The 144,179-nt window shown below is 37.0% G+C and overlaps 3 protein-coding genes across 6 annotated transcripts; 1 reads left to right on the forward strand and 2 right to left on the reverse strand.

Annotated features, from left to right (window-relative positions):
* Positions 1–17,642: 17,642 nt before the first annotated feature.
* On the reverse strand, positions 17,643–84,299 carry SMCHD1 (structural maintenance of chromosomes flexible hinge domain containing 1). The gene is made up of 48 exons (XM_014871261.2): positions 84,105–84,299; positions 73,794–73,869; positions 73,189–73,350; positions 70,430–70,512; positions 70,191–70,321; positions 68,534–68,648; positions 68,262–68,381; positions 65,295–65,461; positions 63,035–63,128; positions 62,572–62,782; positions 61,571–61,688; positions 61,300–61,483; positions 60,589–60,786; positions 60,388–60,501; positions 59,839–59,945; positions 59,447–59,529; positions 59,187–59,300; positions 56,896–56,973; positions 56,701–56,820; positions 52,359–52,503; positions 52,015–52,111; positions 50,387–50,459; positions 48,633–48,772; positions 47,511–47,645; positions 46,487–46,714; positions 45,685–45,833; positions 44,848–44,936; positions 43,604–43,722; positions 42,811–42,978; positions 41,640–41,765; positions 39,671–39,750; positions 38,090–38,247; positions 36,207–36,322; positions 35,694–35,755; positions 33,621–33,708; positions 33,086–33,217; positions 31,712–31,861; positions 28,244–28,370; positions 27,938–28,057; positions 26,532–26,617; positions 25,379–25,501; positions 24,992–25,182; positions 24,119–24,228; positions 22,696–22,766; positions 21,864–22,035; positions 19,764–19,922; positions 18,942–19,065; positions 17,643–18,049 (listed from the first exon to the last, which is right to left on the reverse strand). The coding sequence occupies exons 1-48, from the start codon at positions 84,282–84,284 to the stop codon at positions 17,947–17,949; spliced, it is 6,096 nt and encodes a 2,031-aa protein (XP_014726747.2). The 5' UTR covers positions 84,285–84,299; the 3' UTR covers positions 17,643–17,946.
* Positions 84,300–95,186: 10,887 nt separating this feature from the next.
* NDC80 (NDC80 kinetochore complex component) lies at positions 95,187–109,314 on the reverse strand. The gene is made up of 16 exons (XM_088173698.1): positions 109,090–109,314; positions 108,617–108,703; positions 107,720–107,843; positions 107,420–107,592; positions 106,145–106,247; positions 105,257–105,346; positions 103,938–104,031; positions 102,708–102,814; positions 101,765–101,909; positions 101,275–101,480; positions 99,944–100,096; positions 99,583–99,672; positions 98,698–98,790; positions 97,074–97,204; positions 96,463–96,565; positions 95,187–96,121 (listed from the first exon to the last, which is right to left on the reverse strand). The coding sequence occupies exons 1-16, from the start codon at positions 109,188–109,190 to the stop codon at positions 95,999–96,001; spliced, it is 1,923 nt and encodes a 640-aa protein (XP_088029824.1). The 5' UTR covers positions 109,191–109,314; the 3' UTR covers positions 95,187–95,998.
* A 1,843-nt stretch (positions 109,315–111,157) lies between these two features.
* METTL4 (methyltransferase 4, N6-adenosine) lies at positions 111,158–129,887 on the forward strand. Of its 4 annotated transcripts, none has more exons than XM_014871265.2 (9): positions 111,158–111,265; positions 112,010–112,524; positions 113,243–113,305; positions 116,480–116,843; positions 118,997–119,066; positions 120,837–121,011; positions 121,228–121,334; positions 121,912–122,000; positions 128,141–129,887. In XM_014871265.2, exons 2-9 carry the CDS (start codon positions 112,096–112,098, stop codon positions 128,284–128,286), a joined length of 1,443 nt encoding a protein of 480 aa, XP_014726751.1. In that variant the 5' UTR covers positions 111,158–111,265; positions 112,010–112,095; the 3' UTR covers positions 128,287–129,887. The 4 variants fall into 4 exon arrangements, with proteins under 4 accessions (XP_014726751.1, XP_014726755.1, XP_088029852.1 ...); XM_014871269.2 differs by having other exon boundaries at positions 111,171–111,265; positions 128,144–129,887; XM_088173726.1 differs by having other exon boundaries at positions 111,171–111,265; positions 112,010–112,170.
* The last annotated feature ends 14,292 nt before the right edge of the window (positions 129,888–144,179 follow it).

The raw sequence follows: 144,179 nt of genomic DNA on the forward strand, positions 1-144,179 counted from the left end.
TGCCTGACACCAGTGCCGTGAGTGGTCGGCGTTCTCTTCTGGCTCGTTTCCCGCACTGTGATGGGAAGGATGCTGGCGGCTACCTCAGCGAGGGATGTACAATAAACCTTTATTTGTAATGGGCATTCAGCTTCACCTGGCTGTTAAAATCGAACTCAAGCACCTTGACTGAGTGGCCTGCCCAAGAGAGGCCATCCTACCGAGGGCAGGACCACAGGGAAGTCCCTCTGTCTTCCTCAGCTCCTGCTCTTTTGTGAGTTGGATTTTTGGGCTGAAGTGACACTGAACAAAGCATCGAGGCTGGCCAGGGCAGGCTGCTCCCACCAGTGGGAAGGAGGGGAAGGGAGAGAGCGATGTTTGGGTGGAGAATAGTTTGGGTGGGAGATTTGGGAACAGTGTGAACTGCTCCTGCTGAGCCTGACCAGCCCCAACCCTGCTCACGGGCTCCCAAGGCTTCCCATGGCCAGCAGCAGCTACTCAGGCTTTCCTAATTCTCACATGCTGGCAGAGCCAGCAGCAGGGCAGGGCTCTTCCTTCTGCTGTAGGCAGCAGCTTGCTGACCTCATCATTTGCCCCAACCCGCTGAAACAGGCAAATTTCATCTGCCAGTCTTACTGTGAGTCTCACCCAACAACTTCACTCTGCCTCCAAGTCTGCAGGGAAATAAGGTTTAAATGCTGAGGTCAAAATGATGCATTCAGATTGATTTTTAGAAACTGTTTCATTGGAAATATACACTAAAGCTTCATGTCCCCTAGAGAAATGACTGCCATTACAGATGCATAGGAACACTTCACAGGCAATAAATAGCAATGGAAAAAGATGAAATGTTGCTTCATTCTGTCCTATTTCACTTGAAACCCCTCTAATTCTCTGTAGACGTTTTGCAGAGGCTAACACCTCACTGTCTTAAGAAACTATGCTTTAACCTTCTCAAGGGTTAAACAATTTCCTGTGCCACTGTTTGCATTCACAGAAGCATGTAATTCAGGTTTCATTATTTGTGCTGGCAGAAATAATCTGGAGTTTCCCAAGCTTGTAGAGAGTAAGACTAGAGTTCAGTCCCTAAAAAGCAATGAAGAAGGCTTTTTTTCCTTTCCCCCTATCTCAGTCAGCCAAAGAACTCATGAAATTGGTCCAAGAGTGATGAGCAACATGGAAGAACTGTACATTGTCCCACAAAGGGAAAGTCATCAAATAATGAAAGACTGAGATCATGCCTGTCTTGAGAATGACTGCATAGTACAAAAATTAATAGACTGATTTAAACAAAATGAGCATGAAGCAATAGTGTATTTCCATATGCTAAACACTGAGCTTATGTTTTGGTGAAGGAAGACAAAGCAGATGTTACCTGCTTTGCCATGAGGGCACCCAACTTACCTGTGAACTCCAGAGTCAATTGCCTGACCAAACATAACATGGGGGCACCATTAGAAGGAGTTCTTAGAGCCCCTGCTTACCCCATGGATATGACAGGTAATAAACCAGGAGCTTCCTGCAACTTCTGTCAATGTTTGTTCATTCAAGAACTATGCAAGAAAATCTCCTGATTTCTGATATATAGTTGTCCCTTTACTGTCTGGATCAACTACTGTGTAAATATTATGAAACAAGGCTTTGACAGAATTTGCTGTCATTTCTTTAAAAGGCTGTGTAAGACTTCTTCCACCGCAAAGCACAGTGCATTTTGGAGTTTGTTTCATTTAAAAAAAAACATAACTGAAAAACAAAATCCTGCAGGACCAGTCTCATCTTCTCCCTGAATCTAGAGCTCTGTGGAAACTTGAATACAAGTGCTGCTGCAGAGAGTGCAGATTTAGTGTGGCTGCATGATGGCTCAGTAAGGAGTATCAGCAGAGGATGACTTGTGCTAGAAGTGTTGAGCTGAACAGAAATGGATGAACTTGGGCGGGTGCATAGAACTGACCTCAGCTCTTCTCATATTCACACTGGGCCTATCAGTGTGATATCAGCTGATTCAACAGTAACCAGCACAGAAACTGGGCTTTGCCTGGAGACTCTTCAGCTCAGGTGCACGCTGAAGATGTGGTCCAAGCTGTGCATATGGCTGCATTTTTTCTGTGGGTGTAACTAGTTTTATTTCACAGCACAAGTATGAGGGTTAATCTCATTCTCAAGGATACAGAAATGTTCACATTTTGTATTTCTGTTCCATGTTCTCTCGTCTTTAAAATTCACAGTAATCCCAAGACACATGATTCTTACAGGACATGGAAAGCATCCCTCCTCCCCTCCCTACAAATGGAGCCTGTAGTCTGTGAGTGCACTGAGGAGAGCTTCAGTGACTGGCAAGCTCAGTACACACATCCGTGGGAGACAGAGTTCAGCAATGTGAGTCCATAAATCCTTTCAAATGTTTTAAAGTTTTTGTGTCTTTACTAAGCAGTCTGGCTGTGTTTCTAGCACCACGATCAACCGTACTTTCATACTTCATAACAGGATAATGATGGGGAAACAAGGGCCATATGCAAGGGTGCACAGAGCAGGTGGACAGAATAATTTGCAAAAACACTACCAGAGTATTTACTGCAGAACTTCAGGAGAGAAATGTGTCTGTAGTGGTGTGGTACGTGGTACATGTGGTACATGGGGTGTAAATAGTGTTTTCCCTGCAATTTACCTCCCTTATCCATCAGCCTTTTTTTTTTTTTTTTCCTTCTGTAGATTTCAGCAGCAAATTGATTTGTGAATTCTGGGTTCCTTTTCTTCAGGTTCACTGCCTCAAAACATTGCCAAAATAACCTGAGGTTGATGGTTTTGTCAGAGAGGTGTTCCTACTGCCTTGATGCTTCTCTTTAATTAAAAAAAGGAAACGTTGTCTGTGGTGCAGAAGGTCTTTCAGGTGCTTCTCACCAGCCATCAGATGTGAGGAGCCAGCCTACAGCTGTGAGTAGTCTGGGTTTACATTTGGTGCTGTGTAAACTTGGCCTGTGAGTCAAAGTAGGTCACAGTGTCCCTCTGGAAAGATGAAACTGATATTAAGGAACAAAGAAAAGTTTGAAAGGAAGCAGTAGGAAACTCCAAGCTAAAAGAGGAAAGCTTGGATGGAGGTGTATGACGCATGCTGGCTTGGATATACCAGGAAAAAGTACTCTGTGGGGAAAGAGGCGTTTAAATAATGTTTTGCAGAGACATCATACGGCCTCATCCCATTCACTTGGCCTATATGGCATTACATAATAATCTTAACATGAACATAAAAATTCTAATTTGAATCTAGGATGCGTGTTTTGCAACTTTTCCACTCTTGGATCAGAACGTGAACTTTGTTTGCAATTTCTTAAAAACAATCATTCCCCATCACAAGAAGTTATGGGTTTCAGTATTTAAATTTTTATGTGTAATCACCTCACTAAAGTCTGCCAGACATATACTTAGCTGTGGATGCTTAATGAAAATTAATGATTGAATGAAAAGTAAATAACAGATGTTAATAAAATCACTATTTATAAACACTTTAACTTAGATTAAAATCCAAGCAGCACAAGTCAGGGATAAATCAATAAATAAATGAGAGAAGGGAGAGTGGAGTATTTTGGTTTTCTCTTAACTGGAGAGCCACCTTGGAGAGCCATAACAGTTACATAATCACAAGGATTTTGTTCACTCCACAACAAAAGGTCTGTAGCAGAGACCATTCTAGGAGCTGTGGAGTATGCAGAAAAACTGCCCATGTGGTTCCAACCAGTGCTCAGTCACATCTCTCTACTGAAGTGCCATATTTGTACTGGCAAATATGTGTTGGGGATGTTTCAGTGTGTGGGTGGGCAACCTCACAACTCCAGTCTTTCTTCCCTGGTGTTATTTCCTTTATGGGGAAAAACATTTGTGTTAATTTTATTTATTTAAATAGAAAAACAAATCAGTGTATTAAAAAGAGCCCAAACATTGCCTGGTTGCAGCATGCATCAAGTCTTTGTGTTGAAACTGATGCTCTTTATTGTCACAGGTATGGTTTTGGCTGGAGAACTAAGGAAACAAAGCCTATATCCTGGGAGCATCTCTCAGCACATTATTGCATCTGTTCAATGACTCAAGTTGGGACAGAAGAGATCAAACTACATTATTCACCTGGAAGAATGATCTGGGTGCTGGAGTATGGTAAGCCACAAGTATGCCACACTTGTGGAATAGCCTATCTACTTTATACTGAATGGTTGTGGCACCTACAGGAAGAGTGGGATTAAGGTCTACACAAAAGATAAGTGCTCTCTTATATTGCCTATTATATAATGTGAGAGGACTGACTGACATATCATCCACTCTTACCATGGCTTTCTGAGCACAGCAAGTCTGGGCATCCAATATGGGATGACAATCAGAAGAAAACATTTTATTGCTCCACAAGATCTTTCAGTGAAGAGCCTGAGGCTGGCTGACACATGTAAGGGGTGAATAAGTTAATGAGTACTGGAATAAAATCAAAGGAGATTGGCATTTCTTGGCAGATGGGAGGGTAGAGGAGGTAGGGGAAAGAGACTCCTTTTGTGTCAGCTTATCTTTGATTTGGTGAAATTGCCAGGTGACTTCAAGGGAGAAAATGCACAAAGTTCTTTTGTTCTTTCCACAGCTACTGCTTCTCTAACCAGCACATACAATAGGACAAAACTGGTTTGTATAAAACTACAGTTGCTACCTGTGCAGAGGCCCTTCAAAAACCTGCAGGCAAATTGCTGAAATGTACCTAAAAGGCTGAGCCTTAAACTATGCATTGTTTACCCTTGCTATGAAGAGCTTATTTGAATCTTGCTTCTTACGAAATGAAGAGTTGTCACACTTACTTTGATATTTCACTTTTGATGGTAGTATAATATTTCAGAATAAAGAATAAAACAGAGGGCATTAATTAGTGTGCAGTCCTTTCCTCCTGCAGTACAGGGCAGCTTCCAGAGTTTCACAGCATGCACTGCCCTTCTCAGCATGCTGCTCTCTGATTGAAAGTGACAGATTTCAGCTTTCATGATACTTTAAAGATGAGCTGGAATGGAGAGCAAGGGAGTGGCACATGGCTTTGCAGTGTTTGGGACAAAACTGTCAGCAGAATTTTAAAGAATTACATTGCTCTTGATAGAAAGTCACATGATACTGAAGCCTGAATTCCTTGTTCATCAGTTTATCCAGTCAGTCTCTTGCTGAAGTTCCTGGAGTTTGAACTAGACAAGAGAAATTGTGGGAGTCTACAGGGGCAAGTTTCTATACAGACATTATAATCTCATTTTAGACATAATAGATATTGGTTTATTTAAAGGAATTGATTAAAAATGCAGTCAGTCCACTTAAAATAAGTAGGTCTTCCTGAAAACAAGAGGCGGAAATTCTTTATGTTGGTAAGACCTAATACCGTGATTCACAACATCAGTCTTGCTTCCTTGGAAAAAATAACTCCTGGCTTAATTATTTCCCAATGAAAAAAATGAAGGACTCCACATTTTCTTCTGATTCTTATCTATTTTATCTATCCTATCTATTTTACATTCAAAAACCTTACTTAATAATTACCTTTGTTTATTCTACAGATTTTCCAAGAAATTATTATTGATAAATGTTTTGCATTGTATCCTAATTGTGTGTCCAACTGTGCATTAATTAGACTGCAAACCATGTGTGCTGGGTTTCTCAGGGCTGCAAATAAATTAATTGGTGATAGCAGTGCTCTGGTTTGATCAGTTAAATCTAAATGAGCCTAGAGCAACGTACTTGAAGTCAGTAACTACTTCAGTGTCACCAATGTTGATGGGAATCAACAACCCTTATCTCTGTGAAAACTAGGAATTAAGCACCCAAGATTTGTTTCAGCCAAACCTCTGCTGGATAACATCACTGGATATCATCTCTGTGCATTTTCTGCCTCATTCTGCCACCTCATCTTGAAAATCTCAGGCAAAAATCAATAGCTTCTTTAAAAACACCAAATATTCTGTTTTCAGGCATGCTCATTTAAAGTAATTCCATTACTTTAAATGCAAAGTCCTTAGAATACAGGGAAGTACAGAAATGTTTTCCACAGACAATGACCTTGATTTTCTTTCCAGTACTGGGAGAAGCTGGGTAGGTTTAAATACATGCCTCCTAATGAGCAGTAGCCATGTAGTTAATTACAATTGGTAGATAGCGAGGAGTATTTAAATATATATTTAAATTCCTCCATGTATTTAAACTCACCATGACATTTCCATTCTGTATAATATCCTTCAGTTAACTGAAATATTTACGAATTTTTGTAAATTGGTAAATATTTAGAATTTAGAACATCTCATAGGTTTCAGCAGTATCCTTAAGTTGTCTATGAGATGAGTCCAAATGAGTCTTGAATTTCCTTTTTCCCACCTGAGATCAAAACCTCTTGGTGAGGATGGTGACACCATTTCCTCTGATTGTTTCAGACACATCTTACAGTTCAGCATCCTTCCTGCTGCAGGCTGTACAGATGAGTGTTCTTGATCAACCATGGACTTATATCCTCTTTGTCTTTTATTGTTCAAAGGAAATATCTGTTGCCAAAATATCATCTTGGAAGAGAAGTGGCTACAGGGATGATGGTTGGAGGAGAAGTTAAAGATGAACATTGCTGGCGTGTTCCCTGTGTGGGGGACTGAGAACTGATGGATCAAATGACAGTAATACTTCCACTGGACAAGACTGTATGCAGTAGTGGTAAAATGAACTCATAGTTTTAGAATTTACTTCAGTGAACATAAGATATGAAGAATTTATATATAGGAACATGTGTTCAAGAATGAACTCAGTCATGGACTCAGTTCAGGGCATCTGGCATTATTTACAGCATTCGCTTTTACTTTAACAAGCACAGAATTTCAGGCTTGTAGAATGTTATTTAATTTTATCCTTTTTTTTAATGACAGTTAAAATTGAATCTAAAGTTCAGGATGAACTCTGTCAGGAATTGCTGGTACTCTCTGCTCCTGTTGGTGCTGGGCTTTTCTCTTTCATCCCTTTAGCCATTTACAGAAGAACATGGTGGAATCATTACTGCTCTAGGATGAGAAATTATTAAGGAAGGAATCCTGTTGTTTTATAGGTACCTGTCAGTGATGCTAGAGAATATGAACAAAGTTAGAGCTCTCTCGTCTTCAGTGTTACAGTCTCAAGTTTTGTACTGAGGCCTGGTCCCTACAGGGAATTTTGCCACTCCAATTACACCAACAGTGTTAAAAAAAAGGTCTGTAGATACAGGTTATTGTGCATATGCTGAGATAGACTATTTTAATTTGAGAAGTGGTTAAACTGTGCCAGATGAAAATCCCTGTATTCCAGTAATAACAACACCCACACTGTCGTGCAGAGCAGCTGAGGTTAGGATGGAGGAGGAGGGAGTGGGAAGAAAGCAGAAAAGGAGCAGGGGGTTTTTGGTCTTTTTTTTCTTTGTGTTTCTCTTTCTGAAAGAAATGAAAAGCTTATATTTGTCATTGCTGCAGCTACTGTTTTGCTCCTTTCAGTTTTGATTATGGAGAAATAGGACAATCTTTAAGAAGCTGCCTTGCTTCTTGTCAGTCTACACTTTCAGTTTGAACAGTTTTCCAGCGTTACCAAAAACAGGCCACTTGAAGGCAAACAATCAATTAGTAAATCTCACCAGTTCATTACTACTGTTCCCTGAAATTTGTCATTGATACAGAAATAATATTACAGAAGCTGTGACTGTAGACATATTTTTAAACTCCGCTAGGAGAAAATAAATTGCCTGAAGCACAGTAGGACATTTCCTAATTGGAGGTCAGGGAAGACACTGCAAATTATTACACTGTAATTTCACTTCAAATAGTGTACTGCTGAAGATAAACACAAATTATGGGGACAGTTCTCCTTCACAGAGAAGACATCCATATCCAGAGCAGAAACATTAAGCCAAATGTCTAGAAATATCAGCTGTGTATAACTGGAGAGATTTAGATAACTCATAAAGAGCCACTTCACTGAGTGTATCCTGAGACAGCCAAAACTTCACTGCCTCATGCATGAGTTGTCCTTTTTCCCTTGAAAAAATGGGAATGCTCCCAAGACCTTTATTCCTAGAGAGGTCTGCTCAGTTCAATGGACTTTACAAGTTGCAACAGTGAAGTCTCGATGGAGAAGGAATGACTTATCATTGTTAGATTACAGGATGTATTTTGTTACATCAGTGTTCTCTTTAAAAACTCAGGCAGAAAAAATCATTTCTCTACCTACTGTGCTTCATTTGTCCTTACATTTTTTTTTAGTATTGCAGCATCTACATTTTGCTTTTACATTTAAGTTCCAGTTCCTGGAATTCCAGCATGATACACTTCAGATTGTATTGCAAGAGAGCTAGTTCTGGCATTCCTTTGCAGAGAGCAATTTGAAAATTTGACTCAAACCCATCCTACAGACTCAGAAACAAAAAGGAAAGTACAAATAATGGTATCATTTTCAAATCTGACTTTTAAGCCAGTCTCATGATTTTTTTTTTTTTTTTTTTTACTGTTAGAGCTTTGCAGTAATTCACTGTCTTTGTCCAACTGCTTCTGACTTTCAGCAGTCCTCTGGAGTTGCAGTCTGGAGTTGGCAACATAGATTACCTTAAAGCACTATTTGCTATGTGGCATATTGAAAGGCAAAAACTACTTTAACTTATTTATTTTTAGATTCTTTATTCAGTTATGGAATCAGAGTTCTTCACTCTTCTATCAATCTTGCTTTACAATTACTTCATTTTGTTTTTCCTGTGTGTAAGATTTCTCTGCTAAGGGTCATATATCTGGATTGAGTTACTGGTGTGAGACTCATTCCTTTTTTCCCCCTCAGTTCTGTCTGTGGTAGCTGGGTATTTGTATTTCAGTTGCCCCCTCAACCTACAGACAGGACTTCATGCCTGACTCATTTCTTGGTGACTTGCAAAACTCTTCTGAGACATGTAAGTATCAATGATTTTTTCCAGGCTATAGCGATTTAAATGTGGGAAGCTAGCTTAAAATTCAAGCCTAGATCCTTTGCATGGATATACTCTTTTGTTTTCAGGCAGTTAATTAAAAAAAAAAAAAAAAAAGAAAGAAAGAAAGGAAAAAAAAGGCAAAAAAAGCAGCAGAAGTCCACAGCCAAACATTGCAACATAGGTTGGACACGCATCCAGGGGTGGGAACAAGACAATCCTTTTCTACAGACTGTCTCTAGGGTCTGGTCCTGTTTTTCAATAGGCAAAAAGTGGTTACAAAATATTTTACACTGACAGCAAAACCTCACTGCTGTTAAAGACAAGGTTGGCTTGGGCCTTTTGAAGGTGCAGAGCCTCTGCAGGTTCCTGCTGCTGCAAACACAGATGTTTGAAGCAGTCAAAATCACACACATTTAAATGAATTATGGCTTCTGCCTATGAATAAGACTTTTATCCAGTGTAGTAGAGGATCAGACTCTTAAAAAAGATAAGACCCATATGCAGCTGCTCTCTAGTCATTATTGGAACCTTGGATCTTTTTCTGATATATTAAACTAACAGAGAAAGCATTTGGTTATCAAAACCTAACTTTGAGTGCAGGCTATTAAATGAGAGTTATACCATCCAAAGCAGTCAGATTTTGCTGCTCTAACAGTCAGTGATGAGCAGATCAAATTTACTTGCCACCACCATCATGTAAACAAATGGATACTGAAAGAGCCACAATATTGTGTTCTGAGGGTGGAAATCCAATGGCTTCACGTCCAGCAGTACAAAACAGCCAGCAGCTCACACAGAAGTCTACTGCTTCTCTGCCTACAGCAATGAGTCTTATTTAATCATCTTCATTTTACATCCTAGAAAAATTTATGCCAGCTGACTTAATCTGAATTTTAGCAAGGAAAAAAAAATCTTATGAAGCATTTTATCCAGCATTTAATCTTCAAAGAGTTTCAGATCCTTTGGCAAAGATAATCTGATAGCTTTTTTTTTTTCATACTAGAGAGTCTGGTTTTCCTTTTTCTTTTGAGAAGAAGCTTACATTTACTACTCACAAATCTTACTCAATCTTTACTAAATATATATAGAAGACAGTTGTTTTTGAAAAGGTAAGCTGAGAGGGGAAATAATACAGATGGAAGTTCTATATATTATCGATTCTGAGATGGCATTATTTATTTTTCAACTAAGTGAAAATTTGAACAGGATTTGACTACTTCTGTATCTCTCTTTGTAGTTGCTTTGTCAAAGTGTTCCAAGAGCAATAACTGGCATTGCCTAAAACCTGAGGAATGTTCTCACAAATTTCCCTCTTTCCCAGGAATCAGAAGAACTGGAAAGAGTGGAGGCAGATATAAAGTTAGTGTCCATAAAAATGTGGCAAATACATTCCAAAGACAAAGCAGACTTAAAAGTGATAGCTGTGATTTTGAAACATTTGAAAACTGAGAACAAAAGAACCAGGTAACAATTATTAAACTTTCGGATTCTAAAGTTCTAACTATATTATAAATGTTTTGCAAAAATTACATTATTATGCAGAACACTGAATGCTTTGTGCTTTTCCAGCTCAGGAAAAAGAGCCCAAATTTCTTTCCAGTTCTTGCCCTCTCCCCTTCACCCCACCCCCAAAGAGGGCATATTTGTCACTATTATTTTTTGCATACAATCTCTGCGCATGCAGGAGAGTTTTGCAACAAAGGGAAGGCTCCCATTTGAAGTGGTGTTACGGAAAATGTTCCATGTCATCAGGTCCTTGACACACCACATCGATGTGTCAGCATGTCTTTATAAGGAACGGGAACAGTCAGTCTTGGCAACAGAGCTAACCAGCAAACTCTTTGACCCCAAATTCTTCTATTTTGATAATGCTATCATGCATTTGACATAGGGTCACTATTACCCTCTTACATGCAAGAAACCTTCATAAGAGAAACTGACTAACTCTTATTAAAGAGAAATCTAGTTTGAACTGATAAGCTGGAGTCTGAATAAACCATGCTAATTTCAGATAATTCTATTTGCCAAAATTCTAACAAAAGCATCCATATTCCACTCTTTCTCCAAGCCTGGCAGAGACCAGATCCTCAGAGAATGCAAGGGAGTTCAAAAGTTCACTTGTTATTTGCACTTCAACACATTTGGTTAAAAAAATGTTTCCAATCTTTCTTAACACCAGAAGTGGTATATATTACAATTTTAAGATAAGAGAAAGAGCAGTTCAGGGAAAACATTCAACACAAACATTTAAAATGTATTTATGGCATTTGAGAATCAATGTATAAGGAGCAACTATTCTCCAGAATACTTGGCATTTTATATGTAAAGCTTATGAAGTATATCTGTGTATATCCAAGCTTGCTTATTTTTCTAGAAAATACTAATACTTAAGAAATATTAACATCTAAAATGACTCAGTCCTGCATAGCCTAGAACACACGTTCCCACACTGTGATTCAGTGGGTTGTTGAGTAACTCAGAATTAGATGGCTCTGGGAGCCACAAAATATCTCACAAGGATGATACAAAATCTAAAAAATTCGGAGTGCTTTCTTTCCCACAAGAAAATAGTTTATGTTACCATTTTTTTTTTTTAAAGGTAATTCTGTTTTCATGAACCTTTCACCAACCCAGGGAAGTTACCTGATCACAGTGAGGAAAAGTGACCCATAAAATCTTTTGGAACAGGGTTTTTGACATAAGTTTCAAGTCCACTGCAAATATGTTTTATAACATATGTTCACTAGAATCCTGAATCCATGCCTACCTGTCAGTGTGGGAACAGAAATAGGCTTTAGGAGTTGCCCTGGTGACACCATCCATAAATCTGCCATAAATCTCTACCTCTTATGTTGATAGATGTGTCCATCTCTCCTGCTACTCCTTGCATACTTACCTGGCATACTATTTTTGGGAACTCCAGAAGTTACCATTTTCTGCTCATCTTCCCTGTGCCATCAGCATCCAATTGCAGGGAACTCATCATGTTGGGAAGGATGAATTAGGGAAACTTTATAAATATGAGTGGTTAGCAAAAGACTTTGAGAATATGGAAAATATAAGGGAAATAGAAATGATAGCAATTTTCGACGGTGTGGCTGAAAGCAACTGAATGCCTGAAGGCCCCTTTGTTTAGATAATGTTAGATGCTGCGGGTACTAAAAAACAAACAGACATCCTCCCTAGGCATGGCAGGAAGGGCCCCATATAAAATTTAGAGATAAGAAAAGTAGAAAAACATGGTAATATAGTGATTTCTATAGGTTGCATGCAAATGTTAGAAAATTTGTATCTTGTATTAGATTGGTTAGTGAAAATTAGAATATTCAACATAGAAGATTTATTGTATTGTAAACGGGAAAAATACTTCTCTTTACGCCCTTACTGTCTTACTTTCTTGCTCTCTTCACTTTTGCTTTCTTACGCTCTTTTCTCTTACTCTTGCTTTATTCTTCTTTTTCCGTCCTGCTCTGAGCCGTGGCTGCAGTTTCTATCAGGGCCTTATATATACCCACACCCTATGAAATAAACTGCAAACTTCAAGATCAGAATACAGAGAGCGCCTGAGTTTGTCCCAGCCGTCCCAACGCAGCAATTCCCACATCATCACACTTCCGAGTCTCCTAGGGGCTGTCAAGGTCATGTGCCAGTAGCCTCCACAGCTGGTTCATGCCTAATCCCAAACTGCTTCAGTCTTGGAAGCATCCAACAACAGAGGCCTAAGTTTAAGGTTTCCTTTTGGGAGATGTGAAACTTTAGACCCAAATTTCAAAGCCAAAGGTGTCTGATTCCTTATGCTCTTATTTCTTCCACTTTTTTCCCTTCCCTACCCTACACTCCTCCATTCGGACTTTTCTGGGGATCCTTGTTTATCTTTGAATCATATTTATCTTGGCACAGGAGGGTGCCAAAGATTAGTAGGGTAGAGAGAATCTACCAGCATCACAAACTTATTCTAGGAACAATTGAGAGGAATAAATGAAGACCCTTTAGGCTTTGAGCAGTGTGAGACAAGTACAGCACTCTGCCAGCACTATGGCTGGCCTCCCAGTGTTTGTTTCCAGAGAAAGGAGGACAAGAATGGTCAGATCTTGTCCAGTTCAGATGCTCTGACATAGACTCCTAGACAGGCTCAGTTCTGGAGGTAGATATAATCTCCATCCAGAGACCGACTGGAAAAGTCACTCTCGGTCTGACCACCCACTTTCAGAGGGACTTTTTCCTTTCAAGCTCTGCATGACAACAAACTGCCTTCGGCATCCAAAGGCTCTCCACTTGGAACGTACTTACAAACTTGAAAACAGTGGTTAAAATGCCAGTGAAGGACCTGATTAGTTGCAAGCTTGCACATGTCTCTGCAGTACCACCACAGTGCAACAGCAACACACCATAACTCACTAACTGATCTCACTGATCCCCATTTTTACCATGCTGCTGCAGCAGTTTGACTCCACCAGCTGTGTTGTGCCTCAGGTCAGTTCAGGTATGAATGATGAAAGATGAAGTTGCTACACTGAAGGCAGCTCTCTACAAGGTATTTATCTGCCAAAATTACTACTGGCAACAGAAGCAGGTTCAATTTTAGAATGTGAGGCCTCTCACCTGTAACCCTACCCTCAGTGTGCTTCCACTTCAGCAGTTCTGCTTTGACTTCCTATCACTCTGAGTTAGCTCTGGTATGCATTACCAAATCTACTCGCATAGCTGCTTCTGCCAGAAGTCCTTAGTATTAAGAGGACTTCTAACCATCCCTTCTCACTTTTCACAGCACAGTCTCTGTCCTAGAATTGCCCCAGGACTCTGCTGAAGAAAGGGAACTCTTGAGCAACTTGTAGAATGGCCTTCTTCATTGTTTCTGAAGAATTATTTTCACTGCATTCCTCAGGCTGTCATGAATCTTCCTCTTGCTCAACCAGCTCTTCCAGTTTGAGCAGAGCTGGGCCTTTGATCTGTATCTTCTGAATCAGTTGAGGTTAATATTATACCACCACACAGGAGCATGCACATGCTAGGAGACCCTTGGTTAAAAAGTCAGGCTTTTGGAAGGAAACATGACAGTCTTTTCTTGTAAGACAGTCTTTACTAATTTTATGACAATGCCATTTCATGTCTATATTTTGTTTATAAGAACATGCTAAAAGAAGGAGCTGCATTTAATACGAAACATTTGTTTTCACTAGTTGTTTACTGGGGAATTAATTTTTTAGGATCATTCCCATTTTTCATTAAACAAAGTAGCAGCAACTTTTAATTCAATAGCTCATTTTTTTATTCAGTAACTTTTTAATCAGCCCGTTTTTATTTTTGGTGAAAAATGATGAATCAGAGATTGCTGCAGTTAGTTGGTTCATCATCATTCATCAAAACTTTTAAGTACACTGAGGAAAAATGAAGTAATTTTTCTGTTCTTGAAATTAGCCTTGACTGCAGTAGTTGCTGCATGGTATGTTTTAATTGATTTACCAAAGTTACAGGATGAGGGATAAAGAGGGAGTGAATAGCAAGAAATGAGAGACCACAAAATGTCTTTTAAGCAACTAGAAAGTAATATTTATTTTCTAAAAAGGGTGAATACTGTATGATTTAGGCAAATGTTCTTGGATGGTTATTAGATGAAAAAAGATTATTAGATGAAAGAAAATATTTCGTAATTTGTTCCTAGGTAAGACTGTCAAAGACATAGTTCTGCTGTTGTATAAAATATTTTCAATTTTTTGAAGGAAGGTTTTAGGCCCATTTCTCTTGCAAATGGTGGGTATACAAACAGGGCCTAAATAGTGTAGTCATAAAGAGCAAGGCTACTGTAAAATAATAACCCTCAAAGTAATGAGCAGGGATTTCTTTAGAGCCCTCATAAACACTGAGTCCTATAAAAGCTAGCAAGAGTTGTAAGAATCCATTAACATATATTGTAAAATTTGTGGAATTTACATATTTACAAATTGAAAGTGCTATTTTCCTTTGCCTCCAATAACTGAACATTTTCCTAAGTTTTATATATGTAAGCTGGTTTAAAATAAAATTGCATTCAATTCGTTTACATGCACACCTTTTTAAAGTCAGTTTTCTTTGCTAAAGCTAGGGCTGCTCTGCTCTTAGAGCCATTTCACAGCAGAGAAGTCATGCCACAGAGGCAGAGATAGGGGATAGGAGCAGCTAAAGCACATCAGGTCAACACAGTAGCTCTCTTGGAATAAAAATTCCACAGTTACAGTGGGTGTGGCAGAGCTTGTCTATGGAAATATAGACATGGGGAACTGTATGTACACATGTACATTTATGACTTGACGTGTGCATGCACATACACATGTCCACTCTTTATGAACCTGAAATGATGCCTGTTCCTGTGGGGAGATGATCTGGTGTGGCAGGAATGTCAAAATCCCTGGACACACCCAGCCCAGTCACAGGCAGAAAGGGAGGCAAACAGCTGCTTTTTACTGATACTGCTACCCACCAGTAAGACATGTTCTGGTTCCTAGATAATAAGCAAACTGACTTTTAAAAAAGGAAGTATTAAAAATTATTTGAGCTTCTCCTATGGCATACTGCATTCTGGCAGGTGAAAAGGAATTTACTGCAGATCTGGTCTGTGATAGTTGCCTATCCTTGCTCTATGACCATGAGATACAACTTTAAAAAAAACCCAAAACCTAAACTGAACAATTTGGGACCAGAAGTTTTTGGGAGAAAATGTTGGTGCATGAAGGCAGATAACAGTTACTTAATAATGCTTTATTAAATATTCACAAAATGACACTACCACAACCTCAGCAATGTACTATCATTATCAAAGTCTTTAGAACAGCTGGTATCTTTGCTGTTAAAAAGCAAGAAACTTTAAAGTTTCTTTAAAACTTAAAGCCTATGGGGTAATGGAGTTCAGGATAGCAAAAAAAATAAAGGTAACTTAATCAAATATGTACCTACTCTAGAGGCTTCAGCAGAAAACTTCCAGTGATTCAACAGTCTCAAAACGTCTCAATGGACACTTGGAATGTGTGTGTTTTTCATCCAGGCTACTGCTGTCACAGTAACATAGCAACATGCTGCAGTGGTCCCCTGGGCATCATCCTTTCCTCCTTCCCTCTCACTGCTCTTTCCCTGAACTGCAGCTCTGGCTGACAAGGGGACTCTGGCCCTGGAGGAAGCAGAGGATGTCCCAGATGAGATACATGGCTAGAGAAGTACTGGTGATACTGGGGTTGTAGAGGTGTAGAGTCAGGACCATGATACTATGGTGGGGCTGTAACACCGCAAGTGTGGTTTGGCAGAAAGGACTCGTTATCCAGCCTGCCTCGCTGGGTTACACGGGGAATGCATCCCCACCCACCTGGCAGGCAGTCTCTGCATCCCTGCCTGCTAGTGTCAGAAGGCAGGCCCAGACCAAAACTCAACCACTTTCTCCCAGTTTCCTGCATGGATTCAGTGAGGACAACACACACTGCCCAGCATGGCTGAGGTCCCTGCTCTGCTCTGTTACAGAGTGAAGAGTGGGTAAAGGAAAAAAATTGATACTTACCATCAGAGCTCCAATTTGTTGTCATGACCAAATCAGCTACCTGCAACAGCTTTGCAAAGCAGTAACTTGCACTGTAATAACTTGCCGTCACTCTGCTGGAAAATCCTGAAAGTTCCCTGGTGAAATTTCCTGAAATCTCTGATTGCTATTGCACAATGCTGGAAACCATCCTTAAATTTCTGTTTGCCTCTCCCACAAGGGAGATATGATGTGCCTACACTGACTACCAAAGGCAAGAGATGAACTCCAAAAGGAAACATTTCTGCTGGAATTCATATTAATTCAATAAGATTCAAGGTTATCCAAAGGCTGGAGGCTGAGGCTAAGCAGATGTCAGAATTTAAAAAAATGCATTTAAAAGAAGTACTATCAAGTAACTTGGTATGGTGGGACAAATTATGATGTGGCAAACCCTTCATAATGGCTGCCTGATTCAAGTCTTGATGTCTAAATTTAGAGAAAAAAAACAGGAAAAAGGGTTGAGGTAGGGCTATCTTACATTTCCTGCTGGTGTTACATATTATCCTTGAATACATTTATTTTCTTTAAGAGTAGGACAATTTGATGTTTAACCTGTCTTTAAAACATGAAGCTCTGAAAAACCTTCAACCACAAATTACATTGCTTTATTTATCCTTAATTTGGAGAAATTTCCTTTTATTAGAACTGTCACAGAGATGCACACCAGTGATCAGCATTCTTCAAGCAAATTTCTAGCAGGAGGTCACCATGTCTTTTTAAGTTTAAAATCCTTTTTCAGAAAAGGAGCATGTATATAAAATGCATGTTGCTGATAGTACAGATCAGTAGATCTGGTGTCAACATTCACTCTGAGGCAGAAATTCTTTGAGGCAGAAGTGAATCCACATGTCCACACCCCTGAACACTGTCTTCTATGTTATTTACAGGGCTTCAATCAATAGTTGTATACTTTTCAAGTTTAGCTTGCTACTCTTGCCCTATCTTTTTCTTTCAATCAAGTGTGTTTCCAGCTGCTTGCTCTGAGCCTGGCTGAAATTTTATCTTTAATCATGCCTGATCTTTTCCATCACTAAAATCTTTGCAATGCAGATCACTAATGGTAACCTTTGACTATCTTCCTCAAGACATCTTGAGATACTTTTAAAATTAAAATCTCATTTCATGACACAAGGTATTTAACAGAAGTGATTGTACTGTCAGTGCTTTGTACTGAAGCAATTTTATTGAAAAGATCATTTTTTTCATAAATAAAAAAGAATATATTTTAAACTTTTTTTCACACATGAACATAAAAACTCTGAAAGCTTTTAGAAAAGAAAATTAACTATACAAAAAGTGGGCTATCAATGTTAAATACTTAAGCTTTTGTTCCTACTAACTGAAATACATTTATATCTTCTATCCGTATAAAAATCTTCAGAGTAATGGTAATACCACATGAGTATTTCCTTTAACTGAATGTATTCACATTTTCAATACACAGCTTTTCCCAGCAAGTCTGATCAGTCTATGCCTTTCTTTTTCGTGGAGTTCCATTAAGTTCTGAAGGGGACGTTTGTAGCACTTGCAGTTGCTGCTGCTTTGCAGGAGAGGAGATCCATTCTTCTGAGCTGAACAAAACATAGCACAGTGGCTTATAAACAAAGCTTCTCTTATATATGTATATATATAGCATAGAGCTCCCACAAGTATAAACAATATAAACTCCATATTTGTACACAGCTTATTATTGTATTTATTTTGTTAAAATGAAGAATAGCATCAGGCTAATATTAGATAGTTTAACTACATAACCAGTTTGGTTCTATATGTAGAAAAAAATTTAAATACTAACAAGTATAAAAAATAAAGAGACATAGTAACATAGTGAACACTTGTTCTGAGATTCACAGAACACTACTGGGTAAGATTTAAATGATCTCAGAAAAATTACCATAGTTCAGCAAAGACAATGATGTAGTCATGCAGAAAGACATGAGAAATGGCAAAGTCAGTTTCGTGTCACTTTAAAGATACAGACACACAGATTTCACAAATTTTTGTGCATGTGTGTGCATTCAAACGCTCATCAGCACAGAGGGAATGAGAACAGATACCATGGGTAAAGAGATAACTGTGTTAAACACTTTACCACCAGTTCACATCTATCCAGTATTTGACAGCAGACCTTAAAAGAGTTTACAGACCAAGCCATATCAAATAGTTCGGGGTCTAACATTGTGGAATATACCAGAAAATACGGGGAACATGATGCACAACGTTGCCAATCAATCAGTTCATAAAGAGAAAGAGAATTAGTAAGCAAATCTTTATATGAGGCTTAAATAGCAGCAGAAACTTTAAATAAATTAAAAATTATCTTGAAAATCAGCTTTATGTAAACTCGATTCATTGCTGCTTACTGTATACAAATATGAATTAAAAAAGTATGCAGAATACATTATTTTTTTGTTTTGAATTCAGATTATGGGAAAATAGTGATTAGATTCAGAAAATACTTACCTATACAATTTTTTCACTGTGTCCCTTCGCATTCTTTTGGGAGGAATGGGGGTGTCAGATGTATCTACCAGGATAGGCTGAAGTAATGATTCAGCACCTTTATCTGATAAAGCAGGAGTCATACCTATGAAAAAGTTGCAAGTAAGAACAAAATCAGAAAAAATTAACTTGCTGGTTATAAATAGGCCCGATAACAAAAGAGTTAAACCTTTGAAGTAAGACTTCAGAAATGTCTTCCTAAATTTTATGGTTACCTTACATCTGAAACAGAGTTCAAAGATGACAGTTTAAACTATTTGCTTTATTTATAACTGTTGCAGAATAAATGTTGATTTATTTGTAAATATTATTTGATTTTTTTTAAAAAAATTGTAGCTCAGACAATTCTTGCAGACTTCGGAGTGTTTCTTTTTATAGCACAATGTTTTGATTGTGTTTCCTTAGCAAAAGCAATTCAGTTCTTTACTACATAGTCATTTCAAAAAGCATGCCAATGTTCTGTAGCATGGGGCCAGCCACACTAATAGTTATATAATCTCTTGTTAGTGAGATCATAGTTTCATGTTCACAAGACATGGACTGACCACTTTGTTATTATGTGAACACAATACAGGGCCGTGCTGCTCTGAGCAAAATCCACAGCATCATACTACTACATACAGTCTTTCTATTCTTTCCTTAGAATGTGACATCTCTAAGCTATTAATGTTAACAATTTTCATTCATATTTTGAACTTTGTAGTTTGTAAGAGCAGAATACATCTGGCTGCAGTTAACTGTTCTCCTCCTATAGGACACCCAAATTGTAACATAATAACCTACCCAATTTTTGTTTTACTATCTTGAGGTTTTTCTCTTGTTCAGCAAGTTCCTGTTTTTTCTTTTGCATTTCTGGAGTGTTCAGTGACTGCAAATGTAAATCAAGGTCCTTATTCACATTATCCAGTTTAATCACTGCTGCACGGTACTGCTGAAGAAGATCTAATTGAGGAATAAAACGATAAGCCATGAAACAGTAAGTAAATGACTATTTTGATTTAGAATGCTACCAATACAACCTAGGCAATGTATAAATCCACAAGAAAACATCTATTTCAAAAACACTACTTTAAAAAATTCCAAACTTATAGTGGATTGGTAGCTGTTCTTAAAATAACTGTTAAAAAAATAATATCCAATATTTTGACTCCTCTTTTCTTTTTGAGTCCCTATCTTAGATGACAGTGAAGTACCTGCAAACTCTGAAAATGATGCAGGAAACTGGTATCACTGTACACATCTTGTTCCCTGTGTGTTCCAAGTGAAATTCTCCACCTCTGATGACATTAAGTGCTTGTAGCAGACTCTGTTTTCAGTGCTACAAAGCAGAAGCTTGTATTACTGACTTGAATTGTATTCCACCTTGTGGACCAAGTGAATATTTACTGAGTTTCACTCTGTCACACTATGGAAATCTAACCAAGTAGGCTCAGATAAACAAAGGTATATTTTATTGACAATTCTTTTTCCTCTTTAAACATGAGACAAAAAAAATTTTCCACATCCAAGCATTGAAAAAATACATCAAGTAATAAAGGAATAGTTCAAGCACGTTAGCCCGGGTTCATTCATTTTACTTTGAGATGAGTACGAGGTTATCTTGCACAAAGTTTAACTGAACACTAAATGACCTTAAATTGGCCATGGGGTGAAAGCTCTCACACAGAGGGCTGCTACAGACTCACAAAAGGCACTGCAAACTCTCAGTACAGCTTATTTTACAAGTACCTTGCCAGTGTAATAACAGATTAAGCAACTTTCATCCTACAAACATTGAAAAACAACAGCATGTCAGAACTAATGCTAAGTGTAAAATTAAGTTCAAAACAAGCCCTGTGTAATGAGATGCTATCCTTTAACCGGAATTTTACTATGATTTTTCCTTGAAATGTCTAGTATCTATGTGAAATTAAAACATGCCCTTTTCTTCTACCATGATTGCTCCAGTACTAAATTACAGAGAATTCCAGTTTAATTTGTATTGGGTAATAATTGAGTTCAACAATTGAAAATGCACCGATAGACAAAGTGTGCTAAACCCAGTGTATTTTAGTCTGTGACTGACATATTTACTGTATTTTTCCTACACATAATATATTTTACTAAAATTCCAAGAAAAGATCTTTTTAGTCCTTATTTTCTCCCTACTCAATTGGTCAGTGCTCAGTAGTTTGCTCATATATATGGCTACTTTAATAGGTATATATATTTTCTCCCCACACCTCTCCACTGCACTGTCATAGATAAACTTAACTTTTTTACACTTTCTTTTTAAAATTAAATATTTAAGAAAAATCTTGTTTTTAAGTAAGACTTTTCAGTGTTTTACCCATCAGTCAGGTCAGTTGTTACATGTCAGAAACTGCATCTTCTAACAATTTCTAACCTTAGTTCCAAAATGAAGAATCCAAGCATGTAAAGAAATGGAAGTGATCCCCCAGGAAACAGGGTAACTTATGAGATATTCTCTATAGAGAACAGGAATTTTTTCTATCACTGTTTCATAGAGCTCACTTGCACATAAGAAATTCTAAATTTATTATGGTGCTTCCACAGTAGAAAGATCTAAAACTTGTTCTTCATTGATGCCAGAATTCAATCAGCTCAAGCTTCTCATGCCAGATGTTTGAATGATGATTACTGCTTATACTCTTTCATTATTAAGACTAAGAAAAAAGGGGATTATCTCATTATTATTATTTTTTATTTCAGAAAATGTAATAGTTATAAACTTTTAAGAAAAGGCAAATTTATAAATAAAACACTTATAATAACTTTATGCTAAATTGAAGTTTTCCTTTCTGTATTACATCAGAGAATAAAAAAGACAGACAAGCAATATAATTTTGCAAGTTTGGTATTTTTATGACTTCATTAACCCACCTATCTGTGCAGAGAAAGTAGAGTAAAGTTTTGGCATTGGTGCTCCAAATACCATTCCTCTGAGTTTGTCCATTGGAGGAGCTTTATTCTGCAGGCCTCCAAATTTTCCATTGCTGCGAATCCTGTCTCCTTCCCTAGTCAGCAAGGTAGGGCAGTGTGTAATTTTTACAACCTACAGGTATAAAAATTGATAATAAATTAGTAACTTCACACAAAATCTAAGTTTTCAGCAATGCTGTTGTGACCTTTTGCAGTTTTCAACTGCAATGCAACTTTGTTCCGTAATAAAAATGTATTTTATGAAATTATGTCATGACTTTGTTTTCAAGCAATAGAATGCATGTATTAAAATTAAGCAGTATTGTCAATAATTACAAAGACCAGTTTTTTTGGGTTTGTGTTCTCACCTTTTACCAGAACTCTTACCAAAGAGATCTAGTAAGTTCCACATCAGGTTTTTAGTCAAGTGGACCTAAAATTTCATCATGTGCTTTAGACTCCTGTGTTTTATTGCACATTAAGTGACTAGGAAAGTACAGGAGAACTTGTATTTAACACTAACAGCAAAACTGAAGATGCTTATTTCTGGAAGCATGGTCCCATGCACCATGGCAACATTCACATAATGGAATTTGTTGAATGGAGATAATTTTGTCAGTGCCAATAACAGACATTTCATTTACTGTTAAGTGCTTTGAGACCCACAGACAGGAAGCACACTGATAGCTAACACAGCATTAAATTTGGCAATTACTCTAAGTTTTTAATGTATTAAATATGTAGCTCTGCAATATATCCATATCATAAAATTTAAAGAAAAGTTGAAACATACCTCTTTTCTGTAGTGGTTGGCAGCATCCAAGTTATCTATAATGATAGTATCACCCAAGAGCATACCAAACACTGAAAAATATAAATTTTTGAACTATGAAACTTCTCTGGAGAAAGATAACTTGAGTTTTGAGAAGTCAACTCTGAAGCATCATTATTGCATCTTCTAAGGTAAGGGCAAGGGAAATAGCATGTAAATCATTTTTGTTTCAACAAAATTCTCTTGAGGTTGAGATAGAAATGCAATCTTCTGCTTTCATCAAAGAATTAATAAAGAAAAAAATAGTACCTTTAACTGCCTTTTGGCGTAATTGAGTGTATTTTCCAATAAAATCGATACTTTATGTTGATACTTTTTCTCTTGATGCTTTACATTTATCAAGACATACATAATAAAATCCTAAGTTTCATGAAATTATATAAATGATAACTTTTTAAAAATCTTCCTGGAATGTTGAATTTTGTTCTCAGTTTCTTAATATGTTTCTTCATATGCAATGGTTTATCAAAGAAAAAAACATACACAGACCAATGATCCAAATGAGCTTAAGACTCTCCTGCTAATAAAAGTCTGTTCCAGACAACATCTAACAATGTAGTCTATACATGAGATATGTCAAGCAATGTGGTTTTTCATTTCCCCCAAGGGGCATAAAGAAGAATTTATAGTTAAAAGTCTGTAAATATCTAACTATCTGAAAATGCACAGGACTAAAAATGGGTCTTTATTAACAGCAGAGAGGAGTACTTCAATAGTGGGAGGTTGTGAAATAAAACAGAAAACTTACTGAAGTAACCACAGACTCCAACTCTCCATATAAAGGAGCAGGTCTACTTAATTTAAAAAAGCAAAGTGTAAGAAAAGGTAGGAATTGCTATGTTGTTAGAAAGAACGAGGAGATAATTTCCTAAACTGAAATCTAAGAAAATTGAAAGATTTCTTACAACTATTAAATTGTTTAAGCATAACATACACAGTCATGTACAGTTCAGTCTGCGTTACTTAAATCTATGCATTACACATTTCTGAGAGGAACAGAACTGGAAAAAAAGCCTAACAAAAGGAGTAACTTCTGCAATATGAGATTATAAAATTAATCTTGTGATGGTCAACTCCAGCTTTAAAGAGCCTGGGAATAAAAAAATGCTGCAGGAATGTAAACAAGAAAAAACCTGCCATACGTCTAAAGAAAATGAAGCTAAGACAACAAGCAGAAGAAAGTGGTCATGGTTGAAATTTTCACAACTTTTGTTTAAAAATAATTAACGGTAATGCCCTCCTATTTTTACCAACAGAACTCAGGGGGAATGTACACTGGTATTTGCAAACTTATCAGTGAAGATTATTGAATGGATCATAATTTGTGATGTATTTAATTTTTTAAAAGAGAGACATTAGTAATGATTTCTTTCTTATCACTTACCTGTTTGACAATGCTCTATGTTATCTGGAAATGTTAACAGATCTCTGGCAAATACAGGATTTCCAATAGGTCTGAAGACGGTTCTTCCATTTCTCAGGTGAGGTAAAGGTCTGGTTAAAGAAAGGGGAGAATGAGGGAGAAGAAAAGAAGAAAGCAATTTGTCCTTATTCTGCTCAGGAATCTCAAACTGAATTGAATGAATCTTAACACTTCCACATTAGGTAAATGATCCCACCATTACCTGAAATGCCAGTTATATTAAAGATTTTTTTTTAGTGAAACACCGCTTTGTTATAAGACATTATTTCCAACAAATTCATATGACTAATTTATGGACAAGTTTTAATGCACTGTATTATGAAAACTGAGAATTTGAACATCATAAATACATTTATACATCAGATCTTTTCTAAAGTGCAGTCTTATTATATTAGCAGTCATCTTCATAAGCAAATTATTTTCAGGAGTAGAAATATTGTATTTTTCTTTATTTTTCAGGCAACTGAAATAAAATTAATTTCTACTACTACAGATGATTTTACAAATGCATTGTGAAACTGGATTTTTGAAAGTTATAATCTGATTAGAAGCACTATATTTAAAATAAATTCCTGCTCTAGAAAACATGTAGACAAAGAAAATTGTCTTCTTTTTAATAGAAACACCTTATTAAATAGAGAACATCACACAGCAGTTACAGATGTAACCCTGAGATTTCAGCTAACACTTCAAGAGACATTACTGTTGCTATAATAACAACCCCAGAAATTTTATACTTCAAATTTTTAAGTTTAAAAATCAAATTAGACAAGAAAAAAAAGAGTTGAAGAAGTATGTTATACAAATGCAGAGCTTCCTTTGTTTTTTCTCTACCTGCTCCAATCTGGAAGTGTCTTCTTGTAAATAGAATCAAGGGGTAACACTTGTTGTCGACCTTGAGTTTCATCGAAGATAGAACGAGCAGCTTCTGTGGTCAGTGTGACTACACAGTCCATGTCACTTGCCAGGTGCCAAGAAATAACTTTTGCTGCTTCGTTATCCTCAATTTGAGCTAAATGTGCAATCTGTACCACAGAAGTTACAACAGTCAGAACAGAAACAAAGACCACATCCCCTTCTCATAGTAATTACAATAATCCTGCAACTTCAGACAGACATTTGATTCCCCTTTTGATGGCTCTGCTAGGGGAGCTGGCCATTCGATAATTTTTCATCACTACTGCCTTCTGGAACCAACAGAACTCATTAGAGAAAACTCACCTTGCCTAGAATATCTTGGTTGCCTTTTGGATAGTTTGGGAGGGTACAAGTTCTCCTTGGTTGCTTCATTACTCCTTCTTGTTCCAACATCTTTTTTTTTAGAAGAGAATCCACATACTGAAGCTGAAAATGAAAATTTAAAATCAGCAAGCATGTAGCAGTGGACTGAGCAGCAGAAGTAGTTATTTTTCATCAATTAACTTAACAAGAAATATTTAACACCTGAAACAGACTTTTAATGTATAAGAGATCACCATGCACAATCCCAGAAAAGAGCAAAGGGAAAGCTCACTGCAATTGCGACCAAACTTTTTAATTACTCCTTTCTTTTTCTTTTTTTTTTAATTTTTAAGGACTTCAAGGAACATTTCACAAAGAAGTATCAGTGCTTGATTAGAGACAAAAGTGAAGAAAGTTTAAATCAGCAAGAAGACACAATAATGAATGTAGAAAAATAAATCATTTCAGAAGGAGACTATGTCCAGACTTGAAAAATTTAGCCAGCAGGGGGAACTTCAGTAAACTTTGGTACTGATACTGCAATTTAATTCTACTGTTTTGTGATTAATGACTATAACTTGATCTTATTTGATCTAAAGATAATTGTTTACATAGCTGGTTTTTTCCCCCAAATGTTAGTAGTTTGAAAACCTTTAAAAAGTTTCCTTAAAATAGAATTGGATCTTCAAGGGAAATTAGCAATAGGGTACATTGGCCTGAATATTTCCAAATTTATTTTTACGTGAACTTCAGCGATAACATATGCAATTCTCTGATTCTCTGAAAAGAGAGTGTTTTCCTTTGGCTTACTTCTGCCAGAATACATCTGTTGATATTGACCAGCCTCCAAAAACCTACTGTAACATCTAGCAGCATCAGTAACACTGGTAACCTTATCAGAAACATGAGCAGCAGAAAAACAAGAGTAGGATATAAAGGAGACATTTTTTGTTAGTTCTTTAGCAGTTTTTTAAAAGATCCTCACACTAACAGAACAATAAAAAAAAAAATCTTGACATTGATCCACAAATTTTCCTACAGTTTAGATTTCCATTGTTTTGGTAACAGGTGTGATTCAGCAATATTAGTATTGATATATTATTGATAACAATTTTAGAGATGTTAATGGAGTTTAGTAAGAAGTAAGTCATACTATGTTCGTCTGTGGTAATTCAATTTGGTGCTTTTTCAGTTCATTCTTCAGGAGAGCTTCTCTTGTTTCAGCTTCTTTAACCTGACCTGAAACAAAATCAAGAGAGTGAGGAAATGACAGAAAGCAATGGAACATTTACACAATTTCTTACAACTTTTCAGAATTATGCCAGCTGTAACTGACCCTATCCACTTCCTAATTTCAGCACACAGTATCAGAATTTTTCCACAAAGATCTTGCAATTTTGTCCAGTTTCTAAACAATTTCAGCAGATGCCAAACCTTCAGCGTCAAGAAGCAAGGGGGTCTAGACCTTTTATCAGTCTGAGAATGTCACCTGCTTTTAGTTTTCCTCCTCAATTATGATTGTAAATGATTCTCCAACAGGTGAAAAGACAAGACAGAAGAGAGGACTGGTGGCTGGCACTACCTTCTTTTGCCTGTTATATGGGACACCACTTTCTAGACACTATTTCTTACGCTCTCATATCTGAACTAGTTTAAAAAACAAAGTAGGAAACATGTGAGTTGCTTTCTCCCTCTATTCAAAACATGTTTATATTTGAAAATGTTACTTAAGCATAAAGTGTAGTGCTGTACTCCAACTTACTCTCTACAGATGTGCATGTATGAAACAAAAATTTTATGCCTTTCACACTGGAATTCAGGATTTTCCATTCATAACGGAAATGTGCAGTTAAAACTACAAGAAACAGTGGCATCTTCTAGGCCAGACTGCTTTATTTACATTTGGTGATTATTTAAAATAACAACTCAAAATGCAATTATTAAAACAAACATTTTAATCAACAGGCAGGATGATTCAAACAAAAAAAAAAAAGCAAAGAAAACATTTCCTTCATTTCTCTCATTCCCATAAACCAGTGCCCTCACACTACTCTGCAGTTTAACAGAACTTCATAAAGGATTACATTTGCTGAAGAACACAAACAATGACAACACTTCTGAATAATGTACACGGGGTCAAATGTGAAGGGGAAAAGTAACATTTTGAAAACATAAAACTACTAACTTTTAAAAACAGGATTATCTATAATTCATTCTTCTCAAATTGTTTTTAGGCTATTATTGAATTTCCAGATATATGAGCATGCAAAGATGGGAGTAAAAGGCAGTCATGGATAAAAAGAACACCAATGTTTCTTTTCTCCTTTTGATAATTCTGACATAAGAAATTCTACTTCAAATCAAGACCCTTTATAGGTATACAGGTACATCCAAGCAATTAGATACTTCCCTGCAAGATATACACCCCTTCTGCTACCTCTAATTACTATCTCTCATTATTCCAATACTTATTTTTTTCCCCCTTCTCTATATTCTCAAAATCATTATAAGAGAAGTTTAAATCACAGAAAAATTATTTACATATTTAACTGAACTTACATTTCATTTCAGCTACGAGCTGATTCGTAGTATCAAACATCTTTCTGTAAAGATCTATGGACTTAGATAATTGGTCTTTCTCCCTGGTGAGTGTTGCCATCAGCTGCTGCTTCTTAAAATCTACAGAAATAAGCATACACACTTTTAGAAGAACATACAGTAACATACTGAATTGGTTTAAACATTAGCAAAAATCTCTTTTTTTGCTAAAAAATAGAGCTATTACATTTTTCTGAAAACATATTATAGATCTAAAAATAGCTGTTTCTAAGGAAAAGCAAGTATTTTAGAGCAGTTAAAACATACCATTGTAAAACATGAATGAGAGACAATATGGTTCCAAAGGTTTTTTCAAAGCTGGCACATGTGGCTCAAATACAAGAATATATTCAGTGCTATCTCTTCCAGGACTGTCTTCAGCCAGTACTAAATTCTATGAAAATAAACAAACAAATTTATACCCATGCTTGAGGTTACACACAAAACAAACAAACATTTTTCAGCTACTAAATCTTTAAAGTTACATAACACAATGTCTATACAATATTATTACAATTTTAAGTATTAGCTTGGAAAAGTCTTTTATAACAATTAAATAGAAGTAGAATACAAAGACTTAGCTATTTTATTATTTAAGGATTAAGATTGTCATTTTACCTGTTTACACAGTCTTATTATTTTTTGGCTATGTATTTTATTTCAGAGACACATGCTCAGAAAAAATATCCTCTGCGCTGTCTCACAAGCAAGATATCCTCAGGTATACTTTGTTCAGTATGTGAAATGCAAACAGATCATTGAAATGGAAGACCCAATGCATAAATGCAGAGAAGGAAAACAAATTATTCCCAGAGCTTAATTAAAGTTACTGCTGTTACCATGGAAGTAGACAGCAGATCCCAAATGAATTAACTATGTATGTCCAACCACTATCATAAACACTTAACTTCTTGTCAATTCCTTATTGTAAAGGCATACTAAATCCTTTGCCTTTCTTTATAAACATGAGAAATATTATAAAACCTTTATAATATTATAAAAATATTAAAAAGGTAAACAGAAATAAAATTAGTAAAGGTAATATCTAAATGTGCTGTTACTTTGGGAAAGGTATCATGCATAAAATGAATAATGCTTATAATAAAACTCATACTGTTTCCACCTTTAACATGTAGAAATTGCTACTCAACTGGCCAAATCAAGAGAGAAGTGGTTGCAGCCTAAAAGAAGAGATAAATATATAACCTTCAAAGATAGTCTTCATGGCTTTCAAAAATATTGCAGCTACATATTTTATCAGGGGAAGTCTGTAGCAGAAATATCTTTTCCTTAGAAAATATATGCCAACAAAAAAATCTAAACATTTTTCTTCATTAAACAAGTTTAGTATTCCTGAACTTGTGACTAAGGGTAAACATGTCAGATTATCACTTTAATTATTTGTGCTAATTGCACATAACTGTCTTTATAAACAAGATGGAACAATTTCAAAATACTTGAAGAACACGAATATGTCCCTTCCCCTCTCCATTGCAAGTCATATGAAAAGGACAGTGCATCACAACCAAAAAATCCTTTCCACATGGGTTTTGTGAGTAGTCTCAAGTCAGTATAAACCAGATGCCTGAAAACTGCCTGAAGAGGGGAAGAGATACTGGGTTCACTGAAATGCAGTTAGTCCCCATGGATGACTAGGGAAAACAAGTTACTGTCAAAAGCAGCAGGATCTCTTTAGATTATAGTAATAAAAAGGAAGAAGCATGCAAGACCCCTCACCTCCCACCAAACCAGGAATAGCTAAGTAAAAAAAACCAAAACTCCATCTGCTTACAAAAATGAAAAAAAAAAAAAAAAAAAAGGAGGAGCAAACAAAACAAGCCAAACAAACAACTTCCCAAACACCACAAAACTCAGCACACTCCTCTTCCATTACATAGGTTAGCTTTGTCACTGATGGAAGACTGGAGAATTTAGGTCACAACTGTGCAACAGCAGGTTACTACTACATGAAGATAAACAAAAAAAAATTTATTTCTGCATTAGCAAGGAGTCTTAGAAATTATCCAGTAATTTTATCTGAACTGCCACAGGTCGTATATGGGGTTATTATTACCCATATAAAGGTATTCAATTTATACCTTGTTACCACAGGTGTAAATGCATGATTTGCAGTGTTTTGACAGACCAATGGTTTTAGCTGATCCTTTAGCTATACTTTTGTACCTTTTCTTAACCCCATCTGCCTGGGGAAAAATGTGTTCACAAACCAGTTAATTTATCACTCCTGAAACATGGTAGGGAAACCAGAGAAACCCAAGAGTATACCATAAATCAATCAGTATATTAATTTTATCTGATACCTCTATTCAGTCCCTGCATTTTCTTTTACTAGGTTGTTTCTTATACACATTTTGTCACTTTTCTGTATGGATTAGAGCAGATCAGATATTTGGCAGATTAATAAATTTGGCCATGTTAACTAGGTGTTTCTGTCCTTGACTGTTATTGACAGAGAATAACTTCAGCTGTGTCATTCAGTTTCACATATGTAGCTCCATAAAAGCAGTCAGTGTACTGAATAAAATATACTATGACAAGTTTCTATGTAGGATCTATAGATTTTAGGATTCTTATGGTGGCAATTCCCAAGATGTATTTGGAGAATTTGTGTTGACTACTATGCAGTGTCTGTCTCCACTTGGCACACACTGCTGCTGGTCTGCCAAAGCTGCTTCCAAAGAGCAAGCTAGAAAAGGTGGCTGAGAAAATGTCCTTAAAAAGCTAGATCCTCCTTTAGTACATCTTCTAACTGTTTGAAGACTTCTGTAGATGTCAGACAGACTTAAAAATATGAATAGGGGTATAATTTTGCTCTGCCATTCTTATAGGCCATTTCAAGTTGAAAACAAAAAAATCAATATACAACTGTTTCACCACAGGAATACTATTGACTTAAGTTCTGTGTACGCTTTTAAGAGAGATATTGTGACTATTCCACTCAAAAGAAACTCCACATTCGGCTGGATTTTCTTTGGTGTGTTTTGAACAGTTTCTGGTTTTGTGCATGTGCACATTTTACATAGTGTCTTTGTATCATATTTTATAGCAACTGTGACAGATGGAACTCCAAGTTTAAAAAATCCCATCTGTATTTGTTGAAGAAAGAGTGATTCCAGTGATGTGACTACAATATGCAGTACTTTCAGAGTATGCATGATGCCAGAGATTCAAACCAAAATAAGGAAAGGATTTTTAACAGCCAAGTGCATTAATGAGTGAAACAAAGCATAAAGAGAAATGGTAGTTCTATCTTCTCAAATGAGGGTAGGATGCCTTTCTACAAAGTATATACAGGCCCACAATTTAAATGATCTTAAGATATTACAGCTCGAGAGTATTATAAATAGAAATGTAAAATACTGGCAATATTAATGGTTTAACTACAAATTGGTTAAGTGTTATTCACATGTAGAATTCAAATGAAGAAAATATTTTTCCTGGATCTTCCTGAAAGTCTTTGTCACTATCTGAAAGTACCTATACAATTCTCTCCTTTGGCAAGGATACAGATTAAACAATGTCCTCCATTCAGGTTTTCTGAAAATCAGCAACCAAACAGAAGAAATAATTTATCTACTTATTTCTAAGGCAAAGCTACAATAGAAACTAAATCTCCACAGAACACAATGAGGTGTAAGATAACTTTAAAACTGCAGGAAAATAAGCCTCATTAGACACACTGTTCATGGAGCTGTGTATTTCAGTCACACTTACAATTTCAGCTGATCCACTCTCCAATGGAAACTCTACTGTACTGATTCTCCCCTGAAACTGTGGAATCTCTATATCATCTTCATTGGGGCTTTTAATTTTTGCTATTATTCTGCCAACTAGATCAAGTCCAGTGTGGTTGTTGTATTCATCCTGTAAGTAAAAAAGAAATTAAAAGTTAGTTTGGAACAGAACTAAATAATCCATTTCTGTACTGCCCTGAATTTATATGGCAGGTGCTACCAGTCTGTGCAGAGAGGATCTGCAGAGACAGCCTCTGTGAGGAGAGGCTGGACATGGCCAGTGCTCCACCTGATCAACTGCAGGGACAGCTGAGCCCCTCAGCCAAAAGAGTGTTTCTTGATATTTAAGAATAGGCAAAAATGCACAGGCAGGTGAGAATAGGGAAAAAAAAAGAGAAAACAGCAGAGAGTGAGAGAAGGAACCATGGGAGGAGGTGCTCCAGGCACCAGAGCAGAAATTCCCCTGCAGCTCACAGGGAAGCTACACTGGAGCAGGCACTTCCCTTTAGCCCGTGAAGGATCACGGTGGAGAAGAGACCCCATGGAAGCCCATAGAGGACCTCACACTAAACCAGGTCGGTAATTCCTAGACTGCAGCCTGTGGCAAAGGCTCACACTGGAGCAGTTTGTGAAGGACTGTGGCCCACAAATGGACACATACTAGAACAGGAAAGCTGTGAGAAAAAACACTGGCAGGAAAGAGCTGAGGAGCTGTTATGGGTTGACTGTGACTCCCATTCCCCATCCCCCTGCATTGCTTGGGAAAGGGTACAGGGATCTGGAACACAGCTGAGCATAGGAAAGGATGAGGGAGAAGGTGTTGCTTTAGTTTTTTAGTCTTTGTTTCTTATTACACAAATCTTTTTTAACTGGTGATTAAATTGAATTACTTTCCCACAAACTGAGTCTTCTTAGCTATTGTGGTAGCTGGTAAGTGATTTCCTTTTATGCCTGTGAACACTCAAAGTTCCAGAAACCCTGTTTTTTGCAATATAAGATTTCTAAGACAAACTGACCGTGGGAAGAAAAATCATGGAAAGAAGCATCTGCTGTACAAGTAAATGTTTTTCCCACTAGAATCTATCCTTGGAACAATTTTTCCATGTGGCAACAAGACATGGATTTCAATTGAGATACCTCAAGGACCAAAATATTTCTCTTTTGGTTATCTGTATGTAAATGAAACAAGATGGACCTGTCATATACTGAAAAATCACTGATTCATCTTTTTTTATGAAGTGAATCTGCAAAGGAACAGTAGCAGAGAAACAGCTTGACTTACAGCAAAATTCAACATAATTTTAGCAGTCTTCTGTATTTCCCTAATTATGATTTCGTACAGAAGTATAGTTACCATTAAATGGAGGTATAAATCCTTGACCAGTGTGCGGCTGGTAAGAGCTCGAGCATTGGAAACTGCTGGAGTAGCTGGTAAAGAATCAGGTAACAAGCGTACAGGGTCATTAGGTACAACTTCAACTATAATCTAGCAGAAAAAGGAGGAAAAATAAAATAAAATAAAATACTGATATAACTAACCACAAATCATCTGCACATTTGGGTTGCTCAAAAAACACTGACACAAATGTATATGAAATTTATGGACAGATCTGAAATAAACCGTCACACAACCACAAAGCAGTTCTGCTAGGTTGCAAATTATTGCACCTCTATTATACTGTCAATTGTTGGTTATAGAAATTAATGAAAATGTATTTTGTTAATCAACAGTTTGAAATCAATAACTATCAAAAATAAAAATGTAATTTTTTTCAAAACTTGTGGATGAAAGTATTTCCATTGTGAATATACAAACCATTGTAACACTTCACCCAGATGATTCTGTACTATATATTCTTGGCTATCTGCAATTAATTATAGATTCAAACCTGTTCACTGTTGAGCATGTTTGTCTTATCCATTGCAAAGGTAAACTGGATTATGTAAGTGCCCACTCTCTCTGGAACCATTTTATCCCTAAAAAAAACAAAAATAAAGCCCAAGCAAACAGGAGTCAATAATGAAGTAAGTACACAAGCAACTCAAACTCTGAGTAGTCCTCTAAACTAGTTAGAAAGCCCTACTAAGGAATAATACTCCTTCAGCAAGAAGGCCATCAGAGTTCCTCGAGAATGAGGGTAAGGCTTTTGGAAGCTTGAATGAGGAGTCTCCTCCAAGTTTGTCTCTTCTAGATAACAGGAAGTTTGTCATGGCCCTGTTGTTCAGAAATCTGCAAGTCTACATCATTTCACTTCCTATTCAGAATTTTCATAAAGCTACTGGAACAAAACATAGGCATGTCTAGATCTGGAACAACAAGCATTTCTGTCTAAATTTAATAAAATTTTCATAAAATCAGAGTAGCTAATTCCGTCCTTAGTCAGACTGTACAAAGTTGGGTAACTTCAACCACTGGTCAACGTTGAGTATAGTGAGAGAAAAAAAGAGTTTTCATTCTACCTTACAGCATTCCAGAGTATAGACTACTGGCAAAGAACTCCTACCATCAAAACACAAAGAAAAGCTCAGACACATGAGGTTCTGCTGCTATAATTTCACCCAGCAAGGAAAGCCACATGGCATCCAGAGGACCTTTGCAGTGTTTATCAAGGGATAGCAGTGAGTTAAAAATGATTACAAACTTTTGAGGAGATGCAAACAGCCAAGATTCAGGTATTTCTCCAAGGATGACATGTGGCACTCTTGAATTGATTAACAAAATTCTTGTTTTCAACATACAGCATTTTAACTGTTTTGTCAACATTAAGTAATTTATTTCTTCTGATTTTTTTGGGAAGGAGTAATATGCAAGATTCCCTGGAATGCTTAACTTGGAAAACACAAAATCCCAAAGCTTTATTATTTCCAGAACAGGCCATGACTTTTCCTTTTTTAGATTTCACATACAGAAGTAAGAATTCTTTTCTGCATTTTATCTAGCTTAAGATTGACAGTAGCATCTGCCTTGTCAGGATGCACTAAAACACTAATTAATAATCACTAAATAATCAGCTCAGGATCTCATGACTGGACAGACAAAGGCTTTAGAAAAAGAAGAAATGACACAATTGCTATGGAAGTTGTTTAAGACTCCATAACAGCATCCATGTTATTGACTGGCAATAAATAGACAAAAACCATCTGAGAGTGTGCCAAGAACAGGAAAACTTGAAAGTCACTTGGTAGACAGTGATGCCACAGACACTGGCAGCAACAATAAAGTGTACCTTTCTACAAGGGCTGCTAATAGGCAGTGCCTATACTCCTTTCAAATTTTCCAGTAAGTTTAGGAGTTTTAATTCTGGACATTTGCGGACAACTACAGGCACCTATGTCAAGAAAAGCTCACTCCCAGGAAGCAAAAGCTTAAATCAAGAGCCAGTACCATAACTATTTAACTAATCCCATAGATTTTCTACTAGAAATAGATGTAGAAAGAATGTGGCAGTCAGACACCAGCTTATGATGAGCTCTAGTTCTGCCTCCGTTCATCCAAGACATAGTAAGTAGCCCAAGGAACGACTACTAAACTGACAGGACCAAGGTCATGGTTCAGGACTGATGCACAGCTAGAGAAGGTAGTAAAACAAGAGTTAAGTCTGCTTTGTCCAGCCTGCAATTCTACAGTAGTTGAAGCAATATTGAAAAGAATTAAATAATGTTATCATATTAGTTACAAACTGATGATATAGTTCCCTCATTGCTAGCATTTCTCAAAATTTATTCTAATACTTTATCTTGGACTCTTTTCTTCTCTACTCTCAGATTATACAAATGTCAAAAGTATCTAGGAAAAGAATTCAATCTTGATCTCAATGCATCTTGCTGGTATCTTTCACCTTTTCTTTATCATAGGAATTTTGTGATGGATTGTTTTATTATCAAAACTCTTCTTTCTATTTCAAACTTTGTATTTTGTATAGTAAGTTCCACGAGTAATTGTAGAACAAATGTTATTATACCTGAAGTAGAAGAAGCTGTCTTCCTTGTCATCCTTCACTTTACTACAGCTAAACGTTATAACCTGTAAAGAAAGATGCAAAACATTTAGTGCAATAAACTGAAAGTACTTAACCTGTAATATGCTACCAAGACCTAATGATTTGCAGTACTGATAGCCCACAGTGAGTCAATGAGACTGACTGAATTTTAGACACTAATTTCATGTTCTTAATTCTCACAGTCTTTTCTTTGCAAAATTCAACGTGGCTGCTTCTAATAGTCTCCCTGCTACGAGTTAGTTTCTGGAGAACAGCAACATTTTTGTCACTATTGTAGTAGTGATGCTTGACCAGTCTGACAACCTGTAACAGGACAGACACTGATAAACACATAGGGTTGATCTGCAATACTTGTTACGTAAAATCTAGAACTGGATGCGGATCTAAGTCAAATGAAAGAGCTTCTACTATAAGTATGTTTGTCCTGTGCTGGCATTTTCATACCCATTTTGAAAATGCATTTTGATGACTTACATCAATTGGTGTCCTAACCCGGCTGCTCTGTGCTTCCCACATTTTCATAGAAATCCGGGCTGGATTAATATTTTTAATAATGGTGTCATCTTCAGAAAGAACACTAACCATAAAATCTGTAGGATGAAAAACATGTTTTGAAGATTATTTTTATTCAGAACTAAGAAGTGTAAACTTCATGAATTTCTGTGTCTCCCTCACACTTAAGAGAAAAAAAACTTACAAAACAAGCAGTTCAAAAAGAGCCAAAACTAAGAATTTCAAACCAGATATGAAAAACCTTCTCTCCTTATCCCTGTAATTAGACCAGGTAACAATGCTTAGGGAAAAACCAAATACTTACTTTATCCAATGACAGCTTTAAAAACAGTTCTAAAATTTCAAGTCTGCCTTTCTCAAATTATCATTCTTATCAAAACAGCACACCAGACTGCTTCTTGCTCTCAGGAACGAGTACCATTAGCTAGTTAAGTAGGTGATTCTTTCCTTCAAGGACAGGAAATCCAAATCCCCCTCTTCCTTCGCAGTGCTTTAGCCACTGAACTATTGGCTAGAAAGGCACAGAAACTGTGCCAACATCACAACCAACAACAAAAGACTGTACCAACATCACAACCATTTTTCCAAGAGATCTGAAGCTGAGTTTGGCTGCTTCTTTCTAAAATCACATAGTCGTATCTGTCAGAAATAGACTATAGGGAGACATTTCACTCTGTTGACTGGTTCTGCAGTCAAAATACCGGCCATTTTATATCCCAATATGAAAAATTTCACTTTTCCTGTATGTCCCATAGAAAGTGCAGTGACCTGAAGGAAATGGAATCCAAACTAGAACAAAGCTACCCTTCTAGTTCAAAATGAAAAAAGCACATGGATTTAATGCATGTAAATGAACTTGCACTGCTCATGCAGGACTAAATTTTGCACTTTAAGGAAGGATTATGCTTTGATGTGCATGAAAAATTCAGGCATGACTCCCCTCCATGATTACAGTGCCTGCCCTCACGTATACCTGAGATCACCAATAAATCAAATAATTAGGATACTCAAGTATTTTATTTATTTAAGAATATGAGGCTGTTAATACAGAATTTATTATCTAATTTTGTTTAAAAACTTAATGCCATATATACTATATGCATTGTATTGTCCTGAAGAAGCTGTCTAATTATCTTCTTAACTCAAAACCTGGTTGATTTACACTACACACTACACTGGAAAAAAGGTCTATTTGGCAGGTGCATTGGAAGATGATCTTTACAGGCCCTACCAACCCAAACTATTCTGTCATTCTATGATTCTTCTAGGCAAAACTAAAATACCTTCTGAATTTAATCAAGGTCATAACACTGTAAGGAATATTTTAAAAACAGAAACTTCTTGTCATAAAAATGTTAGCTGGTCAAGTTATGACAGCTGAGAAACAAACCCTTTTGTGAGAGAATACAGCAGGAGACAGGAATGTTTTGTGTTACCCTCCTGCTGATTAATTTTCGGTTTGTCTTGGCTCACAGTTGGCCTAGAATTTCATAGCTACTGCCTTTGTTACTAATCCACAGAAAGAGAAGAAGGAAAACATACATGAACTAGCTCAGATCATATTTTAGTAAGACAGAAAAGAGATTTTGTAGTTTTACCATTTATAGATGGATAAAAGGAGCAATTTGGAACAAATAAGTAAGAGGTTTTTTTGAAATGCCTTCCAAAGATGACCTACATATCTGTTCTGTCCAAGTGTTACACCTCAGACATAGCTGTTACAAAGAACTGAGAAAACAGACCAGAAAAGGCAAAAAAATACAGTAGGAGATCACCAAAATAGTTTTTCACAGGTTTTCAAAGCTCTTGAGTGATTGGTTTCCACCAAAGATCCATCTACTTACCAGGGAAGGTACCTCCTGCTGGAAAAGAAGGACTTTTGTCATATTTAACATTCAAGCGGACAGGTTTCTCAGGATCAGGGAGGACATTTATTGTGATTACAAGACAATCTAATACAGTCTTGTTGTGTGAGGCTTTAAGCTGCAAAATGTGCTCTCCCCTGCAATATACAGAAATCATAAAAATGGATGTAAAATCTCTTCTGAAAAGATAATTTTCAACAGGCTTCAAGTCTAAATAATGTACGTGAAAGCATGCTAAACAATATCTAGTAGTGTTGTAGGAAAGAGAAGAAAAAAGTGGAACTGTTAATGCAGTGTTAGACAAGTCATGAGTTTTATTTCTTAAGATATTAACTTATTAAATTTAATTTTGTGTTAATATTCAATTTTTTTGATCAGGTTTCATTGCCTGTAAGATACTAGCAACTACAACTTCAAGTAGCAGAAGACAGTAAAGCAGAAAGCAATTAAAATGGTGAGGAGCATTCAGCTTTGATAAAAGTTTCCAAAGAGTGAATCCACGTACCATTCACATCTAGCAAAGTACACTAAAAATATATAATGGCTTCAATGCTATCAAATAACTACTTTTCTTTACAGTATTAAAAACTTGAAATTTAAGTTTTCAAACATAACTGGGAATAGAGTATTTAGCTGCACAGAGGCTGTACTTCCCAGCCAGTTTTGATTATGCTGTAAATAGTATGATGTCACACCTGTTTCTAACCTCCAGTAGTAAACTCATATCTAATATTCATCATCCTTCTACCAAGTCACAGGCATTATAAATACACTGAGCACCATCAACAGCATTTAAAACAATTTTCTTCCAAATACAAAAGTATTTGGGTCATATTCTCCATATTTGAATGCAAAGAAATAAAAAAAGCAAAGAACAAGACCTTATTGCTAGTTTCAAAATAACCTAAAGCCAACCCAGTCTTGCTCAGGAAACTCAGGGATACAGGGAGTGAGTTGCAGGACTGTGAATATGAGGATATAGAAAAGATGAATTTGAAAAGCCATATGGGACATCAGTGTGTAAGGGAAGCTATACATGAAGTGAGCATGAAGAAGCACAACATGAAGCAGGAGCCACAGGACACACATCTGCTGGAAATGAGACTTCAGCAGTTCAACTGCAAATAGGAAAAATGAAATATAGATATTTAAAATTCCTTTGGACACTCTACCTAATCCTTTAAGACAATGTCAGAGACACACAGAGAAAGTGGGATTTAAACTCTCTTAGAACATGTTCCTGCTTTAAAAGCATAGTGTCGGGAACCTGCCACTTAAAGACTGCACATTTCAAAACTTCATAGTGGTTTCTATTACCACTTGCACTTGGTGCACATTGACAATAATAAGATGAGGTTTACCATCACCAGAAAAAAACCAAGATTCAGAATATTAGAGCATCAGCTTCTCGGTAGATAAAAAGAAGCAGCTACTGATTTTATTTATTTAAGAACTTACTATCTGTCCATCCACCTGCATATTAAAAATAAATGGTTGATCTTAGCTCTAGATTAATACTTGGTAGTACTTTATGAAATCCATAGGGTTTTCACTACTTACCTAGGTGCGTGAACAGTAAAAACTCCCAGGTTAGCCCTACCAGTGTCATCTGTTTTATGTTGCTGGTTTGAAGGAATAAGCTGTCAAAAAAAAATTCTTTCAGTGATACAGAAATAGTATTAAGTCTTAGGATAAAATCTTTATCTCATTTGCTTGCATCATGTCTGTTGATTTGAGCTGTAGCTAAATTTTTGCTCTGTAAATTAGGGAAAGATATATTATTATGAAGACAAAATTAAGGAAGAGGTTTCAAATTTTCTACCAGTTTTTAAAAGCTATCACTTCATCCGAACTAGGATTTTTTTCATTAATATGTTCAAATATTTTATAAATGTTATTTTTTAAATTACTACTGATGCTATCATATCATCCATAGCAGATGTTAATCTGAGTGTATTTTCAGATCCAAAACCTTCTACAAACTATTTAGTGCCTCTTACAATGTGACTCCAGTTATCATTTAGTTTTGGATCTGTAAGATAAAGGAACACAGGTAACGTATGCTGCAACTGCATAGTATCAGGCTTTGGAGACTTAAAGGGTGGAATGTGAAATACAGAGAACATCTTATTTGATAATTTCAGTTCCCAAAAATCTTCTAATTTCTTTTGGGAGACTGTGCATACAACCTATTGGAAATGCCAAGGCAGAGCATGCTGTATAAATACTTTATAACAATGATCCACCTTGGCTTTCAGAACGCTTTCTCCTGGACACATCCCACTAAGATAAAGAACATGTGGACTCTAAGACATGCAACTGGTGGTCCCTGGAAGAAGGCATAAAATCTGAAAAGACAAAGCATGCCACCACAACATCTCTTTGACCAGGGATCACAATCACACAGTGCTACTGCCAAGGTAGTGTCTTCTCTCAAGAACAATGTAACTAGAATGCACAGTGGGCTTCAGCTGACACCATCAAGGCAGTAGCTGGGGCAAAGAAAAAAAATACCCAAACTGTGAGGCAGGCTTCTATGGCAAGAGAGGTAAAAAAAGACAGAAGAAAAATGTTCAAAGGTATCTACTTCAAAATATCCAATTAAAAAAGCAATAACAACATAATTAAATTGGGCAAAAGCTAAGGTTGTGGCACAGCTCTGGAGGAGTGAGTAAAAGAAGGTTCTTGGCTGCTGTGTATTCTGAGAAAACTGAGGAACACGAATTCATGGCAAGCAAGAATAAAAAGGGAACAGGGCCAGCCCGAATGAAAAAATGCTATGTCCAGAGGTAGGTGAATATATCCTGTGCTGATAATATATATATTCAATGCAACAGTCTTTGTACTGAGAAGTAGGAATGTTTGACAGCTTGACGTCCCTTTTTTTTGTTCAAAAACAGGAATAAAAATTTTAATGAATGGAGTATTTGGTCAAAATCTTTCCTTTGTATTGATGTGAAAACCATCTGATACTCATACATCACTTATGGAATAGACAGTAATCACTTACACTTGGGCTAGATTTCATCCTTATTGTTTTAATTTCACTTATCCTGCCAATGCTTTTCGCAGGATAATCAAGTAGGGCCCAAACTTGCTGACCAGCTTTACATACAAACCAGTAACTCATACATTCAGTAATCAAAATCAAAGAACCACCAGATAAAAATTGTTTGGTTGCTGGTTGAGACTGTATCATCATCGTTACTATCATTCAGTAAATTACCTCTGACAATGTGGAGGATGTGGTGGTGTGACGTGCATACAAAATTTGGAAAAAGGTTCCATAGAAGATCTGGAATGTATTCAAATTAGACACTGTCCTACAGGAATGTTGCTATATTTGTGGTTGTTGTCCTGGGACCTGCTTGTTATTTGTTGCTGCTATTCTTGTACGAGATTAATTATTCTTTTGTGCTCTTATAGTATTTTATTAACATTTTCAAAAATGTCCTGAAAATTAAGGTACTGCAGGCATGACAACAAAATTTATGTTAAACAAAGTTCACCTAATAAGGCCAATGCTTACCTTTAAGTTGTTACTCTTTGTAAGGCTGATTTTGACATTGGGTTCAGGAGTTGGATTTCCCCACTGATCACACAACTGAACAATAAGGGGCCTCTGCAATTCTCTACCATTAATCACTGCAACAGGCTGGAATGCACAAATACAAATGCATGGATCCAAATGCACAATACTAACATTCTCAGCAGTTCAGGAATACCCAGAGCAACTGTGTCCACCCTTTCCACACTATTTGTCTCCCAGAACAGCTAGACTATAATTGAATGGTATGCAGGAATGTATTTATAGAGTTTATTTATATTCTCTTGATAGAATAAAATGCACTACTTCAATTAAATGGCATGGGTTACTCATGTTGATGTGACTAACAGGAAGGACATGATTCTGAAGGGCCTTATTCATGGCTTTGTTGTAGAAAGAGCTATGGCCTAAAATTTTTATTTTCTGATATACTTCAACTGCTGCCTAGAGAACAAAAATAGTAATGCGACACCCTTTTGTTTCATTTTCCTTCTCCATCTTCTCAAAACACCAATCTTGATTCCTGTCCTCTATTCAGAGATACAATTTTCTTTTTTCTGCTTTCAATTTTCTATTCTGGTTTCTGCAGCAAGTTAAGCACTAATATTTGAATAGCCAGAGTAAACACTGAAAAATGATTTTAAAATCCCAAAGCAAATAGATATACCAAAAATCTCCAGCCATTTCCTTTAAGTCCTCTAGTCCATTCTGTTTAAGTGTTTATTTTCTGGCAGTAAACACTTGTAAACTGAAGAAAATTTGAGACTGCCATCCTACATCCTGAATATCAAAAAACCCCAGCAAGAGATGGAGAGATGAGCTGCCAGCCATTACTAACACTAAGGATTGTATCAGTTTTGGAAAACAAACAGCAGTTTTGGAAAACAAACAGCAGTGAAGATGTTAGTCAGGATACAGCCCACAGTAAAATTACCATACCAAAGAAAAGTTACACTATCTATAGAAAGGCAAATGGGGCAGCATAAAGTAAAAAAATATTTAAGGTTGTAAACACACACATATGAGTTAGATTACTCCAAAATAAGCTCACTTTTAAAAGCCTAATGTATTTAGCTATTGTATGAAAAATGGAATTAAAATAATTGACTAGAGACCACACTGCCTTTTTTCAAACTAAAATTGTTCAACTTACCTTTTCTAACTCTGGCCAATCCACAAACTTCAATTTAGCTGGGGATCCTGCTACTAAGTTCACTCTGATAAAATCAGAAAATTCACGCCAAGCGAAGCACAATTCTTTGTTTCCAAGTAAACAGGGTTTATATCGAATACCTTTTACTTTCATTGTTTGAGTACTTTCCTGTTGAGAAACAAAGAGAAGATTTTATCAAGAACAAATAAAGCAAAGTAAAATTTATTGGTATTTTTTCAATATAGCATTTAGCATTTATGTTATAAATACTAATAGGTGTTTTTACTGTAAGATAGTGGACCAGTGGACTAGAAATTAAACTATGAGTTCTATTCATTCTGTTAAATTTAAATGAACTTCACGAGTAAGAAATGACCCATTTCAAACTCAAGAATTTATCAGAAACCTGTTTTTCAGGCTATTATTCAGTATATTTTGAAAGGTATAGATACTAGTCCATTCTACAACTGTACCAACATAAAAAACCACAGAAGAAAAGACTAAAAAAGCAAGATAGAACACATATAAACAATGAACTAGAAACAAAGCAAACCTGACTCAAGCATGAAGTGATTTGGCCTCCACATTGTATAGCTGCAGCAGTGATAAGGTTTTTAACAGATGCAGCTGTGTTCCTTAGAACAGGATCATACCATTTTAAAGCATTAAGCGACTAACAAGTGTGTAATTTGGCTACCTTTCCACAATTTTGGTTCAATTCTGTGTAACAGAATTAAGGCAATTACCACACAAATGCCACAAAGAAATAAACTATATGACATCTTATAAATACCTGCCAAGTTATTTTCAGATTTGATTTATCAAGTCCAGGCCCAGAAACTCCTAGGGAATTTACACATGCAGATGTCACTGTCTGAACCTGATTTCCAAACTGATCTGTAATCATTACATCTGTTAAAAAAGATGATGATGATTAAAATGATTATTAGGATGACTATTTCAGCAGCTGTTTTAATGAAACATTAAACAACATATGGAATATAAGCATACACAACATAGACACAATATAGAGAAAATTTGAATAACTATCACTAAATTACAGACTGGCTGAGGTTGAAAGGTATTTCTGGATGTCACCTGGTTCAAATGCCCTGCTCAGGTAGGGAGACCTTGAGCTGGTTGCAGGCAGGCAGCTTCAGAGTATCTCCAAGGAGGGAGACTCCATAAACTCTGGGCAACGTGCCAGTGCTCAGTCATCCTCACAGTGAAAAAGTGTTTCCTGATGTTCAGGGGGCACATCTTGTGCTTCACTTGGTGCCCACTGCCTTTATTTACTGTCTCTGAACACACCTAGGAAAAGTCCAGCTCCAACTTCTTTACACTCTCTTCAAGTTTTTATATACACTGATAAGAACCCCCATCTTGTGGGTATAAACCAAATGTATCTATATAGTTATATCCCATATTTGTGCTTCCCACTTTTTTGAATAAAAAGATTATTTCTTACCAAAAAGTTTTAAAAAAACCCTTGAAATTGAAAGCTGTTTTTCAACCTCAGTTTGTTCTATGTGCTTTCTTAATTCACACACAAGCTTTTAATGTCCCAAAATAGTATAAGAATTTTTAATTTCTCCCTATGTCATGTGGCAACTGCATACAGAAACCAAAGGAGAATGAGAAGACTGATCCCTAACATGCCTTCCTCTTAGGTTAAAGTTAACATTAAAATGTGTCACTTTGAAGTCCATGCCTTAGCAATAGTCTGAATGCTATAACAGCCTTTCAGATTTCAGAATACATGAACTAAAAAATTTATAAACCATTTGAACTAAGCGTGAGCAATGTCCTGATGTACAAAGTAAGAGGCAAATTCTGTCAGCAAGTAACTCCAGAATTGTAAAATGGCAATTCAGAAAGTCTGATCATCTTTCCGTGAATGAAAATGTAAACCTATTTTTTATATTAAAGTAGTTAAAGGTAATTTACTCTTGATGACAACTGTATATATAACAGTCTTAAACTGCCAAGAAAAAGAAATGCATCTTAGAAGAAAATGAAGAATATACAAACACTCACCGATTTCACTTTGCAGTTCTTCACCCATCTGCAGTGTGTTTGAGCCTTTTAGTTTACATTTAATGTGTTTGGGTTCATCAGGAACTGGTCTGAGCACATAAAAATTGACTTATTTCTCTCATCAAGGTAAATATAACATAATAGCAGGCATGATAAATATGGTAAAGAATCTTAATGCTTGGTCATGTAGTGTATTTTATTTTCCTACTACAGATCTGTGAAATGACTAATTGCTGCAAATTTACCCCGGCATCGGAGTGCTGTGAATTAATTAGTTAATTTTAACCTATAAAAATCCCATGAAATACACAAAAGTAATTTAGAATTAGATTCCTCTTAATAAACTCGATAAAATGCAAGTCTTAAACTCAGTAAGAGTGATAAACAGGTAAAATTTAAGTTCAATTTAAAGCCTGTCAGTTTTGACTGAGAAATCAGATTAGAACTAATTTTACAGTGATATTTCTTTCTCCTCAGTCACTAGTCACCTAACTCTTCAGTAAAACTAGTTATTCTGTGAGCTAATGGTCACTGCAAGTTCACAAAAACATCAATAATCTTCTTCACTCACTGTATGTATATTTACACAAGAGATTATAGGGCTGGATGCAGGCCAGTAATCACAATGGAGTCTTTCACACAGGTAATGTTCTCACATGTAATAAATTTACACAAACCTTTCCCACTTCCCAAGCTTATGTGTTCTCCTGTTAATTTGCCAACCACTTTCATTATTTCAGCTTCTGTAGAAAGACGTTTGTTTTACCCCAAAGTAATAAGATCTACAATGCTATGCCAATAACATGATGAATAAAGAAATATATCAAAGGAACAAACCTGACTGTGAACGCACTCTCCAAAGAGACGTGCTCATCAAGGTAAGTAATTAGACAGTAACGTACATCTTTTACTGAAGTTGGTACTTTTACATCAGGTAATAATCCCTGCATCAACAGTTCTCTGTCAATTTTAGGTGTCCAGTTAACCTAAAATTAAAATGTTATAAATTAATCAGAAGCTAAATAATAAGTGACTAGCTACATAAGACACCTTGCAGCCATTCTAAATATGCTGATGTAACATATAGGCAACAGCAGTTTTCAATGGAAAGTCTGGACATTTCCCAGCAGTAGTCAATGCTGTCTGCTGACATATAGTCAATTACTTGAAAAAAAAACCCCAAGCAGATCAAAACATACATTAGGTTTCCCTCACAGAACTTGAGTTAGGAAAGATACAAATGTCATCTATTTGGTGGATCTCTATGTTTGTCTCAGGCTCCAGATAAGTACACTGACAGAGGGATAAGAGAGGCAAGGAAGCCTTCATGGGGAACATGCCTATTCAAAGTTCCTAAATGCTGGGATGGTCCTGACGAATAATAACTACATCATAATTATCTTATACATTTAGGAGAAGCACTGGAAGTACTAACTTGCTTTTCATAATATTACCCTGAAGCATTACTTAACATTTAATTAATAAAAATATTTTTAAAAAATTAAAGAGGAGAGTTAAGTTTCCATGTTTTTTAACACAGTTTCGAGGAACATTATTTCATAGTCTGGCATTTATGGATTTAAGGGTATCAGCTTAGTGTCTCTCCCCCATATTATGCCATTTATTCAAAAGTACTTGCCTTGATTTTTTCTGCAGCAGCTGCAGTTATGGGTATTTCCCTTTCTGCTTCATCATACATCTGAAATATAAGTTTGTTCATGACTTGGCCAGCAACACAACTGATTTCATCCTGATGTTTAATCTGAAGAGCTTTTTGTCCATTCATACTTAAGACCTGTAATCTTGCAACGTGACTGCTAGGAAGAAGTTTTATAATCTTTTCCACTGGTGGCACATCTTTGCAATTCTATTTATGGATGAAAAAAAAGACAACATATAATTAAGGTATTAAATTTAGACATGCATACACAACACCGTAACAGCCTATGGCTCTACTCAGGATCACCAGGTATGACCAGGTGCCCAAACATGAAATCAGCTTGGCTTGTTAAAAGTAAATCAAAAAGATATGCCAATGTACTTACAACTTCTAACATACACTAGAATTGATGCCAACTGTATAGATTTTTTTCTTTTCCAGAAGTAGTAGGTTATAAAACTTCCAAAATATTTTTTAAGTGTAATTGTACGTATCCTTTCATATAATTCATCTTTCCATATTAGTACTTATTCACACATTTTTCCAAGGTAAAACACACATGGGTCTTATTTTCTCCAGCAGTGTGACTTTCCTGACCACCAGAGAACTGGAATGTTCAATAGCACTTAAAAAAAATTTATACTTTGTGAGCTTTAAAACTGAAATGCTACAAAAAACTACTAATTGCCATACCTATTCTTACACTAAATGTTTATGCAATGAGGGCAATTTGTCAAAATTATCCAGGAATTAAAAAGGGGAAGAAAAATCCCAGAAAACATACATATTTCTGAAACACTCAAGTGAAAAAGAAAAAAAAAACAGAAAAAACTTGGCCTTTTTATGATTTTCTAGTGATAAAAAGCATAACCACCTGATTATGAGATTTATACCTAAACCAGTAACTCTGGGGAAGCTAAGCTTATTCATTAAAAATGCTGGGAAGACAGCACAATAAAATTTTCAATCTTTTGTTAATCCAAACATCCCAACCAATACTTACAAGTACTTCAAACCTTGCTTTCAGTATTTGGTCTTTCTTGATATTCTGTACATGTATAACTGGACCAGTTAAAATGTTTGTTCCTCCATTAGTGCAGTCCACAGAATACACAGGAAGGTCTGAAGCACCTAAAAACTATGTAAGATGTAAGGTAAAACATCAAGTTTCTTTTATGGAACTACCCTGATTATTTTAGAAATTACTATTTGCACAAGTCCAAAGGTGCATATATTTATACACAGAAAAATAAATGTATTTTCCAACAACTGGAGAACTAACACCTGTATTTTTCTGCAGGCAATAAGAGATGTGTGGGAGAAAGTATATTTTATTTCTATAACTTCTATCTATTCACATGCCTTAAAAACACACAGTAATTAGACTCTTCTGCCATTATGCAGTAAATTCAATTAACTTGTGAAGTAAACTTCCATTTCATTAATTTACTAAATATGACACATTAAAGAATTAAAACATCACATTCAACACATCATCATATCACTGCAGACCCAGTCTATAGGAAGAGTGTTTGCAAGTATGAAGTGCAAATGGAATGCAGACTATTTTGCAGTAGGTAAACATTTTTATATACCCCTGTTGGATTTCACTAGAATTGGGAAAGCCAATTTCTTGAGTCAAAGGAGAAGGCAAAAAGGAAAAAAAAGTTTTTTTACTTCCTGAAGTCAGAGCAAGATATGCATTCCATTCTGAGCTTGTATTGGTGCTTATGATAAAAGTCTTATCTAATATTATTTTTAGTCACTAGACTTGAATTTTCAACTTAAAAATACCAAAAGTAAGCTTTCTGAAGTTATTTTTCTGAATAAATTTTAGCATTGTATATGATAAATATGGCCTAAAATACCTTAAAATTGAACCTATATATCCTCACATAATTTTCTCTTCAATTTCTAAGGCCAGGTTCCACTGATTCTAAAACTTACTGAATGGCTCAGAATAGATAAGAGGTAAGAGAATCACAGTTATGGCTATCAAGCTGCAGAAACTTCAAAAGCATTGCTAAAGATATTAAATTCTACACAGATTCCAAAAGATTCTTTTTTCAGCCCTTTAAAAAGCAAGAATCAAAATCCTTATGGCACACTATGAAATGCAGTTTACCTTACAATGAACAATCAGCTCTGGCTGTGCTGTTATATTTCCTGATTCATCCAGTACTTCAACCTGAAAGGGAAAAGCTGTACCGTTTTCAATCTTTAGAATTTCCGAATCTGGTTTTACTTTCAACTGACGAGGAGGGCCTGTAAAAAAATGCACAATTGCAGAACAATAGTTACATTTTAGATAACTTGTGAGACACTAAATTTCAGTTTTTGCTGTCTCAAAGAGTTTTTAAAGCCAAGCTACCAAGATATTTGTGGTAACAAACCTTTTCAAACAATCAGGTATATATACTGGATTGTACCGAAAAATTTTAGTCACTTTCTGTCCTTCAATACATACCATCTTTTGAATTATTTTAGTAGAGAACACTTAGACAAACAGGATGAAATTCAGAATACATATGGTGTAAACATGATATAGCTCTCTTTACATATTATATGGATTCACATTCAAAAAAGAAACTTGGAGCTTTCTTCAGACATGATAAACCTAAAACTGTTAATGTCGTGATAGCCAATTAATTGCCAAAGCTATCACAGCTACAATTTGCATGAAAAGAAATGCAAAAGAAAATTTTCTTGTCATTACTTAGATAATAAAGTGAAACTATTCAAATAGGTCTATCTCCTGGAACACATAATTATTCTATCAGTTTTTTTAAAAAAGAAGTAATAGACTACTCTTAAAAGACCGGCTCTGAAGGAACAAAGATGGCAAATTTTCAGAAGCATCCTTTATGCATGATTTATTAAAACTCCTATTTCAAACTCACTGGTTGAAGAATGAGACTGAAACAACTTTTATTATTCCTTCCTCAAAAAACAGCTACGGATATAACTCAAGTGAGAAGAAAGAGGTAGTGAAGCATCTCTACAATGTCAAAAGCAAAATGAAGGATGAAGCTGCCTTCAGTCCAAGATAAGTAACAGCAACACACAACACAATGTCTCAAGTACAATCATTTTACTGTTTTCTACATAAACCCTTAACTCCTCAGAAGATAATGGACTAAATTGTGCATTGTTGGTCTTACAAAGTAGTACACAATATCTCTGCAAAATGAGACAGACAAGACTGAAGTTTGGTAATCTGGGAGGCCAAAACTTAGCTTTCATATTATACTTCATATATCAAACCCAGAAAAACCCAGGTTAACAAGAGAGAACAGATCACATGTAAGGGAATCCTCAAAATCAAGACATCCACAAAACAAAATTCTGCTAAGGGCAGTGTCCTTACAGACCCCTATGTTCCTGTCTTGCATTATGATAAATTCAACATGAAACATTAAAATTTCAGACACAATTCAATTGCCAAAGCATCCCTCTTTGCTGGACTAAGTAACTGAAGAAGCATTTATTAAGTCATAAGATATTTTCTGCAGGGAGAACAGGTCAATGCAGATTAGCACAGGTTAAATGTCTTAATGCTAAAGAAAAACAAGAAAATAAATCAATTTGTTCAACGGTGCTAGATTAGAAAAAGATTTAAAGTAATTAAAACAGAAATTTTGTCTGCCTCAAATAAGCAGACAAATATTCCAGCTCCTAGAACAGTAGATAAGTTTGGGCTGTGAGTACAATGATATTCATGCCAAGAATGACATGCTCTTGGCTTTATTTCCTTTCTAGTCATCACCTGGATCCTTTCTTATGCCTCACTAAGCATTTTACCTTCTTGGGAGAAGCTTTTCTTTATAATGTCAAAATAAAATTTAACAGAATTTCACTAAATATTTTAAGGATACTTACCAGGCTGCAATCTTATTTTAATGACTTGCGTATCTTCTTTTAAACCAGGAAGAGTAATCTTCAGATTAAAGTTCTAATGAAAAGAATATTTTAATTAGTAACTTTAAACAAAACCATATAATAGTCTCACATAATCATGTCAATTTGCATATATGTTAATTTCACAAGTCCCTAGAAATTGTTTTGAAGTGCTACAAAAAATAAAGATATTTTTCCCCTGTACTAAAAGCTGTCTTTTCCATGTTACTATAACCAGAGATGTTCAATTCAGGATTTGTATGTTAAACGACATGATTCTGAAACTATGAAAAGCAGCTATTATAACTTTTGGGTTCCTCCTTGGAGGCTGTTTTAATGGGGAAAAATATAACAGGAAAAAACCCCCAAACAAGTAGTTTTTAAAGAAAGGGTCTGCAAGCTCTGTGTTTATTATTCCTTAGCAAAGCACCACTACCACCATCTATCTCATCTTTAGGATGTAAGAAAAATAACTGCTGTAAACTGCATCACTAAAACAAATTTTCACATTAAAATCAGAGAATGAAAAATAATAAAAATGTTACACCCTTTCTTTTAAAACTATTATCGTATGATATTATTTTTGTATTGCAAGTTCCTTATATTATTCTCGGTCTTGCCCCTCACCAAATTTATCTCTTGCTAAAGTCTGGCACATTTGCTCCTATACACTTTATTTCTCATAATCCACTTCATCTTATGTCATTGTTCTTGCCTTGCACCTTAAATTCTGAACTTTGCCTACAAAATTTGCTGCACTGAACACTCTTTAATTTTCAATAAACAGGTATATGCTCTTTCTCCTCTTTACAAATCTTTCCACCAGCAATATTATTTGCTATTTTCTAAGAAACAATATCAACAGTTCAATGGGGTACCTCATCTCCTAGCTTTGTCTTTATGCTAGACTATGAGACTAAATGAAAGGACAGGGACCTGGCTAAAATAAGACATGCCTTATAAATAATATGCAACTTATTTTAAAACATCTTTAAATCTGTATTTGTCAAAAGCATTAAGAGCTGTTTTATGAAAAAAAAATCTTTTTAGCATGCGATGTACATTTTGGGTTTTACAGTAAAGTAGAAGCTTGACAAGGTGCTGAGAATCCATCAGTAACAGACTGGATTTAGATAACATTCATTGTGGAAGTGCAACCAGATTAGTGGAAACATTTAAAAGAGCTCGAGGAGACATTTGGCATATTAGCTATTACTACTCATCATCTCAACTAAAAATGGAAAATTTCATCTTCTTTAGCCCCCTATCATCTTTCAGTGCAGAAGTCACCAGGACGATTTGGCTTAAACCAATTTCAGCACCAATTCAAACTAAGCTGATTTGGTTTGCTGGGTACACTCTACCACACACCCATGTGTTGCTCAGCCCTTCCAGCTCCAGTCGCATCAGTTGAAAAGAATGCAGCTATGGGAAATAGAAATCGCTCCATGTAGAGCTCTAAGGGATAATTTGAAAATATCCCAAGAAATATCTGTAGTCATTAGTGTAGACCAAATTTACACTATGTGGCAATTCATTTTACACAAAAATTATTTTCTCTGTATTTTTATTTTTAACATATTACTTCAAGTTTAAATTTATTAGCCTACCTTGCCCTGGCAACTATTTACACAGCCTCTAGCAGTAACACCCTTAATGACACACTTTGCTGCCACAGGTATGTCTTCATGCTTCAGTGTTAATCCACTAGAAAAATATAGAAAAAACACAAGAGATAAATTTAAAATATACATATTGTTATATCATATGTTTTAATACATACGTTAAATACCTATGTTTTAAGACGAGATACTTTCAGATAATCTTACGAAAATAAAAGAAAAATATCAGTTAATTTAGGTACGAAATTCCCAGTATATCATTCAGATAAACCCTGAAGTATTGTCATAGTACTGTCGCATGAAGAAAGGAAAAAAAAAAAAAAATCAATTACCTAGCTTCCAGAATTGGTCTAATGCGATTTGTCAAGTGTGTTGCATGACCAAATTCATCCTGCAATTCCAAAGGAATACTAAAAGGTACTCCAATTCGAAAAGGAAGATCCAAGAGACCCACCAAAAATTTATGTGGCTTGCCCTCTAAGAGAAAAGAATAATACATTTTTAGAAATAATAATGTGTGCTCCTTGGCTTTTTCTTGATTAAGGCTGCAATTAAATCAAGTGGTTTTCAGATGCAAAGTAAACAGGCTGTTCAGAATACTGTTCTAACCAAAGTTATGCTTTTTGATTGATGTTCTTTTTTCAATTTACCCTAAAATAAAAACAATAGTCATAATATAACAGCAGTGTAAGATACATAATACAATAGTTAAAACTCACAAAGTTTTCAAGACATCAATACAGCACCTGAAAGTGAACAAGTTCTGTGTGGACAGCTTTTCCTAAATATTTTATTGCTTTAATTCTGGTAAAATAAGTCATTCATGCAACAGAATATTTTTGCTCTACAACTGCCCCAAATTTGAGAGATAAAGATATGTAATGACAAGTATTAGAAAAAGAAATGAGTGTATCTTTCCTGTGAAACCTGGCCCCATTAGACTGCCTCCAATTAGGCACTAACAAACATGCCAAACAGTGGCAACAAGTGGCGTGTGTATCAAGTGGAGCATGTAAATCAAGAATCATATTTTATGTAAACAAAGTATCTTGATCAAGTGGCCTTTGAAAAAAGAAGCAATGCATTCTGAGCTAAATGGTAAATTAATATCATACCAAACAATTTTGAACTCAAATTAACAACAGTTTTCAAAACCCAGGGGTTTATCAGGTCCATTATCAGATAGCTTTCTTTGCACAAGAGATGATAAGATACCTTGTATTGGCCAATATTAGTTACTGGTTATAACAAGAAAATGACCTCAACCTTACAGTGTCCAGAACTTTATTTATCATTATAAGTGAATGTAAACTGATAAAATGATAAAACTGATTTCAGAAAGTAACAGTAGAAAAACTTCTGCAATATTAAAATGAGTAACTGCCAAAAGAACATGTCTGAACTAAAACTGCAAACCTTGTAAACCGACTTAGGAAGCTCATTTTAACCAGCATTTATGGTGATTTTTTAGCTTATCAAGAACAACTGTAAACACTCAGTGACAACCTGCTGTTAGAGAATTAGAATAATATATTTCTCAGCCAAAAATGCTTTTTCAATTCAGACTGTTCTTTTCTGGATTTTTAGAATCTACATCATAAATGGTAATATTTGTTAACACAAATGTTAATATTTTGGAATAACAAGCGTGAAGCTTTATGGCTGCCTCTGAGAAAACACAAAACACAATTGCAAAAACTAAAGACCTAAAATATTTACCTTTAAAAACTGACAATGTTAAAAATGTTGAATTACCTTCTGCTTAAATAAAAAAGTAGTAATTTTGGAATCCCTTGTGTTAAAAGCGCCATACTATTAGCTAAATAGATTTTTCAAATTTTTATTCCTTTCCAATGAGATTTGTTCATTTCAGTTGTTATAGCTGAAGGAATCTTTAATTGAATGCTGCCATACTGGGGGAAGTCACTACTATTGGAAAGTAATAAGATTCTCTTTTCACTTTGATAAAGACATGAAAGAGGAGACAAGGTTCATTTTTGTTCAGAGAACAAGATTTTTTTCCCTTTCTTGCAAGTCTTGAGCCTTCAATGGCATGTTTTCAGACTTATGTTTAAACAACTACTCTTTTCAAGTAATGCCAAACTTTTTTCCTTTATTATCATACAAGAATACCTCTTTCTACTCTGCCAATAAGCAGATGCTTTTGGAAGAATATACTACATACAAAGAACTCTTTTCTGCCTCAAGAATTTGCATTCAAAGTCTCTCATTTTTGGAAGAAATAGCAGGCTACAGAAAACATTGGGTTTTTTTTCTCCCCCTTGATCTTCTGAAAACAGATGTTAGCTGTACCTCCCAAAGTTGTGACAAAAATGTCCATTTTAATATTAAATGCAAAGAAATAAGCATTTTTTTGCTTTCCATCCCCCCTTGTAGATAAAGTTCACAGAATGGTTGAGGTCATAAGGGTTTTTTGGAGGCCATCTTATCCAATGCCCCTGGCTCAAGTGGGACCACCAGTTGCCCAGGAACATGTTTGGAAAAATTTTGATAACGCCAAGAAAGGAAACACCACAACTTCTTGGGCAACTTGTGCCAGCACTGTGTCACCTTCATAGTGAAAAAAACCTGTTTCCTCACATTTGGAGAGAACCTCCTGTGTTTCAGTGTGTGCCCAGAACCTCCTGTGTTTCAGTGTGTGCCCAGAACCTCCTGTGTTTCAGTGTGTGCCCATTGGCTCTGGTTCTGTCACTGAGCACCACTAGAAAGAGCCTTGGGTCCACCTTCTTTACACACTCTTCAGTTGTTTATAGACATTGGTAAGATCTCTGCGAGTCTTCCTTTCTCCAGGCAGAGCAGTCACTGTTCCACCAAACTTTCTTCAGGTAAGAGATCATGGAATCACAGAATGGTTTGAGTTGGAAAGGACCTTAAACATCATCCAGTTTCAAACCCCTCCAACACGGACAGGGACACCTTCCACTAGAAAAGGTTGCTCAGAGCCCCATCCTACCTGGCCTTGAACACCTCCCAGGGATAGGGCAACCACAACTTCTCTGGGCAAATTGTTTCACTGTCTCAGCACCCTTCAGTCCCTTAATCATCTTCATGGGCCTGTGCTGGATTCTCTCCAGTATGTCCACCTCTCTGTGTTGTAATGTAATATGTCCAGTTCTGGGCACAGTACTCCAGCTTGCCTCATCAATTCTGAGTGGAGAGAAAGGATCACCTCCCTCAAACTGCTTCTAATACAGCCCAAGAGGTTGTTGCTGTGAGGGCACATTGTTGGTTTGTGTTCACCTGCTGCCCACCAGGACTTCTGTAGGTTCCTTGTATTCAGTTTTGCCAGTAGCTCCTTGATCATCCATGCAGGCCTCCAGGAATTTTTGTCTGACTTCCTATTCATTGGGATGAATCAGACTTGAGCTTGGAGATGACCTATATTAACAAACTTGCTTGGGCCTTCAGTCTGTTCAGACTCTTTCCATAGAACTCTACCAGGCAGATCTTTGAAGAGGCCAGAGTCTTTTCCCGAAGTCCAGGTTGTGAGCTTCCTTTTCGCTCTTCTTCCTCCAGCCTTTCTGTATTTTTCTGCCCTTCAGAACTACTTCCCAAGGGACTCTGTCAACCACTCACCTAAACAGGCCAAATTCCACTCTCTGGAAGTCCAAGGCAGCAGTTCTGCTAACTCTTCTGCTTACTTCAAGAACAGTAAACACAATAAACTTTCATTTTGTGACTGATGTGCTCAAGACAGCCTCCAACCAGCCACCAGTCCTTCTCTGTTCACAAGGAGAAAGTCATAAAGGAGATGAGGCTCCCTCACCAGCTGAGTCAGCAAGTTCTCTTCAACACACTCCAGGAACCTCCTAGACCATTTCCTCTCTGCTGTGTTGTATTTCCAGCAGACATCCGGTAAGGTAAAGTTCCCCAAAAGAACAAGGGCTAGTGATTGTGACACTTCTCCCAGCTGTTTATGTATTTTATCTGCCTCTGCATCCTAACTGGGTGGTCTGTAACAGACTCCCACCACAGTATCTGCCTTGTTAGCCTTCCCTGCTCTCTTACTCAGACACTCAACATTACCTGTCACCATCATCAAGTTCCAGAAAGTCTAAACGCTCCTAGGCTACTCCACCACCTCTCCTTTCACACACATCCTTTCTGAAGTGAATATTCCAGTAAGCATTGTAGTAAGAATTTTATGATCATAAATCCAAAGAGACATATCCATTACAACCAAATGATAATTTAGTTTTGCATAGGATCCTTCCTTAATTAATTAAAAAAACTTTGATCTCAACATGTTAATTTTAAATGTACAGCCTGTTTTTTAATGAGTTTCTGTGGTATATGCATGGAAGTTGGCCTAACCAATACTAGTTTTATGAAAGAATATTTATGTCAATGGCATGAGGAAAAAGGGTAATTTATTTTTTTAAGTACATTTGGGAAAGTTCACATCAAGGAGCTTTAGATTCCATCAAAACTTTACTTTTTAGGTAAAACTGCCTGCCACAGAGCCAGTGTATTACATGTGAGATCAAAATCTACAACAAAAAAACCCCATTTTTTCCTGGAAATGCTTCAAATTTGTTATACAAATGCTACTTTTCATTGCTGAAAACCACCTCTCAACTAGAACACGACAAATTTTGATATACTATGAATCAAACAAACATTAAAAATAGGAAAAGTGATTGGAATTCTTACCTACAATAGTAAATTTAAATACTTTAGATGGCAGAGGCCTTCCTGCATAAGTGTCTGCATTACTTTCATTCAATACTACTTGCAGCTTCAAGGAGTAGTTACCAAGTTTCTGAAGATTTTCTAAACAGATATAAAAATACAATTAGAACAAAAAAATATATAAATGAACAGAAGATATTGAATATGCAAACTTACCCATTTTTTTAAACCAGTATGGCCACTTGCCTCCATGCTGACTGATATGGGAAATGATTTCTTTATTCTCAGTAGGTGCTGCAAAACAAACACTTCACTATATGTATTTAAATTTTACACCATAATTCTTAACTTTTTCAAGCATTGGTATCACTTACTAAGTATTACTTTCACCTCTGCATCTAATAAACATCAATTCAGCTTTAAAACTAAACACATTGAACAGGAAAAAAAAGTTCCCCTTCTAGCCCCATTTTAATTAAAACTTGCCAGCCTCAGGCACATTGCACTGAAAGTAGGTTTGTAAAGCTGAATTTTATTAGCTCTTTGATTGTATGTTCCCCATTAAAGTATGAGCACTCTGCACTTCATGCTGGCAACAGATTGACCTGACAAAGGATTGCAGCAGAACTGCTTAAATGGGAGCAATAATAAAAATGTGCAGTTGACAGAAGATATAACTGAAAAAAAAAAGAACATTCCTGTTTTGCTCCAAAATGTTTTATCTGTATTTATAAACCTCTCCAGAATTACGACATGTACAAAAATAGAACACACAAACTCTGAGCCAGTTTTAGTGACTGGTTATAGAACCCAAGATAAATACAGATGCAAAATTTATTGGTGGAAGTGTCAAGAAGCACAAATACTTTTTTTCCCCAAAATACACTTCAGAATATAGAATGTAACTGTAATAAGACTACACAGAATAAAAAGAAATGCAGTAGAAATACAAATTGTTTTATAGCTAAGCAAAACTGTTTCAAGACCCTTTTTTTGCACCAAACGGCATACATAAGACAAAGTAAGAGCTGTCAACTAGACTTTATCATTCTCTTAACCCTAATTCAAACCCTAATTTTGAATTGAAGCTTGTATAATAAGACTCCTCTGTAACTGACCAGGTTTCTCATAGCTCAGCTCTCTTGGTAGTCCACAGTACAGTCTGCCAAGTATTCTACTCTTCAAATGAGAAGATAAACTTCTTATACATTATATTGCTCTTGGCCTTTGTAGGGATGTAAGCACATTTCTCTCATTCATACAATTAGGGGTCTGAGTTTGACAGGTATGCCATGCCCAGATCATCACATATAGGACTTATTCATTGTTCTGGTGAAGAACACGAGGATTACCCTACTGATTCTTCAAGTGAATAGTGAAAAAAACTAACACAGGAAGCAGTAGAAACAATTAAAAGTACAAATTTCCATCAAGGAATGGGTCAGGAAACATGAAAGGTTCACTGATCCTAGGAACAACCCTGACAAAACAGAACAATAGAAACATCAGGTTTCTCTCAAGCCCATACTTCTTGACATCAGGATGCCGTACCTTATTAAGCTTGCAAAACACTGGTTTGTCAGGCATGCTGACAGGAGATAATTTGATGATATATATTAAATTAACACCTCTTGTTTCATTCTAACCTCTTTATGCCCCAGCACACTACTATGCTGGACCATGGTCATGCACCATTATGGGAGCAGTCAGCCCCCATAAACGAGTGCCATTGAAATATCATGTGTAGTCTCATGACATGCATACTAAACAGTAGCTAAAATACTTAAATTTGGTTTCCTTGACATGTATCACTACAATAATCTCAGTGCTTCCAAAAGGTATTTTTACAACTCCCAACAAATAGATTTTCCTATGGTGTATGGAAAGAAATAAGATTCTAGGTTTCTACAAGTTTCATATATATTTGACATGTGTGGAATTGGAGTTTTCAGGGAATTTAGTGTTCTGTGTTCAAAACAAAACTGAGTGACTTCAGCTGCCTTGGACAGAATGCAATGTGAGAACATCAAGTGAAGCACACACTAAATAGAAACCACAAGACATTAAATCAAAAGAAACTTGATTTTTAAAAAAATTCTCAGGTGAGTTTATGTTAGATACTAAACAAGTGTAATCCCTACTTCTATCCAGCTCATGTAAATTGCTATGCTAATTAGAGAAACATTTTCCATTTTACCCATGTTCTTATGCATGTTAAGTAGACAGGCTGGACTCTATAGGCCCTCCTTACTTGTGACAGAAGATGTAATCAAAATATAGACCAAACTAGGACATTAAATATATGGCATTGAGGCAGTTGTCATTTCATGAAAAGTGGCTTTGAAATACTACATGCACTGATGGACTATTGTCTAACTACCACATCAATTTATCCAATTCTAATATGCATTTTGGATATATACATATTTTATACAATAAAACACCTTATTATTCATAATGTACTTTAAAAATAATAAAGACACAATTAAATATAATTAAATACTCACAATGCAAAATAACTTTGAGTTCAACAAGAAGTTTCTTTGAACCTCCGTGGCTTGTACCTGGAAGTTTTTGCATTGCTTCTCCTTTTTTATTTAAAATTTCTATTCTTAATGCTCCTGAATTTAAAATGAAAAATGACAAATTTAAAATATGCCATGGATTAAAAGTCAGAGATTTGTGTATGCTTGTCTTTTTAACAAGGGTGTACAATGTATTTTAAATTGGTGTTTAACGTTTTAGTATTTTGAAGAAAAGAACATACCTATTGGTGTACCAGCAAATCTTGTTTCATTTGGTAACAACTCATCTCCTTCAGGCCATGTTACCGATAATTTGTCAGGAAGTCTAATAAAAAAGAAAAGGTGAACATTTTTTCAGTAAGTTAAAATAAAGGGCAATTTATCTTTAGTTCAATAGGCATGACTATTTTTGGTTAAATAGACTGGTTTAGTTAAATAGATTATTTTTGCAGTAGGGAAAGAAAAAACAAACCCCAAGCTATTTCTTCTTGGTTTATATTTTCTTTCTGCTTCTACTGAAACAGCTGACTGCTTTCCCATTTGGGAATAAAACTGAACTTTGTTGGATTCCTGATTAAATACAAAAACTGTAATTAGGAGCTCCACAATTATGTAATTATTACTTAGTGCTTACCTTGCCATTTCATCCTCTATGTATTTTTTAACAACTTTGTCAGACACCGTTCTGTCAAGTTTTGAGATTGGAATAATTTTCGTTTCAGCATACAATGCCTGTGGTTCCTAAAATAAAAATTCAGTGGAGTTATAAATGGCCAGACTTTTATAATATGCCAGACAAGAGACCTCCCAATCAAGAGACTAATCAAGTCAACACAGACATAATGCAATATGCTAATAAATACTAGCTGGTGAAACCACAATACACTGTTTCAAAATTTGCTGAAATCACAAGGGTTACAAATGGATGCACAACATACTAATGATGCTAGCTGTGATACTTTATTTCATATTCAAATCTTAATAAATCAGACTGTTCATAATGAATAATAATTTTAATATATTAATATTAAAGCTAAAGTGTATTTTTAGACTGCTGATTGCCAAATATTACATAATTTTCAACTGTTATTTAAACGTAATTTAATTAAGTTGGACAAGGGATTATGTTTAAATATTCAATATCCACATTAGCTGTGTGAATCCTTTCTGTATTTGTTCTTACCAAAGCAATTTGCACCTCTCCCCCAGTGGCAAATATATCCCCATCATGGTCTCCATACAAGTAAAATTTCTCAATGCTTCCATAGAGTATTGGATGAGTCTTAACAGTTTTTACCTACAAGCAGAAGACACCAATTAATACATACATTAGTCCTGCATCAAATGCACGGTATCTGCCTTTTATAGAGTTCAACTAACTTACCAGCTGTCCAGTTTTGTATGTTTTTCCATCCCATTCTATTGCAGCATACATTGCCCAAGGGCTTTGCATTCTTTTGGATGGTATATCAGGACGTACAGTTATTCCTTTAAAGACTGTGAATTTTATCTGTTTGTCATATTTTTCATGACAGTCTTTGAGCCACAGAGCAAATTCCCTGTCAATTTTCATTCGCTGCTCCTATGAAGTGATTACAAAATAAGTACATATTAACTCATAAAATTTGAATCTGACCACCTCAGAAGCCTGAACAATTTTAATAGTACAGAGATACCGTACTCAAATTAAAAAAAGCCAAATGCCAAAAAGATACACAAAAAAAAGGAACAAAAGAACAAACAGAAAAGAAAAAGAAAGAAACAAAGAAACAGAAACAGACATTAAAAAAGGATTCTTCAGCTTGAAAACATTAAAAATTCTAGGAAAGATACGTTTCAAGTCAAAAAAAGTGCTTCTCCACAAAGTGCTCCTCCAGGAAGAGGGTCTTTCCACAAAAACTGTCATATAACAACTAAATAATTGTTTAAGAAAATAAAAGGAAAAATATCAAGCCTTAATTTTTCAGATTTAAAGATTCAGCTTTACTACACACTAAACCAGAGAGACATGAACAAACAACCAGTGAACAAAGGTTTCTGTATTATATGCATTGAACTTCACCAAGCAGAAACACTTAACAGAATGCAGTGTTACCTGTCCATTGAAGATTCTTGTGAACAGAGTATTCTTATCCTTCAGCTTCAGCTCCAGATCCATGAAAGTGAGTTTGTTTGTGCTGACCTGGAACTTATCATTGGTAAACAATGCACCAGAAATTCTGTTGTAGCACTCTATCGGTGCCAATCCTCTCTTCTTTGGAGGAGCACACCAGTCAAAACTTAAAAGGAAAAAGTCATTAAAATCCTTTTTTATAAAGAGAGGCTTACATTATAGAAAGAGACTGTACAAACGGATTACCACTTACTCTTCCACAGTTGTGTATGGTATCAATCTTCCATTCCAAAAACATTCAAAAATAGGCCTTTTTCCTCTGGCACCTTTTTCTACTATAAAGCAGTCGTCATCATCATCATCATTTAATCCTTGATTTAAAACCACAAAAATAAAAGACAGTCTCCTTGAACATATTTCCATATTTCCTTAAAAAACTAATATCATATCAAAACCCATAGCAATCTTAATTAAGAAGTACTACTGTTACTAAGTCCAGTGCCATAGCAATTCACATTATATCAAGCTTATTATATACAATATTAGAGTTTCTTCTTGTTTTATAAATACCAAGGAGAAAAATTAACAAAGATAAGGAAAAATTCGAAATGAAAGTTAAATATTACCAAATGTACCAAATTTGAAAATTTCAAATTTGATCATTACTTTTTCCTCAGTTTCAACTGATGTTCTTCTAGTATCATAAAATCTTGCCCCAATTAAACTCAGGATTTCTTTTGTCAAGAAAAAGAAAGAGAGGGAAAAAAGAAAAATACTGGCACACAGTTTTTTTAAACCCTTAGCATTTGAAAACTCACCACAACTGAGTAAAACAAATTTTTAATGAAAGACTTCTGACTACATGTTGTCCTTTGCAGTATCTCTATACTAGAATCTCTTGAATCTAATTACTCATATTTTATTACTTTGTTGGAGCAAAGATGCAGTCAGGAAAGTGCAAAGTTTCAACTGTATTACATTCCATTAAGAGTTTATAATGTGAAATCAAATGGTGTTATGCCAAAGATCAGGTTTATGGGAATGAGTGCCACAAAAGCCAATTTATTCACAGGATCTGTTAATCCAAAAGGATCTGTTAATCCAAAAGAATGCAAACTTTTCTGTTCTTACACAACCTAAATCAGATAATAATTTGCACTTCAACTTAAAATTGTTTTGGTTTTTATTTCATTAAGATATTTATAGTAGGACTGTCTATGATAGGACTGACAAGCAGCAGAACATTTCACTTACTTGATGGAAAACATGGATCATCAGGGTATGTTTCTTTATCATAAAGGAAGGGATGGTATCGGATGATGCCTTCAACTATACCCTCTTCTTCAACATGTGCCTTAAATTCAAAACTATCAGCTGCAGTATTTATATACAATGTCTGCATGTCATCTTTGATCTCCCTCAGATTGACAATCTTTGGTACTTTTCCCTTTTCAAACATTGAAATCTGGAAAAAAAGAAAACAAGCTGATTTTCCTTAGAGCAAAAGACTTAGAGTAATAAGTACTTTGACAATTGACGGTTAGCAAAGGAATTAGTACCTACATTGCAATGCTAAATAGAATTATTCAAAAAATTAAACTACATACACCATCTTGAATGCTGTATCTTAAAATGCATGATTACAGAGAAACAGGCACAATACGCAATGAGGTACCATCAAACAGGACTTTCAAGTAACATGTATAAAATCTCTTACTTGAATGTCGATGTTGTTGAAAGGGCTGATTTCTTTTGTTACAGCATTAGTTTCATTTCCTTTTGGTCCATGGATATAATAGTGATAGATATGTCTGAAATACATTTCAGAAAAAAATCAAACCAGCAAGTGAATTTTTAAAATTGCACACTATAATTTAAAAAAATTCTAAAAAAGCTTCTATTTTTATTAAAATATAACTGGTTTGTTGCACTGTTCAAAATCAACTCCTTGACAACATATATCTGGTACAAAAGATTTACTGAGGAGAGTGACTCCTTTTCATTCTTCTCATCTCTGTCATGTACAATCACATTAGGACCAATATTTGGGTAAAATAATTGGAAACAAATTTGAAAAAACATGCGCAAGTGAAAAAAAATAAAATTGTTACACAGCTACAGATCTTTTACATCAAGGGTAAACTAATATATAATTACTGTAAACTGTTCTGCATTCTGGGAATCAGAAAGAACTAGAGCCACAACTCTTTCTACACTTTGATATCAATTTTATAGCAATCATTTATAGTAACAGAAAAATATAACAAACAATCACTATCTTTACATTATTTACAAAAATTTGAATATAGGTAGGAGTCATGGATGTGATCTGCATAACAGAAATAATTTTTCTCTTGTAAACGTTGCTTTCTAGTTGGCATTTTTCCTAATTTAACAAACTTCCAAAAATCCACATGGTTAGATAGATTAAATAATTTCATAGATATATGCAGTCTGAGAAAACCGAGGAACTTAACTCCATTTTTTTCAACTTTTCAGCAAGCTAGCTAGTTCTTCCAACTTCAAAGACTGAATCCTTAAACCTTTGGGGGATGGTTTGGAGAAAAATGGGATTGTACTAGTCAAGTGGACTGAATGCACGACAAAAGTCAAATGCACCTGCAAGTTTATAACTGCTTTGTTTTTGACATCCACTGCACTAAATGCTCCCCAAAGAGAAATCCTGGTTCCCAGAAAAAAGCTCCTCATGGTCTCATTGCTCAGGACTTCATGGTATGTCCAAATTGCTTAGTATTTTGTCTGCATTTCTTTCAGACTTCAAAATGCAGTCTTCTCCTGGGCCTTAAGACATGGTTATTTTTCGGGGTTGATCTCCACTTCAAAGCATCCAAAACAATGAGGGCTGTGCTGCAGCGCGTTAAAGCATCATGAAACTGGTATCATGCACGTGTGGCAATAGGCACGGCGGAAGGGAATGGGGAGGTGTTCAAGGGGAAAAGGGCCATTACAGCTGAAACAGTGACACAGAACTGTGTAGCACTGGAAGGCTAAATGATTGGTTTCACTATAACAGCTACAGGGCATATATTTGAATAATTGCACCTGGATTCCATCTCAAATAGAGGCAGCTTTTTCACTTCAAGAAATGGTTGGAAAGAACTAACATACACTTAAGCATGAGTGTTCACTTGATGAGCCCCAGGAAGCTAATGAGGGGCCTAAATTCTTCTCTGCATGTAGATGTACCCTATATTTTCATGAGGTTAAAAATGTTTCCAGCAACAAGTTTTTATGTGAAACACTGAATGATAGTTCCCGTATTTAATATTTATATTAATCCTCTTTTTAAGTATATCTATTATTATCAGATTATAAGTATCACAAAAATAAAATCATAGTCTGAAAACAAAGTTCTATAGTTTGTCAGATTTCAAAATTGGTCTATGACTTCGTACTTCAGTTTATGTTCACAGATGGATCAGTCATCTTGAGAGGTAAGCCCAAACTATTGACAGGTATCTCCAGGCTCTGTGGGCCCACTGATGACATTATTACAGTACAGAGCAGATAGTGTCATATATCCTCCTCCCTCTTAAACTAGGATGAAACAGTGGTACTTTCTTTTATTGTTGTTTTAAAAAGTCAACCAAAAGATCTAAAACATACAAAGCTAGGTACCAAGGTTAGGAACACAGCTGTGGAGCAAAGTAACTGATGAAGTTATTAGTAATTAGATTAACAACTTATTACATTAGTAAAACACCATTAAGCTGAACAGGCAACTAAAAATTAGTGGATCAATATGTACTAATCATCAAGTCACATCTTTGGTTGGGGGTGCCCCATTCACTTATTTTAGTTTCTGTAAAATTGGTTAGATAGGGAGACTAATTGCAGTATCAACAGCCTTAACAGGAATAAGGCCAGTGTCAAAGTCCAAAGAGGAAGCAGTTCATGATTATCTGACTTAATTATTAGCCCACTTTTAAATCAAATCTTTTAAATCACCAACTTACGCCAGCTGCCTTGTCCAAAGATGAAAGTTGTTTTTCAAGTATTGCATATGATCTGGTTGCACACCTGTAATGACAACTGCTGTGAAACTCTCTTTATCCCTTTCTTCTAAAATTAGATTATGAAGAAATCTTTCATCATCACTTGTGATGTGAGTAGAATCAGATGGCTACAAAAAAGAGTAAAATAATAAGTGCAGAGATATAAACTGAATTTCTGAACTCCCATCAACTTCAAAGGGATTAAAAAACATAAGAGAAAAGTAATACAGAACATGATGCTAAGTATCACAAAGAATTAAAGCTTAAAATAAAAGTTTCCAAATTAAAGTCAACAAGCTGAGAATGTGACATCACTGATCCAGTTCATTTTCAACTCACTTCCATCACAGCACTTGAAGAGTGCTGTCTAGAAATACATTTAATCATGTTTAATGTAGCACTGTGTGATATCCATGTTCTCATCCATCAAATGGAAGCATTAAGTGTGCAAGACATTAAGTCCCCTTTAGGAAAACAAAGCCAAAAAATATTATTGGCTTTTAAAGGGATAGGTTGCTTCATATAACAGAATCTCAAGTGCTTTTTAATAGAGGGAGAGATTCCTGATTCCAGAAACTATTGATTGTCTTTTCCTGAATGGATGAACTTTACTCCATTGACAGGCTGCTAAACTGCAGAGAGAGACAGTGGTTGATGTCATGCTTCACAATGGGCCAGTGAGTAATCCCTTACATTCAGTACATCCAGAAAAAAAGCTATTTTTAAAACAAAGATTGAGATCTTTCTAGTGAATGCAAACAACTGCTAAAATGGAGAAGATATGTTGTAGTAAATGCACCTATTATTTTGCAGGAAAGCAGAAAAACCCCACATCACTAAAGCATGAAAGGAGACATGTCCTACCTAACCATAGTTAGGTGAAATAGTTAATCAAGGGTGCTCTATCAAGACTTATTTTCCTCAGGGAATCAAAGAGTTCTCCTTAATCAAGAGGATAATTTAATCAATTTTAAGACCTTTCATCAAAGAAGACTTCATCTTTTTCCTGCCCACAGTACAGCCTCTTTTAAACATAATAGTCTTGCTGATTTAATGCAAACAAGGGACTATTCTACGCTAGTGATGGGATTGGTGATAATAAAAAAAAAGCCAGATTTGCTTGGACCTCATCTCCATGTGATCTGACAAACCTACAAGCTGCACACTGATGCTGAACAAGTGCCACTCTGTACAGTGTGAAAGATCTCCCAAAATCATCACTCCCAAATTCTCTGGCTGCCTTCCCAGATGACAAACTACCCATGGCCTACCTTGCGCTACATTCCTAGCATTTATCTCAACTAGAAAAATACTATTTACTTATTTGCAATATTAAATGGTCCTGAAAAGTGGCTGCAGTGGAGATAGGTGCCTATTATACATCAAGGAAAGAAGAACAGCAGGGATACCATTAATGCCACTTCTCTTCAGTGTTATGGCCTTGTTCTATAGTGCCTTTTGTTTCATATTAATTACATCTTGATTTCTTTGCAAAAGTTACTTCCTTCACCAACTGAATGGCTCAAAAGCTCAATTATTCTTCTCACACTAGCAATTCATTCAATACTTCTGCCACAGCATTCTCTTGCTGATGTATGTGCCATGCAGACCATTTTTTCAAGTTAACAAGACAAATTCACACATTTTATTTCACACCAATATAATGAACTGGCCTAGGTATTTCAGTGATTTGCAAAAAAAATCCTAAACCTGAGTTATTTCTTTATTATCTTCAGACTTCAATTACTTGAGTTTTTCACATCATCTCTTCCCTCTTGGATAGTTACAAGTTATCTTTTAACTCTAATAGAACTTGCATTATTTAACAGTGTCAGTTTAACTTTAATTTTGTATTATAACCGCAACTTCTCCAACAGTTGATTGCACCACCCCCCTGAACTCTTTGTAGTATCTATGTATCTCATTCAGCTACTTTCCTCCAACATATGCCTGCTAGTTTGTCTTTTACTTTGTATCATCCACTCTTCCTCTTTAATGTCAAACAAGGACAGAAAGCATTTGTACCCTTTACAATAAAGCAGATTTTGTCTGCATTTATTTTCAGTTTCTATTTTTGTGAGTCTACATTTCTAACGATATTGTACAGAGAATAAAAACAAAACTCTGGCAATTCACTTTTTGTTGCAACTCACTGACCAAGACTGATAAAAATCTTGATGATAAAAAATTTTACTTCCTGCTCCTTTCTCACCCAAACAAAACACCAAGAACACTGATATAACCCACTTGATATGGGCTCAAGGTCTATCTTGTCATACACACCACCCATTTTTCCTCCCATCAACAACCTTAGCTACATATTTGTCTTTCCTTCCTAGCCCAGAAGTCCAAAGAACAGTTCTTTTCAGTCTTTCTCCTTATCTTAAAGCTTTTTTACTGAGGCTCTTTTTCTTCATGAAAAGCATCAGGACCGTTAAGTTTAGTTTTCAGCTAAACAGTTCATTTATTTTACAAAATTGATGAATATTTGTAAAATCAATGGGTTTTGTTGGTCTGGATGGACTTTTCTCCCATATGCAGGTTAGTCTTATATATTTCTAAATAAGTACAATTTGTTTCCCTAATTTATTCCTTACTGCTTCAGAGAAAATTCATTTTTGTTTCATACACAACGAAAAACTGCTGTGCTTAGATACGTATTTTAAAATATTTTTCTTAACCTGGCATGTAAAACTGTAAAGCATTTCTGTCATTTAACCTTAACTGAAAAGAGGAAAAAGTATCCCATAAAAATAAGGCATTATGATACAGTGTCTTCAAGTTCTCGGTTACTCCCTTTTGCACTCCAGGGTGCAAATGATTCAATAAGATGAAGATATCCCCAGATAAGCATTACAAGAATATTACACAGTTAAATCACATTAACCTCTATTTATTTGTAAATGAGAGAATTTTAAGGCTATTTACCTTTCTGTTTTGAATGAATCCAGTATATATTGCTTCTTTGTTTTTCTCCTTCTTTTCAAAATCCTCTTTAGAAAGGACAAGTTCATGAACATCCTGAGATGTTGCAGGTTTGCTTATCATCTAATTTTATTAAAGAAACAGCATTTAAAATCAAAATAAGACTTAAAATTAACATCGTAAAATACTTTAATGCTGTGACTGAAAGTTAGGAAGTAACAATCTGACTGTGTTCAAGTGTTCTAAAATAAAATTAAAGTCTGACATTGACTTACCCTGGCAGACTGTCCCACGAAGAACACCGCTTGCTTGCCTCCAACTCCAAAATACGAGATATCACTATTTAAACTACGAGGCACTGGCAAAGGGCGTACGTATCCTGAATGATCACTGAGAATGAAAGTGTCTTTAATAAATTTTTTCAAGACAAAAGTAATTAAACCCAAAGATACTTCTGATCTGGAGCTTCTATTAAATTATTCCTCCTGGCATTTTGTTAAAAAATCCTTCATTTTATACCTTTTAAAACTGCAACATTGAAATATAAGTGCCTGAAATTCTTGATGTACTCTTTTTAAAAGGATGATTACTGAGTATTCCTAAGTCATCTTATAAAACATTTCTGTCCCTTCTCACAAACCAAATTTTAATCAAATGAAAATGGCTTACAAAGCAAGCTTGATCTTTCTGGCAGCATCCTTTCATAAAAATACTTCTAAGTCGAAGTGGGAAATAATGCCAACCAACTATTAAATGCAGACTTGGAGAGATGACATATGCTATCAGTAGTGAAATTCCATGTCTTTTTAGTCACCTTGAAAAATCTTACCTAGTTTAGGACAAACACTTATTTTTAAATCACAGCAGTCCCAAATAAAAATAAGGTGTAGATGGTATCCTGCTATGATTTACACCTATGCTTCCATTATAGGTGGCAGTAACCCACAGTTTAAAACTTCATTTTAGGAATACTTCGCATTTCTGTTACTAAGCTCACCTACAGCAATTTCAAAAAGTAGTGAATTTCTTTACAAATGACCCAGAATCACTTTTTATGCACTTATCTCCATGTTTAAAAGACAGGGGCTTTCTATCTGGAGATGCTTTCAATGCAAAAAAACTTCCCCTAGCTCTATTATCACTTCCGACAGCCCCATTACTTTTTACACTACCTGCTCATATGACAAATTAGTTATGACTGAGGCTCTAATTCTCATCCTCACATTTACAATGCTAGTCTTAAGGTATTTAAAATGTGACTGAAGCTCAAAAACTGTACATAACTAATTATGTGGAATTTTGTACACTAGGATTAAGCCTGGCTGTAGAGGTGGAACATCTCTTGAGAACAGCTTCAAAATTGTAATGTTAATTCATATAAGTAGCAAAAACCACCATGAAACTTCCACTTTCTTCTTCAAATGCAAAACATTTATTCTGTGTAGCCTGCATCAAAAAATAGACATCCTCAGGTATAACTTGTAGTAAAATTACAGAATTAAGGTTTAAATTAAAAAAAAGAAAAACAGATACATGGCTTTAGTTCAAGTTATCTGTTATTCCAGTAGATTAACAGTTAATGAATGCATTATTTAATGCACTACTGAAAGGTTTTCAGGTAACAGATGAACACAGTACAAAAATCCTCTGCAGGACATAGCATGCCCCTACGCAGGCAAGCAAAAAAGCAAAAGACAGTTTAGAAAAGGTCCCAGGAACAAAGAAGTATTCAGTGTGTCACAATAATTGAAGAGCAGTTTTGTGTTATGAAGTTTCTCTATTTCCAACTTAGAAAAAGTATGGGTCTATTTCTGTAATCATAAAATGACAGGGTTTAGCTAAGTGTTGGCATACAGCTGAGTCTTAAAAGCGTATTTTGTGGATCTTTGCAGAGCTTGCTAATTGTTGTAGAAATATTTAGAACTTGCTAACCTTTCAAAGTCACCTTGTCTTGTGAACTTTGACAATCTATATACAGCCCAGTTGTTAAGCTGTTTAGAAGTCATTCCACTTCCATTATCAATCACAGCAACAGCTGGTTTTCCTTGGGAATCATCAAACAACTGTTTGGGGAAAGACAAACAAACAGCACAAATCAACAAGGAGCAACAGGAAAAAAAAAGGGATAATGCAAACTAAGTCGGAAAAAAATTAAAGTATTTCTATCTTACCAATTTTATCTGTATACTCCGAATACCAGTATTTTGAGATGTAGCTGACAGAGAATTGTCAATCAATTCAGCAAGGGCAAATGCTAAAGAAATTGAAGAAAAATAACCCTATTAGTGCTCAGAAAACAGACATCTACTTACAGTCATTTCTTCCAAGCAATTAGGGTGACACATTACCTAAACACAGACAAAACCTAAGCCCCTCAGAACAATCAAAATCACATCAGAACAATCAAAATCACATATCATCTTGTTTAAAAAATAAAATAGCTTTTGTACATGTACTTCATTATTTGTTTCATCACTGAATCTCTCACATCTTAGTGGTAAGAACACAATTACTGGAAAGAACAATGATAAACTAACTAACTCCTCCTTACCTAAAGACAGATTTGTCCTTTTTGCAATTAGGAATTAATTTTTATGATTCATATGAGAGTACATAAAAAGTACATAAAAATAGACTTTGACTTGTTAAGATATTGAGGGAAGAATGAATTAACTGAAGAAACCTGTATTGCAATTTTGTGAAACATCTAAAACGACAATGTTAACTGTTTATAAAAAACAAAGAAATCTGTAGAAATGGTTGAAGGATTTCAGTGAATGGTAATACAACCAATGTTCTATCAGATCCATGGCAATACACAGCAGAAATAGTCAGGGCAAACTGTTTGCACAAATTACTTGTTTCTAACCATTAATACTTGGAGTCCTTACCTAATTAAAGTAAAACTACCTAAGTTTACTGGAAAATTGCATTTAATCTGAAAAATATACATCAAGTTCAGGTTCATTCAATCTGACTCACTAGCTTTAGTGAACAGACATTTCCATTCAGTCTCTCTAAAAAGGAAACCTTATTTCCTACAATTTGCAGAGTTCTTCAAAATGCAATTTACACTGGCCACACACTTCAGACACATAAAAGAAAACTCCTGAGTATTAGTGTAACACAGCAACACTGAAGCATTTGGCACTTTCCCTCAAGCAGTTATCAAAGTATAAAAACAGTACTGCACTTTTTTGCAACTTTGCTCATTGCAAATAGAGTAGCTGAGAATCAGTTATGTGATCCATATTTGGTATTAGATACCAAAGAACAATGATCCTTCATCAACACTCGAAATTGGTTAGGCATTGCCCTTAGAGATATCGTATATAAGAAGCATTAGCTGCATTACACTTACACAGGCTCAAAGCTGCAATATGCAGCCAGGGAAAAATTATTTAGTATTTCAGTCTTCTCCATGTCAGCTGCCACTAGACCCCCTCGCCTTGCATTTCATTTATTTAGGGTGCAACTTCTTTTGTCATCCTTTACTAAGGTATCTGTAGAAACCCTTATTAATCCTCCTCAAATCCCTTGCCAAATTTGCTCCAGCTGTGCCTTACCATTCCTGATCTCATCCGTACATTCCCAGGCAATATCCCTATTTTATTCTCAGTATTCATGCCCCTGCTTCCACCACCGATGCAATTCCCTCTTGTGTTTTAGTTTGACCAGGAGGCCTTTACTCAGCCATGCTATTCTCCTGCTTTCTACACCCAATTTCCTCTACATCGAAATCAATAGCTCTTGTGCTCTAAAAGGTCATTTCAATAACTGCAAGCACTCTTCTACTCCTTTATCCCCAAGGGTGTTTCCCACAGTGCTCAATCCACCACACCCTTAAACAACTGGAAGGTCTTTTCCTAAGGTTTCGAGTCCTTACAATACTTTACACTTTGCCTATTTAATCGAATTCCACCAGGGTGTGGTCACTACAGTCCAGGCCCAGCTTGGCCTTTCCAGTCAGTTCTTCTGTGTTGGAGAGCAACAGCCCACTAATGGCTGCTGGCAGGAATAAAGCACAGATCTCCACAGAATGTTCTGTGTGGCCTCACACAGCAATTCCTGTGCACACGGACAGATGTAACACTTGATTCAACTATTACTGCACTTTGAGCACAGTATCACCAAACCCAACAGTGCCTTTGCTAGGGCACAGAACAAATGATGTGCACAAAGAAGAAAGACTAGTCCTTAAAAACACAGCTGCTCTTTACAGACATTTTTGATACTGTTTTAAAACAACAGGAATGGTATCATGCTTGAATCTTCTTTTTTTTTGCTTTATTTTCTGTACAATTTTGAACCTGCTGTATCTAAGAGGTCCATAATTCTGAGAAGGTAATCACAGCCACAGACAGAATTTTAAGAGAAGCCATAAACAAAAGCAATTTATTCAAAAAAACAATACAAAATGCTGGTCATATATTTCATGCACCACTTAGATAAAAACTAATTAAAGAGGTATCTTTTCAAAGAAAAAATACTTGCTCTTGTTGGCAAGTTAAGCCCTGTAGCACTCCAGATGGGAGGGCACACAATTCTATAGTAGCTCACACAAAAACTGTTTATGAAATTCAAATACAAAAGTCTACAGTTTAGTACAGGAGACAAATCTGATAACACAAATGCTGACCTGTCTGAATGACATGCACAAGATTATTCAGGCTAAAGTTATTTTACTTCTAAAATACTCAAACTTCTTGAATAAATATTTGAGAAGTTACCTCTATAAATCTGGATTCTTAGGTGGCTACTTTTAATAAGGTTTAAAAGAAAAATTTGTATGAAGAACATAGTTAATTTTTCTTTTATAGTTAATACTATTTTTAGCAGCTATATAAGCTATATATAAGTTGAATTGTTCATAACCACATTATATTAATATAAACATCGTTTATAGGAGATTACTTTTGTAGGTACTTACGCAAAGGATTCTGGCCCTCGCTGGCATAATACTCATACATGCCACTTTTGACAAGTGTATCATAGTGGGGAAGAAAGTCAATTCGTTCCTTGGTTGCCAAAAGCAACATTTGATCAACTGACTGTAGCACATATAAAGTAACTCCATCCTGAACAAGATCCCCTGCAGTGAAGATGAAATATAAAGTACATTGAAGAGCATTGCATCAGGCAACTTCTGCTCTCAAAACAAGAACAGGTTTAGCCACAGGTAATCTCTGTATTTTCCTTGGCATTGCCTGTTCAGCATTTAACAACAGCATTTCAATTAATACCTTTTCACATTTCCAAGTTTAATAATTCAATTAATTTTCTCAGGTGACAGCTATGTACATATAATTTTTCCCTGTCATTTACAGAATCTGTGACAGAAGATACTTCATATAACTGTCACCACACTAACTCATCAAAAACATGTTTGTGAAAGTAATTTTTAAACCATTTTTGGCAAACTATTGCAGGATTTGTATTTTCAGTTAATTATTGCATGTCATAAAGCACAATTATGTGATCTTTATGATCAATATAAGAAATACCTGTAATTATTTTGCCATCGAAGATACTTACTGAAGTTATCTTCTGTAACTTCCTTCCTATTTGTCGTCGTGATAACAAAGGTTTCATCAGAAGATATGTCAAATGCCTATAAAAATGGAAGGTTTAGTTATGATAACTAAGTAGTCCAAAAACTATTCAGAACATTAAGAAAAAAAAGGTGCAGTCTATTTACTTTGTCACAAGCTACTGATGAGTAATCGCTTAATCTCTTAGAACACAGTTGAACTTAGGATCACTTGTTTTCTCAATTTAGCCAAATCTGTCCAGACTAGGGTGGTTTGTTTTTTTACCTGCATAAAATAAAAATACACTCTAGTGAGCAACAGGAATTTTAAGGAAGAACTGTCTTACAGATAATCCCCTTGAGGGCAGAGGAATGAGACTGAACAGCTCTGCTTCTGACTGTGAAACTACAACAGCAATAGTTATGATCTAGAAGGTGTCCCATATTTAACTGCACTCAAGAAAACAAACCAACCTAATATTTCTTGATATTGGATATTAAAGTCTTTGTTCTTCAATTATATCATACCTCTACAAAAATAATATTTTTCAGAAAAATTATTTATTGTAAAAACACTGAAGTTTATTCTTCTGAACCTAAGCAATCTTTGCCACTTTGATTCCTTCTTTTGAATGTGTTTACTGTAGCTTTAAACTTCTTATCCTGCTTTCTACATGCATTTAAATGCCTCTACTTTTGCCCTCATTTTTGCACCCTGACATTCAACACTAATCTCTTTCCCAAAATTATAAAGTAAATATCTGTATTTTCTCCTGCCTTTCCAGGTCTTTGAAACTCAAGTAAAAGTCAACCCTGGTCAGTCTTGCAGTGACAACTCAGATAGGTACTTTATGCACTTTTAAACAGATTCTTCCCTGAAGGAAGCTCTAGCATTCTCTGCAGCAGCTTGCCCTCATCATTTCCCACATCTCTCTTTCCATCCCTATTACTCACACTCATAAAAATATTTTTAAACACTACTTATGGTTTCATTAGGAGCCTACTTTCCATATTTCAGTTGCTTTCTCCCTGTGACCACATTAAAGGTGCAGTTATTATCCCTCAGCAAAATTAGAAAAATTGTTGAATTTCTCATAGCACTTAGTGCAAGTGAAACAAATGCAGATGACACAGAGACTGATATTCAGACTTAAGAACCTGGAGCAATATTTTTTAATTCTTCTACATTCAGGTCACTCCAATTTTACCTCTCACATTACACAAATTTCCACACAGCAAATCTGTGCAGGAAAAACTATAAAATTGCTCAGAGCAAGAAAAGTAAGCATTAAAACACATGGATTTTAGAAAGCTAACATCCTACTGTGCTATTCGAGGTCAATGGTTAATGTAGAATAACTGTGGTTTTACATTTGAAAGCATAGATAAGCATCTTTCCCTCCAGCTTTAATTACAGCTTCCCTGTTTTCTCAATCTCCCAAAGGCTCTTCTGTTCTCAAATCCTAATGAACGGTGCAGAATTTACTTTAAGGCAGCAAGAAGTTAGGATCAGCTAGTGCAAGTACAAGACAGCAGCCTGCTATGGGAGCAAGGACAGCCTCATCCTTCTAGTCCTCTCCCCATTCCACGGGTGAGCCTCAACTAAACCAACCCCAACAGCCTGGCATGCTACACTTTAATTTCCGGGGTGAACCCAGCATTTGTGTGTCCACTGGCAGCAGGTCCTTTCCATTTCACTAGCTAGGTAGGTACACCAAGCCTGGCAATCTGAACTGCAGAAAACTGTTTCTTCTTGTCCATGCCATGGTTTAACAGGCCATATCCTTTGCAAACTTTGGGGATTACTCAGTTTGAATGCTTCACTTCTATACAAAACTTACTTGTTTTACCTCCTCCCTCCGTCCTATATTCTTGGTTATCCTAGTCCCTGTCTCTTCCCACTATGCCAGGTAGCAGTGACAGGGCCACATAGCTGTGCCAGTATGTGAATGCGATTTCCAGGATGAGAAGCTGCTGGTCATACCTCAATTAAAGTGAGCCCACTAGGCAATTTACTTGTACAGTTGGTGATTTTCATTCAGTTCTGACAATGTTGGGTCATATGTTTCATTTCCCAGTAAGATTTGCGCATGTAAGAGATCTGACAACTTTTGTTAGTAAGAAGTTCAGGTTCACTGCCATGTCTTTTTCAGCCCAGCATGATGTCCTTTTCCAAGTATGTACTGAAGATGCACACAACTCAATTTGATAAGATTCATGAGACAATCCAGAAGCATATTCGTATGATAAATCCATGAGTTATTCTGTGATAATCCAGACAGACCACCATGATGAGGCTTGTCATGCCATCAAAATCTTCAAGAGTACAATCACTATGCTCAGAAATGCCTCTGCACATTCATAGTAAAAGTATGTTTGGAAGTTTGTGTTCAAACTACTAAGTGGAAAGCTTTTATCTTTTTGTATAAAAAAGCAGAGATGTTGGGGAAAAAAACAGAGACAAGTTTCAAATAAATCCACAAGCTAGAAAAGGCAGACATGTGAAAAAGCAAGGATCCCTAAACAGCTGGTTATATATTCTTGCTACATGCAAATACAAGAGTTTAAATGGTACAAAGGTGAACAGTTATGTACACAGAGAAGATAAAAATTACACCTAAAGCCTGAAAAGTATAGATTATGTCAACAAACCAAATTTTTAATATTCTAGGATAGTAACCATAGCTGTTTATTGAAAAATCAAATTAGTTGCTAAACCACACTTGGAAGCATGTTGAATGTACGTTGCCAGGCTTTGATGTCAGAGAATAGTACGGAGAAGAGGCAACCAATTGCCCTAAGACAGCCACAGCCAGCTCCAGAGAGCTCTCAAATCCATTAAACAACTCACTCTTCACCCAGATTTCACCAGAAGGGCGCATGGTGCTTCTGCTCAAACTTCTCAGGGAAGAAATAGAAGAAACAACAGAGGAGATGCATCAGATGTTGCCAGGGACCGACACATTCTATCTGAAAGGACGATCTCCTCACCAGAGCAGGGATGGTCCCAAAGGTACTGAGGCCCATGGAGAACCCATGTCAGAGAACAGAATTTCCTCTCTGTGTTTCTGAGCACAAAAGCTCAGAACTTTTTCTGCTACTTGATCTGCACACACACAGCAAGCCTTACCTGACTATTGAGCCAACTAAAACACTCAGCATGAAGTCAACATAGATTTTGCCTCTGGATTTACTATCTGCCTTGGAAAAGGTGTTCAATAAGCAAATATTTAACTTTATGTGCATACCACCACAGCTTGTGGTCACATGAACAGGCTTGAAGTGGTAAGTGAAGGGGAAATAACACACTGTTACAACAGAGTCACTGGCTTGCTTCCTCTGGTCCATCAGTTATATTATTATAAAATAAGATCTTCTGGTGGTGATTTTTAAAACTGAAGGAATGGAACCACCCTCCAGCATGAACACTGAGAACAGTGAAGCCAAAGCTACAATATCTTTAGATAAGACATGTAACCTCTTGGAATCCAAGCCTTTCCAACACAAACAGTTGTTCCCTACAATATGCAACTTCTGTACCCTTAAAATACCGTATCCTCCTACTGCAACCAATCCAAGCCCACAGTGTATAAGAAGGATGAGAATACATGGACTCAGAGCTTGGTGATGCAGCCAAAGGATAACAGAGACATAACATCCATGGAGCCATCTTCTACAGCCAAGAAGTCTTTTTTTTTCTGACTACTAGAACTGTATTGTCAATGCAAACCTCTAAAGAGGAACCTAAACTATATAATTAAATGTCGAGAAATCTGATAATGTCATTTTCAATGCTGTCCTTCATAGTTATTTACTTAGCTACCCAACATGGCAAAAAGCAATAGTTTTTTCAGTATTTCATATTGATCCAGCAACTCCTTTGCAAAAACCTGTCCAGGAATCTGAAAAAATGAAGCTAAGAGCCACATCCAAACACTGAGAAGCCTGTAGCCTTCTGTAATTTTGCATGTGATTAACTGAATATTCTATGCTATTTACCAAATTACTATCTGAAAGACATGTATTTATCAGTTAACTATCCCACTTAATGAAGAGTTATCAGTCCAAATTGAGAGAAAACTCTCACATCAATGGAAATTATATAAAATTAAATGATAGTACACATTTAAGAGAAACTATTTCATTCTCAAATCACAGATTTTCAAGCCAAGACCATCTTTCATATTATCTCTCTCAATTATTCATACAACCATATAATATTAAGGCAATCTATAAAAAGTAGCAAACACAAAAACTAAAATATAAAAAGACTAAGTGGACACCTTGCCAGAAGTAAACAAAACAACTGTACACGATTAATAAGAATGTTAATCAAATAAACTCTTCCAATCCACTGTTAGGACAGTTATCAACATGAAGACAACTTGCTGAGGGTCTCTTAGAGCAGACCTGGAACTAAGGACTCATGGTAGCAGGGCAAGTATGATATAACAGCTATCTCTAATTATAATCGTAATGAGCTTCACTAATGTCAGAACACAAACTCATATATAACATCTTTGGACACCAACAGAAAGAAGAATCCAAAAATCTCTACAAAAGTCGCTGAAATTAAAAAAAAAAAAAAAAAAAGCTAGAAATTATTTCTAAGCATTTCTTGGAGTTCAAAGCAAAAATTTATATATTACAGAAAAACAGGAATACACAGGAACCCATATCTTCTAGTCAAATGGTTTTTAGAGATTATCTACAAACAAAAACTAGCAGTGGACACTAACGTCCTAAAATATTTTCCAACCATCCTTTACTGACAGCACCATCTCCATCTAAACAACAAATTACAGATGACAATATTTGCAGAACTTGAAGGTCTTTGTCCTCTGCCATACTTAAAAGCTTCACTACTTTCAGACGTTCAGTTGGTATACTTCTAAATATTTGATAGAAAAACAGAGAGAAAGAGGCAAACTGGATGATACAAGATCTCCACAGAAGTCACAAGGGTATTTGTTCAGAACGATGTTAACTCAGACATCTTTTCAAGATTTGCATCTTTTAGCATGCAGAAGGAATCCTTGGGACCCCACAATTTCTACAAAGAGTATGCTGTCATTACTAGACTTAGTCTGAGTCTAGACAGTAACTTCCACAAGACCTTCACAAACCACAGTGTCAAAAATCACAGTCGCAAACACTCACTGCAGCTATCAGCCAAAATTTTAACATTAACTTTGTGCCAGCTTCTCCTACCAAAAAACTTTGTATGGCACCACTTGTTAAATGAACAAGAATTCAGAAACCACTCTTCAAAACAAAAAAATATCTGGTCACATCTAACAACTGCACCTGGATAACTAATCCTAAAGACTGCAGATACTCTGCACCTGACTGTGTTGCCAACACTCAAATTTGACCAGGAACCTACAAGCCACTCAGCTCTCCAAATCAACTGGTACACCATAAGGCTCTACCTAAGAACAAAGATATGCAAAGTGAAGCCTTCTTTCCATCAAACCATCACTAACAAAGATGCTAAATACAAAGTTTTCAGTGAAGCCTGAAATGCAGTGTGATAGTTTTGGAAAAAACTGGCAGCGTTGCTGCATCTTACACAGATCTTAGAGTACTTCCAACAGAGTCGTTAAAAATCAGAGAGAAACTTGTTTTGCATATGCATAGAACGTTTAAAATCTCTCTGTTTTCAGTTTCTGGTTATACAGAATTGTTAAACAAACGTTAAAATACAAAAATACAACTATTGCAAGATGGGCTGATTTCATCATTAATGGAAGTATCTCTACTGAGCATTTATCAGAATGATATTTGGTGATACAAACTTGCAGAAGTTCCTAATATATTTTACTTAATTCTTTGACTGCAAAAAATTTGATTATATTTTATTTCTTAGGCATTGTTAAAAAAAATATTCACCACAAATTTCACTTGTTTCTTGTCTTGATTTGATAGCACTCTTATGCTTACTTTCCATACACCATCTTAATGAATACCCTTTTCTGCCTCTTGGCTTATTGAGACACTGGAATTTATGTGGGTGGACCGGCAAAATAATCTATTTAAATAGTAAGTAGACAGGTTTGGATATAATGGGAAGCTCAACAAAAGATGTGACAAAAGATTAAAAGCAAAAAATTTTGTTTCATTATGATTCTTGGTTTTTAATTATTTAATTACAGATGTTTACTTTTTATACAGATTACAGATTTTTTTTTTTTTTTTACACAAGGACATCACAACAATGAGGAGAAGTTTCCGAAGAACTAAGGAAGGATTTACCAATGAGTTTGGTTCCTGTATAAGTAATAACACTAACCTTAGTGCCATTAACTCTCTTCAGACTGGTAGCTCACCTCAAAGCCTCTGAAAAATCCCTTCACACATGGCAAAACTGTGCAGTTTTCAGCACAGACACCTTCCTGTTTTAAAAGGAGTGTGACCTCTCTAAGTGCCTGAAGGATTTCTCCCATCTCAGGAACAAATTCAAGCGTTCTGGCTCCACTGTGTAACGTGATAACGCGAGTAATGAATCTCAGATTGGCTGCCAACAGTTTAGCTCCATTCTGCTTATTGCCACTAAGTATTTTTGAATTATGCTCTAAACATCAGGACAAGCAGTGGGGCAAAGACCTAACAGAAGACAACAATAAGGTGCACAAGAAACCGTACTGCCAAGAAGAAGCAAAACACAGTATTTAACCCACTTATTCACTTTAAAATGTCATGGTAGACTGAAATTATATGATTGCTCTATAGCGCACAAATGGAATACTCAAGCTAGCATTATTCTTAATTAGAAGGTTTCTGCTTTAGGATTGATCACTACAAGGATGAAGAATTAAGACTATATATGCCCCACCCTCTTATAAGATTTTTTTCCCTAAATCTTCCCTCCTGCAACACTTAGAATGAAAGAATAATTTATCAGTATATAAAGCCACTTCCAACTACACAGACACACATTAACTGCTTAGGGGACAGTAAAAAAAAAAAATTGCTTCAAAAAAACCCCCAACATTTCAAAAATTAAGAATATTTTCATAACTATAGAGGAATATTTTATATAACAGACATGACATGCATCAGCTCCTAAAGCAACCTCTGAAGTGGCTGAACCCGTTATTATGCAACACAAACAAGAAAATACCTTTTCTCTGCATTATTAAAAAAACTGCTAAGTCTCAGTAGTAGCAGCCTAAGATCATGCCTTCAGGTACTCAAGTATTTTCAACTCAGGATCATCACATACAGCAATCAAGTTTAATTTCAAAATTTTCTGCAGGATTTGACTCCTACACATCCAGTTCTATCCAAAAGGATTATCTTGTGCCATAGAAAGATGTTCACAGGATAAATAGTTCCAACAGCTTAATATTTCCATCAGCCTTGTCAGCCATGACCACGTGGGAGCACCTTTGCTGCTGCAGTAACATCACTCAGTTGCATGACAAATTACCAATGACAGTCCATTGAAAGCTGAGCCTGTTCTGAGGCTGAGCCACCAGACAGGAAACCCGTGCAAACAGCACCGCTGCATACGCGGTATCCGCCCAATCAAGCAGTCTGACAGCGCCTAACAGCTTTAGCTGTAGAAAAGTGACTACATCATTGCATTCCATCTTAGTCTGAACCAACTCAAAATCTGCTTAACAAAAGAATCGTTCTTCCTGAGCTTCCATCACTTCCCTGCCGCGTTTTCAGCACCAGGAAGCTAGGAAAGTCTGTCGCAAGCTGGTGAACCCATTCATCACTTTCTCCTGAAAGCAATTAGTTGCAACTTTCAAGATGCCAAAAATTGACCAGTTTGAAGTACAACACCCAGAGAAACACAATTTACAAAGCTCTTGAAGCGCTGAGATGTCAGAATGTTCTTCCAGAAGTCCTAGAACTTCTATATTGTTGGTGTGGGAGACATGAGACAGCAAACATCCCAACCCTCTACCCATCCAGTTTTCACTGTAGCAACATTTACAGGTCATGCCAACCCACCCGTCTCAGCATCCTTTCAGAGTCAGATGTCCCACATGTCAGATGATGAAAGCTCCAAAGTGCAGTCATCACACTGAAACTAGCAGTGACAGAGGCATCTCTGACTGTACTCAGAGACGGTTAACACATTATTAGAAGATCTTTCTCTAAGGGAATGATTAGTTTAGGTTCTTGCTGCATAAGTTTGTAAGAGCATAGACCTTATTATCCTTAACACCCAAAAAGCCACCAAGACTGGTGATAAGACTAGTAGTATTAAACATTCTAAAAAAACTATACTTGAAAATTTTACTTTCACAGGCACCACATTCAAACACAGCAAGGTCTGCTTTGCAGCACCAGGCTTCTCAAACACTCTGCTGCCCATGCGAGAAGTCTGACTAACAGCATTAAGGCACTGACTCCAAAACGTCAATACACGTCTCAGGTAAAAAAATCCCTAAAGCTGTTTGTACCCGAGATTTGCCACAGTGGTGATGACAGCTTATTTCTTAATAAAATTGCAAATATGCCAAAAGTTCTCTGATTTACTGAACACCACGAGGACACATTAAGTCACTGGAGTGTACAGTAACCAGAAACCATAAAAGACAGACTGCATTCTAGAACAAATTGTAAATTAGCGTCATCCCATCAATTAATTACAAAATCTAAGAGAAAAGAGAGGTGGGTTCATCATGCACATATTTGCCTTGACTACTGAAAATACTTAGTATTCTTGCAATTCATCTGCTAGTTACAGCTATAATGGAATATATTTAAAAAAAAAATCATGGAGAAAATTATCTAACACTTGTAAATTTTACATAGGAGATTTGCATCTCATAGGAGATACAAACCCTTGGAAGGTCATGAACCCACCCCACTGTGTAGCTTCTCAGGTTACACTGTAGTGTACTCATTTCTTTATTCCATTTGTTAAATGTTTCTTCCAGTCTAAACAGACATGGGGATGTGCTAATACTCCATAACCCCCTTATTTATGAGCACAGAATCACAAAATCAAAAAGGCTGGAGACTACTTCCAAGTCCAACCTCGACTAAATAACACCACACTCTAAACCATATCATAAAGTGCCACTTCTACTCCTTTTTTGGACACTTCTAGGGAAGATGACTCCACCTTAAGACTCAGTGCCCCTACCGGATCACGGCTATGCCATTTTGGACACAGAAATAGCAATTTGCAAGGAGGAGACAATCACAGGTGACAGCTATCCCTGCTGACATTGGCAACTCAAAGCTTCCATCACAGTAGGAAACAATTGTGTCCAGACATAGAACAATTTATATAGTATTTATTTAGTTATTTTTTCCTCAATAAATATTTTGCCTATATCTTATATATACACTTATTTACTGTCACATATAATTATATTAATCATATATTTCACCGTGATATAGTTATTTTACATATAAAAGTGATACTCGGTAGTATTTATATTGTTCATAAATAATCGATAGATTTTCTAAAATTTAGAAATAGTTCTATTTATTCAAATGTAAAACAGGTATTTATTATATCTTTCACCTATATGTAAAACTTACAATTCACACGCTAGAAAAGTAATTGCAGATTATACTGGCTAAAGAAATTAATCTTTTTTATCAGACTAAAATAGTACAGAAATTTAGATCTGATTTTCCTGCGCAGGCAGCTAAGAGGTTTATGTCATTGCTCAGGAAACGAAACAGTGAGAGAAACGTGCAACGCCTACTGGTAGAGCCAGCAAACTACAGCAAACAGCCCGTACGCGGGAAACAATCCCCAAGCTGTGAAGACAGAGCAAGTTTCGTTTCGCGTCACGACGGAGAACAAGAACCGAAAGGACACGTGACAGACCCGGTATTTAAATAGCAGCCAGCGCTGCGGGCAGGAAACGGCGCTTATCACCAACACCTTGGACAGCAGAAACAGAGCCACAGAGCCATTCAGGCTGGAAAAGATCTCCGAGCCCCCCGCGCGGGCGCTGTGACCGAGCACCAAGCAGCGCGTCAACCGCGAGCACCCTCCGGAGCGCGCCACCGCGCCCGCCGCCGCTCCCCGCGCGGGGGCGCTCGGGGCCGCCCGCCGCCTTCCCGCCCGCCGCCAGGGGCTGCTCCCGCCGCCGCCCCGCACCGGCCTCTCGGCGTGAGCGAGAAAGGCGACGCCGACGGGGCGCCCGCGGTCGCTCCTCCATGGCCGCCCACCTGTCCCGGCAACAAAGTTCGCGTGCAGGCGGCGGGCGCGGCGGCCCCCGAGCAGGCTGCGACACTCCCACCCTGCCCCAGCCGCCCCCCAGCCCCAGCACCGCAGGGACGGACCCTCACTCGTGGAACACCGCCACAGCCGCGCTCGCCCTGCCGCGTACCTGGCAGACGGCGCTGCGGAAAGCGCGGTAGTTGTCCTTGCCGCAGCTGAGCACTTTCTCGTTCGGGTCCGCCTCCTCCCGGCGCCGGTCGAAGAGGAACACGGTGCGGTCCCCGTTGCCGCGAGGGGTCAGCAGCGCCGGCTTGCGAGGTGCGCGGCCGCCTTCCGCCGCTGCTGCCATGTTGGGGAGCTGAGAAGACAGAAACCGTCCCGCAGCGATGGCGGCAGCGACGGCTCCTCTGCCGGGCCCGCCAGCGCCCCCGCCCGGCAAAATACGTCCCGGCCCGGGAAGGAGGAGGCGGAGCCAGCCCGGAAGCCGGAGAAGGAGGCGCCGTGGGGGCCCGGAAGAAGAGGGTGGGAGGGAAGGAAGCACTCTGGTGCTGGCGGTAGGGGGGCGGCGCCGGGCAGGTGGGTGGAAAAGGCTTGGAAGGGAAAGCGCTGCTCCGGCGCTGCGACCTCGGAATGAGTTGGAGCCCTCCGCTTCGCGCCACTTCCGCCGCCGGATGGGGATAAGGATAGGGATAGGGATCGGGATCGGCGCAGGCGGGCTGGGCGTTGGGAGCGCGTGCTGCGCCCGTGGCCGCCGCCCTCCGGCCGCTGCGCGCGGCGCGAGCGGGACCAGCGGGCGCGCTCCCGTCAGGGGCGGGCGCGTCCCCGCCACAGCCCGCACAGCGGCCAGACAGGGACCCGAGGTGTGAAGTCCCGCTTCGTCTGCCTTAAAGCAAAGTCACCAGTCCAGATCCCAACACTGTTGTTTCACACAATCACAGAATCTCAGAAACGGTCGGGTTGGAAGGGACCGCAGTGGGTCACCTGGTCAAATCTCTGCTCAAACAGGGTCATGCCAGAGTAATGAATTGTGCCCGATGGTTCTTGAGTGTCTCCAGTGGAGAAGACTCCACACCCTCTCTGGACAATCTGTTCAGTGCACGGTCACCTGCACAGTGAATTTGTTCCTCGTGTTCAAGTGGAACTTCTGTGTATCAGTTCCTGCTCGTTGCCTTTTGTCCTACTGCTTGGGACCACCGAGGAGAGCCTGGCTCCATGCTCTTGGCACCCCCCTTTAGATGCGTGCACACATTGATGTCGTCTCTCATTTGTCTCTTCCTGAGGCTGAACAGGCCCAAATCTCTCATCCTGTCCTTGTAAGAAAGGTGCTCCAGTCCTTTAATCATGTTATAAATGAGAGACAAAAGTCTCGATATTCAGTAAAATTTAGATTGCTTTATTTCATATAGAAAGAGCAAGCAGCGCGCTGGGGAACGTTGAGGGGTCACTGCCCACTCTACGCTCCACCAAATCTCTGTTTGCAGCTTCTTCTTATACTGTGGTTTTACATTGTAGTTAACAATTTTTTTGATTTTTGTTGTCATAAGCAGTGGTGGTTGAATAAATATCCTTACACAAAGCCTTTGGGCAATAATCAGTCACAGATAGTCATTTGGTCCTTGTAGATAACCACCAGAGAAGTTCTGGGAGTCTGGTTCTTGAGACAGGCAGTATTGATTAGACAAAGGCAGGAAGGGCTTTTTGGGAAGTCTGATTTTGCAAGCTGGTGGCTGATACAACTTATTTGGAAAACAGAACATAACATAATGTAACATAATAGAACATAATATAACATAACAAGGTGATTTTAAACAGAATTATTTTATCGTATAATTTCCATTATCTAGTGTCCATGCTTGACTTCAGAGCTTAGTATTCTGGTTTATACAAACCCCAATGCTTTTGTGATTAACACGAATCTTTTATCAATTATCACAATCATCTTTGTTGCCCCCCACTATATCCGCGGCAGGAGCTCCATGTCTTGTACTGGGGAGCCCAGAACTGGACACAGAATGCCAATTGTGGCCCATTAGGGCAGAGTAGAGGGGCAAGATCACCTTTCTTGATCTATTAGTGATGCTGTCTTCCTAATGTACCCCAGGATCCAATTGGCCTTCTTGACCATAAGGGCACTGCTGGCTCATGGGCAGCTTGTTGTCCACCAGGACCAGGCCCTTCTCTGCAGAGCTGCTTTCCAGCAGGTCGACCCCCAGTTTGTGCTGGAGCAAGGGGTTATTCTTCCTGTGTCAGAACTTGTGTGTACCTTGGTTGAATTTCAGAAGATTCTTTGTCCATCTCTCCATCCTGCTGAGGTCTTTTGGAAGGGCTGCACAGCCCTCTGGGGTATCAGCCACTCCTTCCAGCTTTGTGCAGTTGCTTAACTTGCTGAGGAAGCCTCTGGCCCTTCATCCAAGTCTTTGATGAACAAGTTAAATAGTAATGGACCCAGTACTGAGTTTTGGGGGGACAGCACTAATGACGGGCCTCCAATTAGACCCTGTGTCACTGTTCACGACCTTCTGGGATCTGCCAGTCATCCAATTCTCAATCCACCCCACTGTCCAGTCATCCAATCCTCACAAAAGTATAGCTGCTTCTGTTTTAATGAGTCTTGGTTTTGAGGAAAGGTTTGTGATAGCATATAGGGGAAGTTTGTAAAACAGTAGAGGTGACAAATGAGTAGCAAAATAATCTTGTCACATGCCTTTTGAACACTTCCATGGGCTGGGATTCCACCACTTCCCTAGGCAGCTTTTTCCAATGCTTAACCACCCCTTCAGTGAAGGAAAATCTTCCTGATGTCCAACCTGAACCTGTCCTGTCACAGCTTGAGGCTTGGCCTGCCACTTGCTTCCTGGGAGAAGAGACTAACCACCACCGGCTACAAGCTCCTCTCATGTGGTTGTAGAGAGAGATAAGGCCTCTCCTGAGCCTCCTTTTCTCCGGGCTAAACAACCCCAGCTCCCTCAGCTGTTCCTAATAAGACTTGTGTGCCAGATCCTTCCCCAGCTCCGTTGCCCTTCTCTGGACATGCTCCAGCACCTCAATGTCCTTCTTGCAGTGAGGGACCCAAAACTCAACACAGGATTTAAGGTATGGCCTCACCAGTGCCCAGTACAGGGTAGATTGTCCTACTGATCCAAGCCAGGATGCCATTGGCCTTCTTGGCCACTTGGGCACACCCTGGCTCACGTTCAGTCACTGTCACCAGTATCCTCAGGTTCATTTTCCTCTGGGCAGCTTTGCAGTGACTGCCTGGGGTTGTTGTGACCCAAGGGCAGGATCCAGTACTTGGCCTTGTTGAACCTCAGACCACTGACCTCAGCCCATCAATCCCGCCTGTCCAGGTCTCTCTGCAGAGTCTTCTTCCCCTCCAGCAGATCAACGCTTCTGCACATCTTGGTGCAAAGTGACTGAGGTTCACTTGGTTACCTGGGCTGTCCATGAAGATATTAAACAGGACAGGCCCCAACACCAAGCCCTGCAGAACACTGTTGTGTCTGGTCATCATCTGGACATAACTCCACCATTCTCTGGGCCCAGTTAGACTACAAAGCAAATTGCATAGTGGAACTGAGCAGTGTGGAGTTTTGTGAGAATAAAGAGCATTTGTGCTAACCAGTTAAGAGAGGAAGGGTCTCTTGAGAGGTTTTATATAGGCTGTGACTCTGAGCCCATCTAAATGATGACTTGATGAAATTAGGAATAGTGTATCAAACCTTGTTACTTTATGAGTTCATCAAACAAAATTTTGTTTTACAGTGTACTTGTGTTTCTAGCCTGGAGACAGCACTTCCATTTTAGAATGCTAAGTGCTTTGGGAAAAAAACTCCATGAACTATTTAATCTATTTTCAAAATTAATATTGCAAGGAGAAAGGGATGGTTCTACCACTAATGAAGACACTTAATTTACATGAAAATAAGTTCCTCACTCTTCAAGCTCGTTTAAAGAGTGCCTGCAGTTGCAAAGTTTTCATTTTGCAGTATGAAGTATTTTGTTCTTGAACAACTGAATAATCATTTTCTTCCTTGTGAAACAGAATTTCTTTTCTGGAAAAATGAATTTATATTCATCTATTGTATTTTAAAGTCAGATATGTTATTTTTCAAAATCATAGTAACAGTAGAGTAACTAATAATTTGTTCATCTTGCCATTTGATACTTCAGATGATGCTCAGGAAAGGTTTTTTTTGTGTTTGTGTGTGTGCAAGGATGTATTTATCATTATACCCTGTGTGTATTTAATTTTTGTCATTCAAGGAATAAGTTAAATATCTGATTTCTTTTTTTATTGAGGGCAAATATTAACTAAGTTCCAGTGGTGGACATTTTTAGATAGCAAATATTTTGTATACACATAATGAAAATTGCTGTCTTCACTAGAAGAAAGTGTACAGCCTCTCTAGAGGCTTGTTGCAGTGGCACAGTCTATTGAGTGATACTGGATGCTACTGCCTACCTATGCTCTGTAGGTGCAATGCTACCAATTCCAAATAATCCAAGAAAAAGTGCTGTTCTTCCTTAAGGTAACAAAGGTTTTATATGTAAGAAGAGGTGGCATCTTGGATTCAGAACTCTATGGACCTTTGACCCTGCCGGTTAGAAAAAGTACCTTAGTGAGACCCCTGAGGTGTGGAACAAAAGAACCATCATTACTTGAGCCACTGAGGTGAGAAACAACAGCATCCATATTCAGAAAACTAAGCCATCTGAGAGACAGAAACTAAACCATAGAATTAAACAATGAATTATCATAAAAACATTAAAACTAAGGTAGATATGAAGTGTCTTAGTGAAATGCTATCTAGTAATTTTTTCTTATTTGCGTCTCAGTAACTTGACAAAAATTAGTGAGCAAATAAAGTGACAAAATTTGTGAAACAAAATCCACTTATTCGAGAGGACTGTAAACACAGTCCATGGTTCTGAAATACCTGAGTGATGTGATAAGAGATTAAATTAAATTTTAAAAATTGAAGGCAACTGAGAGAGATAGTGAAGAAGGGGAAGGGACAACAAACAAAAAGGTTAGTTCAACCTCCTGTAGTCCAAATCAACTCTGTCAGCTGGGCTTTGTTAGTAAAACTCATGTAAATTCTCACTGTTCATTGTGTACTTTGTTAACATAAATACAAAGCGACATGCTCATTAAAATCCAGTAGAAATAAAGGCTCTGATGACTACAGAAAGGCTATAAATAGTTGTGGAAAGGATGCATAAGATGACTGGGATTTTCAAACTAAGAAAATATTATAGTTAAAAGTATAAAAATAGGAAAGATAATCAGGACCTTCTAATATATCTCACAAAGCAAGAAGGAACATGCGGTTATATTAAGAAACATGCAGAACTGACAGGAAGATCTATTTTCCATAAAACATCTGATTGAACTATGAACTACATAATGAGAATGGTTAATTTAGTGAGGAATAAAAGAATTGTTTTTCTTCTTATGAATAGGAAAGAGATAAAGGACTAGAAAAATTGAGAATGAAATTATTCCCAGGAGACATACAGATCGTATGCTTTGTTCTTAGAATCAAATATCCAAATATTACTCAGTAGGAAGAGTTTAAGTTGGAAAACAACTTATTCCATAAACAAGTTATTCCATATCTGATCATCGTAGGTTTTTGCACTGTTTTCCAAAGCTGTATTTGGAAGGAGGACAACACACTAGAAGGATACTTGTAGGATTTAGCCTGTCAGCTCTCCTAGGATTGTCATGGAACTATTTGTGGAAAATAGTGGCAATAGCAGGGAACTTCTCTGAAAAGGGAACTAGCAAGAAGCTCTTGTCATTCACTTTTGATAAGGGCAAATGAATGCAGCCAAATATTCACTGGTCATGAAATAAGTTTGATGGCAATCCACTGCACCTTATGAGTCCCAGAGTCAACTCTCTAATGGGAAATTAATAAGGATGTACCAAACCTTAAAAACTTTCTTCCCCTGTAGACAAAGAAACATGAATGATTCTTGAACAAATATGTGGGAACATGTATCTGGCAAATGCACATTGGGAGAAAACAATTTTTAATTTGTGTAAAAGCTGTGGAGTATAAGATTTATGTCTTCAAGTATTAGTATTCTAATAAAACACTGTTGATGCTATGATTGCAAAGATTTTTAAGATCATGTCTGAAGAAGTCCCTCCAATCACACTCTTAAAGACTGAGATCATATATGTCATTCTCTCCTGTAAAATGTATAAAAAATAGGAAAACTTGATAAATACATTGTTACAGAAAAGATCCTGCCATGTATGTAAGACCCTATGCTTTTCCATTCAAATTGCTCTTGCTCTTCTGTGTTCTCAGCTGAGTGTCTTCCAGGTTTTTTGTAGCTGAGCATCACTAGTATTTCCTTTTTTTTTTTTTTTTTCTTTTGGAAGGTTGCTTCCTCCCGTTTCTCTTCCTATTGCCTTGCTTTTAACACTCTTTTTTACACTCCGCTTTTACTCTTTTCCCTGGCTGCTTTCTCTTGAACCTTCAGAGAGTGATTTTATCACCAGCTCCAATAGCAGTGGCACTAGGGACTCCAAGCAAGCCCTGGCAAGCCCAGTTGACTACATAATTATTTGTGATATGTCTCCATGGCATTGCCTCATACTCCCGATTTTGGGATGGGACATTGCACCATCTTTGTCACTATGGGTGTGTTTTGCTATGCAGAGATTCCTCAAGCATGTATCACACACTTCTTATTGTAGCAATGTGACGGGTTGATACTGGCCAGATGCCAGGCATCTGCCAAAACCAGTCTGCTTCGCCATGGGTTGCAGAGGAATCTCAGACCTGGAGCACCTCCTTCACCTCCTTTTCCACTGACCTTGAACAGAGCTGGTCCTCTCCCATATTCTTACTCTGCTCTTCTCTGGCTACAATTTCAGTAGCCAATAACCTTTATTTTTTCCTTCTTAAATATGTTATCGTGGAAGCATTTCTGATTGGCCCAGCCTTGGCCAGGAGCATATCCATCTTGGAGCTGCCTGGCATTGGCACTGCTGGACATGGAGGAATCCTCCAGCAGCTTCTTTCAGAAGCCACTCCTGTAGTCCCCCTGCTACCAAAACCTGGCCATGCAAACCCAAGACAAGCACACACAAAAGACAGATGGTATTTAAGGAGCTTTTAGGATAAATATTTATGTTCTCAGCACCCATAATAAAACACCCGAGAAATAGCTTCTGAGGAATCAAACAATCCCGCAGTTGCTGGGAGACATCCTCATTAATGCTGAATTGTCATTCCTTGATTTCTTGTTTATACCTTTAAAATTCTGTATCTTTCAAGTTAGTGGTTTTCCTCTTAAAATACTAAATGTGTCTGAACTGTGCAACCTCTGACTGTTTTTCCTTTCTTGTCTTGTATGACTCAGCTCTGCAGCTTTCCGTATAACTTTATTACAAGTGATGGCCTAACCCTTGGGAGGGGGAAAGAGGATGGTAAGTCACTACCCGGCAGTAGTCAGGCAGACCCCATTATTTGGTGTCCATGCTGCATTTCAAATGTAATGTAATTTCCATTGCTAATCAAGACCTTCCAGATAATTAGAACTAGTAGCTCCAGATGCTCTTTTCCAGGCAGAATAGTGAATGCCTTTCAGCTGGGCATACCAGTTGTTGTGCATGAACACAGTGTTCAGTGTTCTCAGAAGAACCACATGACTTCTACCAATACAAAGGCATTCACTATTCTGAATTCTTGTAGGAAAAATGAAATAAAATTACATACATCTCGCTTGTTTCAAAATATTTATGCACATTCCATCACCACCTGTCTTTCCTTCTGCTTTGGAGTCTTCCCAGTCTGATAAATGTTTCTTTAGAGGTGAAATTAGAGTAACACACAATGTTACGTGCCTTTTAAATCTTTCCCTTATGCAAAGGGTTCTTGAGACTAAAATGCTTATCAAGTCATTGCCAATTAAAACTCATGGTGGTCTCATGCATGAGGTGCTAGGAAAAACAACATACAGGCCACACAACACAAAGGCTCCTTGTTATCATGAAGCTGTTGATAAGAACTTCTGTTAATGGAGGGACAATGCAGCCAATCATCCTGTAGACAGACATGTGATCTTGTCTTCCTCAGGCAAACACTGGGACTGGTAGACCTTTATGAACCAGCATTCACAAGAGGTCCACTTTCCAGCAGGCAGTAGTGGACAACAGACCTGGCATCTGTCATGTCTAGACAAGTCCTGTTAACAGATCATGTTCTACAAATAAACAAACAACAACAAAAAAAAAAGGCTGCAAAATTAAGAGTTTCCTCAAGCTGAGTGATTGGTCTCTGCTAATCTCCTGATACAGGACTGAAGATGTCAGTGCATATCTCTTAGATATGACATTGGCTAAAGCATTGATAGTCCCTCTTCCAGTAGGGGACACTGAGGCCTTTGTGTGTTCTGTTCTTCTTCCAGTTCTTAAAAAGGAATAAATACCATCAAAACTTCCAACAAGCACCTAAAATGTAAAATCCCAATGAAGATTCAATAGCCCTATATGGTGGAGAGCTTTGCAAGCAAAATTCTCAATGATACATGATTTCATCACACCAGGACCTTTTCACAGCCAAAAATCTGTAGACAGGAAGCATTAAAAAAACACCAGGTAAATTCCCTGTTCTGTACTACTGCCAAAAGAGGAAGGTTAACTGGTTCTAAAGGACACATGAAGGTTTCCAGTATTAATGCAAACAAGTGCACCCCAAAGAAGAATGGAAAGGTTACATATATAGTCTCTTCAGATTGTTTGCAGTGCTCAAAATACTTGCATACCAAACAACCTGTAGATTAGGAATTAATAGGCAATACCCTTGTTCACAAAATCTCCACTGCTTTACAGCATGAGAGACCAGTCTTCTCTTTTTACTAGAACATTGTACTGAAGGAGTTGCCCCTGTTAGTGAAAAGGGAATGGCTTCAGCTATTGGCTTTTTCTTTTCTTACTCTTTCAAAAAAAGGAGATTAAAAAATATAGGTGTTTTTTTAATTCTACCACAGAATTTGGAGCAGGTATGAGAACCCCCATAAAAGGCCAGAGCAGGCAAACTATTGGAAGTACTACAGAACCACAGAGCACAAATTGTTACCTGACTCATAACTAAAGGCTTGCATAGGAATGCCATGCTTACATTGGCAAAAACAATGAAGAGCATTACAGAAGCCTCATACAAGTGAGCTGAGCAGACACTGCAAAGTTAAAGCCTTAGCAGGCACAGGTTGCAGCAGGGGAGGCTTAAATTGGCGATTATGACAAATTTCTTCACAGCAGGAGCTGTCAAGCATTGGAACAGGCTGCTCAAGGAAGTGGTTGAATCACCAGCCCTGGAGGCATTCATAAGTCATGAGGATGTGGCACTCAGGGACATGGTTGAGTGGTGAACTGGACAGTGGTGGGTTAACAGTTGGACTCAATGAAATTAGAAGCCCTTTCCAACCTGAATGAATCTACATGATGCACTCAAGAAATACTCCAAAAAAAGAACTAGCACGTTCTTGATGGTGACGAGAGCTTCTGACAACAAAATATATAAAAAACAACATACCCTAGGTAAAAGAAGAAAGATACAGACAGAGTTCCAGCCATGCTTCTACAGCATCAAGTATTATTTTTTATAGCTAAATAATAATAAAAAAAGCAGATTCAAGAGTGGTCACATAAAGGAGATACTTATGTAATATTAAGAGAGCAAAAGGTTGGTTGCTGAGATTAATGCCAAAAGGACACCACATAAGTCATTGTCAAAGCAGCTTGGCCCTATATTCCTAAGAATTTTTAAAAAGTTATCTATTTTTAAAAAGGTTAAAGCAATTTTTATTCCTCTAAAACTTACATGTAGAAGATGTTTCTGTATTTTATTTTTCCTCTACACAATGCATGTTGAACAGTAAGAAGAGCCAGGGAATTAATATCTGCTGCTAAAATAATTATCTAGTTCCTCGAGGAAAGTCAGATTAATTGGGATTTTATGTCATATTTCTACACTTGCAGTAAGAATCGGTCCTTTATAGAAACTGGCATAAGAAATATTGAGTATAAGAACACAAAATCTTCACATATTGAACTGTACAAAAGGTACACTAGCACTAAATAGGGCAATTGTATCCATACAAAAGCCAAAATTTACAAATGACTCACACTTCTGAAATGTATAGGTGCCGTGGTACTTTCTCATTAAGACTTTATATTCCACTAAAGAAACAAAACCAAAACCAAGAGCAGTAATTATGTTCTAGTGCCTACTGACTGAGTTTAAAAGCCATATTCCAGAATACAAATAAAAAATAACTACCTGACTTCTAATATCACAGAAGAGACATGTTCAACAAGGATTAAACAATTCCTTCAATTTTTAAATGGCAAAGACAAACTACCTAGACAACATTGGCTGATGTTGATCTGTTAGATTACAGCAAACAGCCCCATAGTATATTACAGAACCTAGATCCAAATTTGAGGTGGTTCTAAAGGCAGTTCAGCTTAACTGACATACAGACCATAGCAAAAACACATGGCCAATGTTACTAGCATGGATTTTTTTTTTTTTAATATTTGGACTACTTTAATTTCAGAATATTACATTGGCCAGTGCTTTAAGCGAAGGCATTGTGATTTTGATTCTTAGACCCACGTTCGTTAGGATTAATATAAAGTCCTTGGAATGCCATTTAATTTGCTTTCATTTAATCAACTGACAAGGAACCTACAGATGCTAAGAAACACTAAGATCAGTTATAGAAGCAGTGACAAACAGGTATGGGGAAGTCAAGAGAGAGCATAGCCCCTAAATAAGCACATACTTTAAAGTAATGTAGCTCTCATATACAGCTCATAGTTTTGCTACTTTAGATTGCTAAATTGCTTTAGATGACAAAAACATTAAAGAGATCAAAAAAGGAAAAAACTTCTAAAGAGAAGGAACTGGGATGTAGTAAACACTAGTCTGTTACAGAAAACAAAAAGAATCTGTAAAGATAAAAGAGGACAACAAAAGAAAGCATGAAAACTTCCCACCTGTCAGAAGACTTTTCTAGCTGTCAAATTAAAATTCTGGAGTATAAAAAAGGAACAGAAAATTATAAGCTTAAATAATGTCATTCATTATCATATCTGAAACAAAATATCTTTTTATATTTATCTTTTTATCATTATCTTTTTATATTTGAATGTCTGACCTCTAAAAACAACACTCAAAAACGTCAATGCTTTTATTGGGAAATAGCATAATAAACTATCCAAGACATGAATACTGGGTTTTATTTATTTTTAACACAAAATTATACACAGAATACATAAAAAGATATTACTCTTACATAGCATCAATCTGCTTTCTTCAAAGTATTTGGACCAGAGCTGCCCATACACTAATTTTACTGTTACTTTCCTGAGGAAGAAAGTCAAATAGTCTGTCCAACTGGCTTAACAAGAATACAGACATTTTAGACCACTTCAATGTATCTAACATGAACCAAACCTACAACTGATTAGATATACAGCCAGAATTCATGATGTCCTACTTGGAGCTTTCTCTGGTGCACATATTGAAGAAGTTCAGTGAAGTTTCATCTGGGAGCACGAGCAGCTAAAGACAAAACTTAGTTTTCAAACTACTGTGTTTCTTTTTCTAGACTATTTACAATACTACTATATAAGGACTAATATTTTCAAAAGAGGTTTTGATTTTTTACTCATGTAAGAGGTATCTCTCTGCAGCTTCATAGGTAACTGAGCAAGCAGGAGACAGATATTTACATTTAGTCTTGCTAGTAAAATAAGGCTTGGGGAAGGATGTGAACTGTCTGTCATGCGTGTCCTAAATGCATACATATGCTATTGAAAGTACGAAGTCTGAGCAAAGCATTTTTAAGAAAATGCAAATATACTGTTTAATTCTTTAATGTATTTGTGTCAATAAAACAAAGAACATTCATAACTATTTCCTTCTGCTTAAAACCAGTTTCAGTGCTAAACACAGGTAGTACCCATCCTTTTGGAAAGCACCATACCAGCACTTCAGAAATGCAACATTTTTATCTTCACCGTTCTAGTGATTAGACACTTTCAGCCTTCTTTTTATAACTGTCCAGGATGCTGGTCAAGTCTGACAACAGATCTTCAGACATAAGTTCTTCGTAGTCTCTGTAAATTTTCGCATTCTGTTCATCAATGTATTTCTAGAAAAGAGGTACAGAAAGCTTTCTTAGCTCTATCATGGTCTGTATTGTACTGATTCTGCTAAAGCATTTTAGGCAGTCACTGCACAGGTTAACTGATTTCAGTTAAAACGCTTTACTGAAAGACATCTACTAGAAGCAGGTTTAACCTGACAGGATGTTACTGCTTAAACTTAAGGATCAATTTCTGATTATTTATACCAGAAAATTTAACTAGAATCCAGTGACTCAGCGCAGCAGCTAAATAACTGCTACTTCCTTAGAGCAAGTTCTAATTTCCAAGTGTTTAACTGCAAATGTCTCTAGAGACATTTTATTCTGAATATCAAATTTTAGCTTACCACTATAGATGCTATATGAGTAGCAACTGTTTCTATAAGACGATTCAAGTTAGCATCAGTTTTTCTCTTCTCTTCTGTTGTTGTTTGCAAAATAACTTGATATCTAAAAGGTAAAGATACTCAGAAGGTCATGTCCATAATTAGAGAATTCCTGACATTTAAAACAATCACTTCAAGTCTGATTTATCATCATGCTTATCCATACTTTTTTTTCGCTATTAGTATTGATTTGAACCAGGCTAGAATATATTAACGCTCAAAAAAAAAAAAAAAAGGACTGTGTTGAGCTAACTGATAAGAAACAATGTACCTTAGAATCCCAATACTCTTTCCAGACTTTGAGGTATAAAATGCAGTTGTCATGTAAGTTTGGAAACAAACTAATTTCTTTGTTACAACCATATATACAAAGTTACATGGAAAACAGGAGTTCTGATACAGCAGACTACTATTCCAGCAAAATACTGTTGAGGAGAAACATCTTTCAGTTGTTAATTTGTGAAATTAATACACTGAGATGGATACATGCTGAAACAACTTCATGTAACATTCAAGAGACTATCCTTCAGAACCAAAATAAATAAGGCAAACATGGAAGTTATGAGTCTTACTGTCGTTGGACATCATGCAATTCATTTGTGGCTTCACTGAGACCTTCATAGACACCACTCTCAAGTAACTGTTTATGCTTCTTCAACGATTCCCATTCATTTGCACATCTTTGCTCTTCCTCTTCTATTTCCTACAGTCATAAGGAAAGAGGAGAAAAAATTGCATTGCTCAGGAATAATTTGGATTGTTTTTCTTCTTTCTATTACCTGATTACATCCTAATGCTTGGATTCAAAATTCACAAGTAACTCTATGTTCAGAACTGAAAAAAAAAATCCCTGAGGACATCCCTCCCAAACCTAAAGATTCAGCTGTTTTCTGTATCATCCTCATCACAGAATAAGCCTAACCATCTCTTTATTCTTGTAACCATATTTAAAAAGGTCTGTGTTGCAGCTATTTTCCCTTCAGAGTTAAACTCAAAGTGGTGTTTAGATAGTCTAAATAGCTTAGAAATGGCACATCATGAACAACAGTTTCTATATTTCTAAAAAAATATAACCACATTTGAGGCGGAAATAGCTTTTCCTTTTTGTCTGAAAGAGCATCCAATTCCAAGTAATCATCTCTTCAAGGAGAATGACACTGTTGATGCTATACAATCCACAAAACTAAACAAAATTCTACCATCAACTCAACATGCAATTCTGATAGATTACTGAAACATCATCCTTCAAAAATAATTTTAATACTTAAGGCTTACAAACAGCATTTTAAAAATTACAAAAGGAATTACATGACTATGTCTTATTATAAACATGGAAACTGTGTATTTTATGAGCTTAACCTTAGAGAAAAGTTTATGTAAGAGCACAGATGAAAAGCTAAATTTCATGTGGTTTTGAAAAATATAAACTAAATTAGTTGCCTTTAGACAACTCAGCAGGTATTAACAGTGAAATAACCCTGTTCCATGGTTATAGGACAGGAATTTGGATTTACAAAAGTATATATGGTAAACACTGGCTTAGTTCAAAGAACCTTTTTCTGCAGAGCACCACAGCCCCACCAAAGCAGTGTTGTCAGAAAAGTGGGGAAGTACCAAAATAGCCACTCGGTTGTTAACAGAGAAGGCTATGTTTTGTTGCTGAACTGTGAGTGGAGAGAAGGATAGGGACTGCTCCTGTGCTGGGAAAGGAAGCTAAAACAAGCAACAGTTTGAGATCGTTAAAGCAATTTAACATGCTTTTGGTCAATCAATGTTTTCCTTAGTTTTTACAGAAAATGATTAAATACATTTATTAAAAACTGCAAATGTATTTATTATATACAAATTGATTAGATGAGGCAGATTCTGTTAATCCTAAAATCTCCTTCTAGCACATGCTTGGCGACATTCTGAGGTCAGGATGCTTTTATTACTGGATGCAGTAATTTGTGATTTACAGGATCTGCTACAGTACCATGCGATATTCTCTTACAAGAAAGTGAAAACTAATTCAATTAAGGTAGCAATCAAATCACTTTTCTGAGAAGACTGAAAAAAATCCTGTAAGAGGAACTGAAGAAGGCAAAGGCAGAAGCCCAAACAAAAATGCAACCCAAAAACTTATCTATAAATACAAAGATTAAGGATAACAGTATCATTAAGGATAATTTGTCACCAAGCTGTAAGAAGTTCTACCTTAAGCTTCTCCTGGTAAAGATCATCCAACTTTTCAGCTTCTTCTGTCAGCATTTTCACACTGCGTTTCTTGTCCTCCAGCATTATATTCACCTAGGATGAAAACATCACCAAGGAAATATGGTTCCAAAAAAATTCCAACCTAAGTCTGTGCCATCACAAACTACACCTGGTAGCTCCAAAAAAAACCAATTAACTAGGCTAGACTGAGATGGCATTACCTTTCTTCATAGCAGCCTGTATTATGCTTTGTTTTGTGTAAGGGCTAATACAGTGCTGGTAGCACCCCAATGTTTTGGCTGCGGCTGAATAGTGCTAGCACAGCATTCCAAGGCTTTCTGTCCCTCACAGGGCCCCTCAATGAGTAGGATGGGGATGGGCAAGGGACTGGGAAGGTGCATAGACAAAGAGGACATTCCATACCACATAACATCATGCTCAGCAATAAAAACTGAGGTAAACATAGAAGAATGAGGAAATGAAATTCTCCTTCTTTCAATCAATCCCAAACCAAATATTCCCAAAAATCTTCCTGATGACAATTTGTCAGTGATGGTAAGCCACACAATCGACTGGAATGGTTAACTTATTAAAAGCTAGTATTTCCAGTGTTTATGGTCAAATATATGTAAGCTACATAAACTTTAATTCAGGAATACACAATATTTCAATCAACAAAGACCCCAATTCTTAGAAAAACTTTTACGTTCCATCACAAAGCAGTTTTCTCACAGTTTCTCCCTCTGCTTGTCCTCATAAAAACCCCAAACAATCCAAAAAACCAATCCACCACACCACACTTCACCCATGCAAAAGGCTGAATAAAAGCAACAGATAAGGTTTTAGGGTTGGTATCTTAGTCCTAATCTTCATTAACCAACACACCTGTTCCAAAGTATCCTCCAAAGTCATTTTCCGTTCAGTAGCTTTACTAATTTCTTCCTCAGTCTCATTGATGATCTCCATGAGGGGAGCCTGTAATATGCACACAAGAAGATCCAACAAATGCAATTTGCTTATTTGAACCAAGATGCACCCTAGTACATCTTTTCCTTCTTGTTTTTTTTTAGGCTACTCTATTCTCCAAGACCAAATCTCTTTCATATACCACACTGTCATTATGGTGACTCATTGCACAAGTTTTCAATGAGATTTCATTATGAGATTGAGAGATCTTTCCAGTATTTCCAAAGAAACACATTTTTTGTGAATGGTAACTAAAGCCTTCAGTGTTGACTCTACTTACCTTGATCTGAACTCTGTATTTGACTAGGCAATTTGGTCCTGCCTCAGGATTAAACTGAATCTCAAAGTCGTGGCCTTTGGAATTCTCAGCACTTACTGGAATTAATTTCAGCTTTCGAGCCATTTTATGATACTCTGCCAGTTGCATTTCAATCTGCTCGGAGGAGAAAAGGGCAAAAAATCACAGAAGAGATACAGGTGAAAAGCTTTGCAAGAAGCATGCTTATAGCACTTCAAACAAGTTCCTGGATTGCTCTCTGTAGACATGATTCCTTGTTACACCACAGTATTCAAGAGCTGTATGTAATGCCAGTCCAGCAGTTTGCTGCATTAGGTACTGTTTTATGATTCTTTCAGAGTTTGCTCAGCCAGGTTACTCAGTGTATATGGCTGACACTGAACAGTTTCACCTGTGGTTTTCCATATTCATCTGCCATAATTTTTCCTGCCTCAAGTTTTTGAGAATTAGCTGATAGGTAACCAAAAACATGCTGGAAAATAATACTAAACCAATAACCAATCATCATGTCAATATACCTTCTGTCATTAGTTTTGACAGGAAATGCCACACAGCCACACATTCTTATTACAAACTAACTTGAGCATGCCTCTAAATAAAGTTTACTAAATGCTCTAATTCCTAATAAATGAGTGCTATTTATATGCAAGCATTAAAGAACCCAGGTTTTTTTCCAGTTTTATGTGCTTCATACTTGCACATGACAATTTAAGTTAATACAAGTGCTTGATAATGGGTAACCCTATCACATATATTTGAAACTTTTTTCTTTAGTTCTTCAATTGGCAAAGTAGAAGCTTTTAAATCCCATCGCTTACAGGACTATATATTTTCATTCTGTTTGAAGGGATTGAACTTGGCCCTTGAAAGATGTTACAACTTCTACACAAAGAACTAATCAGGCCCTAAATGCATGCAAATCTATTGATTCAAATTCACTAGTTTTGCCTTACTTCATTGCTCTGAAATATTAACATTAGCCTGAAATTTCTTGTGTTGTCAAAGCAATGGTATGCTAATGTTATCAAAGCTTTTAATGCTATAGCAGTGAGAGCTGACAATGTTTCATATTCTAGCTACATCTCTTATGATGCAGCAAAAAACCAAAACATTTCCATTAATCACAAAACAGAAAAAAAGGAACATTTTTCAGAGATATTGCAAACAGAGGCCATTCTTGTCAGTTTTGCCTAATCAGATACATATATGGTATTGTTAGATTATTTAGGAAAGAAATGATCAAGAGTCCAATTTTCAAGCTTGCATGATGAAAACTGATAGCCATCTCCGAGTATAGTGGGGTTTTCACATACCGCCTCTTTATGCCTAGCATATTTTAGCTCTTCATTCCACAGCTGATGTTCTTCTGCTTCCAGTTCCTTAGTCAGCTTGTTAATGGTTTGCTGCAGTTCATTTCTCTCATGATTTATTCTCTCAATGTCCACAGCTGAGTACTTTTGGTTATCTAAGATGTGCTGGAGCCGGGCATTCTCCTGCTTCATTGCTTCTACTTCCGTTTCTAATTTGTGAAATGGACACAAAATACCAGCCTATATACATAAACCTCACCTCTGTATTTCATGAATAAATAACATAATGATTATATATCATTATCATTTCATTACTCTAGTGTACAAAGAGCTATTAGAAAACAAAAAATCTTTATTAGTAATCCATTCTGGAAAGTTTATTTGCAGCAACATCCCGCTCCAGGTATCTTGCTCTCTCCTCAAGCTAAGAACTACAGTTACTTGAACACTCTTTCTAGCTTCACTGTCCTGACTGTAATCAAGGCCTCCTTACCTGCTGTCTCAACTTCATCATTAAGACTTTCCAGTTTTTGATCAAGGATGCCTATATGAGATTCCAGACTAGCCAAATAAGCCTGGTATTTCTGGACATCTGCTTGAAGAGATGATTTCACATTTCGTAGTGTTACTCTACGATCCTAGGAAATGGGTGAAAAGAACAACCACTCTTAGATGAATATAAAACAATGACTTAACTTTCCAGACAAGACAGTAGAGTAATTGGTCAGTATCAATAGCAGAAATATAAAACTAAAGAACTTTAATAATTTTTTATCTCTGTGACAGCTGAGTCAAGTCAAACACCTTTAAACAAACAGCAGGGAAGACTGAAAAAATTCTTACATTTCAACATTAAGTCTCTCATTTGCATCTGACACTGCATTTAGACAATTCTTACTACAAGTAGTTCACAACTCAACTCTAATAATATACAGAGTGCAGATAAAACTAGGGCATGGAAAGCCAGGAATAAATCCAGCACATTTTGCATAGTTGGCAGGAGTCTCAATTTGCCACCTGCACAGCCACTAACCCATTTTTAAACTCATGATGCATTAAAAGCAGAATCTGTCTTTTCAAGCAAAATATTTTCCATAAAATATATTGTTACCACTGAATTCCACATGTCATACGAACACATTTGGAAAACAACATTGAAATTTATATTAAAAAAGTGGTTCAAGTATTTTATTAATATTTTTATCACTAGAAGGCCTTATTACCTGGAAATATCTGCACATTATCAAAAAAATAGTGACTGAAGACTCCATAGAAGAAGCCTTAATCTATAATGGTATAGAGTCTATAAAAACTAATTAAAATCTCAAAGCACTGAAAATTTTCCATTTGTTATGTATCATAGGTATCTTCATTCAAAAATGGTCAATAATATAAAATTCAATTCCACCATAAAAACAGAGACCAAATTTACTAACCGGCTCGCTTTCCTTTTCTTTTTCTAATCTTGCAATCTCTTCTTGAAGTCTTTTGTTTTCAGTTGCTAAACTTTCCATCTGGGATTGATCTATATTAAATAAATCCTCTGTGGGAGAGCAGAAGGGAGAGGAGGGTTACAAATTAATCTCACTTAATATCACCACCTATTCTGAGTATCTGAACTTTAGCTTCAGCACAATAAATACCCACTATCTGGACAATTATTTTACATTAAAGAAATAACTAAAAACAACCAAGAAACAAACTTACCAGAAAAACCTTTCATTAAAATGCAACCAGGCAAAAACCCCAAAACAAACAAGAAGAGAAATGGGTTTCTCAGTCCACAAAGTCACTCCTAAGAGGTAAGGGCTTCCAAACTCTCATACAGCCCACACCACAGGAGAGTATATAAGTCAGGACTACCTTGTGAAGCTAGAACAGATCAAACCTATTTAACAACCTCTTTCTTATCCATATACTTCCTTGCTTCTTGAGACCTCTTTTCCCCAACTTCACTTGGCCTTTGCCAAACAATGGTATGATTATTTTTTCCTAATATCCAGTAACAGTATGGTAGCTTATTTCCTCTCCAATGGATGGCTCCAGTTTGCAAATAAAGGGCCCTTAATCTGGCTTTTCATAGGAGAACAAAGAAAGTAAGAAATGTTTTTCTTCCTTGTTCTCACATTCTGTTTGTATTTCTGTAGAGGTGGTGAATGAGCGAGTCAAAAAAACCTAGTAATTTTCCACCTCCCTGAAGACAAACACACAGGTGCATGCTGAATCATATACAGGAACCCTCACAATAATTTGGAACTCTTGCAGACTGTTTGCAGAGCTTTCAAAAGCAGAATTTTCTTACTTATCAAGTGTGCACTCTCTGAAAAAATATATATTTATTTTAAATTGTTAACTTTGCCAGACAGAAACAGGAGTCATCTGCATAGATGGAGTTCGCATCTGAAGAATTGTATATTGGCTTTCTGTGACAAAGCCATTAAAAAAAAACAGGTGACACAGCTACAGCTGATAGCAGATCATGACCTATCCATCTGCACTGCTAAAGTATATACAAAAGAAGAGAGCTTTAAGTTGAAGTAACTGAAAGGTACTTAATAATTTTAAATTCCCTTAGATCACTTTCACTTCTAAACTGAACAAACTGATACTAGGAGAAAAGAAACCAGTAACACAATTGAATACTTAATTAAAACTTGAAAACTTACTTAATTTTGACTGTACTTCAGCATTCAACTCTTCAAATGTATCTCTCCCTTTCATGAAAAGATCATAGCACTTCACACAGTAGTCCATGAAAAGCTGAAAACAATTTAAAAATATTTTATTTCAAGAATTCCAAGGCCTGTAAAATATCTGGATAGCCTAAAGCTACACAATCAGTGGAATTAAACAGACATCAAAAATATCTTTCAATGCTTTGATTATACTTTTGTAAAATTAAACCTTTTTCCTCCCTTTGAAAGTAGAATGTCAACAGATTATATTCAGGCAGAAGGAGGCACCTATAATTCACATTATGAAAGGTCTGGAAATGCTGTATTTTTCTGGGCTATTTAAAAATGATTGTAGGTACAATATTTAAGAATTTTTGATCTCGACGCTTATGATTCTCTCAGGCTAGTTTATGGAAACTGGAGATCTGTTTAAGGGACCTCTTCAGTAAATATGACCATTAAATTCAGATCTGCAGATGTCAAAGAACTCATCTAGAATTAAAGACAAATTACTCAGAAAGAATTTGCTAGACACTAAGTTACAGATATTTCAGAAGCAATTACACCAGTATTCTGAATTTTGTATCAACATATATGCAGAAGTGTTGGTGTAGAAGAACATATTTAATTTGAAAGCATTTTTATTTTCCAATCATCAGGTTGTAACTTTAGCCCAAAATTATGATTTTACTTTATTTTTGCAATTTTCTAATTAAATGTTTCAGCTATAATGTGACCCCTTCCAAACACCTGTTGTGAGTTAACACTGAGTTAAATCTGAGTAGTACTAATAATCCATGATAAATTTAAAAAAAAAGCAAGCTGTTGGATTTCTAAGAACCTGAATTACATTGCCACCCTATTATAAGACTCAGAAATATAGTGTTACAACCAATTTTTACTTAGTAAACTGAGTAGGTATTGGCAGAAGCCACTATATTTAGAATTAAGATATTATCTTTACACTGCACTGCTGTTAACCTCAGAACTCTCGAGTACTAAAGCAAAATATACCAGAAATTCTACTAAAATAATAAATAGCATAATTCCCTTTCTCCACAAAGGAGAACTGAAACAGTAGATACTTGGAGAATAAGGTATTTCTGTGTAATACTCAGTCTTCATCAATAGACTGCTCAGGAAATAGCTGATCAGGCTTTTTATATGATGTAACTCTACTTCCTAGAAAGTGTGGTGAATATAAAAGGGAACAGAATCTATAAATACATGACACAACAATCTAAACTGTATTTAAATTGTGTTGTTACAGCACACTAGCAATTCTGATTCTAATTTCCTTTTTATGGTACCTTATTATGTACAATTCCATCATCCGTCTCTCCTCCCCAGCTCTGTCTGTCATCGAACGATGGTGCATTTTCCCTGATGGCATTGTACAGCTGAAAAGCAGAGGTGCACACACAAAGAGCAAATGTGAAGACATCCATTAGTTTTCATATTAGTCTCATGGTAACAAGCAGAATAACACTAGATTAGGATTTTTTTAGCAAGCAGGTTGGAATGAGCCTGTGTTGAGTTGACTAAACACACAGGCAAAGAGGCGTGAACTGGACAGTCAACACTGCCAAATTGTCTCGTGTTTTTTCAGCAAAAAAAATGACAGGATTTTCATGGGTGCTCAGTTCAGCAGTGGTGAACTTCTGTCACAGATTCCAAGTTTTGCTCAGACCTGAGCTGGCAGCAACAACAGTTACCACTACTAAAAAACCCAAACAAACCAAAATTAAATAAAAACACCCCACCGGAACACAAAACTTGTCACTCTGTATCAGAATCACAGGACAACTGAATAATTTCAATTGAAAATTCCATCCTTAGATTTCAAATTTAGGAGAGAATGGCAGATGTCACAACATTTGCACTGAAGATACACACATTATCTTCTCACATTTAATGTACGTATAAGCCAGCATTTCCCCACCTTTTTTTATACATGAATTTATCCAGTGCATACGTTTAAAGAAAAAAATTATCACACTATAACATGAAAAAATCCCTTTAAAAGTTACTGAAACATAAAGCTAAGGGTCAGCTCCCAGATGACAGCTAAGAACATCCACCTTTTTCTTTATATATATGTTAGACAAGGAGATTTGTAGAAAACATTTACTAGATCTGTATTGAAACTAACATTCCAGCCTGGAAAGTGGAAATATTTATCTTAAGACAAATGTTACCTTGACACAATCAATTAACCAAACCAAAGCTGCCACAATCTGAGGCCAGGTGTGGGGTGCACCCACGGTGTACATGGAGCTTTTTGACAGAGGAAAGGGGTACCTATAAGGCCAAAGAAGATACATTTTTAATAGCTGTGGCAGACAGTGCTGAAAACAAAACAGCATATTTTGAAAATAAAAAAGCACATTCTTATATGTAGATGAAGGCACAGAAGCAAGAGCATAGTCCATTGTACTTTATACTGTATTCCAAAGAAAATAAATTGAGTTCTTACAGCATTGTTTTATTCAATTATCATGGCTTTCTCATTTAAGTGATTCATAGAATACCTTGGTTTGAAAGGGACCCCTATGGATCAACAAATCCAACTCCCTGCTCCTCATAGGACTGCCTACAACTGAACCATATGATCGAGAGCGTGGTCCTGATGCTCCTTGAACTCCCAAAACTTCAAGTGAATTGTTAGAATTAGTAATTTTATCCAGAATTACACTCTTGATGTAGCAGAGTGTAATCCTTTTCAACATTTCAAGCTCGGTCAGCATTTTCAAATGTTACAGATTAAAACAAAATTTTATTAAAATGCTGAGAAGTGAACAAAACAGATTTACACCTACATTTAAGAAGCCCTGGCACTTTCACACCATAATAGGTTCAAATCTACAGGACTAAAATACACTTTTTTTTAAAATGAGACTGAAAATTCCCAATTATCAACAGGCAGAAGATTTTCTTTCTTGGAAAGCATCGGGGTGTTAATGATTTCAAACACTGAACAAATTCAGCAATAAACCACTCAGATAGTCAGTGCTTTTTTCACCTCAACAGTAATTTTTGTTATTTCCACATTCGGCTTTAAAAGCAGAATGAGAACAATTGCAGCAAAACATATTTTAAACTAAATTAGCTTGATCCAAAATTCTGGAAATTTTAGTTCTTAGATTCGAACAGAAAGGTCTGTAAAAGAAAACTGTGTCTTGTCTTTCAAAGTTTTATACAAATAATCAATTAGCTTTTACATTACAAAGCAGGATTTCAAGAGCTTTTAGTTCTGTAACTTCAAATTTAAAGTGCACAATAGATGCTGAAAATCAGAGAGCAAACCTAGAGCTAAACAAAAGTTAAACAAAACAATCACAACATTATACTTTCAGTCTTATCTGAGTAAAGAAACCTATCCATTCTCCCCAACTATCAATGCAGAACTCTTAGCTTTTAAATTTCTAGCTGTAGCATATCTATTCAGCCCAAGAGACTAACAATCATCTTACCCAAGGTTTTTAAAAACTTTGGGAATTTCCTCTTCAAATTTTGAGTCAGGCAATTCGTAAGAAGGGCAGAGGAATTTATAGATAAAGGTGAAGATCTTTAAAAAGTCCTTAACTGATGGAGATTGTAGCGATTTCACGGAAACACTGTAGGCATAAGCGTTCTCAACAAGGAACTGTGCAAAAGAAACATGGAATACAAGTCACTAAATACAACTTAGAGTTGAAACCAAGAGAAATAACCATTTTGATTAGTACATTTTACACCTCATAACATACATGCAGAATAAGTTAATATGTTACCTCACAGAGCTTCTTGATACATTGTTGGATGAATGCCTTGTCATGCAGGGGCCTGGGATCCTTTATCTTTTCTGTCCCAAACACACCGTACTGGCTGCCACGTGATACTCCAGCCCCACTCACTCTAAAGGCAGACAATAAATACAGGTCTTGTGACAAATAAATAGAAAGAAGAACTCTCTTCATCTTTAAGTCACAACAATGGCTACGTTTATGTTTTCTTTGCATTTGTTATACAAAGTGATACTTGAAGTTTTCCCATAATTTAAGGGGATTGGAAAAACATCATCAACCTGGAAGCCACAATGCCACATGTACAACAAAGAGATTACTGCATCCTAGATTAATACTTTCTTCATTTTATTGAAGGAAATATGCTTTCAGAGAGCAGAAAAATACCCCAAAAGATGAAGAAAATAATTATGTTGGTGACTGTAAATAAACACTAAAATATTTAGGGAATATTTAAAAGGAAAAGACCCCTGCAACATTGGGCGTCCTATGAAAGAAAATACCCACAACACAGAAAGTCATGAGCTAAGTAGAAAGATTATAGATTTTTGGAAGGTTTGTATCTTACAGAGAAGAAACTAACGCAGAATATACTTCCGATGTCATTCTTTTTTAAACAAGAAAATGTATTGAGATACTCTTAAGGTCTGTAGTGCACATCATTCCCAAAAGAAAAAAACAAAAAAAACCAGCTCCCAAAGCAATTTCTGTTCTGCAGCACTATTGTTTAGTGATCAAGGACCAAAGGAAGGCAGACCTGAAAATCTGCTTGTCTTGGATCCATTATTCCCTATAATGAAAATCTGTCAAGAAAGAAAAATCCCAAAATTATGTAGGACCATTTTTGTTTTAACTTACAGCGCAGAGAATGAAAGCTATCCATACCTGTTCCCAAAACAGCTGACTTTTCTTTCTGAAGCTCCAGATGTAGGTTTGCTCATGCTCAGCTTCCCAAAGGTGCTTCTGTCCTTCCTGAGGAATAGAGAGGATTCAAGTGACTATTTCTACCAATTCATCTTTTGCTCATACAAGAGCTATACATGCACTCATATACTCCTAAGCACCTTCATCACAGCAACATCTTTAAAAGGTCAGCTGATGCACCCAGCAACCTCCCAAGAAACATGGTACAAACCGTTGCCATTTGAAATATGGCACAGGTACACAAAAAGGTTAAAGCAAGTATTTTTGCAGAACTGGAGCACTTGTGCAAACATCCTTGGCTGTAAGGAGTCTTCTTCTCACTGTTTCAATTTTTTTCCTTTAGTTGCTACTCACACACTGACACATACTATGATAAATCTCTTCAGAATTAGTTTCATATACTTATTTTTAGTAATGTGATCAGCAAGACTTACATCTGAGGTGTTTGAAGACCCATCTTGTTGTTATCCTGCACTCTCAGTGCCATCATAGATTGTCGACTGCTGCTTCCAGCAATACTTGAGCTTCGCCTCATTGTGACTCTTTTGTAAATTGCAATCCCTCAGTATTGCAGCAGTATAAGAAAACCCAGGATTTAAGGGTATTTTCTTTTGTAAATGCCACAATGATTTTCCAAAGGCTCAGAATAAACAAGTAGATCTATACATTGGACCAAAAAAAAAAACCAAAACAAAACAAAAAACAACAACAACAAAAAACCCCCCAAACAAACAACAAAAAACAAAAAAGAAGAAAGAAAAAATATTATGTTAGACTCTAGAAATACATAAGAGCAGTCACAGTCTTTTATATCAATTGCTTTATTGTTGAAAGGGTCAGTGGTTATTCCAAACCTACTGTTTTGCCCTTCTTTATATTCTGTCACTTCAAACCCCCAAGTTCCAAAACCAAAAGAGCTTGAGAAATTTTTTAGTTCAGTCCACTGGGAAAAAGGCCACACTGCCTTGAGTACACAAGTACTGCTTACAGCACTTCAGCCATACATCAGCTCCTGAGCTGCTCATTCTGAGCCTACCTATTCATTTGGAACTGATCTCCCAGTATCATAGCACAATAACTGGAAAACCTATTCTGAGATAATATTTTGGCTCTCTTCAGACCATGCACACAGAATATAAATCAAACTGGAATATTAATATCATTGCCCTCACAGGGGCATTAAGGGGGAATTTGAAGTAAACAGAAGTAACTCAGAAAAAAAATGCCAGCTTCTGCCCTCACAGAGGTTCTATCTCATTTGTGGGATGGGCTTAAATGACTGAATTATAACTAATAAAAGTCCCCTCCTCTACAACTATTACCAAAACACATTATTAATATAAACTGTTGCTTCATTTTGCTTCCAGTTCCACTGCTCACAAACTGCAACAGAAGTTTAGCTCAAGTCATAGGGCACCATACTCATGACTTCACTTCGTCTGGGGAAGCAGCTGTGTTATTCCATTACTCTAATTAGGGTCAACCACAGAGAGATTGAATTTTCACAAACATAGCAAGCAATTAGCTTCTAGAATAACAGAATCAATTAGGCTGGAAAAGACTTGCGAGATCATCAAGTCCAACTTATGACCAAACACCACCTTGCAAGCTAGGCCACAGCACGAAGTGCTACATCCAGCCTTTCCTTAAACACCTCCAGGGACACTGACTCCACCACCATACTGGTGTTCAAGCAAGCTTAACACACTCATTCAGGACAGCAGTCCGTTCCAGTGTATAATCGCCTTTTCTGTGGAGAAATTCCTCCTGGCCGATCCCCAGCTGGTTACAGCCTCCCCTCAGGTGGTTCTAGAGCGATAAGGCCACCCCTGAGCCGCCTTTTCTCCAGGCTAAAAAACCCCAGCTCCCACAGCTGCTCCTTACAGGACTTGTGCTCCAGACCCTTCCCCAGCTCTGTTTCCCTTCTCTAGACACGCTCCAGCCCCTCAATGCCCTTCCTGTACTGAGGGGCCCAGAAATGGACACAGCACTGGAGGTGTGGCCCCACCAGTGCCGCGCACAAGGGGACTGTCACTGCCCTAGTCCTGCTGGCCACACTACTGCTGACATAAGCCAGGACGCTGTAAGAGCGGAGTTTGAGCAGAGATTTAAGAGCAGTTTGCCGGAGACAACACGCCAGCAGGTTAAAAAGAAAAAAAAAAAGAGTAATAAAGCGCGTAGGAGCCCTTTTTTTTCCTGCGCAGAGCTGAGCGCATAGGTGCGGCTCTACCCGCTCGCCCTGAGGGCGCGTCTAAACCGTACCGAAGGGGACTCACCGCCACCGCCACCGCCACCGCCGCCACACAGACACTTGTCCCGCTGGCTGAGGGTGTTGGTGTTGCTGCCGCTGCCCGCAGAGCCCTGTGCCACTCCCCGCCCTGCCGTTACCCCAGCGCCGCCGCCTCCTCGCAATTTCAAATCCGCCCGCCCGGACGTGCCCCAGGGCGTCACACGGAACTGCGTCACAGCGAGGCCAGGAGGGGAGGAGGGAATGGAGGGGAGGAGGATCCATCCAGAGGGGAGGAGGATCCAGAGTTGGGAGGAGGATCTCAATCCCCGGAAGGGCTCGGCGAAGGGCCATGGCCGTACAGCGGCATGGCGGTGCCCGCGGTGAGTGTGTGCCAGGCGCTCCCGGGCCATGGCGAGCCCTGGGCTTTTCTCCAGTCGCCGAGAGTTTTCCTGGCGAAAGCCCGAGCTCTCGGTCCCTGTGTGCCCGCGGGGATGGGAATCAACGCCTGGCCTCAGCAGCGCTGGGGCTGCGGCTGTCCCTGCCCTTGTGCTTGTATTACTGCTCCCGAGAGCAGTCATAGTGATCCATGTCTCTGTCTGTATCTATGGTATATATATATGTGTGTGTGTATAGATACAGTGTATGCATATTTATATAGTGTGTGTATATACATATATGTGTGTTTATGTGTGAATATATATAGCGTATGTGTGTATATACAGTGTGCGCATATATATAGTATATACGTAGTCTATATAGCATGTGTGTAACGTAGTAAATATATCTCGTGTAAATGCATATATATGTGGTGTATATACAGTGTATAGATATACACACGAATCATATAGTCTTAGACGTAATCGGTGTGTCATAGGGTTGCTTTCTGACTTGTTAAAAAGAACTGGAGTAAGTGCATACCGCATAAAAGTATAAAAAGTCATATAAAATTTGGTTACTACAAAAAAAGTAGTGGCATAGGGATGAACATAGTGAGGAAACCAGCTGAAGCCAGAAGTTTCAGTAGTGTGCCCTGTATGTGCATGGAAGTGTCTGTTAGAAGGTAGATGCTAATTTATTAAATAGTGATAATTCTGTAAAGTGAATTCTTATAAAAATTCCCACAGGAGGAGGTTGCTCCAGGAAGTGCAGATGGTTTGTGAAGGCTGTGGTTTCAGGGAGCTGATTTTTCATCCTGAAAAGGGGACTTAGGATGTCTGTGGTACATCGTCTGACAGCCGGGTGGCTTGTGGATCATCTCTCTTTCATCAACCAGTGTGGCTATGAGGTCTGTGACTCCTTTGCACACCCTGGTGGTGTCACTTGCAATACTTGTGTCACATCTGATGAAGACTCTCACAGTATTTCTACTTTTGCTGCCACCCCCTCATCAAGCAATGGTCCTCCTTATGGTCCTGGAGATGCCATAGAAGCAGAAGGTAAAAGAGCAAAAATGAGATACGTGTTTCGGGAGGAATTCTTTGATATATCTAAGCCCCATATAGCTGCAGCTCCTGAGGAGCAGCTGTGTCAGGGATGCCCTGAGGTGAGTCTGACAGAAATAAACGCCAACAGCAACAGAGAGGAATGCCAAGAAGGAGTAAAGAGTGACATTGGAAATTCTCTTGCCACTGCTAGGAAGGTATGTTCTCTGTAACAGAGTAAATTACAGTAATTCCTTGATAAATAATATACTACTAATACTGTTCTGCATACCTGAGTCTTTTGAGGTAGTGTAGAAAAGCGTGAACTTTTGAGGATATTCTTGTGTCCCTCATGTCAGTAATGTGCATTCTTGTGTCTTATGAGCAGTGGATTGCTCCCGAAATCTCCTGACATCTGATTGTGGTCAGGTACACAGCCTGAAACTTTAGTAGCTGTTGAGATTGTGCAGATCAGCAAATTGGGAAGGACAGTATGAATTTACTTCCAGTGTTGTTCAGTACTGTTCCATGTGGAGAAAAGAAAATAAAAGTCATTGGTCTAAACCAATAAATGTAATCATGAAGACATAGTTAATTTTTTTCTTCTATTGGTAAACTGCACTTGGCAGCTGAAACTTTTAGTATGGGCCCAAAAGAGGCATAAGGCAAACTGTGCACTAAGTACCTTCAGATCCTAGTGCCATGAATAATTTAAAACAGCTTTAAGCCTATGTACCTTGTGAATGTCTGCAGCAGCTTAGGTATTTTCAGATCTTTTTGCTTATTTGACTTGTACTTGTGATAGAAAAAGAGATGGAAAATTTCTTCCTCTTTTAAAGAGTTAATTTGTAATTCAGGTATGTTAGATTTTTTTTCCCCTTTTATTTCGTGTGGAATGATAGGAATTTTTGTTGTTGTTTTTTGCTAATTCTGCAGAAACGTAAAAGGAAATGTGCATTCAACCAAGGTGAACTGGATGCTTTGGAATACCATTCAAAGGTAAGTTGGAAAAAAAAATGCATATTTTGCAAGTACATGCTACTTGACTTTGGGAATGTGCAGAGTGGAGGGCGTGGTTGCAAACAAATTCTGGTTTTGTAGCTTGTTCCACTGGTGCAAAGAAGGAAAGGGAAAGGAAAGTCAATTTGAATTCCTGCTTACAGAGAAGATCTTCTATGTAGGTACATATAAAATTGCTGTAAGCTGCATTTACAAAGTAACTTGGACTGCAATAAACAACTGAACATTATGTTGTGATGAGTTGAATATTAAGAAGTGACTGATTTGAAATTGGCAGCATGACCTGTTCTGAAGATCAGCTCCTCAGTTTCAGGACACTGTGCTGGAGTTACTCAAAGCTTTTGTGACCAAATGTGCTTCAAAATATCTTATTCTGCAATTGAAAAAAAAAATATTCTTACTCTAAAGTTTTATATTGTCCTACTAAAGCATTTTGAATGAATTGGAATTCGAGTCTGTATGCTTATGTTAGTGATGGACTGGTGAAGATACAACTGAATTACACTGAAGCACAATCGTGAAGTGAATCGTAGAAATGCAATTTGTAGGCAATGTTTGATGTGTTCTTACTGCTTTCCCAAATAGTGCTGTGAACCTGAACTAGGAGCTACACTTGCTTTCTTTCCTTTAACAAAGATGTTAGTCATATTGGGCTTTTTGCTTAAATCTGTTCCACTTGAACTACATTTAGATGACTGTGCTTTTTTAATTTCACATGGCAACAATCTTGTAGTAAATGTGTGCATCTTGCTGATACAGTGTAAAGGTCCTGTGATTATTTTTGTGAATAAGCTGTGCATGTGCAGAATCACTTTAAAGGAGAAAACTTTGAAGTTCAGCATCAACATGAGTATGAAAACGTTAAGGCTAAAGCAAAATTATTCAAACAGTAGAAGTAAAGAAGGAAATGAAGAGAAGAAGCTTGTGTCTTGGAGGCTTGTGTAACTTCAAATGGTGTTTGGTGAATATATGGAAAAGACAGTTTGGAAAAATCTGTGACCCCGGTTAGTCTCTTATATTATTCACAGATTAGAGAGTATTGGGTTTTTACTGTATTTGTGTTGTTAAAGGTTATAGCTCTGCAAGTCAACCCAGATTATTTTGGCACTTATTTATATCTGTAGACTCATCAAAAATGAACCCAAACAACCCCAATTTTGTATCTGCAAATGAATCTGTGAATTTCAGCTGTTGAATCCATTTATGAGTTTCAGTCAGTGTCAAGATAGGGAACAGTACAAAATATGCTAAATTCCTTCAGCAGCCATTTGTTAAAACTCCTGCTTTCATTCCTTCATAGTCAAGAGACTTTGTCCACTTTGTCCACCTGTGTGTTAACACATGCATGTAAGAAGGTATAATTTCTAAAGATATGCTTATTAAATTCTATTGAAGCAGTATGAACTTCTCTTATCACAAACCTAGGTACTAAAAAATTATGACTCTGTACTCTCTGATATCTAGAGATGGCACTATTAATTTATAAAAAAATATTTTTCTTCCCCTGTTACTAATCTGGGAATTGTACTAAAGCGTATTTTGTAAAACGCCCTTGTAATCTTGAAGGTTCAGTAATCAGAAGCTTTTGAAACCACAGTATTGTATTTGTATTTGTGTATGTATTTAATAGGGCCACTGTAACTGACAATGGACAAATGGATAAACCCACCTCACTGACAATCAAAACTCATGAAGACTCCATGATGTGGAAATAAAATGGGTCTCTAAATTTTGTGAAGGGAAGGTGCTGAGGTGAAAGACAGTGTATATAGATCCAAGAATCATGTCATCCTGGACTGACTAACAGGCTATTTGAGAGATTTGCCACTTAGAAAAGTTGTAAAAATCAAATTCTGATACTTTAATTTGATTTACTGATTGTACTTCTGTATTACTGTAAAATGCATAAACTGTTGTTTTATCAAGTAAATTGAAATGTGGAAAATGACTGGTTTTTAGATCCCAGTATACATTTCCATTAAAAGTATGTTCATGGGCACAGTGACTTGAAATTAAATTAGAATTTTAAATTAAACTTCAGATAATTGAAATTAAAATTTGTGTTTTGTTGGACCAATGATATTCAACGTGTTTTGAATCAGACAACATCTGAAATGTTTTATTCAGTAGTTTCTCACTCTTTCTTTCTTCAGCCTTCTAACTGTAACTTTACCAAAAAATGAAAACCAACAATAGAAGTTAGCATGATGTCCTGGTTTTGGCTGGGATAGAGTTAGTTTTCTGCCTGGTAGCTGAACAGCTAATGCAGAGTTGATGGAGTGGGAATGCTGCAAATGAGAAATAAACCCAAGTTTTTTAAAAAGCCCCTGAGTTAACATGTTGGAAGCTAAAGAGAGATACGTTGCTCAGATGTCTGCACCCAGATCCAGCTGCTTTGTCCTTTCCGGCCTGGTCAGGATAGATCAGAAAACATCAAAGATTCTCATTGTGGGTTTAGCAGAGGATAATGTTCAGACATCAAGGATAATGTTCAAACAATTCAAACATCAGTGTGTTAAGCAGTGCTTACCCTAAGTCAAGGAGTTTTTAATTTCCCATACTCTGCCAGTGAGCAGGTGCATAAAGGAAGCTGGGAGGGAGCATGGGCAGGAGAGGTGACCTGAATTGGCCAAAGGGATATTTCATGCATAGCATGTCATGCTCACTGTATAAATGATGGGAGTTGTCAGGAGCCATGGATTTGCTGCTAAGGGATGGACTGGACATTGGTCAGTAGGTGGCGAGCAATCATATTGTTCCTTTTGGGTCATATTTCTCTCTCTCTCGCTTTTTAATAATAAAAATAATGTTTATAATTTAGTTTGTTTCAACTTTTAAACTGTTCTTACAGTAGCCCATGAGTTTTGCTTTTTTCCTTGGGTTCTTCTCCCCACCAGAGAGTGGGAGATATGTGATGAGTGAATGGCTGTGTGGTACTTGGTTGCCACCTGGGGTTAGAGAAAGACACACACCTTATTATCATGCCTTTGTAGCTTTTGAGCCAATGATCTCAGTAATTGGCTCCTTTTCCTGCCTGCAGATTGAAAATGTTTTGATTTCAGTTGCAATCCCTGGTTAAATAGATACTTGAAAGGTCTATTCTTTTTCCTTTGTTTTTTTTTTTTTTTTTTTTTTTTTTTTGTGACCATACAGGTCAGAAAGCTCATTTGGGAAGGCACTTTGCATTTAGTCCAAGAGGGACTCAAAAGTGGTTTTCTTCGCCATACTACTGCAAAACTCAGTTGCAGGAAGGATAATGTTCCTCACCACATTGTCTGTGGGTTGGCTGAATTATGTGAAATGGCAAAGCAGTTTCCAGCTGTGAATGAAAGTGACCATCAAGCTGTACGTGTGCTAGAGGAAACCTCCAGTGCAGATCAGGACCTCCTTTCATGTGTTATGGAAAACAGCTCAAACCGTCTGAAGATAATTGTGTTAATGGGGCAGAAATACTTGGTACCACCAAAAAGCAGTTTCCTCTTATCTGATATTTCATGTTTACAGCCTCTGCTGAACTGTAAGTATCTTTAGGTGTTAGAATTTACCCCTTTTCTCCTGCCCAAGAAGGGCAGTTAATGTCAAGATGAACAGATTTTAACATACGACATCACACTGATAGCAAATGCTGCTGCATGTATCGATATCAAGGTGATATTTCTAACTTCGTGAAAATAGATAAGGACTTTCAAAGGAATGGTTAGGAAATCTTGTCATGAGGGGATTATTTGTCTCCAGGAGGCTCCTTTAAAAATCTCAGCCAAAATACAACAGTTTGTGAGCACGTTCTGAGCCATTGTCAGCATAGAAATCATGTAAACACGTTGAATTGGGACTAGCTGTGCTGCTGGGCTCCTGTCCCACAGGATGAGCCTTTAGCACAGGTAGGTCCACGCTGCTGCTGAAGTGGTGGTCCTGCTGTCTTGATTTTTAGCTAGATTAGACCATGGGGGAGGGATGAGATAATGCACCTTAAAGCAAATGTTCACTTACAGACTCATTCTGTTCAGTGGGAGGGTCTTCCTAGATTGGAATAAACTGGTTATGGAACAAAGCCCAGTATCCCCTAGGGAAGGTAACAGTTTGAGGTACTGTTGCACCTAGCTGGAGGGCAGCACCACTTCACCAAGACCACCAGTAGCAAGCATGACTTTGCTTTCAGCTGCTGTGTTTCACAGCTGAGAGTGTTGGCTTATGCAGAAATCAGTGACAGGGAAATGGGGGGATTTTAGAATAAACAAGTCCTCTGTAAAAGTAGGTCAAAAACTATCCAAGCCACTGTCTCCAGCCCTAAGATGACAGCATGCATCAGTCTTCAATGCCATTCCATTAGCTTTCAAATTGACCATTATTATTATTATTGTTATTATAATTATTATTACTATTATTTTTATTACTATCAGTCACAGCTAGGCTTTATCAGACAGTCTTACAGGAAAGAGGTTGCCTTTGAGCAAGAGCTGGGCATTGCTGCTCTGCCCTCTACTCAGTAATTTTAGATTTTTTTAATTGCACATGAGAAGAGAGGAAGCATATGTAACTTAGGTGTTATATTTTTTAAATTTTGGTTTTTATTGAGAAGATATTCAGGAGGTAGAATCTTACTATCTAAATAATAATTTTGCATTTGAAGTCCAGAATCTAGCTAGTTAGCTGTTTTCATCTGTAGGAAAGAAAGAGGATTATTATCATTCTGCTACCACTCTGTACAGTTGAGCATGTAAGATTCTCCAAGGATTTACAGAGCAGTCCAAGAAATCTGAGCAAATTCTTTTGAAATAAACAACAGCGAATGTTAACATAATTCCCTGACTGTGGACGTTTTTTCTGAGTAAGTCTGCTGTCTATTTTAATCAATTATTTTTCTTCTTCCCCTTCACCTGCCAAAAGGGAAGTAATTCTTGCTGGTCAGTCCACTGTAAGGATAACACCTCCAGTGTTAAATGAATAAGATGTAGTAATCACATTTCGTGAGCATCAAATACTAAGCTGTTATTCTTACCATCAGACTCAATGAAAGAACAAATATGTTCTCTGGGGAAATAGAATTGAGGAGTTCTGTTTTTTCATGGATGTGTTCTGTATCTTCTATACTTCAGCAGAAGTAAACTCAGCTTTTCCCATGAAAACTCTTTCAGTTCTTTTACTCTTGTTCATTGATTCCCATTTGATACACTGTGTCTAGCTATCTGTCTCTCTTTACCTCCAGTAGTGGAAAACAGTTTTCTAGGGCTGGCTTGGAGCTGTGTATGTCCCTGCTGGCCTGATAAAAGAATCAAACAGGGCAGGAATCTTGCATTCAGGGCTGTAGCTTTTCACTCAGCTGGGTGCCTCATTACATAGCTTCTCTTGAGAAACTTGGAAAAGATTTTATTTTTGAAACTTGCACTCTGTTATACTTTTTTTTCTGAAAGTCCTAAAGATATTAAAAATTTCTTAGAGGGATCTGACTCAGATCACATAAAAGTCCTTTCTTAAGGTAATCAGCCTAAAAATATTGAATTTTCTAGATATGATTATCTGAATTAAAACAAGCATGTCAAAAGTCTTTTAACTTCTTATTTGGAAAGAAGAAATTTGAAGTTTTACTGTATATCTGTTTTAACTCATAGATATTTTTAAAGCTAATTTACTAGCTTTTATTTTTTTCTTTTCTTTAATTTCACTTGCCAGACAAGAAAAAATATGATGTAATTGTGATTGATCCACCATGGGAGAACAAGTCTGTTAAAAGGAGTAACAGGTATGTTTTATAGTAAAATTAAACAGGGTAATTAGCATTTTAATATATTGATCCAGTCCGGGACCAGTATAACTGTGAGACTGTAGCTTAGACTTGTAAATATTTTGACACTTGTTTACCTTCAAATCTATGGACCTTCGTACGTATTTCACATTTCAAATGTGTTGGATACTTGGCATACAAAATATTTGCAAAAGTAGGTCCTAAATTATCTGGCTGGTGAGAGAGTGTTAGTTATTTACAAAGAAAGTATGGATTCAGCTGTTTTGTAGGGCCTAGATCATGCAGATACTAGTTTGTAATTAGTAGGGTTACTTCAGTTGGCATAAAGCTGAATATATATGTAAGTATTTCCAAGACTGAAATCTTGCTCAGAGTTTGAGTGGATTTTTATTTAATTTGAGGTGTAGCTTAAGCTTCAGTCTAATGTTGAGAAGAACATGATGATGCAGCAGTAAAATCCTCTGGTGCAATAGGAACTCTGAGTACTGTAGTTTATGAAGTCATTAACTTAAATTTTTATGGGCTTCCATCACTGCTGAGTAACACGTCTATGCCAGTGGAGTCCTGATTGCCATAGAATTATATCTGTTTAAAAGAAGGGTAGGCAGGATATATGGCCTTACAACTTTCTAGAATAAAGTTCACTGTAGCTTTTGAAGGTTGTTATGAAGACATAGTTTGAAAATGTGGAGACTGACGAGTAGGATTTCCTTTGAAAGCCCTTCAGAAACCTCTAGAAACTCTGATTCAAATGTCTTGCTTGAGTATATAAGGTACTCAGAGAAGAATTGTAATTACTAGCATAAGTTAGTCACCAAGTTCCTCTGTCCCTTATAAAATAAAGCAAAAAGGGAAGGAGCTATCACTGCTCATAATTATCTTGTTGGCAGCTAATAATTGTGAAGCATTTCTCACCTGGGTGAATCTTTTTTCCTCTGGACAGTCTAGTCCAGGAGGTATTTTGGATTTTATCCTTGTTTACTGTTTCTCACTGTAGCATTGTGTAGGGTCCTGGGTACCCACATGGTGGCTGCTGATTTTTATTAGGCAGTGTGCTGCAATGTGTAGGTTCCACTAACTGCAGTTTATTAATGGTGTAGAATTGCATCATGAAAAAAAAAAAAGGTAGAACAGGACAGGATCTGGAAAACATCCTGGATTCACTGGTGTAGCATTCAGTTAGCTCAGAAAAGAGCAGAATGGTTTTGAATAACCTGAAGAACTTCTACCGTGGCAGATAATTTAAAAAAATTAACAACTTATGAAAATAATTGGAGAAGTTGTTATCTTTAATGACCTCTTAGTTTTCCACTCAAATTAGTGTGACTCACTTGTAGTTTTCATTCAGGTGAGACTTTATTCTTAGAAGTGAATAGTATTACATTGCTTAAGAAACTACTGTTCACTAAATAGCTTTGTTCTGGTGCAAAGATGAGAATATTGAGTTACATCTGATAGTTCTTAAATGAAACATGGGCTTTTAAAGTTCTTCAGAGTCACAGCTAATAATGCTTTATTTTGAGGGATGGTGGAAATACGTAGTTCAAGGTTCTGCTCAGCAAAACTTATGTACATACACAAATGATTTTATGTAAAATCCCTCAGAATTGTCCACTGGGTGTCAGTCTTGAACTATTTTTATGACTTAGATTGTCAGGAGAGAATTCTTGAAGTGACTAGTCTGTGTAATTTTTTTATCCATTTGTGTTGTTTTGCAATTTTTATGGTTGGTATATGCTAATTTGATTTCTCATTGTATTGGCATAGGTATAGCCACTTGTCTTCGTGGCAAATCAAGCAGATTCCTGTACCAGCACTAGCTGCTCCAAATTGTCTTGTAGTCATGTGGGTGACTAATAGACAGAAGCACTTACGTTTTGTTAAGGATGAACTTTATCCTCACTGGTCAGTGAAAACACTTGCTGAGTGGCACTGGGTAAAAGTAAGTTCTCAATTTGTTTTGTTGCTTTCTTGGAGACTGAGAAAACTTGAACTATGACACTTTATGTTGTTCTTATTTGTCTATTTACAACCATATGTTTCTGTATTTGAAAGCTATGATATCATCAGTATCCTCCTTTTTATGAAGGAAAAGGTCTTGGAAAAAATAAGGGATATTAAAATCTTCTACTGTTTATTTTTAATTCTCTTGTGTCAGATTACTACAGCTGGAGAATTTGTATTACCTTTGGATTCTTTGCACAAAAAACCCTATGAAGTTCTTGTACTGGGGAGAGTTCAAGGAGATGTAAAGGAAGCCTTAAGGTATGTCAGGATGTTTATGGTAAATGTCTTTATTGGTTGGATTCCCTTTGTATGTATCACTTAGTCATAATGCAATATAATGACCCAAAATCTCTTGGCTGATTGTGGACCTAAAGGTCGCCTTATTAGCTTTGGAGTGAGCACCTTAGTGAGATTAAAGAATGGAACCATCTGTCTGTTCCTTGCATCTGCTGTCTTGGGGAACTATCTTGAACAAAAGCCTTGTGGATAGAGTTCCTTTGCTGACAGGTTCTCTTGGACCACGAGTCCTTGGCACTGGCTGATGCCATTTTGTGGATGCTGTTGTTGTTCCACACATGAAGACATACAGGACTACATTGTTCTCAGTGGCTTTGCATGGCTATTGTAAACCGTGTTTTGTCTAAAGTCTCAATGATTTAATGAACTGTCGTATATGATGTCTGAGCAACACTTAACTTCCCTTGGACTTCCCTGAAGTCTGTGAATAAACATTCTGTGTGTTACCTCCCATCTGAGATAACTCTTCAAGAGCTGTAGCATCACACTTGGTAACATTCATTCTCACGTTTCTTTTCTTTTGTGATTAATATGACAGGAAATCTGAAGGTGTTCTTCCAATTCCAGAGCATCAGTTAATTGTCAGCATACCCTGCAGTCTGCATTCACATAAACCTCCTCTTGCTGGTATGTTTTGGTTTTTTTGCCTAATGTTTCTGTAGCACAGTGGTCTTGAGCATCTCATTCTGGCATGTACCTAGAAATGCCTTAATTTTCCATCTGCCATGCAATTTTACTCAACAGAACTTGTGGTTCCTCTAAAAGCATTCTGAAGCATCTCACTCTTGGTCTCTAAAAATTAATGTGAAAACTAGAACTTCAAGTAGTAGTGTGTTTTGGGTAGGCATGTAGAAAAAAATGTGGCCTTTTTCAAAATGTATCTTTTAAATACTGCAACAAAAGTTTTATAGATACTTCATACATGAAGTTGTGACAAATGACCTAAAGTACCTTGTGAGGGAGAGAACTTTGGGAATACATAAAATAGGAAAGCAGAAACCTCTTTCTTTATTATGTCATCCTGAAATAAATGTTTACATATCTACATGAATTGATTATATGCCTGTGGTACAATTATGCCTTTAAATCAAAAAATATAGCTATTTTAAGACTGCTAATAAGAGGCAACAAATAAGACATGTCCTGCTTGTTTCTGAGGAGTTGTATTTCACTCACTGAAATTGATGCAGTAATTTCAGCCAGCCTTTTAGTGTGGATATAAATTCAGCTTTTTAGAGTTAGTCCAAAGAATTATTCTGGAGCACTTTGACTAATTTTTTCAATAGGAAGTGGTACTTCTTTCTTCATTACAGCACCTTAGAACCTTACAAGGCTGTGGTAAGAAATATATTTAATACCTCTCACAAAAACTATTTCATCCTCCACCAGGGGGGAACTCACAATGAGTCTGCAAATATTCCAGGTGTTTTGTATTCACATCAGAAAAGGCAGGTAGAAGAAATGTTTAATGCTCTCAGAGAGGAGAGGTGTCACACTCTGCTTCACTTATGCTTTCTTTTTTGTCTTCCCAAGGGGTGGAAGTACTTTTGATCTAAACAATTGTGCCTCCAGGGATGCTCTAAAATCTCTGTTTGGAGGCTTGCATTTATTAAGTTACCATACACACACCCACCCACCCCTGTTCAAAAACTAGTAGAAAGGGTATACTTTGGTTAACTAAAAACAGAAGAAAAGAAGGGCACTTCTAGGAGGATCTCTTTGCCATCCTGAAGCCGCATCTTTAAGAATTAGGGCTACAGCAGGAGGCATATGTGTTGATTTCAGCTAATGAACAGTGGGGTAGTTATTTATGAGGCTGTCACTTAGAGTCTCTTTAGCAAGCCAATACTTAGCAGCAAACTTACACAAACAAGAAACTTATGAGGTATCCAATGGTGCAAACCAGCAGTTTGGATGTATTATAGAAAATTTTAGTACAACAATGGTCCTCGGAACAATTCTTTTGTCGGGCAGAATCTAGAAACCATATTGGAGAATACTTTATAAATTATAACCCTGAGTGGACTTTGAAAGAAACTGTCCTTTCTAATTTCTTGTGTGTATTTCTTAAGTCTTCACTTGAGTGATGGGATTTGATACCATTGTGCAGCATTTATGTTTCTCTTTGAAAATTGAACTTGCTGTGGATTAATATGGATGATTTAAAAGGTTTCTGTGAAAATCCACATATATCCTACAGTTTTTTGGCAGGTCTGTGCAGAATATGGTTATGTAATGAAAGGGTAGACCATAAAGCAAAAGCTGATTGCTGATGCTTTGACTTCTGTGCTGTACATGGTGTTGCTTTCATGACCAGGCAATATTCTCAAGCAGCCAGTAGAGAGCAGCTGAGCTACATCCTAGAGGGGTCCAGAAGAAATTTGAACAGAAGCAGAGACTTGGTAAGGGGGGAGAAGGACACTTGATGAGTCACACACATTCTTTATGCTTTGTTTAAGTAGTAACAAAGCCAAAAATATTAAAATTTACTGATGCTGTCTGACACTTTGTTTCTTATTACAACAATAAAGGTTGTATGTTGGTACATATGTAGCCACTTAATGAGTGATTATAAGAGTTTATCTCTCTGGGGGAAGAGAAAGATGTAAATTAAAGTAAGCCATCAAAAAGAGATGTTTGTGTTCCTATAGTGCATTTAACCATGAAATTGCAACTGTAGGGGTTTTTGGTGATGCGTATGCTGTGTTCAATGCTTAGAGCTCTAATATGTCATTGTAAATGTACTTAAGCTGCTTTATGCAAATGTGTTAAAATCAAATTTTATTACTCCAGGTTTTGATTCAAATAACAGCAGGTTCTCTTCGTAATTCAATTCAATGTTGCTCTCAGAGAGCACAAGATACTCTGTTACAGATATGTATGAAGTTCTACGTAACTTCATGTTACCTTTTTTCCTTTTCCTGTATTATAGATTGTCCTTGTTACAGCCATTGCTCTTCTAGTTTTTAAGTATATGCATTTATTGTTAGAAAATAATACTGTTGTGTAGGAGTTTGCCTAAAAGCACTGGAATTAATTCTTGGCTATGTTCTAACCAATTTGCATATATTCAGCAGAACTAAGCAATGAGAAGTCATGGGAACTCCTTCCTCCTGTAGCAGTGATAGCTTATTAGGCCATGTTATAAAGGTTGTCTTGGAACTAAAAAAGAAAATGCCTTTTGTTTCCTCACGTGCCTTGTGAGCCCTTGCTGTAAGACTAATTAGTCTATCTATTAACCTAGATGCATTAGCATCTAGGTTTAATATCAGGAAAGATGCAGTGGTATAAAGCCATCTTTGAGCTGGATTTCAGATTGTTTTCTGGTCCTGCTCTGCTCAAGGTTTAGATAAAATGTGCAATAAGGACCTCTACGTTGCAAACTCTTTTGAAGGCTTATTTTAAACTGAGATAATTGTGTGCTTTGTGCTTTGCATGGCTCACTGATCAGGAGGTGAAAAAACAGACAGTTATGTTCACCTTATATATCCAATTTATCAATGCAGAACCTACTTTTTAGGCAGTGGAAGTTCAAAAATAAGGAGAAACTGTTGCTTGTTCCAAAGATAATTCTTTCTTTTGCTCATTTAAACATTTTTAGGAGCATGCATCTTCAGTACATGTTGGGATTAGGGGTATGCAGGTGTAGCAAGTCTCCTGCCTGACCACTGGATTGTGCTTCAGAATGAAATGGGTTTTCTGGAACTGCTGTGTCTGCCAGCTGGCTTTGTGCTTGCTTCACGTCTCCTAGGGCATTAGGTGCTCAAGTATAAGTACACTGCTGTCATAGTGTTTGTGACATCTGCAAGTGATAAAGAATAGGCTGTTTATCATCTATTTAACCTGTTTCCTGTCAGTGGTATCTGTAAGTGGATAGAATTGTGTGCTCGGTTGTTTTTTTTTTTTTTCCCTCTAGTCTTGTGGTAGAAAAACTCAATATTTAATTTTTCTACTTGATGGAACTCCTCTAAGTTGTTTTCAGAGGAAAAGACCCCAAGGGTTTGCTTGAGGGCTGCAGGTGAGATCCATGTATGTTAAGATAGCCTACTGGTGATGTAAAGGTCTAACAATGAAGACGTAATTCATAACTTGAACACTGATTTTTCCTATTTTAAGGAAACCAATGTAATGAGATTTTAAGCCAACAAAATTCAGCTCTTTTGATATGGTAATTTCATTGCAGTGCAAGTTATTGCCTGATGTGATTATGTAAATGCCTACAACCTAGCAATGAAGAATCATACTATAATGTGATCTCAAATTACATGAGGTCTTTTTTTTAAAAAGCCCTCTAAGTTTAAAAGATGCTATCTCTGCCAGAAGGAGAGGGGGAGATTCCTGCGACTTCCTTTTTAAATTCTAGAACCAAATTGAAAGAAAGAGTTTTCTGCTTCTGCTGAGCTGATCAGTTTCTTAGCTACCCCTTTTTTGCTTTCTGATGAACCAGTCTTGGAAGTTGGTTGAATCTCTGAAGTGTGCTTTTCAAATTTGTTCTTTTAGGCATGAAAGGTTTTGGTGCCTATTAAAACTGCTTTGGAATACTGAACCTAGTGCTATGATGATATTTTTAACTTACGAATTTTGAGATCTACCACCTCTTTGGGAAATATCTTCAATGTTTCAGCACCCTCATTGTAAACAATTGTTTCTTTATATCTAGTCTGAATTGATCCTATTTTAGTTTAAAATCTTTATCCCTTGTCCTATTGCTGCAGGCCCTGCTAAAACAAGCTTGTTGCCTTCTTTCTTATAGGCCTCATTTAAGCATTGAAAAGCCACAATAAGGTCTCCCTGGAGCCTTCTCGTCTCCAAGATGAACAACCCCAACTCTCAGCTTGTCCTCCTAGGAGAGGTGCTTCAGCCCTCTGATCAAATTGTCAACAAATTATGCATAAAAAATTCTTTCCTTAATGGAGCTGTGAAAAGAACAATAAATTTTACCACTTTTTTCATTATGATGGGTTTGCAAAATGGTATTAAGCAGCTACTCATAAGTGGTGTCTAATTAGATGAATTCCCATGACACCAAACATTGCGTGAGTTTTCTGTCAGAAGGTACATTTTCCTCTAAACTTCCCAGACTCTTCTCTGCAAATGCTAGATTTCTTTAAACATTGTATCTTGCCTCTAAAAGAAGCAGGTTTTTGGAATAAGATTCCTTCTGGTAGCAGTATTTTTTAGATTAAAAGCTGCCTTGATGATAACCCATCTGAGACACTTGTGTGATATTTGTTAAAGCTTGGGAGAAGGCGAATAGATTTTTATGCCCTGCCAAAATACAATAAAAGTTTGGAAACACCCATTAAAAAATATTTACAAAAAAGTTTTTAATATATTGGAGCTTTGGAAGAGGTGATCATGTGGGTAGGAAATGCAACTGGGGTTGGCTTACACTAGAAAGTGAAGTGGGTGCTCATCTTTCTGCAGCTGGAGCAATCCATGACCTGGTCAGCTGGAGTCTCACATAGGGCATCTGTGACTGGCAAGCTTGATGCAAGAAGTCAGTACTTGGGTTGCACCAAAAAAAAAGAAAAAACTTTTTCGCTCATACTTTAATGTATGCTGACTGGATGTGTTTTTGCTTTCTGCAATGATCATATCTGAAGAGATTGAGTGAAGCAGCAAAATGTCAGATTTATGAGCTGTATTTTTAAGTGACAGAGATTCAGAAATCACTGGCAGATCTGATCTAAAAATGACCAAGGTATCCTTTGGAAAGGGATATGCTTCCATAATTTTTCTTCTTTTATCTTCAGCAGCAAAACAAAAAACTTAACATGCAATTTTTAGTATTGATAAGATTTTCAGTCTTTTTGCCTTCTCTGTTCATTGCTCCTTAAACCTTTGTTTTTCTCAAGCATGTTTTTGTACACAATAATGTTTTTGTAGCCATTTCATGACACCTAGCTAAGGAGTTACTTGAACCAGCCACAGACTAAATGGCTCTGTATAACAAGTAACACATTTAACAATAAACTCTTTGCAGTAATACTTTTCAAGCAAAATGCAAGATCTTTTTCTATCATTCCAAGAATACCAGTCATGATCAGTGACACAGTTGATGTTAATGACGGGCATCTTCATATTGGGATTTAGGTAGTAAAAATGCCTAACTGTAAAAGAAATTTGGTGTTTGTGTTACTAAATAACAGTAACAGTTATAGAAATACCTCTTCAGCTGCCAGGTTGATACTGGGGCAAAAAATAGTTCCTGCATTTTTATAGCCCTTTTAGTGATATACTTATTTAACTGGCATTTCGTATTCTATCTTTTAACAGTTGTGATTACAAAAATACTTTTATTCCCTTTAAGGTACAGAGGAAAAGAGTGTGGTCTTAATTAAGAAAATTATTTATTTATTTATTTATTTATAGAAGTATTGCCCCCATGTTATTGGAGCTAAGTGAGGCTTTAGAGGAGGTGTTTGGTTGCTATTAGTAAAAAATTCAGAACTCATCTATGCAGAGGCTGAAATAAATCCTTCTTCCCTTGCTCTAAATGAAAACCAATAAATCAAGCTATTGAAGGCCTTGACAGTATTGTTCAGAATCTCAAGGGCACTTATTTAAAATTACTTTCTCACTATAAATAGTCCAGCTGTTTGATGAAACCTCTGAAATTAATTTTCTGTCTCTCCCTTTTTTAATGAAACATCCATTTTTTCATCTGTTAGCATCACAGGGGAGGTTTTACTTGTTTACTATTGTTATTTGTACCATTGTCATTCTTGTTGTCATCTTCTTTTTTTTTTTTTTCTCTTGCACAGCAGTTCTGGCAGAGTTTATCAAGCCAGATGCAGAATGCTTGGAGTTGTTTGCTCGCAACCTACAGCCTGGCTGGACCAGCTGGGGAAATGAGGTCTTGAAGTTTCAGCACATTGATTATTTTACTCTTCTGCAGAATGAAAACTGATCTGGGTCTTAGCTATCTGTACCTTCTGACATTCCACATTTTCCCAGGGGGCTCTTGAACTTAACTTTATTACTGATGGTGCACCTAAAGGTAACAGAAATAAAACCAATTGCCTTTTAGTTGGAATTCTTTAAGTGACATGATATCTGTTTAATGCTATCTCCCCTCTGTGCAAAGTGGTCATATATTTTGACAATCTTAACATATATAAATACTGATGCTGTCACCAAAAATCAGTAAAGATAAAACTCCTTAACAGCAGTGTAGCATTAGCCAGATGCGTGAGGGAATATCTCCTCTGTAGTATTGTATATACTGATTATAGAGAAAGCTCCCATTTATGTCCTGTATTTTACATACATATTCATTGACCTTTCTGAATAACATACAGATGATAATAATTTCCCCAAAATCATTAACATATGTTCCCTCCCATTTGCACACGTGTTCTTCTGTCTCAGGGGGTTTCTTTGGTTGTTCCTGGTTGTCAGCCACCCCAAAATCATATTTGACCATCTAGTGAACTTTTTACCATCCAGTGGTAAAAAGTTGGCATAACTGGGCTGGTTACTCTGCAGTTTTCCTTCTTGGTCAGTGTTTAACATGACCCTAAAGAATAAGCATTTTGTGGTTCTATAGGCTTGTGGTTTTTGAAGAAAAATCATATTAACTCAGCAGGTACAAACAATTCTTCATCTGCCAACAATGTTAGTGTGTAAGTTTATTCCTGTTCTTTTTCAAACCTCAAAAAAAAGAAAGATATTTTAAAATAGTCTCACTGCAGCTATCAAATCTGAGCTGATGGTACATTGCTACTGCTGTACTACGACTCTTGTGTTATTTTTAAATAATATATTGTTTTTAAAGAGTCAATGGAAGAAAACGGTTCTGAATGATGCATGTTAAAGATGTTTTTGCAAAAAACAATGGATTTTGAACTAAAATAGTTATTAAGGCAGTGTATCTTCCTACATGTTAGTATGTGTTTGCCTCAGAGAAAATAAAAGGAGCAGTGCTTATGTTTATTTGCAGTTGAATTCATGACTGACCATATTCTATGTAAAATTATACTTTTAAAACAATTGGCAATTCTCTCTTTGTGTATATGGTGTAATTTTTTGAATACATTGTAAATAATAAATCTCAGCGTCTTAAAAGTTCTGGAATTTTAACAGGTTATATGTATTTTTTAAAAAATTATTCCCTTATGTTTTGGAACATTATAAAGCCATGCCAGTGAGCTGTATTTTTCAGCTAACATAAAAATGATCCCTTAAAAAAGAATGGTATACTTTATTATCCTTTGCCGTGCTTAGATTTACTTTGAAAAATACAAAGAAAATGTAATGAGGCCTCTGCCACTCTACTTATTTACAGCAGTAGAGGCAGAGGTGCTGGACAAACTTACTTTCCTGATGGCAGGCTCCTGAGTTCTGACTGTGTATGATGGAGAACAAAAATGCATTACCTAACTTCTGTACCTTCATTCCCATTTTGGTAGCCTGGTGAGCTGTGAAGATTTTTTAAAGTTAAACTTCAAATGTTAACAGAGGATTTTTTTATAATTTTGTAATAAAATGAAAATAAAGGCTTGTGTCTTATTTGCCGACTCAGTTTACTCAGTATTACTGTTCAATTTCATGTTTTGCCAATTGGAGCAGTGGAGTTAATAAAACAAGGAAAACGCTTTATTCTCCCTCCCCCAACAGTTAAACATAAACTCAAAATAAGTAAATAATGTAACAGTGGAAGTAGTTACTCAGGAAAACATTTTTTGCTGCATGATTTTATTTAGTCTCTGTTTTAAACTGTCAGTACATAAGCAGTCTTACCTACAATCTTAGCTACAGAGGGATAGATGGTTCTTTATTTGCTTTTAGTTTTATAAGGCATTTCCTACCTAGAGCTTCTGCTTTCCCAGTCAGAATTCTCCTGTCCGCCCAAGATGCTCTTGTCCGGTACTAAATGATGTATGGGACTCAAGGATGGAATAAATGATAACTGCTGCACTTACCTTGTTTTCCCTTTCTACAGAACAGCACAAGGAATGACAATATTGTCTGTTCCACATCCGCTGCTATGAACAACTCCAGATTATCTTTTTAATTACAACTAAAAGAAAGATGAACAGTCTTAGAGATCAGGAAACCACCTTTCTCCTTTGAGCTAAGCAGCAGAACCCTTCTAAGGGAATAACCTTCTTTAGGCTGTTGAAGAATTGATGACCTTATTAATTTGTCTTTTCTGTGGAGTCCCTTTGCAAATAGTGGTTTTCTAGAATCCTAGAATCATTAAGATTGGAAAAGACCTCTAAGATCAAGTCCAACTGTTAAGCTACCATTACTGTGTCCACAACTAAACTGCAGCAGCTGAGCAGCTACTTCCAGCACTTGGGATCCAGCCTCCTAAGTATGGCTTGTACATAGAGAACTTGTGCCGGCAGACTCTAATCTTCTCAGGCCGAGTCAAAAGTTAAAGACTGGAACTTATGTCATACCCGGTCCTGTCCTAAATAATTACAAAACTGTGCCTTGGACACCTGTTTGCTGCTTTTCCACTGCTCTGGCCATGAAGAAAACCTTGTGAATGTGACAGGTTCCACACCTGCAGCCAACCTGAAACCATTTCATTTTCTCATGAAAAAAAAATTAGCCTGTTGCTAACTTGGAAATCTCATGGTGGTATTAGCAGTTGATAGGGTCATCTTTTAAGCATAATTATTTTCCTGTTATGCTTAATTCATAATAAATAGCCCCTTACACTTTTCCAGCTGTCCAAGACCCCAGTTCTTCCTAATCAGACATCAGATCATTCAGTGTCTGTCAAAAGATTCTTTTGAGACAGAACCTGCAGCATACTGAAAGATCAGTCATGAGTGAAACCAGCAAATGTAACAGGACAATTTAAAATCCAGTTTCCTTTAATGTTATATATGTCAATCCCTCAGAGGGAAAAATGCCCTCTGTTGTGTCAAGCCTTGTTTAAAAAAGAAATCATGCTCTGAAAAGTTTACAAAGTTGGTAAGAAATGAAAAAAAAAGGGAGAAGATAAGGATGGAGGAATAGAAGATAGTAATGAGATATTAAAGGTGTACTTAATAAGTATCAGCCTGGGTATTATGCACATCTTCAGTGTTCCTAAGGAATTGTAAGGTTGTTTCCTCTATTTTAAATGGGATTTTCTTCTTTTGTATTCTGGTATCACACATTCAAATAAAAAAATAGGTGGAATGTGTATTTTACTTACAACATTAACAAAATAAAATGTTTTTTTTATGCTATAAATTCTTCTTGTGGCAGCTTAGAGAAGTGACAACTGTGATTACTCAAGAATTTTCAGAAAGTATGTTATTTGGTACATCTGTTGTTATTTTTGCAGGACAATGGTAAAAGTTTATTTGGCTAGATGTTCTCTACTACTTAGTCTTTTAAAATGATGTCTTATTGCAAAAAATCTCAGTTACATTACAAAAAGAAGTAATTTTAAGCTTTTTCTATACGTAGAGTACATCAAGTGTCATAATCAAACTTACTTTCATGAATCTTCAGGTTTGAGTATGATTTTGAAATGTCAAATTAGCATATGACCTTTGCTTGTATTTTTAAACTTCTGTGAAGTAAAAAGAATTATACCAGTAAGATATGTTTTTGGAATAATGATTGCTAGGCATGTAGTCGTGTGGAAACAGCAAAACTTCTTTTGCAAGATTAAACATTATTAAGGAAATGAGGCAAGTGAGGAGGTCGTACCACTTCATGGCATTCAGCTTGGATAGGTGTCAGCAGTGGCAAAGGGTTGACTTAAAATAGATTTCCAAAGTACATAAACAACTATAAATTACAGGAGATAAATGCTAATCTGCCTTGATATAATTGTGTTCATTAGCCTCAACATACCATTAAAGACTTGTCTACTGCTTATTTTGGGTTGAAGGTAACATGAAGAGAATGGAAGGTGGCTGGAGAATAGCCAAGGGGTATGAGGCATGTTCCAGTTGCTGAAAGAAGTCTTGTGATGTCCCAGCTGGCAGGTTTTTTCATAGAATCATAGAATAGTTTGATTTGGAAGGGACCTTTGCAGGTGATCTAGTCCAACTTCCCTGTAATGAGCAGGGACATCTTTGTCTGGATCAGGTTGCCAAGAGCCCTCTCCTACCTGACCTTGAATGTTTCCAGGACTGGGTCTGCCAGTTTTTCTGTGGAGAGAACTCTGTGTGTGCAGGCTAAGCTGACCTGTTGGAGTAGTGTGACTCAGTGGTATCCAGTGCTTTGAATAACAATGATATGTGCATTGCTAGAAATTGAAAATCACCATGTTTTTACTTGTCAGTATCCTAATGCTACCAGTTTGAGGGGAAAAGGTACCATTTATTTGGTTAGAGATGCCCCAATACTGTACATGGTTTGAAAGCTTGCCTGGGGGCTGTGTAGTATATATATTTTTGCTGGGTAATCTTCTGGAAGCATAACATTGACACTGATAAGTGAACAGCATAGCAGCTGCCAAAGTGTGTTCCCATGACCCTGGCCACATCTCAAAAGCGTGGGAAGCCTGCAGAGGGTTGGGCAGCTGTGTGGTTCCACGGGTGCTTTGGCAGCTTCAATGTGCCTCGACATCACTAAAATGACATCAGAGCTGCTCTAATGAGGCTGGGTCACTTTGCTGGGCCTAGCTACGAGGAATTTCATTGCTAGCATAAAGGAGTTGAGGTTATCACCTTGTCAGGGTTGTTGTTCAAGTAGAATGAAAATTTTCTAAAGAAAATTGCTTTTTACTTGCAAACATTTTTTATTCAACTTGCTGAACTCTTGAGGTACTGCAGAGCCTGTGCTTTCAGCTCTGGGTCTGAGCCTGCCACATAGGCTGTTTTGGGATTAAAGAATTATGAGCCATGCTCTGAGGGCTGAAATTCAAAATGTCTCTGGTCTCGAGATATCGAGGCGTTCTTGGAAGTACTCTGGCTGCCAAACTGCAGGCAGAGCTCTGTAGTGGTCCTCCCTTCTGGCTTTTTGGCTTTTTAGCTACCTGTTTTGTGAAAAGAAGGGCTGGGAGGCACTGTTGACACTGGGGTGTTGACACTGAAATCACAGTGCCTTCTTAAGAAATGCACCATCTTTCATCTTTTCCTTGTGAAGAGAAAATCTGAAAAATCCATTACTTGTTTCAGAGCATTTTTATATTTCAGTTAGTAGTTTGCATTTACTTAACAACAAAGTCTGACTTTCCATAAGCTCTGGTTTTTGCTGCTTATTTCTTCCTTTATTTCTCAACTAGTTTTCTTCACTCTAATATTCATTTACACCTTAGTAACTTTATTTTGTTTATTATTTCTTACTGGAGGTGCCTTTAGATTTCTTTTGACTGTGAGGAAGGCTTGTCTGTAAAATTGCATGGTTTGAATTTGTTTGTTACCTGTTTCCAGAAAGAACTGTAGGTAACAGAGTGTGGCATGGGATTGGAAACATGAATCTGATGGTTAGGGAGGAACAAGGGGCTGCTTAGTAAGTGTAAGCAGGAGGATGGAAAGTTGGGGAAATAGCAAAATTGGCTGTTGCCACAAGAACATAAAAATGCATAAGCCACATGAGGAAGGTGTGATTTCTCTGTTGTGTTGCCTAATTTGGAAGTAAAAAAGTTAAATAGGACAACAGTACCATAGCAGGAATACTTTCCAAAAGGGGATTTTTATTCATCAGTTCTCTGGTGCTACCTGTTTGATAACAAAACAACAAAGTAAGGCCTCATTTGATGACCTTTATGGAAATGATAGCCCTGACAGAATACAAAAACTTTTTTCAGAGCAGCTAGGGAGATAGTATTCATGGTTAAAATAGTACTATTAAAATGCTGCAAAAGCAAATATTTGAGTAAGACTTTCTTCCGATATTGTTCAATATGCTGTGGCATATCTTCTTTTTTCCTATGTCAGTAAGTAAATTGTCTTAAAATAAAATAGCAGTATTGCTTATCACTAGTTGGAGTGCTGGGCACCCGTATTCAGTTTTCCTTTTCTTTTGTAAAACCCAAAGAATAACTTCTGCTGAGGGAGAAGGGTGTCAGATATTCTCATTTTTTCTGTAACATTGCCTCAATTTGCTTCAGATTGTGGAGCCTACAGTCCTTTAAGCACCTGGAATCGGTGGAATACTCAATTTGGCCCGTCTTAGACCTCCTCTTTTTTCCTTTCTCTGTTCTTCCTTAAACAGTATTTCTGTAACATATAGTTACGAGAAAATGAGTTATGTATGAGAAAGTGAGGGTCTGTAAAGAGGAAAAAACAGACTGCAGTGCTCATGGTTCTCTAAACCATTGCTGTGGACAAGCTCAAACACACATTTGATACTTTATTGTAAAGCTCTGTAAGGATCCATCTCTACATCTTTTTGGAGATGGAGACATTTTTCAACACAGAGAGTGGGTGCAGTCCCCTGGCCAGCATTTTTAGCACAGCAGACATTGCACACTTCTGGTTACAGGTCAACTGCAGAATTGTAGAAAAATCTGAATTTCGTTTCTGGCCTTTTTTTCAGCACAAATACAAAGCATGGCCACACACTGGCTGCTATGTAGAAAATTAAATGCGTCCAAGGTAAAACCAGTACAAAGGCAGAAATAAGTTAGAAATTTATAATGTAATAGGCTAAAAATATCAGCATCATGGGTCATGATTTTACAGGATCATTAACTGAAGTTTGTAGCTAAATTTTATCGGTTTATTTAATAGCACTGTCTTGTAACAGCTGTATAATATTAATTCAGGAGACAGCTTGTGTGTGTTTTATTTGCATCTTTCATTACTCTGTGCACTCCAAAAGTTAGGCTGACTTCAGAAAGAGTGTGTTCTTTTTGGAGGTTCATGGTTCATCTATTGGCTCATATAACTTCAAAAATATATTTATGACATAAAAATTACATTTTTCCACATCAAAGTGACCCAGTCAAAACTTCAGTTGAAAATTTGATGAGACCTACAGCCTAATTTTTTAAAAAAACCCAAGATTACAAAGAGCTATTTTTGACCGAGTAAACTGGCAGGCAAAGTTATGACGATTTCATAAGGTCAAGGAAGTGTAGAACATAAGAGCAATCTAAATATTATAATAATTTTCACTGCATGATGCAACTTCCACATATATATTATTTTTTGGTCCTGTGCTCTTTAAGGTTAATTGTGATAAACCTCAAAGTAAAAAATGCCACAGGAATCAACAATGGTAACATTACCTCTAGCATTATGGGGGGAAACTTTCTGATTTTACAGTACTGAAAAGCCTCATTTGCAGAGACTGGGAACTGTCTTACACAACAATTTCATTTTGTTGATATAATCATGGCTTTGTATAGCCATTTACATAATGACATTATAGGTCTGTAAGAGAAATAGGATTATATTATCCCATAACAAAGTTACTGAGGTTTTGGTATAATGTGGAGACTCTGCTTTTACATATGATTTTCATGAGAACGCTCTTTAAAGGAAATGATTTACCCATTATCACGCTGCTCTTTTTGAAGTCTTAAGTAGACCTGCAAAGCCTAGGCCTTTTCCTAAGTGTCTGCTGGCGGTGGCAGATTCACTCCAAATCACTGGTGAACAAACTCTTTTACATGAGTAGTTTGTCTTTTCCTCTGTGTATATATAGAAGGCGAAACACAACAAAGTTGTGGCTTTGTCACACATTTCTTTACAGGAAGATTTGCTTAATGTACACAGTGTGTGCAAAAGAGGAAGATCTTTTACAAATTCAGAAAGGAATGATGGGCAGTGAATAGTGATTGGACAGTGGGATGGTTCCTTTGCCAGGGGGATGTGCTTGCTTTTAGTTCATCTTCCCATAGTGGTGAGTACTCTGTAAAGGTTGCATCAATAACAGGAGATTCATTTAAAACGAAGATGTTGCCTCAGAGTTTTTAATTATCAGTCATAAATCTCTGCCGGAAATCTAAATAGCTCTCTCAGTTTTCCAGATCTGTTCATTATGCAAAACCTCTTTGATGACAGTACTAGCAAAAGCAAGAGAAAATAAATCCAAATGCACTTGTAGAGTTAAGACTCCCTTTGCAGCCCAAAGGTGTGAGATGATATCTGTTATCTTCATCATTTTTTACTGTCTAGCCATTTATGAAATGCTTACCCACTGAAGATGTAATAGTTTTCATTTAAAGTCTTGGTACTAGATATTTTGTTTGAGACCAGCTGTGACACTTAAGTATTTCCTGCTTTGATGAACCAGATGATGAAATAATCTAATTAGTCTCCTCATGAGAAGCAGTCAGAAGTATGATAGTTTTCCTATTTAAGAATCAATATAATGGCAAGATGGTAAAATCTTGCAGGGCATCTCTAACATGAATGCTTTATTATGAAAAAACGAAAGCTTCATACAGATTTGATTACAGAGGATTACTGATCTTCCTTTGCAATAGCCAGGGATTAGCAAGCAGTCCTTATCCTTCTGCATTCTCTGTGTGTCTGTGTGTTTGTAAGAGAAGGAAGTGAGTGAGATTTAGGGATACAACTATTTAGTTTTCTTTCTCTTAGTGGGTACTATAGGTGATAATTTCATATTTACAAGCCCTTTATTCTTTCTTCCATTTCTTCATAGTAGGAATACATGTGATGGTCCTCAGCTGGTATGAACTTGTGAATTTTCTTGGAAGCTGGTGAAATGGTGCTAGATTACACAAACAAAGCTATTGCCTGACAGCTTCTGGTGTCCATTTTTTTCATCACTGATCATCTCTTCTCTGAATTTCTCATCTGATTCAGACTAGAAAACAACAGATAGCTCCCTATAAGGCAGGCGTAGTATTTTCTAAACCATCTGTGACTATTTTTGGCTCATTTTTTCCATGTAGTCCCAGCGTTTTTACTCACTGCATCAGACATAACTTCTTCTGGGTCTTACAGGGGTATCAAACCAAACCACAACTGCCAGCTACATGTGATTTTAATTAATGCTTTGCCTTGAAGGAACCGAGCTGCTGGTAGCAGCTAAGGGTATTTGAGTTCCCCATCTTGGGAACATTGCAGTCTTGTGTTTTAATCCATATCCATAACCCACCTCCTTTAGAAATGAACTGCAGCTGCTCCTGATATCTAACATTTTTAACTTCTTTTGTGTCTTTTATTGACCTTTAGAAACATCACAGACCACAATTTTAGAAATATTGAGCTAAGTATCTAACAATTCTTGCTTCTAGGTCACATGGTGTGTTGGAGTTTGGTAACATCTGCAGACATTCTCTTTTTTACTGCTTGTCCTAGTATAGCCTGCTCATGTTGAGATATAAATCTCTTTAGATTGAAAAAGGCAAATAATTCAGGAGGCTTTCTAAAAGCAGCCAGAGCGTTTATCTATTTCAGTTACAAGTATTCCATCTGTAGGTAGCAGAGCTCTATGTCTGAGGAGAGCTTAATATCAGATACAGTTTTCCCACTGGATGGGGATCTTTAATGTATCACTTGTGAGTAGTAACTCTCTTCGCTGACATTTGCAGTTGCTGTTGATATTTCTTACCTCCTAATGTTTCCAGACACTTAGCCTTCCAGGAGGGCCTAAGCCGGCTCAGGCTGGGGCGCATTTCCCTCCTCTGGGAAGCTGTTTTACAGTTTTGAATATCTGAGCTATTCATAAAAAGGCAATGTGACTTTGCTAGCCCTCAAGAGTACATCTGTCTCACTGACTCACCACAGAGATGCTGAAAACAAATATACTTGCCAGTCCTGATAGTGGTGCTTGGCTTGTTGGCTGCTTCATGCAGTTGGAAGAACACAGCCAAGCTTTCTCAGGAAGGGCTTTGGGCAGACAGGTCAAGATGGCAGAGGCACCCAGCCAGGACACCAGCTCCATGGGATCGAGAGCTGGACTGCTGCATCATCTGGTTCATTAGAGGATGAAGCACTTAATTGTCACAGCTGGTGTCATAGTGAATCACTGGCACCTTGGAGAAGAAAGAGAATTATTGAGTATGACCAACATGGACTCTAGGAAGAGATGACTGGTAACATGCAATGAAGGAGCTTTTCTGAGGATATGCAAGATAAGAGTAAGAAGTCTACATAAAGTCAGAATTCCAAAATAATGGGCTAGTATAAAGCTTAGGATTCCAGGTGAAAACTTGTAATGCATGTCAAGCTTGTATTCAAAAGGTAGCCGCCTCTACTAACCTTTAAAATATTTCATGAACTTTTCACTTCAAAATTTGACCTATGATGAAGATTCTCTTTAGTTTGAGAGGTCTGAGCTAATTTCCGAGTTATTTTCTCTTCCCAGTTTTTGTTTGCAGTATGCTTAGCTGAGCATGATGCAAAATACTTAGCTATGTATAATGTAAAAGATCAGAAAGGCAACTCATGCCTTCAGCTGTTGTTTTTAAAGAACCATCTTCTACATGCTTACTACCTAGTAAGAGGCTGAGAGTCATGTGTGCTAAGTCATTTATCTGGCTTGTTTATTCCATCTTTGGGAGCATGATTGTAGGTGGAGAATGAAAATGGAGAGTTCAGAATCAGATGAGAAAAAGCAGTGATCATTTCAAAGCACTGCAATGAAAGATAATATCTCAAATATAGTCATGGTCTCTTGTCTTACCTAGAATGTTCTTCTAAAACTCCTTTGTTGTGGCAGAGGTGGCTGTTAACTGAAGAAAAGCAGCAAATACTGCAAACCACTGATGGTGGCACTATAGCCCTATCCCTCTGTTCTCCTCCCCAGAAAGCTAATAAAGAACATCAAAAATAGATGTTATCAGGCCATCAAGAATTAACAACATGCAGCAGATGGTAACACCTACCCTTTGCTATATACCTAATTTTAGCCCAGACTGTTTACCAGCAAGTTGTGGCAAAGGTTGAGGAATCCAGTGCTGAGGAGCAGGAAGTGACCCGAGGCAGGAGGGAGCAGAGAGGTTTTCTCTCACTTCTAGTCCTCTTTCCGATTATCATTTTAATCAGTGGCTTTGCACACCATGATTACACTCAGTGAAATGAATGAAAGTATTTCCTTCAGCCTCAAACTATCAACTGGTAAACTGCCAGTTGAAATCTATGGCATACCCAAAAAATGGAGCTATATTTCATGGCTGAAATTGAACTATTTCCCTGAAGGTGTTATCATGGGAAATGCAATTACATTATGCAGTGTATGTGTAGGGTGGGCACATGTGCTTACGGATGCACATATGTATTTTCACTCATCATGTTTTCTTTGTCCTTACCTCCTTGCTTTATTTGCTTTCCTTTCCTGACACTGGCAACAGTGTGATTTAGGACAGTGCATTGATGCATATTGGATCTGTCATTCTTGTGATGGAATATCTAGATTGAGACCATGCTTTCACCACAGGTTTAACTCAGGCTCCCACCCACATTTTAGTACAAATCTCTCTGTCAGCAGAACACTTAAACTTTTCACCTGGGCTTATGTGAGCTCTGAACAGATGTTTGCTGTCCCAGTGAGGGGCACAGTTTAAAGTCAAGGTCTCTGCTGAAGGGTAGCCCAACTCAGCAATGCAGCCTGTCCAATGCAGGGAATACCTGAAAAGTGCTGGGCGAGAAAGAAAGAAAGAAAGGATTTCTCCGCCTGGAATGAAGGATGCCACAGTCGGGCTTAGCAGACCCTGCACCAGGTGTGTTTGATACCAGGTGATCTGGTTTCTCAGCTGAGGGAGAAGCAGGTGTCACTGCTGGAGTGCCCACCCCAGATGCTGCAGCCCCTCAGCAAGGGACAACTAGCATTTAGCAGCCTTATCTCTGTGCCCCTTCCCCTCACCAAAAGCAAACCACACCACCTTTGCAGGAGACTTGGCTCACATCCTACAGCACACGACTGCTGCCTTGATGCTAAACAAGGGGCTGACTGGATTCCCTGTCCCAACCTATACCCTGTGATGTATATTTTCTTGCTCAGTCCCTCCTAGGTCTTTTCACCGTAGGCTTAAGTTTAGCACTTAAATGAGCACTTCCATACTGTGAAGATGCAGGGAGGGTCTGCAGAGTAGAAGAGACCTGAAAATTTCTGGAGGAGGATGTAAGCAATAGGAGAATTTTCCCCAAAGCACTGGCAAACCTTCCTTTGCTCTGCCTTTGAGAGGGTCACAAATAGATTTAATTAATTTTTGTTAAATTGCCGTATCACAAGCTGTGTTTCCTAGTGGGAAGTTCTGTACACAAGATGTTTAAAATGTTTTTCTGCTGTGGATGCTTTGTGTAAACAGCAGTTCAGTGAGAGACAAACTGCCCTGAGTTGCGCAAGTGAATAAAAATTACTTGAATCCCTAGTGCTGATGTACGGACTAACTACTGTGAGTTTTCTGTATTTTGTGCCTGGTTTGAAGTGCCTGAAAGTTATTGGGGTTTATATTTATTATTTAACAGACTTCTCCTGGGAAGACAGCTCTGGCCTCTCTCCACTATGTTTTTCAAGAACAAAAAGCTCACAAACCTATTCATTTTGAACGTTATATTAATGGAAAAAGGATTGTTGAAATTTTTTAAGGTTGAGTTTTCACATTTGCAGTTTGAAAAATCATTCAGAAGGAATCCGTTTTCTTTACAGAATTGCTGCAAATTCCACAGGTAAAAGCATTCAATTTGTGTATGGGATGCAAATAGCTTTTTATGAGTAGTCAAAATGTGAAATGATTGCATTAGTCAGGTAAAGTATAATTTGTTGCCTCTGAGTGAACACAGAAGCACTGGTCATTACAAAGTATGCAAGGAGCCCAGTGATGCCAAGGATTCTTACATAAATGCTAACCTATGTGAGTATTTAAGAAGGACAGATGATTAATAACGTAGCGTAACTTTGTATCCCAGATTTCCCATAGCTTCAATATCTCTTCAGCCTGTACTTTCAGAGCACCAAGCAAAATCAGTTGCTGGGAAAACACTGCTGTTACAATGGAGCAGCTTTTTTTCTGGTTAGCTAATACAAATAGTAGAGAAGAGAAAACACCCTAACTTTAAGGCTCCCTATTCCCATACCCCTTTACTTATGATCTCAAGAAGTTGACAACTTCTAATAAATGCTACAAAAAAATCCAGAGAACATATGATATTTGACTACACAGCAAACAAAGATGCATTTTTGCCTTTATCTGGCTGACTACACCATCTTTGGGCAATGAGCAGTGAGCCAGAGTCTGATTTGCTTCCTCAGCTGTCTTAAACTGCAACAGGCCTTAAAAAGAGACTTTCTAGCACTAATAGCGTTGAATTTAAACTTTCAGAGGACTCATTCAAGTTTAAAATTTGAATATCTTGACACACAAGAGGCAAATGCCCTTTCTCTGAAGGACTTTATTCTGCAGCATGCTCAGGAACTTGCAACAGCCTTGAGTTAATTGAATGCAGTCTACGAGAGAAGTGTAACATAGCATCCAGACACAATACAATATATTCAAGTGTTTGTCCATATGTAAGTAGTTAATTGATTGTGTTGCCATGAAGCACAATTCAAGGTTGTTGTATTATCTTTAGCACAAAGCTGTACAATTACAAAATCATACAGGATGCAAAATACATTTAAGGTAGGCTTAACTACTACGTTGGAAATGACAATGAATTATTTTTCCTCTCTTTATCTTACTGTACCCTTCACAGCTCAGGGACATCATCTGTTTCTTGGTAAAATTCTAGTTTTATTTAGAATTTCTGCTAGGAGGATTGATGGTGAAATAAATTGTATATAGTTTCCAAGGGCATGTATTCATGTTAAATATGGTTCACATTTGGAGTCTTGATTCTTGACCAGTCCCAGTCATTCATGTATTATGCTTTAAGCCTCTCAATAATATGTAGATGTTAAAAAAGCATACAAAAATCCTATACAGGGCTTAGCCTTTCTGTTTTCTCTTTCTACACCTTCTAAGCACTTTTCTACATGACCATGAATTCCAGAAACTTACATAAAAGCTGAGATTCTCCTGGAAATCTTTATTGAGTGGTCTGGGGAAGTGCTGATATTTCCAGACTTTTAATGAGATTGTGAAAGTTGTGTTCTCTTTTTTGTTCTATCCAAGCATTCATCTGGACCTTTTGAAGTTCATATGAAGACAGATTTGAAAGTAACGCTCCATCTTACGTTTCCTTTCTTTAGATCAAAAAATCCCACAGAAACCCCATAACAAATTGGAGGGGTCTTGCTGGTCTAGAAATATTGTATTTTTGGATTGGATTTCCTGTTTTTTTCTCCTGCTCACTATCAGTGCAGCTGCAGTAAATGAGGAACAACCTGAGGCAGCAGGCAGAGGGAGTCAGGACCACAAGGCGTGTAGACATTTCACCAGTCTCTGTCACCCTTGTGGTACAGTGGCGAGGAGCAGGTGAAGGGATGAAAGGGAAGATTTTTCTGTGTTTATGAAAAAGCTGAACCTCATAAAAGGCGTATGGCATTTCTAGTGGCCAAACAAACGACAAAAGCTTTCTTTACCCTTATTCCTGTGCAACCACAGATATGCTTCAAAATGTCCCATGTGTGTATGTGTTTAGCTGGCAGAAATGACATAATGTAAATTTTACAATAGAAGCTATAACTTAAAATGGTGAGGCAGCTACAAATATTGCCATCCAGTATTTGGCATCTTAATCCCTTGCTATTTAAGGCAGGCAAAAATGTTTGTGAAATGTCTGAAAAAGCCATTATTTTAAACAAGTGACAGGTTGAAGCTAGAACATTATGGCCAGGAGCTTTTTCGCAAATTAAATAGCATGATGTTCTTAGTATGAGTTAGATAGGAAATACTTCTCGGGAACAACTATATGAGGGTATTCCATTGAGGAAGTATTGTGAATTTTAAATAGCTTTGTGAAAGGAATTTCCATGCAGAAGAATTTAGATTACCTTGTCTGTTTTATTATTCATTAGGTGTAGTCTGTCTGCATATTACAGAATGTATATATATATATGTATAGATATACATATAAAAGGATGAAATGCCTTCTACATGTTCAGTTATGGAGCCTGTATCAGCTAATCTCCTTGAGTCTGCCAATGCAATGCCATGGTTTCCTCAATGCTTTGAAAAATGCTACTGTATGGGTTCTTAGATTTCTCCTTTGAATTTGATAGGAAGTGATGGGTTTTCACATCAGTGCTGAGACCCTAAAGCACTGTACACATGCTAACAAATGCCTCAGACCTAATGAGACAGGAAATTGAGAAGCTGAAACGGATTAATAAAGGAAGAGAAACATTGATGCTTGCATGATCTTGGAAAATGACTGTTACCTTCTATTACAGAAATTAAAATAACTTTGGCGAGGATTTACTATTGAAGAAAAGTAGGCCTGGGACTAAACCTAGGGTAAAAGAGCAAAACCAAAACATCATGTCAAACAAAAAGCCTTTGGAAGAGAAAAGATGCCAATCAAGATACAAATTGAGTTTAAAAATTATTTTTAATTAAAATGTTTCATAGAGAATTATATCTGAACTTCAAAGCAGGTTGATTACCTGTAGGAGAGCTTCTAGATGCTGGTTAAGGAGTTATGGTTTGTCTTATCCAAAATTAACACAGCTATGAATATATGTCTATTAGCAGTTTTGAGAATGCATCTACCATTTTGGTGCCTGAGAATCAATTCCTCTTTATATCTGGTGTAAAAAACAACAACCTGGACCTGTAGAGAGTTCTCATTTTTAAGAGTGTTCTGGTCCAAACTGTTTGACACAGCCACCTGCAGTAATTGCCCAGCCTGGCTATTCATTAACCATTTGTTGAATTTTGTTTCCATGACAACTGCCTATATTATGCTATCTCAGAAACTCAGTAGAATTCAGACATCAACTTAAAACACCTAAATGTTTCTCTGAGTTGCATCTCTTGTTTCCTTGGCAACTTCCTCTCAAGTCACCCTAGGATATTTCAAGGCACCCAAGACAAATTTC

The sequence above is a fragment of the Sturnus vulgaris genome, chromosome 1, assembly GCF_052056855.1.
Source record: "Sturnus vulgaris isolate bStuVul1 chromosome 1, bStuVul1.hap1, whole genome shotgun sequence".
Lineage (NCBI taxonomy): Eukaryota > Metazoa > Chordata > Aves > Passeriformes > Sturnidae > Sturnus > Sturnus vulgaris.

What these genes read in the sequence shown, in the direction of transcription:
- SMCHD1 (XM_014871261.2), bottom strand. Translation starts at nt 84,284, where the DNA reads ATGGCAGCAGCGGCGGAAGGCGGCCGCGCACCTCGCAAGCCGGCGCTG. An exon ending in CCATACACAACTGTGGAAGA is followed by an intron (nt 61,484 to 61,570) that starts GTAAGTGGTAAT and finishes TTTCCTTTTAAG; the next exon opens with TTTTGACTGGTGTGCTCCTC. An exon ending in CAAAGAGTAACAACTTAAAG is followed by an intron (nt 39,751 to 41,639) that starts GTAAGCATTGGC and finishes TTTTTTTGACAG; the next exon opens with CTTATTCCTTCAAACCAGCA.
- NDC80 (XM_088173698.1), bottom strand. Translation starts at nt 109,190, where the DNA reads ATGAGGCGAAGCTCAAGTATTGCTGGAAGCAGCAGTCGACAATCTATG. An exon ending in GGTCTTCAAACACCTCAGAT is followed by an intron (nt 108,704 to 109,089) that starts GTAAGTCTTGCT and finishes TCTATTCCTCAG; the next exon opens with GAAGGACAGAAGCACCTTTG. An exon ending in GTATCAAGAAGCTCTGTGAG is followed by an intron (nt 107,593 to 107,719) that starts GTAACATATTAA and finishes TCTTTTGCACAG; the next exon opens with TTCCTTGTTGAGAACGCTTA.
- METTL4 (XM_014871265.2), top strand. Translation starts at nt 112,096, where the DNA reads ATGTCTGTGGTACATCGTCTGACAGCCGGGTGGCTTGTGGATCATCTC. An exon ending in TTTACAGCCTCTGCTGAACT is followed by an intron (nt 116,844 to 118,996) that starts GTAAGTATCTTT and finishes TTCACTTGCCAG; the next exon opens with ACAAGAAAAAATATGATGTA. An exon ending in CTGAGTGGCACTGGGTAAAA is followed by an intron (nt 121,012 to 121,227) that starts GTAAGTTCTCAA and finishes CTCTTGTGTCAG; the next exon opens with ATTACTACAGCTGGAGAATT.